Source organism: Nicotiana tabacum, chromosome 5 (assembly GCF_000715075.1).
Source record: "Nicotiana tabacum cultivar K326 chromosome 5, ASM71507v2, whole genome shotgun sequence".
Classification (NCBI taxonomy): Eukaryota; Viridiplantae; Streptophyta; class Magnoliopsida; order Solanales; family Solanaceae; genus Nicotiana; species Nicotiana tabacum.
The window spans coordinates 8372799-8516977 of record NC_134084.1 but is presented as its reverse complement, the minus strand read 5'-3'; the positions used below and the strand labels follow the sequence as shown (position 1 = coordinate 8516977).

The 144179-nt window shown below is 35.8% G+C and overlaps 4 protein-coding genes and 2 long non-coding RNA genes across 14 annotated transcripts; 2 read left to right on the top strand and 4 right to left on the bottom strand.

The window, feature by feature from the left end:
- Window positions 1–30969: 30969 nt before the first annotated feature.
- Window positions 30970–33079, top strand: LOC142181097 (uncharacterized). The gene is made up of 2 exons (XR_012709371.1): window positions 30970–31280; window positions 31887–33079. It is a non-coding gene; the product is annotated as an uncharacterized LOC142181097 (long non-coding RNA).
- Window positions 33080–43909: 10830 nt separating this feature from the next.
- Window positions 43910–45221, top strand: LOC107829539 (uncharacterized). Its single transcript, XR_012709190.1, has 3 exons — window positions 43910–44028; window positions 44290–44628; window positions 44944–45221. It is a non-coding gene; the product is annotated as an uncharacterized LOC107829539 (long non-coding RNA).
- A 2471-nt stretch (window positions 45222–47692) lies between these two features.
- LOC107829540 (protein RGF1 INDUCIBLE TRANSCRIPTION FACTOR 1) lies at window positions 47693–50403 on the bottom strand. Its single transcript, XM_016656990.2, has 4 exons — window positions 50259–50403; window positions 49937–50134; window positions 49128–49343; window positions 47693–48355 (listed from the first exon to the last, which is right to left on the bottom strand). Exons 1-4 carry the CDS (start codon window positions 50259–50261, stop codon window positions 48095–48097), a joined length of 678 nt encoding a protein of 225 aa, XP_016512476.1. The 5' UTR covers window positions 50262–50403; the 3' UTR covers window positions 47693–48094.
- A 20630-nt stretch (window positions 50404–71033) lies between these two features.
- LOC107808834 (DNA mismatch repair protein MLH1) lies at window positions 71034–74589 on the bottom strand. Its single transcript, XM_075253313.1, has 2 exons — window positions 72142–74589; window positions 71034–71217 (listed from the first exon to the last, which is right to left on the bottom strand). The coding sequence occupies exon 1, from the start codon at window positions 74458–74460 to the stop codon at window positions 72244–72246; it is 2217 nt and encodes a 738-aa protein (XP_075109414.1). The 5' UTR covers window positions 74461–74589; the 3' UTR covers window positions 71034–71217; window positions 72142–72243.
- Window positions 74590–76147: 1558 nt separating this feature from the next.
- Window positions 76148–79731, bottom strand: LOC107777589 (uncharacterized). 9 transcript variants are annotated; one of them, XM_075253312.1, is made up of 4 exons: window positions 79295–79731; window positions 77876–77929; window positions 77471–77778; window positions 76148–76488 (listed from the first exon to the last, which is right to left on the bottom strand). In XM_075253312.1, exons 2-4 carry the CDS (start codon window positions 77891–77893, stop codon window positions 76341–76343), a joined length of 474 nt encoding a protein of 157 aa, XP_075109413.1. In that variant the 5' UTR covers window positions 77894–77929; window positions 79295–79731; the 3' UTR covers window positions 76148–76340. The 9 variants fall into 9 exon arrangements, with proteins under 9 accessions (XP_075109413.1, XP_075109409.1, XP_075109406.1 ...); XM_075253308.1 differs by adding an exon at window positions 76559–76955 and having other exon boundaries at window positions 77876–79718; XM_075253305.1 differs by adding an exon at window positions 76559–77386 and having other exon boundaries at window positions 77876–79717.
- Window positions 79732–118869: 39138 nt separating this feature from the next.
- Window positions 118870–127224, bottom strand: LOC107795826 (protein ACCELERATED CELL DEATH 6-like). The gene is made up of 3 exons (XM_075253303.1): window positions 126479–127224; window positions 119577–120040; window positions 118870–119416 (listed from the first exon to the last, which is right to left on the bottom strand). Exons 1-3 carry the CDS (start codon window positions 127101–127103, stop codon window positions 118922–118924), a joined length of 1584 nt encoding a protein of 527 aa, XP_075109404.1. The 5' UTR covers window positions 127104–127224; the 3' UTR covers window positions 118870–118921.
- Between the last annotated feature and the right edge of the window lie 16955 nt (window positions 127225–144179).

The window sequence follows — 144179 nt, the reverse complement described above, 5'->3', positions numbered from 1 at the left end:
AACTTTATGCGCCGAAACGCTCCCGGATCATCAAAAACCCAATCCGAACATACGCCTAAGTTCAAAATATCATACGAACCTATTGGGACCATCAAATCCCGGTTCTGAGGCCGTTTACTCAAAATTTTGACTCAAGTCAAACTTAACCCTTTTTTAAGCCAATATTAAGGAACTAAGTGTTCCGATTTCAACTCGAACCCTTCCAAACCCGAACTAACCATCCCCGCAAGTCATAATATAGTAAAAGCATATACGGGGAGTTTATTTAGGAGAACGAGAATCTAGAAAGCAAAACCATGGATCGGATCGTTACACTTAGCCTTTGTGACCGTCAGATTAGATGTACTATGGCACGAAAATAGTGCTAAGAGTATTTTGATTAATTACCGTTGTGGTAAAACCGTAAAAGAAACAAATTCCAATGCTAAATATATTTTTTTAAATAATGTATCTGTCAAACTTCCAAGTTCAAAGACTGATACTTTTTATCTTCTACTAATTAGTGGCGTAGTATTTAATTGACATTAATTGATATATTTTCAATCCTGTTAATTCGTGTGGATACTTTAAACGCATGTTAATGTTACTTTTTGTTTTGTGTAAACAATTAAAAATTCCAAAGAATATGCCATTTCCCACAAACGCCTTTACGTTTCATCCAACTACTTTTACTTATGAGATTTGTATCTGACAGTATAATAATTAATTAATAACATTATCTGTTCAAGATACATGTATATAGCTATTTTTATTAAATTCATGTACATAATCACATATTTGTACACATTATAAAAAGCTTTTCATTTTGTGTGTTCTCGCGGTCAAAGCACTATATACTGGGAGCAGCAAAATTTTAAAGAAGGTTGGGAGAGAGAAATAAAATTGGAAAAATGGTATTGTATAGTAACTCTTAAAATAATAGCTGAATATATATAATTTTGGGCCGCAGGCTAAAAATGATTTGTGTATAGTAAAATTGACAAAATAGAATGGGCTAGCCAATATTTGCAAAGTCATTGCAAATAATCATTATTTTGTGCGGAGATAAAATCTAGACAAAAAATACATAGCTGAAATACAGTATAGTATGCTGGATTATGGAACTCCTACATATAAACTTCCAATATATTATATTGAAATTTCAGAACATTATGAAATTCTATCACAGTATACTAGAATTTCATAAATAAGAAATTCAAACTCCAACATATTATGCTGGATTATTTCCGGATTTAAAAAAGTATTTTTACTTAAATTTTATTTTTAAACTAAAAAGTAACTTTTAATTACTTTTGAAACTATAGTTAATTTTCAGTTTGCATATGTGTAAACACGTGATTTTTGTCCTATGAAAGAATTACTCCCAAAAAATTCAAAATAAAACAATTTTCCTTGGTGTGCAATTTTGAGAATTTTTGTGACATTTTGGATAATTATTTGTATTTGTCTGTGCATGTTTATTTGTTAAAATTAATAAAAAATACAAAAATATGTCGCATTTGCATGTAGGATTTAATTCTATAATTAGGAATAATTAAGCTTGTTTTACAAGAATGAAAATTACAAAAAATATGCATCGTTTGCATTTTTAGCATTTAATGTCCAATTGTACAATTTTATGCTTAATTATTACTTAATTATGTGTTAATTGTTATTGGGAGTTAATTTGTGCTTTTATAAATTAATTTAGTTCTATATAATAATTTAAGGATTTTTAGAATTTTGTTTTAGAAAAATAAAAGAAGAAAAGAGAGCAAAAATATAAAGAAAATCGGAATTGGGCTCTTCTTCAAATTCAAGCCACAGGCCCAAAAAATACCCAACCTTCCCCATGACCCGGTCCACTTCAAACCGGGTCGACCCAGTCCATAACCCAAATACCCAACACCCCATCTCCCTATCTTACATTTCACCAAAAACAAAACAAAAAAACCCTAAAAATCCCATCCGGCCCCCTCTCTTTCTCTCTTCTCCTTCACCATCCCAAACACCACAAAAAACCCTAGCCAACCATGGCTGCTCACCTTCACACACACGCACAACCCCTCCATCGTCCAGCTTCCCGCCCCCCATCGTTGAACCTCCATCTTCGACCAGCTGCTGCCCCAAGCTTCGTCTTCATCGACGAACAACATCCGCCATTGACGAGCTCGTCAAGCTCCCATGGCTGCTGCGTTGCTGCGTCTTCTGCTACGTCCAAACAGACCCCGCTGCTTCTGCCTTCATCTTCTTCGTCAAGCTCGAGCTCGAGCTTGAGCTCGACACCCATGGTTGCCGCTGCGTCTTCGTCGTCAACCCGTAGCCATGGCTGCCATGGCTAGCTCCCTGCTGCTTCAAGACTGCTGCTTCGTCATCGTCACGTTAGCTCCCTCCTGTAGCTTCCTCGTCTTCACGCGTCGTCGACCACTCGCTTCCAGCATCTGCTTCCTACTGCTTCTGCTACGTCCAAACAGGCCACGCTTCTGCTTCTGCTTCTGCTTCATCTTCTTCGTCTCCGTCGAACTCGAGCCCGAGCTCCCATGGCTGCCCTTTGCTGCTTTGTCTTCCCCATGGCGAGCTCAAGCTTGTCCATGGACTGCCCTCCACCACCATCTTCTTTGAACCCACAAACAACCCAAACGACCACTCAGCTTCATCTCACGACGCCCATGGCTACTGCCCTTCCAGTTGGGCAGCATTTTTTGCCATTGCTTCGTTCTTCTTCTTGCCGAAACAAACAAACCAGCATCGCCACTGCTGCGGTCCTACTCGTCAAGTTATTTTCCGGGCAGATTCGAGTTATGTTGGTTTCAAAGTTTCCAGGCAGATTTGTTTTCGTTCAAGTTCTTCGTCGTTTTGATTCGGTTAGTGGGTTTGAGTTTCATTTTTTGTCCTTATTTTGTTTTGATATTCTCGAATCTAAAATCGGTAAATGTTTGATTCTTGTTTTGTTCGTGTTTGTTGTTTTGTTAATTTTTCGGTTTGTCCATGTGAAATTGTTAGTTTAATTTTAATGTTGTTAGATTCAAATTGAAATTTAATTAATGTTGTTAGTTTAATTTTAATGTTGTTTCTTCTTCGGTTTGTTTTTATTTGTTTAAAAGAATTTAGTTGTAATATAGAAATATGTTGGTTTAATCATTTGAATCCGTCATGTTTGTTGTTTAATATAGATTTAATTCATGTTCATTCTTTGTTTGAAGTTCGTTTTTAATCCAGTGATTTAATGTGAGTTTGTTTTTGGTTTCTGATTTGTTGATTTAGTTTGAATCATGTATCTTTGTTGTTAATATTGTTGTCTCCTTGCTCATTCATTTTGTCTAAGTTAACCAGGATTGGTTCCCAATATGGTTAACTTATTCCCATTAATTTGAAGCTGTATGATTCAATCTGTGTTCATGAGATTTGTTGTTGAATTTGTTTAGAAATTGGTCATATTTGTTGTATTTTGGTTGAAATTGATTAGGTGAATTGGTTATAGCTGATAGGGTAGTTTGGTAAATTGCAGTACGTTCAGGGGTGAAATGGTAATTTCAGTAAGGTCAGAGGGGTATTTTTGGAATTGAACACTTGAATAATTATTTAATCTGAATGCTTTGTCCACTAGGCACTAACAATATTAAAATAATATATTGTGGGGGACAAGACATAAATTAGTGGGGAGATGATATAATTGTTTAATATAGTGGGGGACAAGACATAATGTAGTGGGGGGAATAATGTAATTATTTATGTTAAGCATGGGGGACAAGATGTAATGGGGTGGGGTTGATATATTTGTTTAATGTAGTGGGGGACAAAACATGTGGGCATGTGGGACAAGAGTTTAAAATAAAGAAAACATTAAGTAGTGGGGACAAAGCATGCAATTGGGGGAATATTTCGGGTTGGGGATTCAAGACAAGAGTCTTGTTATAAATAGAGTCATTGGACACATTTTTAGGGGGGGGAGACTTAGACTAGGACTTGAACTTGAAAGACTTACTTAGAGAGAGAGGAAGACATTCTGAAAATCCTAAGAGAGTGTTGGAAAGTTTAAAAAGAGAAAACAAAAACAAAGTGAGAAACGTATTTAGTTTCGGGTTTTTAATACACGCGTGGGTTGTTGCTGTTTAGTTTGTTTACAAACTTTTGGGTTTGTTCTATTGAGTTGTTCAGTTTTTCTTCAAAGTTTTCTGGGCCTTGAATCTGGGTCAAATTGCTGATGTTGGTTTGCTGTTGTGTTGCTGTGTATTTACACTACTGCTGCTTCTACTGATCTTCATCTTCTTTCCTTACTTTCCAAATACCAGGTACACAAACTGATATACTGGTTCATCTTGTAAGTCACTCGAAGCATGAATGCAAAAATGAGAAAGATTTGAAGTTGTAGTTTAATGTAGTCTTTTCTTTCTTTTTTACTGTCTGTATGTAGAATATTCTATGCGCTGCCCATACAAACTCTTTAAACGACTCACTTTCGAAATAGCCTTAGAGTATCTTTCAGTTGTCGAAAGGCTATTTTCGTAAAAGAACGGACAAGTTTGTAAAGTGTCATAAAGTAATCCTCCCCGACCTCAAAATTCATGTGAAATTTGGAAGGGGCCACATTTGCAAAAATAACCGCTTGGTTGCATTTGTCAAACGGAGAAAGGAAGTTGGCCATTTGCTTTTGGAGTTTGTAAATCTTTTGAAAAGAATATGTGGGTTGTTTGATTTTCGAGTTTGTAGGTCATCTTCAAACCTTGAAACCCAGTTTGTTTTAATATGAAAATTGAAGAAAAAATTGTTTAGAATTGTTTATCTTTTATTGGTCCGAACTACGCAAGGTCTGATTCATGCAGGGTCATGATACGTAGGCAATCTCCATAAGATTCGACCACAACAAAAAAAAGAGAAAGAGAAAAAAATGAAAAAAAAATCAAAAAAGAAAGAAAGAAAAATGAAAAAAAAAAGGGAAAAAGATGTTGTTAATAATGAGGACCGACTGAGTCTATTCTAACCTGTTTTGTTTTGAATCGCAAGAAAGTTAAGGTGGTTGGTTTGTGGTAAGCCGGAAACACAAGATCCAGGAGAACCGGATTGTAATCCAAGACAATGACGCCCAGAATATCACGCAGAATTCTTTACATGCACATCATGATACATACTTTGCGGGGATCAGGCCTGATAACAGAAGCACTCGAATCCTATGGGGGACTTGTTGACTGAGGTTGATGATATTGAAGTTGGTAATAGTCTTGGCAATATTGATACGAAGCTCAGTGGCTAAGATGCCAGGTTTGATAAAGTGGGAGGACGCTTCGTTCCTTGGTTAGCAAAAGAGAAGCTTTTGGTGGCTTATTTTGTTGTCATTTCTGTTGTCCGGATTATTAGGGTTGTAATTCGGATATTGTCTTGTGTCAAACTTTCTTATCTTTCCATTTTGTCATAGCGGTTTGTTTAAATTTTGTCCAGGTTATTTTAGGATTTTATTCTGGTTTGTTTTTGTTTGTTTTGTTATTCAAACCATTTCACCGGTAGTCTAACGCAAAATCTGGTCTTTTATTATTTCCAGTAATCTTTTTGTTTAGTCCTTTTATCATTTTTGTTCAGCGTCGATTCTAGTGACATGACGTGCACACCCAGTTTGGGCCTAATCTTAAAAGTTAAATCACAAAACCCCGGAAAGGTGATCAGAACATTTAAAGGAAATAAGGACGGTTTGAGATTATTCGGAGCTCAAGTAATGTGGAACTAGGGCAAGTAAAACACAAAGAAAACCGTTAAAAGCAAGATTCGACAAATTGGCATGAGGGTCGTTCATGATAATGAGAGTGAGAATGTCGCCCAACGGTGCTTTAGAAATGACAAATGAAAAAGCAAATGTGTGAATATAATTGTCAGTCCAGCATTATCAGAAGAGGCTACAAATCTTTGTTTAATTGTGTTGTTTGCACTTGGCATGTTTTGAAGACTGGAATGACGAAGGCATTTTGTTCTGCTACCTAAACACTTTATCCTTCGTTACCCCTTTTGAGCCTTATTTATTTTTCTTTCGTACCCCTCATTCGGAATCAGTAGCAACGACTAGAAAACACAAGCATGGCAGGTAAAGAAAAGAAAAGAAAAATAGAAGAAGAAAGAAAACAACAAAACGACAAGAGAAAGGAGAAATGAGAAAAAGAAAGAAAAGAAAAGAAAATAATAGGTAAATGGAAAAAAAAGGAATTGGGAACTACGTTTGACCTGATTCCTCAAGGAGGATACGTAGGCGCTTCACGGCTCGGTCATAGGGTGCATAATGTGCATAATGTGCATAGTGTAACATAGTATAACAAAAAATAAAAATCCCCAAACTAGGAACTGGGGCAAGAGTTGCGCTTGTTGTAAGCAAATATGGTTCCGAAGGTTGTAATTTTGAACCCCAAATTTATTTTGTTTTTGAGCCTTTAATACCCTTTCTTTCTAGCCCTATCCAAAACCCCACATTACGGTCCAAAGGAAGACCTTTTGACCAGTCTTCGAAAGATGCCAAGTCATACAAACGGAAGTCGGGGATAACACCCCGATCCCCAACAGAGAAAAGGATCATGGATTGGACATGAATTGATAGCCGAAAAGAATCCCCAGCAGAAAAAGTCATATCGGCAACACCCCAAATCCTCAGCTGGAAAGTGATACAAATGAGAGAGTCTTATCGGTAAAAATCTTTACGGACACTATAAGGCGATGAAAGCTAAGAGAAAACCAAAATGAGAGAGGCTTGATAGTGAAAACCCTTCGGGCACTACAAGTCGAATAAGATTGAGAATCAGATGGGGAATCGCCAAGGGAAGAACTTGAAAGACGACCGACGGCAGAGGATAGGCCACATGTGCATGTCATGATTATTAGAGTCGGTATCTGTGTCTGATAGGCTTTTATTTATAGTTTCTCTTGTTAAAGAGTCATCTTTTTCCTTTGTCTTTTATTCGGTTCCCTTTTTGTTTATCTTTCTCCTTTCGTAGAAAAATTCCCCGGTAGAGTCTGTTTGGTCAGAGCAAGTGAGAAATGACTTCAAAATCTGCCATCAGCTTTCCAATTATGCAAGACCAGATTCGATTAGAACATCCAAATGGTCTAAATCAAGAAAGAACAACGTGGAGAGCAATGGGCATGATCTGGGAAATTCATATGAGACTAAAAGGTCGGGGGAAATGCCAGTTTCACTTGCTATGCCGCAAAAGAAGAGATATCCCCTACAGAAAAGGTTGCTTTCAGTGACACGAATAAACAGAGATTTGGAGTGTTATCCCCAGCAGATCATCTCAATGAACATGCACGATCTTCAAGTTACATCAGTTGTCATGAAAATGCGTGAGGGACAGGGAATGCAACCGATGACGGAAAGATGCGTCGCAAGAAAGATTGTCAAAACTGGGGCAGAAAATTTTGTTCATTTCGAAAATTTTCGAGGAGTCCAACACAAGTTTGGTGAAAATCGGTATCCTCAGCGGTTCCTTTCGGGGAAAGGCAAAACGAGTCTTAAGGGAGGTAGTCTTCGAAGGAAGAAGCTAGCAAAAGAAAAAAGAAAAAAAAAACAGTTTTGCAAAAGGAAACAGTTTGCAGAGGAATGAAACATCCTACTTAAAAGGAAGTAGTTTTGGAAGGAGTAAGATAACATATTTTACTCAGCAGAGTTATCCTCAGCAGTGTTATCCCCAGCAGATCATCGAGATGTAGAAGCATCCTCGACAGATTTTCGACCAAGTTTCGAGAAGGTCGGACAACCCAGAGTGGGGAAGGAAGAAAAGGAAAATTCATCCCCAGCAAAATAATCCCCAACAAGTTTTGAGGTAAGACATTTTCAAGTTTGAGGATATTTTGGGTTCATCCGCCCTCGAATAGGACATTTTGGGTTCATCCGCCCTCGAATAGGATATGTTGGGTTCATCCGCCCTCGAATAGGATATGTTGGGTTCATCCGCCCTCGAATAGGATATGTTGGGTTCATCCGCCCTCGAATAGGATATGTTGGGTTCATCCGCCCTCGAATAGGATATGTTGGGTTCATCCGCCCTCGAATAGGATATGTTGGGTTCATCCGCCCTCGAATAGGATATGTTGGGTTCATCCGCCCTCAAATAGGATATGTTGGGTTCATCCGCCCTCAAATAGGATATGTTGGGTTCATCCGCCCTCAAATAGGATATGTTGGGTTCATCCGCCCTCAAATAGGATATGTTGGGTTCATCCGCCCTCAAATAGGATATGTTGGGTTCATCCGCCCTCAAATAGGATATGTTGGGTTCATCCGCCCTCAAATAGGATATGTTGGGTTCATCCGCCCTCAAATAGGATATGTTGGGTTCATCCGCCCTCAAATAGGATATGTTGGGTTCATCCGCCCTCAAATAGGATATGTTGGGTTTATCCGACCTTAAATAGGATATGTTGGGTTCATCCGCTCTCAAATAGGATTTTATTTTCAAAGATGTTGTTGAAATCAGGAGCCCGCCTGAAGAGAGGAAAGGCGTTTTATTTTTAAAGTTGTTTAAATCTCGCCAACCTAAAGAAAGGAATGGCATTTTATTTTCAAAGTTGTTGTTGAAACCAGGCGCCCACCTGTATAACGAGAGGAATACATTTCAGTCTTTACATTTCATGTCCTAGGTCGCTCACCAGTATAATGAGGGTATACATTTCTGTTTTCATTTCATGTCCTAGGTCGCCCACCAGTATAATGAGGGTATACATTTCTGTTTTCATTTCATGTCCTAGGTCGCCCACCAGTATAATGAGGGTATACATTTCAGTCTTTACATTTCATGTCCTAGGTCGCCCACCAGTATAATGAGGGTATACATTTCTGTTTTCATTTCATGTCCTAGGTCGCCCGCCAGTATAATGAGGGTATACATTTCTGTTTTCATTTCATGTCCTGGGTCGCCCACCAGTATAATGAGGGTATACATTTCAGTCTTTACATTTCATGTCCTAGGTCGCCCACCAGTATAATGAGGGCATACATTTCTGTTTTTCATTTCACGTACTAGGCGCCCACCAGTATAACGAGGGAATACATTTCATATTTTTGCATTCAGGCGCCCACCTGTATAACGAGAGGAATACTTTTCAGTCTTATACTGCAGATCTTGAAATCAGTAACCCACCGGAAGGCAGAAGGTTACAACAGGAATCCCCAGTAGGAAATAATAAAAATCCCCAGCACCGTAAAACAGAAGGTTGCAACAAGAGGTCCCAGCATAAATCCAAGCGCATGAGTCAAATGGAAGAAAAGACTCGTCTTGAAAGAAGCGGCCTGTGAACATTAAATTATGCCCAGCATAACAAATCTGATGAAGAAAGTCGTATCCCCAGAGGAACAGCCGAAAAGCTTAATGAAGGAAGCCATATCCCCAGCGGACCGAACAAAATGATGAAAACTGGTATTCGGAAAAGCAAAAGGACAGTGTCATCCCCAAATTCTCGGAAGAAAAGCACCGGAAGAAACACAAGCCGACAAGAAAGCAAGGCAACAAGAACAAGTTGAAGATAGATGAGATCTTATGATCCGTAGTCTAGCCTAGCTTCTTGTTTTCTTTTAAGCACGGTGTAACAAGGAGATCGGTAAGCAGTGATAACAGCATGCAACAACAGTAACACTGCAGTCCCATGGTAGTCCCAGCTACCAAAACTTCTCAAACTACATTAACCTGATTCCCCTTTAGTCAGGGATATGTAGGAAACCTTTGAAGCAAAGGTTCGGTTAAATCTTTTTTCAAAAAATACTTCACACGGAGTACTCGGATGGGCAAAAAATCGCTCGCTTTATCTTTGCACGTAAACACTTCGTGTCTTCGGGCAAAGAGGGGCAGCTGTAAGCACGTGATTTTTGCCCTATGAAAGAATTACTCCCAAAAAATTAAAAATAAAATGATTTTCCTTGGTGTGCAATTTTGAGAATTTTGTGACATTTTGGATAATTATTTGTATTTGTTTGTGCATGTTTATTTGTTAAAATTAATAAAACATACAAAAATATGTCGCATTTGCATGTAGGATTTAATTCTACAATTAGGAATAATTAAGCTTATTTTACAAGAATGAAAATTACAAAAAATATGCATCGTTTGCATTTTTAGCATTTAATGTCCAATTGTACAATTTTATACTTAATTATTACTTAATTATGTGTTAATTGTTATTGGGAGTTAATTTGAGCTTTTATAAATTAATTTAGTTCTATACAATAATTTAAAGATTTTTAGAATTTAGTTTTATAAAAATAAAAGAAGAAAAGAGAGCAAAAATATAAAGAAAAACGGAATTGGGCTCTTCTTCAAATTCAAGCCACAGGCCCAAAAAATACCCAACCTTCCCCATGACCCGGTCCACTTCAAACCGGGCCGACCCAGTCCATAACCCAAATACCCAACACCCCTATCTTCTTATCTTACACTTCACAAAACAAAACAAAAAAAAAGAAAAAAATCCTAAACCTAACACTAACCAATCCGCCCCCCACCCACTCTTCTTCTTCTCCAAGACAACACCCCAAGCCCCCTCCAATGGCTGCTCAAGCTCACTCCAAACAGCCCCTCCCTCGTCCGCCATTAAAGAGCAAACGACCCCCATTACTGTGCATCTTCTTCTTTGACCAGCTGCTGCCCCAAGCTTCGTCTTCATCGACGAACAACATCCGCTATTTAAGAGCTCGTCAAGCTCCCATGGCTGCAGCATTGCTGCGTCTTCTGCTACGTCCAAACAGACCCCGCTGCTTCTGCCTTCATCTTCTTCGTCAAGCTCGAGCTTGAGCTCGACACCCATGGTTGTCGCTGCGTCTTCGTCGTCAACCCGTCGCCATGGCTGCCATGGCTAGCTCCCTGCTGCTTCAAGACTGCTGCTTCATTGTCGTCACGTTAGCTCCCTCCTGTAGCTTCCTCGTCTTCACACGTCATCGACCACTCACTTCCAGCATCTGCTTCCTACTGCTTCTGCTACGTCCAAACAGACCACGCTTCTGCTTCTACTTCATCTTCTTCGTCTCCGTCGAACTCGAGCCCAAACTCCCATAGTTGCCCTTTGCTGCTTTGTCTTCCCCATGGCGAGCTCAAGCTCGTCCATGGACTGCCCTCCACCACCATCTCCTTTGAACCCACAAACAACCCAAACGACCACTCAGCTTCATCTCACGACGCCCATGGTTACTGCCCTTCCAGTTGGGCAGCATTTGTTGCCATTGCTTCGTTCTTCTTCTTGCTGAAACAAACAAACCAGCATCGCCACTGCTGCGGTCCTACTCGTCAAGTTATTTTCCGGGCAAATTCGAGTTATGTTGGTTTCAAAGTTTCTAGGCAGATTTGTTTTCGTTCAAGTTCTTCGTCGTTTCGATCCGGTTAGTGGGTTTGAGTTTCATTTTTTGTCCGTATTTTGTTTTGATATTCTCGAATCTAAAATTGGTAAATGTTTGATTCTTGTTTTGTTCGTGTTTGTCGTTTTGTTAATTTTTTGGTTTGTTCATGTGAAATTGTTAGTTTAATTTTAATGTTGTTAGATTCAAATTGAAATTTAATTAATGTTGTTAGTTTAATTTTAATGTTGTTTCTTCTTCGGTTTGTTTTTATTTGTTTAAAAGAATTTAGTTGTAATATAGAAATATGTTGGTTTAATCATTTGAATCCGTCATGTTTGTTGTTTAATATAGATTTAATTCATGTTCATTCTTTGTTTGAAGTTCGTTTTTAATCCAATGATTTAATGTGAGTTTGTTTTTGGTTTCTGATTTGTTGATTTAGTTTGAATCATGTATCTTTGTTGTTAATATTGTTGTCTCCTTGCTCATTCATTTTGTCTAAGTTAACCAGGATTGGTTCCCAATATGGTTAACTTATTCCCATTAATTTGAAGTTGTATGATTCAATCTGTGTTCATGAGATTTGTTGTTGAATTTGTTTAGAAATTGGTCATATTTGCTGTATTTTGGTTGAAATTGATTAGGTGAATTGGTTATAGCTGATGGGGTAGTTTGGTAAATTACAGTACGTTCAGGGGTAAAATGGTAATTTCAGTAAGGTCGGAGGGGTATTTTTGGAATTGAACACTTGAACAATTATTTAATCTAAATGCTTTGTCCACTAGGCACTAACAATATTAAAATAATACATTGTGGGGGACAAGACATAAATTAGTGGGGAGATGATATAATTGTTTAATATAGTGGGGGACAAGACATAATGTAGTGGGGGGAATAATGTAATTATTTATGTTAAGCATGGGGGACAAGATGTAATGGGGTGGGGTTGATATATTTGTTTAATGTAGTGGGGGACAAAACATGTGGGCATGGGGGACAAGAGTTTAAAATAAAGAAAACATTAAGTAGTGGGGACAAAGCATGCAATTGGGGAAATATTTCGGGTTGGGGATTCAAGACAAGAGTCTTGTTATAAATAGAGTCATTGGACACATTTTTAGGGGGGGGAGACTTAGACTAGGACTTGAACTTGAAAGACTTACTTAGAGAGAGAGGAAGACATTCTGAAAATCCTAAGAGAGTGTTGGAAAGTTTAAAAAAAGAAAACAAAAACAAAGTGAGAAACGTATTTAGTTTCGGGTTTTTAATACACGTGTGGGTTGTTGCTGTTTAGTTTGTTTACAAACTTTTGGGTTTGTTCTATTGAGTTGTTAGGTTTTTCTTCAAAGTTTTCTGGGCCTTGAATCTGGGTCGAATTGCTGATGTTGGTTTGCTGTTGCGTTGCTGTGTATTTACACTACTGCTGCTTCTACTGATCTTCATCTTCTTTCCTTGCTTTCCAAATACCAGGTACACAAACTGATACACTGGTTTATCTTGTAAGCCACTCGAAGCATGAATACAAAAATGAGAAATATTTGAAGTTGTAGTTTAATGTAGTCTTTTTTTTCTTTTACTGTCTGTATGTAAAATATTCTATGCGCTGCCCATTGTCACACCTCCTTTTTCCGCCCCCGCGAGGGGTGAAGGAGTTTTTTCTAATTAAAAGACAATCGAAACGGGATTTATTTATTTATTTCAGAGTCGCCACTTGGGAGATTTAGGGTGTCCCAAGTCACCAACTTTAATCCCGAATCGAGGAAAAGAATGACTCCATATTACAGTCTGCGTACCGGAAATCCGGATAAGGAATTCTGTTAACCCGGGAGAAGGTGTTAGGCATTCCCGAGTTCCATGGTTCTAGCACGGTCGCTCAACTGTCATATTCGGCTTATTTATCTGATTTTAATACAATTATGAACCTATGTGGCAATTTTAACTTTTACCACTTTATTATTATTATTTTTTAAAAGAATGTGAACATCGCTTAAAACACGTCTTTGGACTGTATCACATGAAATGCAACCACAATCCGGAACACATTTTATTTGATGTTTTGGGATTTGGATTTGGGTCGCATGAAATGCACACCCAAGCTTAAGAAAGTAAACTATTAAACACGCGCCTAAAGAGACTATCACGTTATTATTTTGGGAAGGCCATGAAATTCGCTAAACGGCCCTCCCGAATTCTAAGTAATTAACACATATATTTTTGTGAGGGCCTCGCAATCTGTGTGTTTTATTTGGCGAGGCTCGTCTCGTTTTATTTAAAAGGATAAACCTATAGTGATTACATTTCTTCTATTAAGTTCGTCTCTAAAAATAAAAGGAAATCCCTCAATTAATTACATGCTGAAAAGTCGAACTTATCAGTTATTAGTTTACGGCTAATGCAAATGAAAAATGGCAATCGAGTTTGTACAAAGAGAGATTGCTTCCGTTCTATATTCTATTATTTAATAACGCTGGAACATGAGATTTACACACAATAATATCAAAACAGATTACTTGTTCTTTGATTAATTTAAACTAACATTATTAGATGAAGAAGTTATGCAACCTCGTTACTCATTAATCAGTCAACTACATTTTTATGCAAAGAAAGAAAAATTATATTCAAACACAAATCTAAACAGGAGGAATTCAACAGGAATAAAGCCGAATTAATATTTCATTTCGCTTCAAGCCGAGAGTGTACAAATGTGTACCTGGAAATGGCAGTACAAAAAACAAAAGAAGGAGGGATCAACAGCAGTAATAGCACAGCAACAGCAGATTCCACAACACCGCAAAACCAGTAACAACCAGTAGAATAACCTAGCAACGGATTGAAAAATCAGCAATACCAAAGTGCAATCGCAGTCAAAGCAGAAGAGAGACGGATACAAGATGCAGTAGTTTACTGATTTTTGAATAACACTCCAGAAAAGACAAACAGAATTTATTCAAGTAGAAGTTCAAGTTGTCTTTCTCTTTTTCAGTCTAAAAGCTCTCTCAAGTGTAAAAGTCTGTCTTTTAATGTTCTAGTCCTAAAACTCTATCTCAAAAATCTTTTGTCCGTTCAAATTCCCGTCCCCAATTTTTTCAGTCCTCTAAATATGTCAAATGACCCTATATATATATATATATATAGCAAGACAAGTCTTGAATCCCCAACCCGAAATTATTCCCCCAATGGTATGTTTTGTCCCCACTACTTAATGTTTTCTTTATTTTAAACCTTGTCCCCCATGCCTACATTAAATAAATACATCAACCCCTAACCCATTACAATTTGTCCCTCATGCCTACATTAAATAAATACATCATCCCCAACCCATTACAATTTGTCCCTCATGCCTAACATAAATAAATGCAATATTCCCCTCCACTACATTATGTTTTGTCCCCCATTATGTTAAACAATTATATCAAACACCACCCCATTATATTTTGTCCCCCATGCTTAACATAAAGAATTAATCAAAAATGTTCAATTACCAAACTACCCCTCCGACCTTATTGCAATTACCATTTTACCCCTGAATATAATACAATTTACCAAACTACCCCCATCAGCTCTAAACAATCAATTAATCATAACTTAACCAAAATATAGCCAAGATGACCAATTTCTCAACAATCTTTAACAACAAATCACATGAACACGATGAACAACACAACTCGAAATTAATGGAATAAATTAACCATATCGGGAACCAATCCTGGTTAACTTAGTCCAAAAATGAATGAGCAAAGAAACAACAAAATACATGATTCAAACTAAATCAACAAATCAAAAACATAAACTCACATTAAATCACTGGATTAAAAATGAACTTCAAACAAAGATGAACACGAACTAAATATATTTTTAAACAACAAACATGACGGATTAAATGATTCAAACAACATTAATAATTTCTGGAAAAATACATAACACATGAAACAAATTGAAGAAATAATTAATTAGATTTCAATTTGAATCTAACAAACATTAAACTAACAAATTTTTGCCTAAACAATAAAACAAACATGAAATAAACATGAAAAACAACTAATTAAATTTCTATTTGAAATCTGAAAATTAATTCAACAAAACATATGAACAAACTAAAAAATTAATTTAAACGATAGACATGAACAAAACAAACATTTGCCGATTTTAGATTCGAGAATATCAAAATGAAATACGGACAAAATAAAACTCAAAATCTACTAACCGGATCGAAACGAAATATGTACGGACTGTTTTGACGACCCTCGACCAAACTCGAACAAACGACGACGAACATGAACCTACGAAGCAACTGAAGCAACAGCAACAGTCGACGCGGCAGAAGCGATACTCGAGTAGCAACAACATCCATGGATGACGACGAGGAAGGGTTAGCCATGGAGTCAGCAGCGATGGGCTGCTGTGTCGACGAAACATGAAGAAGAAAGCAGTGGTCGGACTGTTGTTCATTGGACGAAGAAGATGAAGCAGAAACATAACGTGACGGGTCTGTTTGGACACAACAAAAGCAGCAAGAAATAGCTGGTCGTTGGCGAGGCCGAAGGAGATGAAGTGAAGCAGCAGCGCGGCAGCAGCAGCTCGGAGGAAGGCAGCCATGGCGATGAGCCTCGATGAAGAACGAAGAAGACGAAGCAGCCATTACTGGTTCCTTGGGCCGTAGCAGAAGCAACAAGAAGCAGAAGGGTCGTTTGGGTCGTAGCAGAAACAGAAGAAACGAGGTGGAGGAGGACAGCCATGGACGTCGAGCTCAAGCTCGAGCTTGACGAAGAACGAAGGAGGAGGAGTAGCCATTAACGTTGGTGAAGCTGAAGACGCAGCTGGGTCTTCCATGGTGAAGATGCAGGGCAGCCATGGGAGGTCATTATTTTGGAGATGGAGAAGAAGAAGCAAGAGTTGGGGGGGGGATCTCTTTCTTAGTTTTAGGGTTTTTGTGAAAAAATGAAAAATGAAGATTAGGAAGGGTTAGGTCATTTTGGGATTAATGGGGCGGACCGGGTCAACCCGTGTGAATATGGACTGGGTCATGGGGAAGGTTGGTCAATTATTTGGGCCTGTGGTTTGAAAATTGTAGAAGTGGCCCAATCCGATTTTCTTTGTATTTTTGTTCTCTTTTCTTCTTTTATTTTTCTAAAACTAAATTATAAAAATACTTAAATTATTATTAAGAACTAAATCAAGTTATAAAAGTGCAAATTAACTCCCAATAACAATTAACGCACAATTAAGTAATAATTAAGCATAAAATTGTATATTTGGACATTAAATGCTAAAAATGCAAAAGATGCTTGTTTTTGTAATTTTCATTTTTTGTAAACAAACTTAATTACTAACAAATTGTAGAATTAAATCCTACATGCAAAATGTGACATATTTTTATATTTTTTTATTAATTTAACAAATAAACATGCACAGACAAATACAAATAATTATCCAAAAATGTCACAAAAATAATCAAAATTGCACACCAAGGAAAATCATTTTATTTTGAATTTTTTGGGAGTAATTCTCATATAGGGAAAAAATCACGTGCTTACAGCTGCCCCTCTTTGCTCGAAGACACGAAGGATTTTCGTGCAAAGATAAAGTGAGCGATTTTTGCCCATCCGAGTACTCCGTGTGAAGCATTTTTTGAAAAAGATTTGACTGAACCTTTGCTTCAGAGGTTTCCTACATATCCTGGGCTAAACAGGAATCAGGTCAATGTAGTTCGGGAAGTTTTGGTAGCTGGGACTACCGTGGAACTGCAATGTTACTGCTGTTGCATGCTGTTATTACTGCTTACCGATCTCCTTGTTACACCGTTCTTAAAAGAAAATAAGAAGCTAGGCTAGACTGAAATTTGGGAATGATACTGGCCCTTTGCTTTTCTGAATACCAGTTTTCATCGCTTTGCTCGGTCCGCTGGGGACATGGCTTTCTTCGTTAAGCTTTTCAACGGTTCCTCTGGGGGTACGGCTCTCTTCATCAGATTTGTTATGCTGGGAATGATTTAATGTTCACAAGCCGCTTCTTTTAAGACGCGTCTTTTTTTCCTTTTGACTCATGCGCCTGAATTTGTGCTGGGACCTCTCGTTGCAACCTTTTGCTTCCCGGTGCTGGAGATTTTTATTGTTTCCTGCTGGGGATTCCTGTTGTAACCTTTTACCTTCCGGTGGGGTTACTGATTTCAAAATCTGCAGTATAAGACTAAAAAGTATTCCTCTTGTTATACAGGTGGGCGCCTGAAACATGCAATGTAAAGACTGAAATGTATTCCTCTCGTTATGTAGGTGGGCGCCTGACATGAAATGTAAAGACTGAAAAGTATTCTTCTCGTTATGTAGGTGGGCGCCTGACATGAAATGTAAAGGCTAAAATGTATTCCTCTCGTTATGTAGGTGGGCGTCTGACAAGAAATTTAAAGACTGAAATGTATTCCTCTCGTTATGTAGGTGGGCGTCTGACAAGAAATTTAAAGACTGAAAAGTATTCCTCTTGTTATGTAGGTGGGCGCCTGACATGAAATTTAAAGACTGAAATGTATTCCTCTCGTTATGTAGGTGGGCGCCTGACATGAAATTTAAAGACTGAAATGTATTCCTCTCGTTATGTAGGTGGGCGCCTGACATGAAATTTAAAGACTGAAAAGTATTCCTCTCGTTATGTAGGTGGGCGCCTGACATGAAATTTAAAGACTGAAATGTATTCCTCTCGTTATGTAGGTGGGCGCCTGACATGAAATTTAAAGACTGAAATGTATTCCTCTCGTTATGTAGGTGGGCGCCTGATTTCAAACAAACAACTTTAAAATAAACGTCATTCCTCTCTTCAGGCGGGCTCCTGACTTTAACAACAACTTTTAAAATAAACGCCATTCCTCTCTTCAGGCGGGCTCCTGATTTCAACAACAACTTTTTCAAAATAAACGTCATTCCTCTCTTCAGGTGGGCTCCTGATTCCAACAACAACTTTGAAAATAAACGTCATTCCTCTCTTCAGGCGGGCTCCTGATTCAACAACTTTGAAAATAAAATGTCATTCATTTCTTTAGGTTGGCGAGATTTAAACAACTTTAAAAATAAACGTTATTCCTCTCTTCAGGTGGGCTCCTGACTTTAACAACAACTTTAAAAATAAACGCCATTCCTCTCTTCAGGCGGGCTCCTGATTTCAACAACTTTGAAAATAAAATGTCATTCCTTTCTTTAGGTTGGCGAGATTTAAACAACTTTAAAAATAAACGCCATTCCTCTCTTCAGTCGGGCTCCTGACTTTAACAACAACTTTTTCAAAATAAACGCAATTCTCTCTTCAGGCGGGCTCCTAATTTTAACAAGAACTTTGAAAACAAAATGCCACCTTTCTTCAGGCTGGCGAGATTTAAACAACTTTAAAAATAAACGTCATTCTTCTCTTCAGGCGGGCTCCTGATTTTAACAACAACTTTTAAAATAAACGTCATCCCTCTCTTCAGGCGGGCTCCTGATTCCAATAACTTTGAAAATAAACACCATTCCTCTCTTCAGGCGGGCTCCTGATTTTAACAACAACTTTGAAAACAAAATGTCATTCCTTTCTTTAGGTTGGCGAGATTTAAACAACTTTAAAAATAAATGTCATTCCTCTCTTCAGGCGGGCTCCTGATTTCAACAACTTTGAAAATAAAATGTCATTCCTTTCTTTAGGTTGGCGAGATTTAAACAACTTTAAAAATAAATGTCATTCCTCTCTTCAGGCGGGCTCCTGATTTCAACAACAACTTAGGAGGAAATGCCTCTCCTATAGGTAAAACTAAACTTAGGAGGAAATGCCTCTCCTATGGGTAAAACTAAACTTAGGAGGAAATGCCTCTCCTATAGGTAAAACAAAACTTAGGAGGAAATGTCTCTCCTATGGGTAAAACTTTAATGATTTCAAACTAGGAAGTGCGTCTCCTATTAATGAAATTTTCACTTAGGAAGTGTGTCTCCTATGCGTGAACCATTTCCTTCTTCCTGAACTATTTATTTACCTGTGTTGTCTTCCCTCGAAACTGCTGGGGATTATTTTGATGGGGATGACTTTTCCTTTTTTTTTTCCTTACCCACTCTGGGTTGCCCTAAACTCTGTCGAGGATGCTTCTACATCTCGATGATCCGCTGAGGATAACACTGCTGAGGATAACTCTGCTGAGTAAATATGTTATCTTACTCCTTCCAAAATTACTTCCTTTTAAGTAGGATGTTTCATTCTTCTGCAAACTGCTTCCCTTTTTTTTTCTTTTTTTTTCTTTTTTTCTTTTTTTATTGTTTTTTTTATTATTCTTTTTTATTCTTTTTTATTCTTGTTTTTTTTGCATAGCTTCTTCCTTCGAAGACTACCTCCCTTAAGACTCGTTTTGCCTTTCCCCGAAAGGAACCGCTGAGGATACCGATTTTCACCAAACTTGTGTTGGACTCCTCGAAACTGCTGGGGATAACACTGTTGGGGAATTATTTACTTACCTGTTGGGGATAACGCTGGGGATAACGTTGTCGAGGATAACACTGCTGGGGGATTCTGATTCCTTTAGAACTAGCGCTTCATTCTTCGGAAGGATGTTGGGAATGATGCTGGCCTATTGCTTTTTCTGAGCTCAAGTTTCATCCCTTTGCTGGGGAACAACTTCCTCCATTGAAACTTATTATGTTGGGGGCAACACTGGTTCTAAGACCACTTCCCTTGAGGCTGGCGTTATATTTATTCTTCCCCGAATGGGTACCTGACTTCCAGAAAATTTTTCTAAATGGAAGGAAAATTTTCTGCCCCAGTTTGATAATATCCCTTGTGCATGCATTTCTGGCATCAATGCCATTTCCTTTACCTGTTTCAAATCAAACAAAATTTGTTAGTCTAAAACATGGTGGTTGGTTGTGATACTCCTATTGGGATCGTTTTCCCTTTCTCCTTCCTTGCTCTGCGCTCCACAACTTGTTGGGGATGATATTATTTGCTGGGAATAGTCCCTTTCTACTGAGGATATCCTTCTTCTTTTGTGGCATAGCTCGGAAACTAGCATTTCCCCGACTTTTTAGTCTCGTATGAATTTCCCACACCATGTTCACTGCTTTCCTTGCTTTGTTCACGGGCCTTGGCCTTGAGGCTTATAACCTTTGATTTCGGCAAGGGTATCCCTCTTGACACTTGTCAATCCTTTTGTTAATTCCCTTTTGCTGGGGATATCTTTCTTGACACTGGCCTCGCGCTTGTTCCTTGCTGACTACACCACTTGGATGTATTAGTCAGATCTCATCTTGGAAAGATGATGGCATATTTTGAAGTCATTTCTCACTTGTTCTGACCAAACAGACTCTATTGGGGATTTTTCTATGAAAGGAAAAAGATAAAAGGGAACAGAATAAAAAGACAAAAGGAAAAATGACTCTTTAACAAAAGAAACTATAAATAAATAAAAAACTTATCAAATGCAGATACCGACTCTAATGGTCATGACATGCATATGTGGTCTATCCTCCACCGTCAATCACCTTTCAAGACCCTCAATTGGCGATTCCCCATCTAATTCTCCAATCTTATTCGACTTGTAGTGCCCGAAGGGTTTTCACTATCAAGCCTCTCTCATTTTGGTTTTTCTCTCAACTTTCATCGCCTTATGGTGCCTGTGAAGGTTTTCACCAATAAGACTCTCTCGTTTTATATCTCTCTCCAGCTGGGGATTTGGAGTGTTGCCGGTATGACTCTTTCTGTTGGAGATTAGAGTCCTTTCTGCTGTGGAACAGAATGTTATATTCGTCGGTAAGACTCTTCATTTGTCTGACTTGGCATCTTTTGAAGACTGATCAGAATGTCTTTCTTTGGACCGTAATGTGGGTTTTGGATAGGGCTAGAAAGAAAGGGTATTAAAGGCTCAAAAGTGCATCGATTCTGGGTTATTAATTACAACCTTCGGAACCAGATTTATTTACAACGAACGCAACCTCTGCCCCAGTTTCTTGCTTGGGGATATCTTAATTGATTGATTTTTTTTTCATTTTTCAAAACTATGACCGAGCCGTGAAGCGCCTACGTATCCTCTTTGAGGAATCAGGTCAAACGTAGTTCCCAATTCCTCTGTTTTCTTCTGACTTTCTTTTGTTTTTGTTATCATTTTTCTCTTCTTTTTTTCGTTTTTTTTACATTCCAGGCTCGTATTTCCTAATCGTTGCTATTGATTCCGAACGAGGGGTATGAAAGAAAATAAATGAAGCTTAAAAGGGGTAACGAAGGATAAAGTGTTTAGGTAGCAGAACAAAATGCCTTCGTCATTCCAGTCTTCAAAACATGCCAAACGCAAACAACACATTTGAACATAGATTTATAGTCTCTTCCGATGGTGCTGGACTTGACAATTATGTTAAACACTTGCGTTTTCATCTGTCATTTCTAAAGCACTATTGGGCGACACTCTTACTCTCATGAACGACCCTCATGCCAATTTGGCGAATCTTGCATTTAAGAGTTTTCTTTATGTTTTACTTGCCCCAGTTCCACATGACTCGGGCTTCAAATAATCTCAAACCGTTCTTATTTCCTTTAAATGCTTTGATCACCTTCCCAGGGTCTTATGATTAACTTTTAAAATTAGGCCCAAACTGTGTGCGCATGTCATGTCACGAGAATCGGCGCTGAACAAAAATGATAAAAGGACTAAACAAAAAGATGACTGGAAACAATAAAAGACCGGCTTTTGTATTAGACTACCGGCGAAATGGTTTGAATAATAAAACAAACAAAACAACCAGAATAAAATCCTAACACAGCCTTGACAAAACTTAAACAAACTGATATGACAAACTGGAAAGATAAGAAGGTTTGACACAAGACAATATTCGGATTACAACCCTAAGAATAATCCGGACAACAGAAATGACAACAAAATAAGCCACCAAAAACTTCTCTCCTGCTAACCAAGGAATGGAGCGTCCTCCCATTTTATCAAAAATTGGCATCTTAGCCACTGAGCTTTGCATCAATACTGCCAAGACCATTACCAGCTTCAACATCATCAACCTCCGTCGGCAAGTTCTCGATGGGGTTCCAGTGCTCCATGTCACTGTTATCGATCACAATCCGCCCTTTTTGGATCATTTTTTCTACTTCCCTTTTCAGATTACGACAACTCTCAATGTTGTGCCCTCTGACATTGGAGTGGTATGCACATCGTGCTGCCGGATCAAAGTTTCTTGCACGTGGATCTGGAGTATATGCGGGGAGTGGCTCAATCAGGCCAACATGCCTTAGCCTTTCGAACAGACTTGCATAAGATACTCCGATAGGGGTGAGAGCCTTTTCTTGTTTCAGTAACCTCTCATTCCTAAATGCTTGATTGGGCCGGAAACCTGATCCAGGGGGCTTCCGGTAGGCTTGTGAGGGTGGATAGGCCTTTTGTGGTGCTGGGTATTTGGTCAGTGAAGTCCATCCTTGGGAATCTCGTGGAGAATAGTAGCGTTGGGGAGGGGAGTAGTGCTGACGAGTGAAGGAGCTACTCGGGTAGCTGGGAAAGCTGCCATAAGTGGGTTGGGATGGAGAGTATGGGGGATCTTCCGTTATGGTGTTGGGTGCTTGGGTAATGACAGAGTTCAAGAGGCTTGGCGGTGGAGGGGGTGGTGCTCTTCCAGTTATCCATGCCTGATACATGTCTGCCACATGCTGTCTCAGCATTTTCACTTCTTCTACCAACCCGTTGTTCCGTTCGACCAATTGTTGTCGGTCATCAGTACCGACCCACTCTGTTACGAGGTTCTGTGTCATTTGCTTTGCAGGGAGGAGTTACCACAACCAACCACTTTTCTATATATAAACACAGCAAGGGAAGCCGTTAGTGTTAGGGCATTTGACAGACAATCATATATCAGAGATACAATGCACCTAAGCAGTTAGACAATTGTGCCCCTCTGAAAATCTCCCACACTTTCCTTTATTTATTTATATATATATTTTTTATTTTTTATTTTAGTGGTGGTCGAATCTTATGGAGATTGCCTACGTATCATGACCCCGCATGAATCAGACCTTGCGTAGTTCGGACCCAATAAAAGATAAGTAAAACTCAACATTTTTTTTAATTTTCATATTAAAACAAATTGGGTTTCAAAGGTTTGAAGATGACCTACAAACTCGAAAATCAAACAACACACGTATTCTAATTAAAAGATTTACAAACTCCAAAGCAAATGGCCAGCTTCCTTTCTCCGTTTGACAAATGCAACCGAACGGTTATTTTTGCAAACGTGGCCCCTTCCAAACCTCACATGAATTTTGAGGCCGGGGAGGATTATTTTGACACTTTACCAACTTGCCCATTCTTTTACGAAAATAGCCTTTCGACAACTGAAAGATACTCTAAGGCTATTTCGGCAAGAACGGTTTAAGACGCGGCCGAAGCTGGCTCGGCTTATTATGACAAAATTCAAACGGTATTCACCTAACCGCCGACTCTTTATTTTTTTTCAAATTACAATAAAAACCTGGTGTTGCAAACACGGTCCTTCAGCGCCTCGGGGACGAAGATTTTCAAGGCTGTGTGGATCAACTGGATCAAAATCCTAAAAAAAAATGACCCAAAGGTGGCTTTTTATGCAAAGTCAGCCTTCCGGCATCCCTTTCGGGAACATTTCGCTATTTATGACAAAACAACATCACCTGACATATTCATGATTCTTTTTATCGTTTTTCAAATTAGCAAACTCAATATTGCAATCACGACCTTTCAACGTCTCGGGGACGAAGATTTTTAAGGCTGTGTGGGTCAACTGGACCAAATCTTAAAAATGACCCAAAGGTGGCTGTTTATGCAAAGTCAGCCTTCCGGCGTCCCTTTCGGGAACATTCGACTATTTATGACAAAACAACATCACCTGACTTATTCATGACTGAACTAAAATTTTGACATATATTTTTTTTTTATTATTATTTATTATTTCTTTTTTTGGCTATTTTAGCAAAATGGGGGGGTTGGACCCGATGAGGATTGCCTACATATCTCACATCCGGTGAGAATCAAACCCGTGTAGTTCGGGCAATCATGAATAAAGTAAATAAACTAATCCTTTTTTTTTTTATTATTATTATTATTTTTATTTATTTTTGAAGGAAAGACTTATAAAGAAGAGCTTCTTTTTTTTTAAATTTTGAAAGAGAAACTTCTAAACAAGAAAGAAAATATTTTTGGAATTTTATTTTTAATGAAAGAAATGCTTCTAAAAATATTTTTGAATTTTGACTTTTCTTTTCAATTTTGAAAGAAGAATGAAAATATTTTCGGATTTTTTTTTTGGAAGAAATTAAAAGAAAATATTTTTTTATTCATTTAAAACAATTAAAAAGAATTTCTAAAGACATTAATAATGGAAAATATTTTTGGATTTGTTTCTAGAAAATTGGTGTCTAAAAAAAACTTTTCTAGAAAGAAAATAAAGAAAAACTTTTTGGATTTATATATATATATATATATATATATATATATATATATATATATATATATATATATATATATATATATATATATATATATATATATATTGAAACAAATAATAAAACCACGACGCAAGACTCTTTTTATTTTTATTTTTATTTTTGGCGTTTTCATAAACAACTAAATAAAAAAACCATTTTAAAAACAAGACTTTTTTTCATTTTCATTTTTCAGGAAAGACAAACTATTTTCTTTTTCTTCTTTTTCATTTTTATTTTGAAGACAAGACAAAGTGAAGATTTTTTTTAGTTTTAACAAAATGACCAACCTATTCTTCAACCTAAAAATAAGGGACTCTTTTCTATATTTTTTCTTTTGCTTTTTTGAGCGAAACAAACTATATATAAAAATATTTTTTTTTGTTTTCTTTTCATTTTTCCCAAAATTTCAACAGAATTTCGCCAGTATTTGGACATTGTTATTTTTTTCAAAACAGAAGAGTAACCCTATACACTGCTATTTTCCTTTCTTCCTCTTTTTTTTTTAATTTTTTCCCCATACTCAAAACCGGTCATCATGCAAGTTCAAAGCAAATAAATGTACAACCAGTGAGTAGGATGCATCAGGATGGTCTTTTCTGTTTCAGGTTGCTATTCCTAGACGGACCCAACCCCTGTGTTGAGTCCCCTAAGTCAAAAAATGCACATGATGCAGATAAACGTTCCTACTAGGGATCCGGCATGAAGTTGAGTTATTCTAGGTTCAGAACCTAAGTATTTGTTCTAGACCTGGCTTACCCGAGCGGACAGCTCGAGCCGAGGAGGAGGCGGCAGTCCGGGAATACAGAAGCTTCACCGGCTTCGCGACTTATCCAAACTTCGTTCTAAATTGGGACTTGACACTATACATAAAAGAAGTCGTACGAAGTACACCCTTCTTCATGATTCAGAAGACTCAGAGAGAAGATGGGTTTCGGCACAGTTTATATACAGTTCACAAAATATCAAAGCGGTAAAAGCAATTAGTTAGCACATTAAGCACAAATCATGTAACAAAATCAGATAAAGCTGAACATAACAATTTATTCTAAGCTCGATTTCTAACCCTAAACCAGTGGTTCTGGGTTGTTGTCCCCAGCAGAGTCGCCAGAGCTGTCAGACCTCCTTTTTCCGCCCCCGCGAGGGGTGAATGAGTTTTTTCCAATTAAAGGACAATCGAAACGGGATTTATTTATTTATTTCAGAGTCGCCACTTGGGAGATTTAGGGTGTCCCAAGTCACCAATTTTAATCCCGAATCGAGGAAAAGAATGACTCCATATTACAGTCTGCGTACCAGAAATCCGGATAAGGAATTCTGTTAACCCGGGAGAAGGTGTTAGGCATTCCCGAGTTCCATGGTTCTAGCACGGTCGCTCAACTGTCATATTCGGCTTATTTATCTGATTTTAATACAATTATGAACCTATGTGGCAATTTTAACTTTTTACCACTTTATTATTATTATTTTTTAAAAGAATGTGAACATCGCTTAAAACACGTCTTTGGACTGTGTCACATGAAATGCAACCACAATCCGGAACACATTTTATTTGATGTTTTGGGATTTGGATTTGGGTCGCATGAAATGCACACCCAAGCTTAAGAAAGTAAACTATTAAACACGCGCCTAAAGAGACTATCACGTTATTATTTTGGGAAGGCCATGAAATTCGCTAAACGGCCCTCCCGAATTCTAAGTAATTAACACATATATTTTTGTGAGGGCCTCGCAATCTGTGTGTTTTATTTGGCGAGACTCGTCTCGTTTTATTTAAAAGGATAAACCTATAGTGATTACATTTCTTCTATTAAGTTCGTCTCTAAAAATAAAAGGAAATCCCTCAATTAATTACATACTGAAAAGTCGAACTTATCAGTTATTAGTTTACGGCTAATGCAAATGGAAAATGGCAATCGAGTTTGTACAAAGAGAGATTGCTTCCGTTCTATATTCTATTATTTAATAACGCTGGAACATGAGATTTACACACAATAATATCAAAACAGATTACTTGTTCTTTGATTAATTTAAACTAACATTATTAGATGAAGAAGTTATGCAACCTCGTTACTCATTAATCAGTCAACTACATTTTTATGCAAAGAAAGAAAAATTATATTCAAACACAAATCTAAACAGGAGGAATTCAACAGGGATAAAGCCGAATTAATATTTCATTTCGCTTCAAGCCGAGAGTGTACAAATGTGTACCTGGAAATGGCAGTACAAAAAACAAAAGAAGGAGGGATCAACAGCAGTAATAGCACAGCAACAGCAGATTCCACAACACCGCAAAACCAGTAACAACCAGTAGAATAACCTAGCAACGGATTGAAAAATCAGCAATACCAAAGTGCAATCGCAGTCAAAGCAGAAGAGAGACGGATACAAGATGCAGTAGTTTACTGATTTTTGAATAACACTCCAGAAAAGACAAACAGAATTTATTCAAGTAGAAGTTCAAGTTGTCTTTCTCTTTTTCAGTCAAAAGCTCTCTCAAGTGTAAAAGTCTGTCTTTTAATGTTCAAGTCCTAAAACTCTATCTCAAAAATCTTTTGTCCGTTCAAATTCCCGTCCCCAATTTTTTCAGTCCTCTAAATATGTCAAATGACCCTATATATATATATATATATATATATAGCAAGACAAGTCTTGAATCCCCAACCCGAAATTATTCCCCCAATAGCATGCTTTGTCCCCACTACTTAATGTTTTCTTTATTTTAAACTTTGTCCCCCATGCCTACATTAAATAAATACATCAACCCCCAACCCATTACAATTTGTCCCCCATGCCTACATTAAATAAATACATCATCCCCAACCCATTACAATTTGTCCCCCATGCCTAACATAAACAAATGCAATATTCTTCTCCACTACATTATGTTTTGTCCCCCATTATGTTAAACAATTATATCAAACACCACCCCATTATATTTTGTCCCCCATGCTTAACATAAAGAATTAATCAAAATGTTCAATTACCAAACTACCTCTCCGACCTTATTGCAATTACCATTTTACCCCTGAATATAATACAATTTACCAAACTACCCCCATCAGCTCTAAACAATCAATTAATCATAACTTAACCAAAATATATCCAAGATGATCAATTTCTCAACAATCTTTAACAACAAATCACATGAACACAATGAACAACACAACTCGAAATTAATGGAATAAATTAACCATATCGGGAACCAATCCTGGTTAACTTAGTCCAAAAATGAATGAGCAAAGAAACAACAAAATACATGATTCAAACTAAATCAACAAATCAAAAACATAAACTCACATTAAATCACTGGATTAAAAATGAACTTCAAACAAAGATGAACACGAACTAAATATATTTTTAAACAACAAACATGACGGATTAAATGATTCAAACAACATTAATAATTTCTGGAAAAATACATAACACATGAAACAAATTGAAGAAATAATTAATTAGATTTCAATTTGAATCTAACAAACATTAAACTAACAAATTTTTACCTAAACAATAAAACAAACATGAAATAAACATGAAAAACAACTAATTAAATTTCCATTTGAAATCTGAAAATTAATTCAACAAAACATATGAACAAACTAAAAAATTAATTCAAACGATAGACATGAACAAAACAAACATTTGCTGATTTTAGATTCGAGAATATCAAAACGAAATACGAACAAAATAAAACTCAAAATCTACTAGCCGGATCGAAACGAAATATGTACGGACTGTTTTGACGACCCTCGACCAAACTCGAACAAACGACGACGAACATGAACCTACGAAGCAACTGAAGCAACAGCAACAGTCGACGCGGCAGAAGCGATACTCGAGCAGCAACAACATCCATGGACGACGACGAGGAAGGGTCAGCCATGGAGTCAGCAGCAACGGGCTGCTGTGTCGACGAAACATGAAGAAGAAAGCAGTGGTCGGACTGTTGTTCATTGGACGAAGAAGATGAAGCAGAAACATAACGTGACGGGTCTGTTTGGACACAACAAAAGCAGCAAGAAACAGCTGGTCGTTGGCGAGGCCGAAGGAGATGAAGTGAAGCAGCAGCAGCTCGGAGGAAGGCAGCCATGGCGATGAGCCTCGATGAAGAATGAAGAAGACGAAGCACCCATTACTGGTTCCTTGGGCCGTAGCAGAAGCAACAAGAAGCAGAAGGGTCGTTTGGGTCGTAGCAGAAACAGAAGAAACGATGTGGAGGAGGGCAGCCATGGACGTCGAGCTCAAGCTCGAGCTTGACGAAGAACGAAGGAGGAGGAGTAGCCATGAACGTTGGTGAAGCTGAAGACGCAGCTGGGTCTTCCATGGTGAAGATGCAGGGCAGCCATGGGAGGTCATTATTTTGGAGATGGAGAAGAAGAAGCAAGAGTTGGGGGGGGATCTCTTTCTTAGTTTTAGGGTTTTTGTGAAAAAATGAAAAATGAAGATTAGGAAGGGTTAGGTCATTTTGGGGTTAATGGGGCGGACCGGGTCGACCCGTGTGAAGATGGACCGGGTCATGGGGAAGGTTGGGCAATTATTTGGGCATGTGGTTTGAAAATTGAAGAAGTGGCCCAATCCGATTTTCTTTGTATTTTTGTTCTCTTTTCTTCTTTTATTTTTCTAAAACTAAATTATAAAAATACTTAAATTATTATTAAGAACTAAATCAAGTTATAAAAGCGCAAATTAACTCCCAATAACAATTAACGCACAATTAAGTAATAATTAAGCATAAAATTGTATATTTGGACATTAAATGCTAAAAATGCAAAAGATGCCTATTTTTGTAATTTCATTTTTTGTAAACAGACTTAATTACTAACAAATTGTAAAATTAAATCCTACATGCAAAATGTGACATATTTTTATATTTTTTATTAATTTAACAAATAAACATGCACAGACAAATACAAATAATTATCCAAAAATGTCACAAAAATACTCAAAATTGCACACCAAGGAAAATCATTTTATTTTGAATTTTTTGGGAGTAATTCTCATATAGGGCAAAAATCATGTGCTTACACCCATGCAAACTCTTTAAACGACTCACTTTCGAAACTTAACTATAATAACTCGAAAGTATATAAATAAAGTAGGACCTTTTCTTCATTTACTTTAGAAAACGAAAAATAGAAAATATATTCATGCTAAGATTATCCTTTTAAAAATAATGAGACGAGCCTCGTCAAATAAAAAGATGCAAATTGCGGGGCCCTCAATAATTGGTCATAATAAATACTTAGAATTTGGGATGGACTGTTTAGTGAATTTCACTGCCTTCCCCAAAGATAATAACGCGTTAGACTCTTTAGACACGATTTAATTAAATTACAATCTTAAACTCGGGTGCACGTTTAGGTGACCCAAATCCAAATCTCAGCGGAGTTGAAATATGCCAACAACCACGGGTGCATTGATTGTGACGTGGTTCGAGATGTGTTTCCACGATGTTGCAATTCTTGATAATAATAATAATAATAATAATAATGACAAAAGCGGTTAAAAGTTAAAATTCGCACATAGGTTCAAAAATGTATTAAATCAGATAATCAAGCCGAATATGACACTGGAGCGACCGTGCTAGAACCACGGAACTCGGGAATGTCTAACACCTTCTCCCGGGTTAACAGAATTCCTTATCCGAATTTCTGGTTCGCAGAACAGAATCATTCTTTTCCTCGATTCGGGATTAAATTGGTGACTTGGGACACCCTAAATCTCCCAAGTGGCGACTCTGAAACAAATAAACAAATCCCGTTTCGATTGTCCTTTAATTGGAAAAACTCCTTCACCCCTCGCGGGGGCGGAAAAAGGAGGTGTGAAATATGTATTTATGATTTCTTCAATACAATTTGAGAGGAACGAGGAGGGAATTATGTTTAAATGGAAGTAACAATCGAGATAAGAATTACCCTAACCTTTGGAGTCTGTATACAAACTTTTTTTTAGGCAAATATATGTGTACAAACTTAGAGCCCGTTTGGTCTTTTTTTTTTTTTTTTTTTTTTCGAAATATTTACTTTTTCTTTTAAAATTATTATTTGATCATAAAATTTTCAATTTATCACTTGAAAGTGAATTTTAGAATTCTTCAAAAGTTTTAAAAATTTTAAAAAATTAATTTTCAAAATTTTCATGCAGATCATTCAAAAAATTCAAAATTATATTTATATCCAAACACAACTCTAATTTCAAATATTATTTTCAGTTAAACAAAATTAATTTTTTTCCACGCGGAGTTAGGTATTTACAATATTCTACAATAAACTACTCCTATAGTAAACTAATTGGAAATCGAGTTCAGTGCTAGTATTTATTTGCTCTTGGAATTGACCCGTTACTTTACTTTTCCCTCTTCCCTATCTCACCCTTTAAAATGGAGCATTCTACATTATTCCTTTATCATTTCCTTTCTCTTCTTTCCTTTCAATCAACAAAATACACAGATCCACTCTTAGATTCAACGGGCTGTGGATTTCTCTCTTCGATTAACCTGCTCATGATTATGCTCGAGTTTTTTGTTCAGATCTTTATAGATTCATCGGCTTTGGTAAGATTTAGCACTCTTTATTTCTGAAATCCTGTATATTCTAGATCTGGTTGGTTCAGATCTTTTGTATCTGACTCGACCCTTCCGATTGAGCTGAGTTTTTACTGAAGCTGAAACAAAGTGTCATGATTGTTCCATTTTAGCTGTGAACAGCAGCGTCTTGATTTCTTCACTCCATTTGATCACTATTTGACTACAAAGTATATGACTTCTCACTCTGTTTAAAATTTGTAGATATAAAGTATAGGGTTATTTCTTCTTCAGCAAAGTACCGAATACACAAATTTTCTGTTTCGGTACGGTAATTCGATATTTACCAAATTATGCATAGCCCTAGTTGAACACTCCAACTTATCTAACGATCATTTAGACACCTTTCGTTTCCGTAAGTGTACCGTGTGCACACCTAGATCTGATAGACCTCAAGCGTGAGTTGCACTCGCCAATGACATGGTAAAGTAACAAATAGAAAAATGATACGTGTAATTTTGAGGAAAAAATAAAATTTAACTGATCACTTCATGGACTTCAAAATTTTTGTCCTATGTGGGAAGGCTACAACTGATAAAAGTGTTCTTTTTCTCTATGTAAACGTTTCGGTGCCAGATATTTATCATGCCAAAAAAATCATACAACAAATTGATACAACAAATTGAAGTTGTGTGTAAAAGATTTCTCTGGACTGGAGGAAATGAGATAACCAGGAAGGCATTAGTTTCACGGAACAAAATATGTTATCCCAAATCAATTGGAGGTTTTAATGTGATTGATATCTATATATGGAATAAGGCTTCTATATGCAAACACTTTTGGGATTTATACAAGAAAAAAGACAGATTATGGATCAAGTGAATCCATAACTACTATGTGAAGATCAATCACTTGTGAGAGGTTAAACATTGAAATGCTTCTTGGATGGTGATCAAGATGTTTAAGGCAAATGAGACTGTCAAAACTGCTGGCTATACATATGAAGTTAAGAAGTTCTATCACAGGTTATGAGGTGACTTCCACAAGATTAGCTGGAGAAGACTAGTGTGTAATAATCCCGGATGCAACTAATGGACTTTTATCTTGCAACTGGTAGCTCTTGGGAGAATATATACGACAGACAGGCTACTTAAGTGGGGTGTAGTAACAAACTTAGAGTGTCCTCTATGCAACACTAAAGATAAATCCATAGAACATATGTTCTTCAACTTCAAGTTCTCTACAGAATTGTGGACCAAACTCAACTGCCAAGGCATCAACAGATTACCTATGGGATGGAGTCAAGAAGTTAACTGGGCAATCAATTATGCTAAAGGAAAAAATGCCAAAGCTGTCATATTTAGGATGGTGATGGCTGGTTGTATATACTATCTGTGGCAAGAGAGGAACCAAAGGACTTTCTTGGGCAAATAAAGAAGTGTTGCATGCCTCTGCAAATTGATAATACAAGACTTACATGGAAGCGGACAATGGAATAGTAGGATAGCTGAAGTTTTGAGAAAAATGAACTATTACCCCTAGGTCTGCTTGGAAACATGTTGTAAAAAGCGATGGGGGAGGTTAAGGAGATAGTTGTGCTATAGTTGGGGCTGTCCAGCTTTAAGGGTTTTGCTTTTTTTAACATATTTTTCCCCTTGGTAAATAAAATTTGACTAATTACCAACCAAAAAAAAAATGTTAAAAGAGACCTCTCCCCTGTGGCCCATTTTCTACTTCTTCTTACGCCGAATTCCAAACAAATAGAAAAATGATATGTGTACAAAAATATATATACTTATTAAAAAAGCCCTTGCTTCAATTCTTTCCACTCCCTCCTCTTCCTTTCTAATTCATCCAAACCTCTCCCTCTTTTACTGTTATCTAAAGCCTAATGTTCTATAAATTTCTATCCTGATATATAAAATACAACTAATTGGATTGAGTGGATTGTATTATATTTTTTGGAAGAGAGAGAGAGAATAAAATTGGGTTAAGAGATAGTGGGGTTCCTGTGAAAAAAATAAGTATAATTATAAGGGCCTTCATGTTGCAGGGAAAATAAATATTTTGCCATGTCAGCGGAGAGGTTCACGAGATGCACTTGCGTCAAGTTGAGATCAATGATCATTAGGTAAGTTGGAGTGTTCAACTGACAGTTGGAGCCCAACTTCAAATATTTGTTTATGTATTTTTGCCATTTTATAAAGGTAACATAATTTTGCGCTGACATCAATGAGACATAGTTGAAGAAGAGAAATATTAAACTTTGTGACATCATGGGCAATGTGGTTACTAAACTTCCCTTAAATTAAAAGAAGAATATGTAGTTAGAGCTGTCAGTTAAAAGAAATTGACAAATTGTTTTAACGCATAATCACAGAAAAGCAGAAGCCACACATACTTGCTGAAAATTTTCGTTGCACGCTATAGGAATTAGGGGCAGCCTCTGCTGAAACCATACTATAACATGGAGCAAAAGGTGTCACAAAAGTTAAAGGAAAGAAAAAGAACATAACCCAATAACAAATTAACAAAGTAACAATTCACTGTAGGCCTCTATATTGAAGATTTATGGGAATCAACTGAAGAACCTTAGTTGGACAGAATTGAGATAAGAGAGGAAAAATGAGCTTAGCTCTGTATTTCTGAAATTAATGAAGAAGAAGTATTGTTACATTGCCTAACTAATCCCCTATATACGCATCTCCCTTCTAAGTAACAAACTAACTCCCATGTGTACAAATACATATCTCATTTAATAAAATGTAATAACAAATATTCTACTCCTATTCTATTTCTATTAACAGATATTGACAACTCATGTAATCCCCATTTCATCACTCCCCCTCAAGCTGGTAGGTGCAAAGACATTGAGCACTCCCAGCTTGCCAATTAGACACTCATGTTGTGGTCTTCCTAATCCCTTCGTTAGAACATCTGCCAACTGGTCCCTTGAAGGTACGTATTGAGTTTTCACTAGTCCCTCGTGTATCTTCTGTCTAATGAAATGACAGTCGATCTCTATATGCTTTATTCATTCGTGAAACACTGGATTTGCTGCTATTTGCATTGTAGCTCTGCTATCACTATGTACATTTACTGGGAGTTTCACCTCTGTTCCCAGCTCCTTTAGTAATGTTGCTAGCCAAACAACCTTTGAAACTGCACTTGCCATGCTTCTGTATTCAGCTTCAGCTGAGCTTTTTGAAACTGTGTTTTGCTTCTTTGACTTCGATGAAACTGGTGATTCTCCAAGCTTGATTAGGTATCTTGACACTGACTTTCTAGTGTTAGGACATGAGGCCCAATCAACATCACAAAAAACATTGATTTCACTTGAATTTTGACTGCTCAACAAGATTCCCAGTCCTGGTTCCATTTTAATATATTTCACTACTTTTATGGCTGCATCCCAATGAAACTTCTTTGGCTACTGCATAAATTGGCTGAGGGTTTGTACTGAGAATGCAATATCTAGTCTGGACATAGTTAGGTACAATAAATTCCCAATAAGCTTCTAATATTGACCTACATCTGCCAACATTTGATCTTTTGTTATGCCCATCAGCTTGTCCAGTTCCGGAACTGCCAGCTTGATATTTGTCTCTAAAGGTGTCCAGGCTGGTTTTACTCCACTTAGTCCCATGTTTGAAATTATTTCCAATGCATACTTTCTCTGATTTATCAGAATACCCTTGTTGGATCTGCTGAACTCCATGCCAAGAAAAAACTTCAGTTCACCCAAGTCTTTGATCTTAAAAGCCTGTTGTAAGAAGGCTTTGGTGGCTTCAATCAGCTCCAAGTTGTTTCCTGTAACCAACATGTCATCAACATATATTAGTATCACCACTATATTTGTTCCTTTATTCTTGATGAATAATGAATGGTCTAAATTGCTTTGCTTGAACTCAGCCTGCACCAATGCCTCTGTCAGCTTTAAGTTCCATTGTCTGCTTGCTTGTATTAGACCATATAGAGATTTTACAAGTCGACGAACCAATCTAGAGTCCCCCTGACTTGTAAAACCCTGTGGTAGATGCATATAGACCTCATCATGTAAGTCTCCTTGCAAGAAGGCATTGTAGACATCTAATTGTTGGACTGGCCAATTATGCATAGCCACCAAAGAAAGGATTGTTCTCACAGTGGTAATTTTCACTACAGGTGAGAAGCTCTCATTGTAGTCAAGACCCTCTCTCTGATTGTAGGCTTTGGCTACCAACCTTGTCTTTAATCTCTCCACATCACCATTAGCCTTAATCTTGACTTTGTAGACCCATTTACAACCTATAGCTATTTTCCCTTGAGGCAGTGGAACTAGTTCCCAAGTGTTGTTGGCCTGTAGAGCTTGAATTTCATCTGCATAGCTTCTACTCATCTTGGATCCTTAGAAGCTTCCTGAAAAGTCCTAGGCTCAACAACCGAGGAGAATATACCCAAGTATGCCTGATAAGAAGTAGAAAGATTAGCATATGTAACATAATTGTGGATATGGTATAAGGCAGTGTTGCATGTCTTCCTTGTGGTTACATAATCTGTCAACCAAACTGGTTCTTTAGGTTCCCTCTGTGATTTTCTTAGAGTGTTAGGATGTGTCTGTGCCGCATGAGAATCAAGAATCTCTGAGGTGATGGCCTCTGAGTCTTGGACTTCAGTGGCATTGTATTGATTTGCAGCATGCAAGATGTTGTCTAAACTTTGCAAATCTTGTGTAAAACTGTCTGAATTCTGTAAATCCGTTGCATATTGTATAATGTATTCTGCATTGCCATTAGAGACATCTAGCTGTTCTGTGGCTGTAGCAGCAGGGCCATCTATATTTCCACCTTCAAAACTATAAGCATCATTAGCAGTACTAGGAATACAAGGCCTGATTTGGTCCCTAAGACCATCAGCTATATCTTGAAAAAGAAATATAGACTCCTTGAACACCACATCCCTGTAGATAAAGAACTTGTCCTTATCCAAATCATACAGTATGTACCCTTTATTGACACTAGAATATCCCATAAACAAAGCTCTACTGGCAAACTTGTCTGCTTTGGGTAGTGCACTTGCAAAGCAAAGACATCCTAGTGTGTTCAAATGAGAAATGAAAGGTTTCCTACCAAAGAACAATTCTTATGGTGACTTACCACTGAGTGTTTGTGATAGTAGCCTGTTAATAACATAGGCTGCAACCAGAACACAATGGTCCAAAAACTTTATAGGGATATGACCTTGAAATTTGAAAGCTCTTGCAACTTCAAGCAAGTGTCTATGCTTTCTTTCAGCCACACCATTTTGTTGTGGTGTGTAGACACATGTTCTCTGGTGAACTATCCCTATAGATGTGTGTAAGTCCTGCATAGCTGAGTTTACAAACTCTCCACCATTATTACTTCTAATTGTTTGTACTATTCCATTAAACTATGTCTGTATTAGCTTAAGGAATGATTTAAAAACAATCATAACATCATTCTCAAATTGCAAGAGAAAGATCCAAGTTATACAAGAGTAATCATCTAAACTGTGAGAAAGAACTTATTACCATCAAATGTTGGAAAAGTACAAGGTCCTCATATATCTAAATGCAACAGTTGAAAGATTTTAGTAGTTCTAGTACTGCTCAATGGAAATAACTGCCTCACATGTCTAGCCATTGGATAAATATTACAACTATCTATTACACACTTGCAATCCTCCAATTTATATCCCAGAAGCTCCTTCAATGATCCTCCAGATGCATGTCCTAATCTTTTGTGCCACAGAGATATATCCTCCTTAGTTGTCTGAACATTCAACCCTTTGACTGTTGGTACATTGTTATCAGTATTTAAGGAAGCTCTTGGTACTAGCAAAAAGAGTCCATCTTTCTTTTTACCAATCCCCCTCACTTTCCCATTTGAGAGGTCTTGGAACAAGCACAAGTCAGGATAGAAAGAGGCAAAACAATGTAAGTCCCTTGTTATCTTTAATACTGAAAGAAGATTGTATGCAAACTCTGGGACATACAATACATCTTGCATTTCCCCTATTTCTGTGATTTTACAATTCCCAACATGTGACACAATTGTACATTCTCCATTAGGTAAATGAACTATTTTGTCTCTAGTAGGACTAATGTTTTTAACATTTGTTAACATCCCTAAATTTGCTACCATATGGTTTGTTGCTCCTGTATCAACTATCCAACTGCCTTTTGACATATTAGCCATAAAGGAATAAGTTGTACCTGCCATGTTTGCCATCACATCCTTTGGAGTGTCTTTGTTGAGTAACTTCATGATCTGATCATACTAATCTGATTTGAGTTGTGGTGCTCTTTGCCAATTTCTTCCTTTATGTTTCTGGTATCTCTCCTCTTTTATCATCAACACCTGCAAGATTAGGATTAAAATTTTCAACCTGGACATTATATGCAGTGTTTGTGCTCCCTTTCTTCTTAGTTTTGAAATCTTGAGGATAACCAATTATCTTGTAGCATCCTTCTTTTGTATGACCTTTCATGTGACAAAAATCACATTGCACATTCCAGTTTCTCTTTTGTTTTTGATAATTCTGATAATTTCCTCCTTTACCAGCTAGCAGTTCAGCTAAATCTACTCCTTCACCCACAGTAGAAGTATTAGCCACTGATCTTTGAGTTTCCCTCTCAATAAACATTGAATATGCCTTATTGATACTTGGCGTTGGGCTAGTCATAAAAATTTGACTACGAGCCTGCTCATAATTGTCATTTAGACCCATTAGGAACTTCGGCACCTTATGCTTTTCCATAAACTCAATGAAGTTCTTCGATCTAGCACATCCACATGGAGGAGGAACCATACTGTCAAATTCATCCCATATATTTTTGAGTTTGGAAAAATACATTGAGACATTGTCTGTTCCTTGAGTTATTGTTGATATGGCCTTTTGCAATTGCTAGACTCGCGATGTGTTTAACTTATCGAATCGTTCTTTCAGATCTTCCCACACCTTTCTCGCATTCCTCGCATATGGTATGCCAGTAATCAATTCTCTTGATACTGAGCTCATAATCCACCCTAAGGATAATTGCATTGCACCTATGCCATTGATGACCTAGTCTTGCATCAAAATCCCCCTTTTTCAGAGTGTCGTCGATCAAACCTAGCTTGTTCTTTCCTAACAGTTGGATCTCCATCGCACGACTCCAGGTGGAGTAATTTTCTGAACCAGTCAACTGAATCAAGATAATCGGAGCTCCGGTGGTATCCGATGGGTGAAGAAATAGAGGGTGATTGTGGTCAAGATTTGTTTGTGCCGCCATGGTTGACTCTTACTCTCAAGCTGTGATTCAAGGTTGAGGTTACTGTGGATTCACCAGGATCTTTAGATTCGATTCGCAATCAGGATTTGAAGCTCTGATACCATGACGATTTATGTGAATCAACTGAAGAACCCTATTTTGACAGAATTGAGAGAAGAGAGGAAAAATGAGCTTAGCTCTGTATTTCTGAAATTAATGAAGAAGAAGTATTGTTACATTGCCTAACTAATTCCCTATATACACATCTCCCTTTTAACTAACAAACTAACTCCTACGTGTACAAATACATATCCCATTTAACAAAATATAATAACAAATATTCTACTCCTATTCTATTTCAATTAACAGATATTGACAGCTCATGTAATCCCCGTTTCATCATATATCACAATTTAGTTTCACAAAACCACAAACTATTCAAACTTCCTTAATCAACTTCCTATTGTAATTCCACGCCAGCAAAACGCAAGCCTAATAAGCAAAAGTAAGCAAAATAATAATAATAATAATAATAATAATTGAATTACATTATGGTATTAGGCTGTTGGCACTAGAGGCGGATTAGGATTTCAAAGTAGCGGTGCACCACTATCAAATAAAGTTTGAGAAAAGCTAGAGTGGGAACCAACTCGGCAGCGCACTAAAATCTAGTTATGTTCCAAATCGATCTCTCTATATATATATATATATATATATATATATATATATATATATATATATATATATATATATATATATATATATATACTCCCTCCGTTCCGTAATAAGTAATTTTTTGGCTTTTTTCTTGTGGTCCAAAATAAGTGATTTTTTAGTTGTTTTCATACATATTGAGAAATTCACCTCTTAACATTAATTAGCAATGAAATTGACCATATTAATCTTTATTGTCTCTTCACATAAACACTCCTAATACATATTTCAACATTAATTACTCCAAGGGCAATGTAGGAAACATAAAAATTACTGCGGTGTTTTGGCCAAACGGTTACTACTATGTGAAACCTTGAAATTAAAAGATTAAAACGTTGTTGAACTTCTATATTCATAGACTTAGAGGGTGTTTGGCTAAGCTTATAAGCTGGTCAAACTAGTTTATAAGTATTTTTCGGCTTATCTACGCGTTTGGTAAAGTTAAAAGTGCTTATAAGTCAAAAATAAGCCAAAAGTCATAAGCTAGTCATCCCCAGCTTATGAATTTTTAGCTTATAAGCACTTTAAGTTTGATCAAGATTTTTACTATTTTATCCTTAAAATATTCCTTTTTAGAATAAAACTCCCACATCGATACTTATCGCCTCAAGTATTTTTTTTCAACCTTTCAAGTCCGCAATTCTCATTGACTATTTAAGATAAGCAAATCTCTCTTCCTTTGCATATTTATATCTATGTGATTGTGTATTAATCTTTGAACTGTATGTAATAAATGAGGACATATCAAATTTTTGATGTATTGCTTTTAAGTGTTGTGGTGATGAAAACAATATTTGTTTCTCTTCAAATATTTTATCCTATTTATGTTTATTTTTAGTGAGAAATTTTTGTCAATTTATTAATTATTATGACTTATGATTATATGCTTATCATAAAATAAATTATATTTATTATAAAAATTATCTTATCTAAGCACAATTGTATTTAAAATAAAATGATAAATAGAATATTTTGTATTTGAATTGATCTGGAATCTAAAATTTTAAAGAAATTACGCCCTTATAAACAGTTCTAAGGTTATTTAAGTTATTTTAATAGAAAAAGAGCTTATCAACACTTTTTATCAACGTAAAAGTGCTAGATATGCCCCTCTACTATCAGAAATTAGTCATAAGTAGCATCCGTTATACCATTCGAAGGTTTTTGTCCCTGCCGTTTCGAATAGTATAATGGAGGCTACTTATAACTAATTTCTGATAGTAGAGGGACACATCTAGCCCTTATCCGTTTTATCAAATATTGCAATAACTTATTATCAATTTTAGCATTTGTACCCAAACACGTAACTGCTTATTTATTAAATTAATTTCAGCACTTAATGCCTATCAGCTACTTCAAATCAGCTAATCCAAACAAGTTCTTATTACTCACCTCTTTTGTGAAGAAAAAAAACAAACAATTTTTTTTATCTTAACTTAGAAGAGTGATTACATTGCCTCTTCCTTCAACCAACTAAATTAGAAAAACTATAAGAGCTTCACATTTTCAAAGTTACAGATTATAAAGTTAGAAATGGTAGAGCAATATAATTCCAACCCTTTAGTGATTGAATATCAAATTGAGATAAGGTAAAATATATAACTTTTATAACAAGTGATATTTAACGTCACACGAATCTATCTATATTATATTAAAAGCAGGAAGGCCTTTAGCAAAATATCGTTCGCATTTTTTACCTTTTAAAATATAAAGTTCCCATAGGACAATATAGTAATTTAAGTATTTCATAAATATTTAAAAATATTCACTTAATTAATTTAGTTTTCAGATTTTTTGGTAAATATTTCTTCAATATTTGTTATTAAACTTTGCCTTAATTAATTGGTTGAATTTTGTCACGTTTCTTACCCAAGGAAACTTAACAAAAAAAAAATTCCTAAACTTTCACTCTCATATTTTGTCACGTTTCTTACCCAAGGAAACTTAACAAAACCTAAACTTTCACTCTCATTAAATAATAGATTCTCTTTACTCTTTGGAATATTAAATGAGTTATTATGTTGCCTTAATTATTTGGTAATAAAAAATTTCTACTATTGCACAAGAAAAGTTTATTGTGAAATTGCTCAAGGAAAGTTTAATGCACGGGTAAAATGGAACCATCATTATTGTGGTTCCGTTGCACAAGGAAAGTGTTTAAAGAATTTGACTTGCTGGACGACACAAGAAAATATTTTGGTAGAAGTTTTTATTATTTGGTAAATTTTTCTTATATCTTTGACCTGCACACAAATTTACTTTATATAATTCCTTTCATGTGTCAAATTGTGTACCATGATACTTCTATAAAAGGAGCTATAATGTCACAATTTAATCATCAAAATTCTCCCTATTCCAACATCGCAATTTCAGGTGTTGTTTCTTTTACTAATATCAACATCTTTTGCTACTTCGTATTTTGCAAGCACATTTGCATGCACCAGTTTGTAGTGTTGCATCAATAATTTTTTATTATATAGTTTTTGTTTCATGTTTTTGACTTGGCTAATTTCACATCTCGCTTAATTTACAAATTTAGTACAGGTTATTGAAGAATTGCAATTCATCACAGAAAATCGGTTAAACATTCGTTCTGAGTCTTATCACTTAAATATTAGTATTATTTATTTCCTTTGTTGTATAATTAATAATACTTATAATTGCTATGCCAGCTCAAGTTGCTTGTTTTAAAAAGGCAAAATACATAAGTTACCCCCCGAACTATGACCCAAATCCCTGTTACATACTTTCTAGGAACGAATATTACTTTACACACCCAACCTTTCCAAAGTGTAGCTAAGACACACCACTTTTTTCTTGACCAGTTTTTCAGAATATGTGCAATATCATGCACTAATCAAACAGTGACAAGTGTCATTTAAAAAAAATATAAAAAATTAAAATTACAATTATACCCCTCATCTTCCTCATCTAAACTACCATGGCCGTCTTCCTCCTCTCTTACCATCAAACACTATAGCTTCTTCCTCCACCTTTTACTTAATAACAAAGTCACCATTAACTAACAAAAATCACCAGAAAATACACCCAAAACTCCATCTTTTTCGCTGAAATTGAATCAAAATTTTTGAGCCCAGATCCAACTCATTTTTCATTTCACTTCTGTAAAAGTTCGACCACCATTAACTGTCATCGCCACAAGTCAACTATTTAAAAAATCATCCATTAATATAATTAAAGAATGTGCAAAATCTTGAGCTAAGCTTTAATGGTTGGAAAAAATTTCGAAAAATTCTCGCTTATTGAAAATTTGATTTCGCCATGGGTAAAGCTCAAGTTAAGCTTCTCTACAACAAGAAGAGATATAAGAAATCGTGGTATATCTATTTGAGAAGAAGGAGATCGGGTGGTGGAGCTCAAGGAGTAGCTATGACAGAATTTTAAAGTAGGAAGAAGATGACTCAATTTAAAATTTTAAAAAACTAAAAAAATAGACATTTGACACAAAATTCTTCTGTTCACGCGACTTATTTATTGGGAAAAATACGCACTATCCACGTGGGCAAGTAGTATGTATTAGATACACTTTAGAAAGGTTGGGTGTGTAAAGTAATATTCGTTCCTAGAAAGTGTGTAACAGGGATTTGGGTCATAGTACGGGGGGTAACTTATGTATTTTGCCTTTTAAAAATAATTAAAAATTAGATTATCTGCTTTAATTCTGTGTTATATTAATACTACATGATTTGCGTTATTGCAATTTCCATACTTGAATCACTCATATTCCAACAATTACATCCGTTTAGGTAAACAATCTTCCTTATATCATAAAAATAATCAATTATTGAATTAGTCACTTTGATAACTTGTAAAATTCTTATGCATGCTTTATTTTTGGTACACTTGTAATGGCCAGTGAAAAGGAATTGTTATACCAATGTGTCCCAATTAATAGTCTAAGAGTATCTGTTTCATGTTGGGTAATACGAGTGTTAGTGTTTGGGAGTGGAATAGTAAAAGAGTTTAACAATAAAACAAATCAAAGCACCCGAAAAATTGTGACATTAGTTGACAAAGAGGTAATTGTTATTTTATATCAATATTTTATTTCATGTCTTTTCATAATATAGTTTTAACCATCAGATTAACTTACAGTGAAATTTTTTGCAGGGAAAAAAAATTAACGCTACACATTTCAATGGTTATATTGAGTTGTAGAAAAACTATTTACAACAAAACAAGATCTGTTATATCATAAACGGACGCATCAATAGTGCTAATCCTAATTTTCAATCAGTGCACAAGGAGCTTGAGATTAGATTTAAGAAAAATACGTTAGTTGAAGAAAGCAATAGTCACTTTTCGACCATTGGTTTTTCAAATAATTTTATTTCATTCGATGAGGCATCAAAGTGCACCAATGAAACAATTTTTGGTAAGTAGTTTAGATTTCATCCCGTAATCTTTCACTAAATATACAAACAATATTTTATTTCTATTCTCCTTATTAATTTTTGGGTAATATACATATAATTGTTTTGATATTCTTTCTAGATATAGTTGGAATTTTAGTGGATGTTAAACCCTCTACGGGAGAAGGTTCAAAGAAACGAAGGGAGATAGTGCTTGTCAACGAGATGTAAGTTGGTAGTTTTAGTTCAATATGTTAAATGTTTCTTCGTAATTAAGATATTAATGGTTTAATATATTTAATTATAAATTTCAGAGTTGATAGAAAGGTTGTAACCTTATGAAATGATTTCTCAGAGATAGACGGTCAAGTGCTACAAAAATTGATTGATGAAAAATCTGTTGTTGCGGCATGTGATGTTTGGAAAACATCATATAGAGGTAATATATCAAGAACTTTGGTATTTTTTATAAATTGCAAAATCTTTTATTATATTTAACCTCTTTTTTATCTGTGAAGGAAATTTTTCAATATCTACTACATACGTTACTAGTATAATGATAAATCCAAAGTTTGAAGAGGCGGTAGCTCTCCAAAACTGATAATATTTGCTTAGTTTTTTTTTAAGTTTAAGCAATCATAGTAAAATATAGTTATTATTATTTACTAATTACACAATATGCATACATGACTACAAGAAGGCAAAAAACATAGATAATAGTTTATTGCCAAGTACACAACTGAAAAATGCTCGGGAAGTAAAGATTGAGGACATCAAAGATGATTCATTTGACAATAAAGAGGTAAATTCTTCCAACTACTTAATATTTATACTTTTTAAAAGTGTCCTATCTAACCTATTTTTTATATATTTATTTGCAGGATACATATTTTAAATTTAATACAAGAATAAAAGATATAATGAATAAAGACGAACCATGGTATTCTTCTTGCAAGAAATGTTAAAAGAAAGTGGACGTTATAAATAATATTGCAAAATGTCATCGTTGTGGCGTCGAGAATGTTGATTACCAGGAAAGGTAAAACACATAAAAAAATTCAATTCTTTCTCTATATTTTCACATATCAATAAATGAGCTAATTGTTTGATTATGTGTGAATTTGTAGATATATTCTAAAGCTTGAGGTGTTTGATAAGAAAGAATATTGTTATGTTACACTGTTTGAATCTACAAGATACTTGCTTGGTTGTGATGTTACAACGTATATACAATCAATATCTCAAAAGGCCATATTATCTCTTGATTTCACCATCACAAAATATACAAATTAATGATATTTATGTGGTTTGAATACCTTATCCAATCTTAACTAATTTACTCTTTTTTGTATAGAAAGAAGAATCCAAATTTTATCGCAAATTGGCGTTGAGTCGGGGAAAAGAGTTCACCTTTCTTGTCAAAAATTGATTCCAAAAATGGCAGCGATCGAGATGGAAGACGATTTATTGCGAAGGAGATCCAGGAAGTTAAAAAAAATTGCTGCAATTGAAATAGATGAACATAATTAACAAATTATGTTCTTTATAATTTTGTTAATTGCGGCATTAATTTTAAAAAAAAAATATATTTCTTTCTATATGTATGGATCAAGGCAATGTTTCTTATGTCATTCGGAGATTTAGCAAATATAATGCTTTACATGGGTCAAAATCAAATCATAGAAATAATAATATATATGAAGAAGAAAATTCAGGTAAAATTACTATTAGCCTGTAGTAGTTTCCTTGGCAAAATTCACTTCAAGCTGCATATTTTAACATATTACAACAGATCAATAATCACTTTTATTTATGTATGTGTATTAATTGTTTTTAAATAATTTTGGCTCCACTAAAACATTATAGGCTAAAAATGTTTATTTACTGCAACTTCTGCAAATGAAATTCTATTTCATTATAGCATAAATAGAATTTAAAGATTTATCATTTTCAGTGTCTATTTTAGGATAAAATTAGTTAGGTTAGTTATTAATTAGTTACTCTTTTTTAATTTGAATTAAAAATAATTGGATATCTATATATATTTTGGAAAATTATTAGAAAAAGAGAAAAATATATATAAATTAATAACTTCAATGTATAGATATATAAAATCATAAAACTGATTTGTTTTCTGAGATGAGATAGTTTTTGAATAATAATTCATATGATCATGTTATATGAATAAGGTCATGTAACTAAATATATTATAATAAACTAAAGATAAAAACATAAATAATAAATTAGTTATGATGCCAAGTGTAACAACAAAAATTCAACAAGTGACTATTTTATGAGAAAAATAGTTAGGTTAGTTATTAATTAGTTACTTTTTTTTAATTTTAATTAAAAATAATTAAATATCTATGTATTTTTGGAAAATCTATCTATATAAGAACAAGAGAAGTAAATCAATGTTATGATGCCAAGTGTAACAACAAAAATTCAACAAGTGTCAATTTTAGGATAAAATTAGTTAGGTTAGTTATTAATTAGTTACTTTTTTTAATTTGAATTAAAAATAATTAAATATCTATCAACTCTGTTTATTTATAGAGACTATGTGACTATGGCCCGAGGATAACCACATAATACCAGAGACTAGCATATGTCTTTATGGTGGTTATGTCTATTTAAATATGTTATGTTTAGGTTTGAATAATCTATGCATATTCAAAAGCTATTGAATATTATTTTCATCATTTAAACAAATATCACATTTTATATTAACGTCAATGTATATATTTTTAATTAATAGACACTATACACACGTGCAACACACGTATACTAATACTAGTTACTTTAATGTTGTGTGTATCGTTCACTAAAAAAAACAATTATGGAACTCTATTTATACGGTGTAATTTTTTACACAGCTTTCGAGCCGTGGAAACGTTTTCTTTCAGAAATGTAGGGTAAGGCTGCGTACGATAGACCCTTGTGGTCCGGCCCTTCCCCGGACCCATGGGCGAAGCTACATGTTATAAAGGGTGGTCAACTAATCACCCTTCGTCGGAAAATTATACTGCACATATAGGTAAAATATTAGATTTTAGAGATATATGACATATATTGAACACTTTTTCTCGGCGATTTTTTTTACTTCTTTCAAGTTTGAACACCCTTGAATAAATTCTGGCTTCGCCACTATTCGGACTCCGCGCAAAGCGAGAGCTTAGTGCACCCGGATTGTCCTTTTTAATTTTTGAACATAAAAGATTCAATTGAATCTCCTTCCCTGGATAGGTAGCTCTGCCACTGATGATAACCCGACCCGTTTTGTCACAAACCATATCGACCACTGTCTAGAATCTAACTTTTGTGTTGGTAAATCTTAAAATTTCAATTTGCATTTATGTAAAAAATTATAAATATCTTAAGTTCTGTGACAAAAAAAGTTTAATATTCAAACTTTACTCATATCTTTCCTTTGACCACTCAGTGGACACAAAACCGGACAAATCACCATCTTAACCTGTACCCGTATGGTGACCCGTTTGAATTTACCTTTACTGGTCATATTTTTCAACAAATGATTTATTCAATAATCAAAAAACACCCACAAAGTATGGCAAAATGCTAAAATTCCATCCATATGTTGACACATTACCAATAAAACAGTATATATATATATATGGTCGATTGCTAGTAAGTTTCAAAATTGAGCTTATAATACATAAATCTAATACGTAGTATTTTTAAAATTACAAGTTGCAAAATTCTTTCTTTTTAAAAAAAATATATATGATCAAATACAGTCATTTAAATTGAAACGAAGGAAATAGCTATTAGATATTCTGAATTGAAAAGAAAAAAAAATAAGGAGAGCATCACAAGCCGACAGACTATCATGACAATAACATTGGGATGTGACTTGACTACCGGATTTTCCTTGAGCCGAAAGTCTATTGGAAATAACTTTTTTTACCACTACAAAGTAGGGATAAAATATACATATACATTATCCTTACCAAATCGCACTTCTGACATTTTATTGGTATGTTATTATTGTTATTAACGTAACATTGGAATGTTACCAAGTAATTTTTTTTACAATAACAAGAATGCTTCCAAAAATCAGAACAATAAAAAAAGACTATAAATTATTTACAATACTAAAATACCATCTATGTATAGACATAATGTTAAAATATCCTGGCAATATTACAGTATATCTACAATTTTGATACAAAATTTAAAAAGAAAAAGTCAAACACACAAAACCTATGTAACCACTCTAAAAGCCAAGAGCCATCATATCTGATATTTCATCATCCTATATACTATAGCATTATTATCTAATCCCAACTTCTAACTTATCCCATTTAGTCCTTGCATTTTTTCTTATTTCAACTCTCACCCTCTAACTTTTCAACTTGCCAACACTATATACATTATATTGTTCTTATAGACAAAGCTATCAAACACTAGCCTTCTTTGGAGAAAAGCACAAGTGTTTGGTATATGTGGGGGAATTATGCTAATTTTTTGGTGTATAAAAGGACTTAATATTCTATAAGTAGTCCTCCCATTGGGGATCTATGTGGAATTCCCTTTCTTCGCTTGGCCATTTTGTAATTAACTGAAGTTGGAGGGGGCGTCGACGGAGTAAAACTTTGGACCTTGTTGTTGTGGCTCTTGTACCTACCATGGCTGCTGCTGCTGTAAGAGTCATCGGAGGAGTCCGATGCCATCGCCACCGACCGCCGCCTTTTCACCGACAATTGCTTCGGTTTCTTAACGAAATTCTTTGAGGACCCGACAACCTGCGATGATCAAGTTGAAATCGACTATATAAATCATCTATATTCGTTATGTTCTATTCGGACCAATTCAATAATTCACATAATATCTATTGTATATCAAAGATTGCTAATAATCAAGATTTGAATGTCATTTCCATTTGGGGTACTAAATAAATGCAAGAGAGTCATTGATAATTACAATGTCTAACAACTTTGAAATTTCCAATTAAAAAAAGTTGATTATGCCAAAGTTTTCCTATCAATAGACTAGTAAATATGAGTGAAATTTCCACGCCCCATTTAATTGCTTCACATTTGTCAAACCACACTATCAACGACCATTAAACCAAAATATACCTTGAAATACACGCAATTCAAGATTTTTGGACACGCCCAATTCAATTCAATGCCATTAAAAGTCAAAATTAATGCAAGGAAATTTGGTCAAGATGAAAAAAAATGGTACAATTTAATGAAACTGTAAGAGAATTTTTTTCAAAACAATTAACCTAAATAGCATTCACCCACACGTTTAAACTAAAAATTGCAGTTAGATGTATAATATATGCAAAATCCATGTATAATATGTGCATAACCGTGTATAAAAGGCAGACCGGTGAACTAAGCTCCCGTTATGCGCGGGATCCGGTGAAGGGCCGGACCACAAGGATCTATTGTACGCAGCTTTACCCTGCATTTCGGCAAGAGGTTGTTTCCACGCTTGAACCCATAACCTCCTGATCACTGTGTATAATCAATGTATATCGACTAGAAAAAGTAAACAGTAATGTACCTTGCAACCAAGAGAGCAGAATTTGAAGGAATCAAGAAGGCTCCTTTCACAAACTTGACAAGTATTTGTTACACCTTTGCCTGGCCTAGGTTGTGGCCTTTCATTCAAAAAGACAACCTTAGCACTGTTGATAATGTATGTTTGGACTGAAGAAATGTCCAAATACTTTTGAATTTCATTTACCCTTATCACATCATGGTATGATGACCTCCTTATCTGTCCAACCAAACAAAAACAGAGCACTCAAAATCAATCATTCATAATTTCAAGACTTATCCTTTGAGATATCATAGCTATACACTATGTAAAATGACAATTTAGGGGTTCAATTGAATCACTCGTCGAAAAATTATACTGAAAAGTAGGACAAAAATATACTTTTTTTGACATTTTGAATATTTTTTACATAAAAAAGATTTTAGTATAGCGGTAAAGGTAGGTTAAAAATTGCTTAAAATAACATGATCAAACTTCAAGTGTGACACTTAAGCATTTTCTTGAACCCCATTGTTAGAAATTCTGGGTTCGTCACCATATACAATGTGTAGCTATAAACCCTCGTTAAAATTTCTAGTTCTGCCATTGTATACACTGTGTAGCAAAAAGTCAGCTCGATACACAAAATATCTTGCACTCACATAGGGTTTGGGGAAGGGTCGTACACCTAGGAACATGATATATTATAATACAAGCATTAGTGGATGCTAAACAGGGAGAACTAAAGCGTGTGGAAACAATAAACCAAATACTAAATTTCTTACAAATTGACACAAAAAGCCCAATTTTTTTATTAAGGAAAAAGAAGATACCTGAATGGCAATATGGCCTTTGTGATGTGCTAAACAAAGAGAACAAAGAGGACCATTTATACAATCAAGACAATACATATTGCATTCACTCTTGTGAGAATCAGCATGTAATTTGCAATGACCAAAGAATTTTTCTTTAAGCAATGGCTTTAACCATAGTGGCCAATTATTTTCCTCTTCATCAGGTATTCCAGCTCCCTAATACCAAAAAAGAGACAGAATTTTAAAATAAATGAACAAAAAAGAGAGTTGAAAGCAATCAAATTGATGAAAAAATTATTGAAAAACACTAAAGGAGTTTTTGGGGTTGTTGGAAATTTACCATTATTCTTCTGTTCTTAGGCTTGAGTTCTAAGACTGTGGAATCTTGATTATCAATCGCCAGTTTGAAAGACTTTAGTAGTAAAGCTCTGGTTTTTCTACACCAATTTTTTTAGAGAGAGAGATGTTTGGTTTTTGGAAAGTTTAGGAAGTAAGGAGAGAGAGAGAGAGAAAGGAGGGTACTTGTAATGGAATGGAAAAAAAAGAGGTGGGGTTGGGTTTGTTTTGGGGGGTGGGTAGGAAAAAAAGTCAATAATATCTCCAAGACAAAGAAAAAAGAAATATCTCCAAGAAAATGAGAATGCTTTCATAAAATAATTTTCACTATATTATGTGGGCGTTTGGATAAGAATTGTAAAATTTCGAGAAAAAAGAAGTAAAAAATTTTTTAAGTAAAAATGTTATTTTAAAATTAAAGTTGTGTTTGGACATGAATATAATTTTAGTTTTTTTTAAAAAAAAAATTGTGATTGATTTGAAGTAAATTTTGAAAAATAGCTTTTTGGAGTTTTTCAAATTTTTAAAATTCATCTTCAAGTGAAAATCAAAAATTTCATGACCAAACATTGATTTCGAAAAAAAGTAAAAAAAAAATTATGGCCAAACGGGCCCTATATTTAAAGAAAATAGTTTAGTGAACTAGTAAAAGAGTCGGTAAAAATGATCCTTATTTATGCTACCATTTAAATTCTGCTATCGTTAGTTTAGCACAACAATATACTCAATATATTTTTTATAAGCAAAATCTAAAAATAGTAGTATGCATGCAGATTTTATCCCTATATCATATAGGCAGAGTGGCTATTTCTAATATATTTTTGGCTCAAATAAATTAAATTTATCTACGAAAAAAGAGAAATATATCAGACTAGCTTTAAAACTGAACCAACTAAACTAATAAGGACATAATTTAAAGAGTGGACTCAAAAAAAAAATCATAGGTTGCAAATAATCCATCGTTAAGGAAATGAACTCGCGCGTATAAGATTTGGTCTGAACAACCCAACTAGTAATATTATCAGCTTTAGGTCTATGTCCGCACGACTTTAAAACACGTCATTAGAGTTTAAGGTCTGGTTACTTATATATCTAATATTTCTCTCGTGTTTGTCAATATGAGATTTGTCTAAAGTGTCACATGGACCTTATGAGTTATGACAAAAATTGTGAATTTCTCTCCTGCTCGTAAAATCTACGTGAGGCCGCTGAGTTTGCACGTAAATAAATATAAATTTTTTTAACTTAAAGACGAAAATATAATACTTATCTTAAGCATAAATTAGTAATACAAAAAAATAAAGCGATGATTTGCTATAACAAATTAAATTATATTCTTTATGTAAACAAAAGTTTGTATTATTTTTACATAATTTAAATTGCATTATATAGTTCCTTGAGGAGGTGACCGTGGGGCTGTCGACAAGTGCGTAGGTGAACAAAGTGGAAGTTCGTTTGTTCTTATCCTTTTGAAGTCACACGTAACAGAATTCCAAACCAAACTCCGAGCCAAAACCAAGAGATTCATTTGTACAAGGAACCGAGCCGACCTCCATCTTTCCTTTTTAATTTTCCATTTCATTGTCAAAATGTTTTTTTCTTTTTTGTTTTAACCATGTGGTTATATTCATTGATTCGATTAATTCAGATTTATGTTATATAATATTCATTAAATAGTCATGACTTGAATACGAGATCTTTAATTAAGGATGGAGGAATTCATCCATTTTACTATTTGAGGTGGATATATAAGTCGGGCATTAAATTTACTGATCTCGGTACTTTCGACGCGAATATAAATTTGTACAAAAATTCACTAAAATTACAATAATATTAGGTCGGAACCATAATTTTAAGAATAAAATGGATTCAAGACTAAGAAACTTAAATTTAAGGATCCAATCCATCCAACCATTAGAGACGGATGTAGCAATCCAGCACTGAATTCACTGAACCTAGTATTTTTGGCGCGCAATATAAATTTTTGTGTAAAAAATTGCAAAAATTATTTAAAAAAATATTAGGTCAGAACCCAGAATACGATGAATTCAATACTAAGAAACTTAAAGATTGAAACGATACCAATAGAACTTAAATTCTAATTCCGCATATGCCCGCCTCATTTCTTGATGATCAATTTCAATGTGGTACATATTCTTTCTTAGGTCTTATCAATACTATTGTTTTCCTTTTTATTCCTCCTTTTGTTTTTTAATTATATTGCATTAGTTGTAGTTCACGATATAATCATGTCCTTTATCTTTTTCTAATATTTAAGGCTAGGGGTATTTTCAATAGTGAGTTGGCATATTATTTTTTGTTAGCAAATTTGGTATCGTTAGTTCATTATTGACCATTAAGGTGTTGTTAAAGTGGGCATAGCATATATGTGGAAAAAATATTCTTCGTAATCTTTAATCATTATTTTAAAATCGGGAATATCACTTAATTCGTACTTGATTTGTTTTTTCCTTTTTAAAAAAAAATTCTAATTCTAAATACAATCTGATCTTTTTATAACAGCATTCCTATATAACAGTTATTCACTATAAAAGGCAAGTTTTTCTCAGAATCAATATTTATATTATGTTATAATATATGTCATCTATAACAGCACTTCACTGTAGCTGCCAAAAACTATCAAAACAAACGAGATTGTTATAAAGAAGTTTGACTGTATCATATTTTTACATTTTACTAATTTCTTTTATTCCGTCAATAAAAAGAGCTTGAAGCAAGCTAAAATGTCATTTCACGTGTAGTTCATTAACTACATATAACGACTTTTTGGTAAAATTAATTTCCGAGTATTTTTATCAATTTTTCAAAGACCAAACTAATCGACAAGATAAAGGACCATTACCTAACATTACTTTTAGAATAATGTTTTAAATAAATAAAAAATAAATTGTCACCACTAATTAGATGCAATTGATCAAACAGATATGTTTCTTTGTTGAGCAAATTAATGCCACATATTTGGTTTTAAAAGTTGGCCATTAGAATCAATTCTTTAGTTTAGGTCATTGATTAAAAAAATGCTATATTTCCTTTTCCATGTCAATAGTTTTGTGGTTTGTGACAGTTCAATCCACCTCATGAAAACAAAAGGTTTCAATTATTGGGGCAATTTGATCATTTTAGTATGGAATTCTTTTGTCATTTTAGAGTTACATTAATTAAATCTATAAGATAATGTATTAGGTTAAATATAGAGATAGAAGATAAGCACACCCGCTTTGGTCACGATTAATCCAAATTTGCCTCGGAAAGTTTCGCTTTAAGAGTAAAACACTTTTTGAGGCTCATCCGAGATCTCTAGTTAAAGATGTAGGACTATTTACCGCCACTCTATCATGACTTTTAATGATGTTTAACCTTAGCTCTATATTATAATTTACTCCATCTATCTCATATTATGTGTCGTATTTATCTTTTACACGCCCCTTAAGAAATATTAATTAGGAAAAAGATTGGACTATTCTACCCTTATTTATATCTTAAGATATAATCTCTCTTCATTGAATATTTATTCTATTTATGTCTTATCTCCATCTTTAAGAACAATTATTACTAAGGGTAAAAAAGAAAAAAAATAATTAATTTTGTCTCGAACTTCTAAAATGATAAATAATTTGAGACAACTAATTTTAATAACCACGATTATTAATATGAGACGGAGAGAGTATAAAGGTATATTAAAAATAAATATTGACTTAAAAATCTCCAAGCAGTGATGCTCATTCATTCACCATAATTGCACACTTATCTTTAAGAGATCATTTGCTATAGGGATAAGAAAATAATCTCAAGATTTAAATGTGAGATTATTGTATTTCGTGTTTGATTGAAATTTTTTAAATTTTGTAATAAATAATTCCAGAAATTTTTAATTTTAGAGAAATGGTCTCATTTACTGTCATCACTTGTTTTACAAGTCGATTTTGTGTCTCGAGGCCTTAAAACCTCCTTTTAATCTCACTTCAATTTGTGTGTGCAGTTCGGGTGTGTATCCGAAAAGTCATTATGTAAAAATCTGTAAAAAAATGGTGAATTTTGCCTTTAAAAATTCATTTCCAATATAATTGGCATGACATCACCCTTCGTGCTTTTACCTCACATAATTATGGCACGGAATGATCCTTCGTGCATTATCACTCATATAAAGGCACGAAATTATATATCGTGCGGCACGGCATCACCCTTCGTGCATAAACACTCTCTCACAAATATCATACACTCGTGTTTTAACACTCCCTCACAAATATCATGCACGGCATCACCCTTCGTGCTTTAACACTCTCTCACAAATATCATGCACGACATCACCCTTCGTGCTTGTAAGCACGTGATTTTGCCCCTATGAAAGAATTACTCTCAAAAAATTCAAAATAAAATGATTTTTCCTTGGTGTGCAATTTTTGAATTTTTGTGGTATTTTTGTATAATTATTTGTATTTTTGTCTGTGCATGTTTATTTGTTTAAAAAAAACTATAAAAATAATAAAATAGGTCGCATTTTCGTTTAGTATTTATTTAAGTTTGTTTTACAAAAATGAAAAAATCATTAAAAAAATATAATAATAATGAACGTTGCATTTTAGCATTTAACGTCTAAATTGTGCGATTTTATCGTTAATTGCTATTTAAATATGCGATAATAGTTATTTGGAATTAATTAGTATTTTTTGATAAGTTAATTTAGTTTATAACTTAATTCAGAATTTTAGTTCTATTAATTAGAAAGTAGAAGAAAATAGAGCAAAAAATATAAAGAAAATCGGAATTGGGCTCTTCTTCAAATTCAAGCCACAGGCCCAAAAAATACCCAACCTTCCCCATGACTCGGTCCATTTCAAACCGGGTCGACCCAGTCCATAACCCCAAAGACCCAACACCCCTATCTTCCCATTTTTTTCATTTTTCACTCCAAAAACCCTAACACCTAAAGCTACCCCCCCCCCCCCCCTCTTTCTTCCTCTCCATTTTCTCCAAGCTCATCCATGGCTTCCCCCTCAAGCTCGTCCATGGTTTTTCCTTGTCGACACACACACACTCACACACGCAGAGCTGCTCGTCGACCACCCTGGCTGCTCCTTCTTCTTCGTCCAACAACCTCCGCCCTTATCCGCCATTGACGAGCTTGTCAAGCTCTCATGGTTGCCTCGTCTTCATCTTCTTCTTCACTTCTACACCAAACCACCACCATCTACGCCAGGCAACGCAACCACACACAGTCGCCATGGCTGCTGCGTCTGCTGCTGCCCGTCGCTGCTGATGCTCCGCCGCTGCTGCGTCTGCTGCTGCCCGTCGATGATGCGGCTACGCCACTGCTGCGTTTGCTGCTCCTTCTGCTACTTCGTCGTCGTCTCCTTCAGTCGAACGACCCATCGTCGACACTGCCCAGTAGACCTCCAGCTCCGTCATCGTCACGACCATCATCACCCATAACCCCACTGTTTAGATCTTCGTTTTCTTCATCGCCATCAAACCAGCCATGAACGACCACAACTTCATCTTCTGTTTCTTCCAGCTTCGTCGTTGCTGCTGCGTTCTTGTTTCATCATCGTCGCTGCGTCGTCTTCAAACGACGCCAAACAACTATCTTCTTCGTCGTCGCTTCGATCCGGTTAGTAGGTTTGAGTTTCATTTTGCCCGTATTTTTGTTTTGATATTCTCGGATCTAAAATCAATAAATGTTCGATTCTTGTTTTGTTCATGTTTTAATTTTTTAGTTTGTTCATGTGTTTTGTTGATTTAATTTTTAGATTCAAATGGAAATTTAATTAATTGTTTTTCAGTTTATTTCATGTTAATTTTATTTATTTTTGTAAAAAGGAACTGTTAGTTTAATTTTAATATTGTTAGATTTAGTTTAAATCGCTTGAATCCGTTGTTTGTTGTTTAATATAGATTTAATTCGTGTTTATTTTGTTTGAAGTTCGTTTTTAATTCAGTGATTTAATGTGAAGTTATGTTTTGGTTTTTAATTTTTTTTTTTTGATTCAATGTATCTTTATTATAATTTTGTTGGAATTAATTTTAAAGATCAATTGATTATTTGAAGTTTAGTGATTTGAATATGTTTATTTGTTTTGTTTAAGCTTAATTCGAGTTTAATTCGAATTTGAATAAAACTTGCTTGTTATTGTTGTTGAATCTTTTCATTTATGTCCATACTTTGTTTGATTGTTCTTGAATCCGAAATTAGTATAAGTTTGATCTTCTTGTTTGTTGTCTATCATTTTTGATTATTTCTTCAGTTTGTTTCATGATCTTGTTTAGTTTTAATATAGAAATTGTTGGTTGTAATGTTGTTAGATTTAATTTTAAGTTCAAATGATTATTGAATTTTGAAATCTGAATATACTTGTTTGTTGTTGTTGTTGTTGAATCTGAAAGCAGGTTTGTTTGTTGTTAAAAATATTGTTCAATCAAAATAATTTTAGTTGTTTCTTTGTTGTTCATCATTTAGTTTGAATTTGTTGTTGAAAAATGTTTAGAAACTGATCATATTTGCTGTATTTTGGTTGAAATTAATTATGTGAATTGGTTATAGCTGATGGGAGTAGTTTGGTAATTTGCAGTACGTTCAAGGGTAAATTGGTAATTTCAGTAAGGTCGGAGGGGTATTTTTGGATTTAAAATTCTGAACAATTATTTATTTTGAGTGCTCTGTCCATTAAGATTAAATAATTTGTTAATAATATTAAAATAATGTAGGCATGGGGGACAAGACATAATGGTGGGGAATAATGTACTTGTTTAATCAAAAGTGGGGAACAAGACATAGTGGGATTGCGGGGCTCAAGAAAAGTTATTTAAATAAATAATAATTGTATTTTTAACTAGTAGTGGGTTTGGTAGGAGAAAGTGGTTGTTTTATTAATTGATTAAAAGGTTTGGGATGAGAATAAATAAGGAACTTGATCAGATTTTTAGAGAGGGACAGAGAAGAAAGACAGAAAAAAGAAGGAAGAGAGGGAAAAAAGGAGTTGAATTTTAAGAGAGGGAAAAATTCCGAAAATACTAAGACTCCAAAAATAAAAAGAAAAACATTCTGGAAATTCAAGAGAAGAATAGTATACACATGATATACAATTTAAATATTCTGATATACGGATTTAGAAATTAAGGGTTGAACATTAATTAGTCTTTCAAATCTGAAAAGTTTCCCTTGGCTTCTGTCCGTTGATTGTTGTTGGTGTTTATGGATTTTTATCTTGAGTTTTAAAATCCTTCACTGGTTTCTCATTGCTGGTTGCTGGGTGTTGCTGTTGTTGTATGCTACTGAATTTTCGCTGATCTCCCTTTTCTTTTGCTTCCAATATCAGGTACACGACTGTAATACTAGCTATTGCAAGCTAATAATGTGGAAGCATGAATACATATGAAGAATGAAATTTTGAAGTTTTAATTTCGCTTTTTCTTTGTTCCTTTTATTGATTGTATTTAAGCTATTTCATGTATTACTGAATAATAATTGGAATAAGAAAAATAACATAAGTTAGTCTTTAATGAATCGGTTTGGCAAAACGGGTTAATTCACTAGTTATGAAGGTTTCAAGATCATCAACAATAGGTTAATCATGAACAAGTAGCTAAATTTAGCTAAGACATGAATTTAAATTAAATTTCGTAAATTAGGCATTAAGGCATGATTTGAGTTCAAGCAAGATTAGAAGAACGTTTAAGTCTAATAAACTTTCTAATAAGCTTTAGTAATTATGGTTAAATCTAGTTTCAAATGGTTGTGAATAATTAATCTCAATAGTTTTTTGATAACAATGCTGAGTTTTAATCTAGCTATATTTGATTCTTTTGAATATTAGTTGTCGAATTTTTATTTTATTTATAATTTCGAATTTTTTGAGTAAAATTCCTTTTCATCAATATTTGTATTAATCTAGCAATTAGTATGCCATGTTTTCTTAAATAATAATTTAAAAAAAGCGTAATTAATTAGGATTTTCTTTCTTTATTTTAGAGACTAATTTTAATAGAAAAATGTAGTCGCTTTAAGATTTGTCCATTTAAAATAAATGAGATGAGCCTCGCTTAGTAAAATGTATAGATTGCGGGGCCCTCACAAATGTATGTATTAATTATTTAGAACATCGGAGTTAGCCGTCTAGTGAAATTTTACGGTCTTTCCCAAATCAACAATACGCTAGTCGCTCTAGGCGCGTCTTTAACAAATTATTTTCTTAAATATGGGTGTGCATTTATGTAACCCAAATCCAAATCTCAACGGAGTCGAAATGTGTCGATAGCCACGGGTGCATTGATTGCGACGTGGTTTGAAATACGTTTTCACAATGTTGCAATTCTCCGTAAAATAATAACAATAAATAAAAAATAATAAAAGCAGCTAAAGGATAAAATTTGCACATAAGTTTATAATATGTATTATATCAGATAATCAAGCCGAATATAACAGTTGAGCGACCGTGCTAGAACCACGAAACTCGGGAATGCCTAACACCTTCTCCCGGGTTAACAGAATTCCTTATCCGGATTTCTGGTTCGCAGACTGTAATACAGAGTCATTCTTTTCCTCGATTCGGGATTAAAATTGGTGACTTGGGACACCCTAAATCTCCCAAGTGGCGACTCTGAAATAAATAAATAAATCCCGTTTTGATTGTCCTTTTAATTGGAAAAAACTCCTTCACCCCTAGCGGGGGCGGAAAAAGGAGGTGTGACAGTGTTTTACCACTCTTCCTCATCCAAACAACAATCACAAAGCAATAAGGGCAAGGGAATCAATAAAATCCCGGCAAGGGAACAATAGTACTACAATCATATCCCGGCAAGGGAAACAATATCAAAAAAATAACATCCCGGCAAGGGAGATAACATTAAAACAACAATATCCCGGCAAGGGAGACAATATCATAATCCTCTTTTCTTTTTCACATTTACTTCACAATTTGAGTCAACGCTCTATAATGTTCAATTGCCAATTATACTCCCACAAATCATTTTACAACTTGAGTCAACGCTCTCCAATGTTCAAATACTAATATTACTTCTACAAGCCTTGCTCAACAATAGAATCATCACATAAAGCATGAACAATAAAAACAGAGTCACATTAATCATAGTATAAGACTCACAGGCATGCTTGATACCAACGTGTAGATACTCGTTACCATGCCTATACGTCGTGCTCAACAACTAACACATAGCAAATAGGATACAACTCCTAATCCCTCAAGCTAAGGTTAGACCCAACACTTATCTCGATTCCACGAACACAATTCAAGCCTCAACTACCGCTTTACCTCTTGATTCCACCACCAATTCGCTCGTATCTAGCCACAAGTTACTTAACTATATCAATAAATGCTAAATGAATCAATTCTAATGTATGAAAATAGGTTTTCTAAAGTTTTTCCCAAAAAGTCCTAAAATTGACCCCGGGCCCACATGGTCAAAACCTGAGGTTCGAACCAAAACCCGATTACCCATTCACCCATGAACCCAAATATATAATTTATTTTGAAATCGGACCTCAAATCGAGGTCCAAATCCCCAAAATTTGAAAAACCTAAATTCTACCCAAATCACCCAATTTCCTCCATGAAAACCCTTGATTTTGAGTTAAAATCATGTGAAAAAATGTTAAAGATTAACAAAAACGAGTTAGAAATGACTTACAATCGATTTGAAAGAGTAATTGTCTTTGAAAAATCGCCCAAAGGTGTTTAGGTTTTGAAAAAGTTTGAAAAATAAAAGATTTTCGGCTAAGTTATGATTTTGCAGGTCGCTTGCGAACCCTTCAGAACCTGTTGACTTCGCAATTGCGAAGATCTTGTCGCATTTGCGACACTGAAGAAATCCGGTCCACTTCGCATTTGTGAGGGACCCCCGCAATTGCGATATCGCTTTTGCGATGATTACGTCGCATTTGCGACCATGGCAGCCCAGGTCATCTTCGCATTTGCAATAAAGATTCGCATTTGCGAGCCAGGCTTCGAAATTGCGAAGCCTGCAGGCCTGCAACATACCAGCAATTTCCTAAGTCCAAATTTCACTCCGTGGCCTATCCAAAACTCATCCGAGCCCTCGGGGCTACAAAACCAAACATGTACGCAAGTCCAAAAATATCATACGGACTTGCTCGTGCGATCAAATCATCTACATAACGTCAATAACTATGAATTTAGCATCAAAATCAAAGAAAAATCTCATGAACTTTCAAAGTTCAAATTATAACAACCGAAGGTCCGATTCACGTTTTTACAGGCTCAACATAAATCCCATATAAGACCTGTATCGGGTTTCGGAACTAAAATACGGACCCGATACCATCAAATTCAAACATATTTCATTTCCAAAAACTCATATATATTCCAGAAAATAATTTTCTTTAAAAATTCATTTCTCGGGTTTGGGACCTCGGAATTCGATTCCGGGCATACGCCCAAGTCCCATATTTTCCTACGGACCCTCGGGACTGTCAAATCACGGGTCCGGGTTCGTTTACCCAAAATGTTGACGGAAGTCAACCTAAATTCATTTTAAAGGCAAAATTCACCATTTTTTTTACAGATTTTCACATAATGGCTTTCCGGATACACACCCAGATTGTGCACGCAAATCGAGGTGGAAAAAAGGAGGTTTTAAGGCCCCGAGACACAGAATCGACTTGTAAAACAAGTGAAGACCTTTTGGGTGATCACATTTACTAAGAAAATTACTTGAAATTTCAAGTATGCCCCTCTTTTAGATTACTTTACTACAATCAAGTAATTAAAAGAAAAATTCTTAGATTGATTTGTGGGGACATAAATTCCTTCCTATAGCTCATGATTTAAAAACTCTCACAACAACAAAATTCCCTTCAATCAAATTTTTCACATTAATTTTTCACAAAATTTTCAATTAATATTAATATTATCGACTAATGCAAATATTCACGGGTCCATTTCGTTCAAAAAAAAAATTTAAAAAGGTGAAAAAGAGTGAAATATACGGACGAGGGTAATCTTATTATAAGAAGCCAATAAATGATTTCATGTAATCAGTCATTTTATTCCTGAGAATTATTCAGAGAGAGAATATTATTGTTAAAGGAAAAATCCAATAGAGTTACTCAATTCTTTGAAAATGATATGAGCATCGTATATTGTTCATTGTTTTTTCTTTTTATTATTTTACCCAAAAGAAGACATTGGAATCTTTATTTTTGTTCTCTTTTTTTTTTTAATTATGGAAAGTTTCTAATTTGTTATAGAAATATCATTTTTTTTTCAATTGCCAGGAGAATATTAGAGCTCAATAATTGAGGTGGTTTATCCAAACTGTCAACATAATTGATTGGGAGAAGTACAACATTAGAAGGCAGAGATTATCAAAGAATATTGCATCAGCTTTTTTTATTCCTTTTTTTTTCTTTTAACATTTGTTATGTTCTAAAGTTCCAGCTTTTCTAGGTTGGCCAAATCCACATTATATTATATCATGATTATTAATTAAATCCGACACGAGAGAACAAATAATAGTGCTACAACTAATAAAGCCCAAGTCCAAAGTTCCATAAATAAAAGTGAAAATAGCATGTGTTAGCCAGCTTTCGGACTGGTAATTAACAAATAGCTAGTGTTTGCAAAGTTATTGAAAAATAATTATCATTTTACTACAATACGGAAAGTTCCAGCATAATATACTGGAGATTGGAGCACATGTGTATGAACTTCCATCATATCATGTTATTATGCTAGAAGTTCATACACAAAAATTCGAACTCCAGTATATTATGCTGGAATATTTTCTGAATTTTGAACAGTGTTTTCGTTCAGATTTATCTTTACATGAAAAGTGGCTAAATTTCGAATACTTTTGAAACTATAGCTATTTTTCAACTACCACTTATAAATTTGGTTATTTTTGAATTTCACCCTAAAAAAATGGAAGGATTAATCGCAAATTCCATTAATGTTGTAAATATAATTTAAGAACAGTCACGAGGTGTGGTCTAAGATGGATGGGATTTCAGAGTTCGAAGTTCGAACCCTATGAATGAAGAAATATCTTATACTGAACGTTTCTCCCTTTAATAAATCTTATATGGCGTAAAACTTAATTAATCAGATCAGTAAATTTGAAATACCAAATGATAATAGCAAAAACAAAATTCAATCTAAAGACAACTTAAAGGGGGGGGGGGGAAAAAGAAAATTAATTATGGATTGGTTGTTAGATGAAGAAAATGATTGCCAAGGAAAATCAAAGGGAACTTTGGACTGGTTTCCTTTTTAATTTCGTAACAAAAATAAAGTCAGGAATAACACACTGTTCTCTTGTGATAGTCATGTAGAATAAATTCTTATAAGGAATTAAAGCTTGAAAGATACTTTTAGTTGACCAGATTAATATATTTGATAGAAGACGCACACAATAATATTAAAATAAAACAAGAGAAAATTGCTCGGTTTTACTTTTACCATATTATGTAGACCTCCAAAAACAAAAGTCAAGTAGAGGAATTAATCCAAAGATGGATTCACAATTCCAAGAAGATGGACACAAATATTACAAAGAGATAGAATCTGGATTTTATATTTGGCAGGTTCAACTTCGAGGGTGGGGTAAGGTTTCTATACACACTATCCACCCCACTCGTAGAATTCTACTAAGTTATTGTTGTTGTTGTAAATTATACATTAAAATTAAAGATTTTCTTACAATATTCGTAATTTATAACATGTATACCTATGCTCCATATCAAAAATATTGAGATCATTGAACCCTGCTATATCATCTACTGTTATTAGTTTTAATTATATAAAATTTTGCAATGCCAAAGGGAGATTAAAGATTTCAATGTATTAGATTTGAAAATTTTGAATGAATGCAACAAATAAAAAAAATTACTTAATAGGACACAAGAGGGGACATTAGACATGCGTATAAACTGAGAATTAAATATTTAATTTCACTTGTAAAGTTACACTCAATAATTATTGAACCATAAGACGTTTTGAGTTTGGGTGCACAAATATATATTTAAGTAATTTTTAAGAAATAAAATATTATCATACATATGCTATAGAGAGAGAAGGTGAACCCTATGCTCCTAAAACATAGATACACCCCTGAATTAATCCAAGACATTATCGAAAAGATAGAAAAACATTTTGTTTAATGTGCAAGATTAATTAAAAATGAAAAAACTATCTAGGCCCCGTTTGTCCATATTTAAAAAAAAATCCTTTTTTTCAAATAAAAATAAAAAATGTGTTTTTCCGTGACTAGGGTATGTCAACTTGTGTCATGTTAGTCAAAAAGTAACGATTTGAACCCCTAAGTCCATGGCACACCACAAATGACCTCTTCTACACACACACCAAAAAAAAAAAGAAAAAAACTCCTTTATTCTCCTTGGGCCCCCCTCAATATCAACCACAAATCCACAATTAAATTAATAGAGGAAAAAAAGGAAATGCAATCTCTTGTTTTTGTTTTATTTTCTGTTCTTTTGTATCACTCATATATAATTTCTCGAAGTTATTCTACATCCCTTGCCCCAATCAATCATAAAAATATCTAGCTTATTTGAAATTGTTAGTACTCCCCTTTATCTCAATTGTTCATTTCGTCTCAAGAAACATAGTTGTAGTGGAAAACAATAAGTTCAAACCCACCCACAAAACTCATCATAAATCTACGTCGGCCTAGAGGAGTGAATTATATATAATGCTCTTTCTTTTTTATACCCGTAATGTTCGAGTCAGCTTGAGTGTAATTTATTAATTATTTCAGCAGATATCTGGTATCTTTTATCACTACTGATAGCGAAAAATTCTGACCATTAAAGCTAGTCGGAGGAGAAAATAATAGTACTATTTTTTTTTTCTTCGTTAAAATTTAAATCCTTTCGATGTTCAGATGGACGAATGCTGCTAAGATAATGCAGAATATATCGGTTTAACATGAAAAAGTAGACATTGTCAAGCCTAGAGTTGTATTATGTAAATTTCATCTCATTTCATTGATCATTAGGTTACATTGTGCAAACTTAAAGTGCTTTAAGCTTTCTTATGTAGTTCTCTTAATTTGAGTATTGTTTTTCAGGTGGTTGTTTCATATTCACACAAGCAGTTGACTCAACTTGCACACCCAAAGGGAAGTGGGAATATTGAAGAGCTCTTATAATAATAATTTCAAGCAGTCTTTATAAAGGGAACCTTAACAAAAATGATAAAGTTGTTGTCATATGACAGAGAGATCACGAATTTGAGCCGTGAACAATAGCTTCTTGCATAAATATAGGATAAGGCAGCATACAATAGATCCTTATGGTCCGATCCATTTTCGAATTCCGTATATAACGGGAACTTAATGCCCCGTACGGCCCTTCTAGTGGGTCTTCACTTCATATTTACTTTTTCTGCAGCCGCCATGATTTCATAAAAACTACATTTCGTTGGCCGGCCATAAAAGAAAGACCTTTTCAGCAGCCTTTTCTTTTCTCCTTTGTATTTTTCTAATAACACACCTATTCCCATGACATCATATATACTTTCACTAACCTCATTTCCCTCTCTTTCTACATCTGCGAATGCTTGTGTTGGGATATACTATTAACCATGCGGTTTAAATATAATACTATATTTTATTTTTTATGGAACAATTATTTATTTAATCTATTCAATTCAATAAGTACTATTTTAGATAGATCATTTGTTATATGTGTGTACTTTTAGTTATGTAGCAGACAATTTAGTGTACGGAATCTTAGCTCATGCACAGAAGATTAAATTGTTGGTTCTCATAATTAATAAACTATGTTCACAATCAAAGATATTGTTGGACAAAATATCTTGATGATTGTAGCACAAGATTATCGTATAATTTTTCTTGATTATGGGAGTAGTTTTACTCCAACTTCTTGTGCTAGTATACTCAGTGTATATTGAACGGACCAAGTAGAGAAAAGATATTTTTTTACTGAATATATAAAATATTTTCTCTAATTCATTAAATGAGATTATACTCCTAATCTTGATATAATTATTATGATCAATGTAATTTGTTTATTGTTTTGATTTATCAAAATGTACAACTCTATTTAGAGTTAGTGTATACCTAATAGATTGGACAATAACGAATAACATTTGTGAGTAATAATTAGTTGATAGAATCCATGACTCAATTTTGAGTTTGATTATACCCCTTTATGTAAGCTTATAAGTTTTCATGTGAAAATCCGGCCGGTGGATTTTGTATCCGTCACATGAAATGGTTTCAGCGGAATTATAAAGGATTTAATTAGTTAATCGAATTAAATTTTCAGTGATTTAATTTAATTAACTGGTATTTGAAATCTTAACATGGGAAGTTAAAATAAGTGTTAATGAATTTTTGAAATTCATATAGAGGAGTTCAATTGCAGTTTTTTAGTGGAATAAATTGCAATTAGTTATAGTAAGAATTAATTCATGCTAATTTTGAATTAATACTATAATTAGTAGCCTCTTATTATTTCTATGGTCCCTGTTATACCTAGTAAAAACCTGGACAGACTTGGGTAAAAAGTAGCTTGGGAAAAAAGTTATCCTTTTGAGTTAGAGTAGGATTCTACTTGCAGAATCTTACACGTTTTTGAGCCCGTATTGTGGCTTAATTTTGGGTCTATTAAAAGAAGACTAGTTTCACCTAATAACTTACCTTAGTTGTATTGTTCTTGTCCACCCAAAAGCAAAATCGTCCAAAGGTTTTACCAGGCATATTGCAGAAGACTGCAGCCCTGAATTCTTGCTGTTTGGAGGATTTGTGCAACTATTTCAAGAGGTTAGTGCTTCTAATCCTGTTATTATTGCGTTGTCTAGTTTACATGTATTTGATGCCTAGTTTGTATGCTTGCTTTCGTTGCGCATGTTCTAACATTGTTGACACAACGACAGTTGTATTTGGATATATAGTGAACCTAAAATTGTAGGTTAGTAGAAGAGTACGTACCATTGCACCTGTTGCTTTTTTGGTACTGATTATAGATATAGAAAGAAAGAATTTTTTTTTTTAATTTCATGTCCAGTCAAATACCGTCATAACAAGACAAAAGAGAGTAATAACTTTCATATGTAAGTGATTTTATTGGTATGTGAACAAAGTCCCATATTGATAACTAAAAAGATTGTAAGCCTACATATAAGTGTATGAATTTTTTAATGGTATGAGCTAGACCTTTAGAGAAAATTGTGCGAGTTTGAACTAAAACGGACAATCTTACACCATGTTAAGAGCAGTACGCTGAATTTGTGGAAAAAGTATGGTGATGGTAGGGTGAAAGTGCGTGGCCCAATTTGCTTACTTTACGAGCTTGGAGACGCATACAAGAAGAAAAATTGCAGGCGTCGGTTGCCAAAACACTGACGATGTGGGTGGCTCATAGTGAATCTCGAATATTGACCTGTAGATCGTAGTAATGGGCGACATAGAACTTGGTTCAAGGGAGAGATCTCGTGAATCGTGGTAGTGGGCCACGTGAAACTTAGTTCGATGGGGACATTGTTGGGAATACGAACAAAGTCACACATTAATAGCTGAAAAGATTGAAGGTCTACGTATAAGCTGTAGGAATATCTTAATGGTGTGAGGCCTTTTGAAAAAACCGTGCGAGCTAGACACATAACGGACAATATCACAAGAGTATTTATGGGCTAATTGAGCCCAAAAGGTTGATGCCGGTTTTTATATATAGAAAGTCAATATTTCGTAAATGAACAAAATTTCAGGTACTTTACGTTGAGTCTGCGAACAAAGTACCACATTGGTAGCTGAAAAGATTGGAAGCCTATATATGGTGTAAGAATTTTTTAATGGTTTGAGGTCTTTTGGGGAAAACTATGCGAGCTTGGCCCAAAGCGGATAATATAACAGTATATTAAAAGTATCTATGGACTAATTGAGTCTAACAACTGATATTAAAGTCCAGACTAAGCGAGGCAAGTATGGCGATGGCAAGGTGAAGGTGCAGGGCTCAATTTACTTACTTTTACGAGCTTAGAGACACACAAAAAAAAAAGCTAGTTGTGCGCTTCGCTTGCCAAAAATACTTTGATGATGTGGGTGGCACACAGTGCATCTCGAATATTGACATGTAGATTATAGTAATGGGTCAAAATTGAAAGTCTACGTATAAAGTGTAATGATCTTTTAATGGTGTGAGACCTTTTGAAAAAAAATCGTGCTATTAGGGCTCAAAGCGGACAATATTATAAGTATCTATTGGCTAATTGAGCCGAACAAGTTGATGTGCCGATTTCCTTTATAAGGATATTATCAATTATAAGGATATTATAATTGAGCCGAACTATATCGAATCCGAAAACTTTTTATATATAGAAAGTCAATGTTTTGTGTGTGAACAAATTTCGAGGCACTTTATGTTGTTACAAACAAATCGATCATAAGAAATAAGAGGCACATACCACAATAACCCATCTGATCAGTTTTACTCTATCCATGCTTAATTTAGAATTGTCTGCGTGCCGTTATGTAATCTCTTCCGTCAATTTTAAAGAAATATTTAAACTTAAAATATTAATATATAACAACAGTTTTAAGTACTCCACTGTTAAAGAAATCAACAGGAAAAAAATGGTTAAAGATAAGGTCAAAGTGAAATAGACATTATATAAAATGAATAGTTTTCATTTTAATTTGCCCCTTAATGGAAGCAGTAAGAAATTAATTATTAATTACAAGTTGAAAATAATTAAATTAGAAAACATATCAAATGTTAAGTCATAATATCAAAACATTGTTTTGTTGATACATGACATAATTTTTGATTTATTAATTAATTTAATTGCAAGTGGATTAGATACATGGTCTGTGTTATCTTTTTGGGGAGCTTGGGGTTGTGGTGGGAAAAGAATGATGCAGGAGAAAGAAACACAATTTTTAGGTAAAAGAGTCAAATTTGCCTAAGGGCTATTTAAAGTTTGAGCAAATTTGACCTTCGTTATAGTTTGGATCTTATCTTATGCCGTCACTAGAAAAAAAAAATTCTTATTATTGCATTGACCCATGCAGCAACAACAACAACAACTCAGTATAATCTCACTTAGTGAGGTCTGAGGAAGATAGTGTGTACGCAAATCTTACTCTATATCCTGAAGTAGAGAGGCTGCATTAACCCCTAATGGAACTCAAATTCGAGGGTAATATTAAACTATATTAAAAAAATAATTAAAGGGGTAAATTTGAATTTTTTATCTCAAAATACTTTGACACGTGAAATTCATTCAATCCACATTGAGTTGAATTAGTTGGAAATGCAAATACGAAAAAATTGTAAAGGCAAGAGTATGAAACAATCGAAAGTATAACAGAAGATAAAATCGAGCAACTTCGAGTAGTACAAGGGCAAGTTTAGCCTTTTCCCCAATTTTTTATATCCATAAAGAAATTTATGGCCTTATAAGAACAAATAAAAGAAGAAAAAAGGTATAAGTACCCTCTTGAATTAATACCAGATTTTTAATTACATATTTTATCTTTGTAAGATTCTTATTATCCATTTCGAAAAAGTTCAGGAGAATAGTACGGCCCCATAAAAATAAAGTGTATAACTAAAACTCAACCTTAATTTAAGGGGTTACTTATGTTATTTCCCATGAAAGAAAGAAGAAACATGCCTTTCATTATAATATAATATAATTGTTTAACTTTCTAGATATGATCAAAGATTATACATTTTTTTAATTGATGACCCTTCTATCTCAACCCTTAGTCCAAGTAGCTTGCATTTAGCACTCCATTGTTGTCTTATACGTATGCAAAACCAACTTTCATTTATTTTATCGTCCTATTATCCTTATTGAAAAAGACAGCATAAAGTATTAGAACAATAAAAATATAGTTTATGAAAATGTATTATCAACGTAGGTAAAGAGGATGCCTAACTATTACATAAAAAAAAATGCGTCATTTCCTCACAAACCAGTCAGGATTTTAGTCTTATATTTACTTAGGGGTCGTTTGGTCGAATGTATAAGAATATTACTAAATAAGGCGTATTAATAATATTGTGATTAGTAATGCTGGAATTAATTATGCTGGAATTATTTTTTTTCACTGTTTGATTTGGTGTATTAAAAATAACATGCATTATATAGGCATGTATACATGCTTATCCAACAACAACAACAACTCGGTGAGTTCCCACAAGTGGAGTCTGAGGAGGGTAGAGTGTACGCAGATCTTTTTCCTACCTCGGAGAGTAGGGAGGCTGTATACATGCTTATCCATGTAATAAAAATCATGGTATTACTAATGTCATGGTTTGCCATGTATTAGTTATACATAAGATAATATCAAATAGGGTGTATAACTAATACATATATTAGTTATACGTAGGTTGAAAAATATTACCAAATAAGGAATTACTAATACCAAAGCTAATATATGTATTATTTTCCCCTCCTACCAAGGCTACACATTTAAGTTATAAAACTAAAAGGCCAAGGTATCAACGGACAACGAAGGATGCAGAAACTGGTTCAGAAAACTAAAAGGCCAAACTTCAAAAGTTCAAACAATTCTCAGAAAACACATAATATCTAAATGAGCGCGAAGAGATATTAAGAGCCCGTTTGGACAAAAGAAATTTTTCTTCTTCTTTTTTTCAAATTTTTTTTACTTTTTTTCAAAATCAGCGTTTGTTCATAATATTTTCAATTTTTACTTGAAGATGCATTTTGAAAATTTTTAAAAATTTGAAAAACTTCAAAAAGTTATGTTTCAAAATTTTCACTCAGATCACTCACAAAACTTCAAAAACAACCCAAAATTATATTCATGTCCAAACACAACTCAAATTTTCAAATATCACGAAAAAAAACTTCACCTTTTTTGAAATTTTACAATTTTTATGTCCAAAGGCGCACTTAGTGTTTTGAAAATTTGGTGTAAGGAATTAATAATCACATGATTAAGTGCAAAGTTTATCTAAAATAAATGTGTTTCGAGTACCACATGGTTAAACAAAAAAAATGCAAAAGTAGTTTTTTCTACTGTTTGAAATAAGCTAAAATTAAACACTATAGAACTAGAATCAAGAATAAGAATTGAAGGTTATGAACAATCACATTTGTATAAGATGAAATCTCTTGTGGATTATCCACAGAATTCTTACTTAAGGCATTCTCAACCTCTGCAAACCTAAAACCATCAACCAGTTTGACATTTATCATTGCATTCCTTTCAGCGTATTTTGCATCAGAATACACTGAAGACAGAAATGCGCAAGCCTCAAATTAGAACAAATAATGAGGGGAATTGAAAAGCAACAAAAATCCAAATTGCTCTTTCAAATTTGCTATTCTTGTACTGTGGATGCAAATAGCATTTACTTTCACACTTCTCTATAACACCAATCTTCTATAACAACACTTCACTATAACAGTCAAGTATTTTTGGAACTAATTTTTCATGTTATTTTATAATATATGTTTTTTATAACATTGCGCTATAAAAAAGGACAACTTGGTGCACTAAGCTCCCGCTATGCCGTCGGACCCACAAGGGTCTATTATCCGCAGTCTTAACCTGCATTTCTGCAAGAGGCTGTTTTCACACGTGACCTTCTGGTCACATGGCAGCAACTTTACCAGTTACGCCAATGCACTGCACTATAACAACTAAAAATATACTGAGCAAACGAGATTGTTATGAAAAGGCTTAATTATACTATGAAAAGATAAATCAGTGGGCAGCCAAGTAACCATAATAAATCACTACACAAAATCCCAAAATGGATTGCTGGAAGACAAATGAAGAGACATAACATTTGAAAATATGTTTTCTACAACTTAAACTTCCCTATATGAGAAAAGAGAAGCATGCTACCTACACTCCTTAAACTAGCTTCTAGTCTTGGCTGATATCTCAAAACAGCTTCTCAAATGCCTTTCAACTTCAGCTTCTACCCAAATCAGTGGCTTTACCTGAATGCATTACTAGTAAAGTTATGAACTTTATAGACCGCCTCAACTAACAAAGAAGAATAAGTCATAGGCACAATTAATGAGAACACAGAATTAGCCGAGGAAGGAAAAAGCTTTTCTAGGATACAGTAAGCTCGGATCAATGGGTGGTCATTTACTAAATTCTACAGCATATTGAGGAAGCAGTCACATAGCAAAAACAGAACTATATTATCGATGTAAAGAAATGATAATAAGAAAAACTTGAAGCTTATAGCTCATCAAGTCATGAAGTTTCATGTACATGGCTACTTGTGTAATTCTGCTTTCCTTTGTTTCCTTCTCTCAATGGAAAAATCAAACCTTCATTATAGTTGAAGAATACATTTAACTGATTTCTGAGTGGAAAGAACATGTGGGGACGTTTTCTGTTTGAGTATGGGGATTATTATAGTCGTTCAAGTGTGCGAAAAATGGAAAGATTTCATAGCTATATGCAATGCACACCCCACTGCTGATTAATGCATATGCTAATTATTTGATGAAATAATTAAATAACTGCTTATTTGCTATATGTTAGTTAGGCCTAAACTATTGTATGAGAAACACATGCTGCAAAATCAATGAGTTGTATCCTAAAAGAGAATCATGTGGATGTGAAAGCTACTGCCTCTGTGATTTTACTGCAGCAAATTGAGATCTTTGAATATGTACATGAATCTAAACCCTAAATCCATAGAACTAACTCAAATCAATTTCCATTCTTCTCCTAACTCCTAACTATCAAAATCCTCAAACAATGCGGAGATCTTCTTTAAGAGATTTTGGCTAACTGAATCTCTTCAAGAAGTTTTTCCGCAATATTTGACAAACTTTGGTGTACTCTTTCCCTGTCTGAGATGCCATTTAATGGAGCCGTGTATTTGAGTAGACACAAACTTTTACCTTCCATTTTGCTTCTTTTCACAACAGACGTAGGTAGAGGACAAAAGCTGTTCATATGTACATCATTTTGCTTCAAGGAGCACACGTCAAAATTCTCCATGTTTAACATCTCTCGAAAATTCTGTAGAGCTTTTCCAGTGAAGCAACCTGAACAAAAGTTCCATTTTTAGCCATGGAATTAGGGGGCTTGAAGAAGAGTCTGAGGGCGGGAAACAGAACATGCTGAATCGACCATTCGCGTTGAGCCCAGGCATTTTCAGCCTCCGAAAGTAATTCTTCCTCATATTCAGACTCCATGATATCATTCTCTATGTTTTCCATAGAAGCTGTTCCTACTGAACCACTCGAAAGCACTTTCTTTTTGTAGAATTTCAAGCCATCACCCGAGGGATTAGGCAGTAATGGTGGATTCATGGCATACAAATTTCCAAGGGCAGCGGCAATTGTCTGAAAACAAACTTTCTCATCCTCCCAATCAACATCATTGCCCAAACAAAGTACAAATTCTGGGATGCGGTCCATGTCAGGTGTGTATTGATCAAGTATAACAGGAAGTCTAGACAAATTGCCATTTGAATCGATATAAACACTAAAATACTCCTCTAGCATTTCAGCTTTTTCCTTGAGCAGTTCTGTATTCATCTCGGCAATCTTTCCTCTTAGCTCATTGCTTTCATTGCCTTGGGGATCTATACCCTCTTCTTCTTTCAAAGCAAGCATTATTAGCTCGGGTAATGACGCCGGTTCACTCAGTTGAATCGCATTGAAATGTGCAAACCGACGTAAAACTTGCTGATACATAAGCTCTTTACTCAAGTTAATCACATTAACAAGATAAAGGTGTGTGTTGTGTTGAATCAATGCAAAAACCTCATCCGCCATCCCAATATACGTACAATGCCTAACAACATCTAATAGACCAGAGTGACAATCATTATCAATCTCATTAACTAGCTCTTGGATGCTAGTGAGGTCCGCGGTTTCACTAGGATTCCTCCTTTGTCTAATAGAAGACCTCACTGAACTCAAGCAAGAACCTCCTCTTTCTGAACTACTAGGAGGCTTCATTTGCACGTATGCGTGCAACCTTCCAGAAGGGTCCAGCGTATCCGTTCGTACCATTTTATGTGGCGCTTTTTGCGACTTTATCCCAGATGAAGACGGACAATCTTTACTGGAATCTTTAATTGTGGCCACTGGACTTGAAGAACAAAAATCCATGGTCTGTTCCTGGAATCTCCTTGACTCATTCGAGCTTCTCAATTTTGACTCTACCACAGACTGTATCTTCTCAATGATGAATTCTTGATTCATAAGGCTTACCTCTCTCTTTGTTGGGTGTACATTCACATCAACATGCTGAGGTGGCAAAACAATTGACATGTATATAAAAGGTTTTGATGCTTTAGGCAAGGTAGCAGTATAGACTAGCTCAATTGCCCTTTTCAAAGCACTACAATCAACGAGCCTATCATTTATAAAAAGTACCATGGTTATCTTCTTCGCAATATAATTCGAGTCAGAAATGAAACCATCCATCTTAAAATCAGTATCAGAAACTTCAATATTCATCAGATTTCGAGCAACTGAAACTCCATAAACAGATCTAATCGAATCAATCCTCGAACAAGTAGCTAGACTGTGAACATCTGCTCTACCAGCTCCATGTTTTCTACAAGAGAAGCTCACACTTGTGTGATGAAGTGCAAACCTACTAATTAGGTCAACAATTTTCGGATAATCATCAGCAGAAGAATTCTCTAGGGTTTTCCTTCGTGCCGCCATGTTATAAAACAAATTCTCAATCATTATCTGTGTACCTTTAACAGCAGCACAAGGTTTTGGTTCATCTACCATTAAACCGTCTTTATACGTTGCTCTGTATCCGTACAGCTGGCCGTCGGTAATTGTAGTGACAGTTACGTGACCGACGTAAGTCATACTAGCTAAAGCTTCACCTCTAAATCCCATTGAACTAATCGTCTGTAAATCTTCAAACTTACTCAGCTTAGACGTCGTGTGCCGCTCGCATAATATTGGTAAATCTTCGTAATGAATGCCGTGGCCGTCGTCGGAAACTTGGATAAGTTTAAGGCCGGAATCCTTAACGACGACCGAGATAGAGGTGGAATTAGCATCTAAGCTGTTTTCGATGAGCTCTTTCACTGCAGATACTGGCCGTTGGATTACTTCCCCAGCTGCGATTCTGTTCACTACTGATTCCTCCAGCCGCTTTATCTTCGGTGGCTCCTTCGGTATCGCCGCCGCCGTTGCTATGGGTTCCATTTCCACTTCGTTAATAGCCTCTTCGATTTCCATGGCGGCGGATTCTGCACTGTTCTGCTCTGTATTCTGTGGGAAGCAAATTGCAATGTTATTTGGGTTTTTAGGGTTTAGAGACTATTTGGGCGGGAAGAGAATGGGCTGGTCTAGCTGAAAATTTACGGATCTTCACTGTGATTTTTTTTTGAAAAAATTACATGTAACTAACTTATATACTGTATTTATCATATATAAATATATTTTAAAATAATTACAATTTGTAGTTATTATAGAGTGTATAGAGTATGGAGTCACATATAATGATATAGTAACTATATGTATCACTATATTTTAGTGTATTGTATACGTTGATACAACCATTTAAAGTGAATGAATACAAGTAATACATGCCGATAATAATTGAACAGTAATTACGAATGGTATTTAGTCAAACTATAGTTATTAGGATCTAAATATAGTGTTTTATGAAAAATTCTTATTTTTTTGGTACGTTAGAAGAAAAAAAATTACTTAAATCTCTCGTAATTACATTGATTGAATGGGCCACGAGAAGAAACTCTAATTTCATGAGCTGTACCTCCCAAATTATTATAGCTTCTACATGGTTGTGACTTTTGTTAGCCAAAAAGTATGCACATTTGTTCGCTTCCCTCCAAATATGTGCAATAATAGTCTTGTTGATTTCCGATAAATACTAACAATCTTCAATAATAGTCCTAAGTGGGTGACACTATATGTCGTCCTTGTTAATAAGTGTCATGTTGCTCTTACTTTAACCAGAAGTCTCGAGTTCGAGCCCTGGGTATAAAAAAATTCTTGGTAGGGAGAGCTTTCCCCGAATAGGGTCCTATGCGACGCAAATCCAAATATAATCGGGCTCCAATATGGGTACCAGACACCGGATGAAAAAACCAAAAAAAAAGTATCATGAATAATATTGGACTTGGGCCAAATGAAAGTAACGGACAAGTTGGGGTTGATGATAATGGGCTTGGAAAACCACTAACCGAAAGGAAAGGATTGAAGAAACCATCACAAAGGATGGAAAGTTACATTTGGGACCCGGGTTATGGGCTTAGCATGTGAAATGTGAAATGTGAAATGGAGTTTGGTTAATTAAATAGCACAGTTCTATGATAGTGAGGCATGCTGAATATTGTTAGAAACTTCCCACTCTCTAGTCTCTTTCTCCCTCGTCTATTTCTCTTTGTGGCTCTATTTCTTCCCCTACTTTCTTTCTGGAGTAAATTTTATGGATGATCATCCAACTTTTAGCTTCATTACACAAAAGTCATTATTCTTTCTTTTGTTACACAAAAATTATTTAACTTTATTTCGGTTATCACAAAAATTATTTTGGCCGAATTTGACAAAGTTCCCACCGGGAAAGTGACGTGGCAGCCTTAATTAGTATTTTATATTGATTAAGAAAGTTAAATATAATATTAAATTATACCTTGACCCATAAAATACTTGACCCAATTGCCCGAATGGAGCTCATTTTTCTCCATACTCTGCACCTGTCATGATTTACCTATGCCTTGACCCATTTTAAGTGCAACTTAAGAAAATTTTCAGTTCATTCAATAAAACTATTTAAAATGCAAAAATGGAATACCTTAAACAGCAAAATAAAAAAGGGACTAAATAAAGTGAAACCATTTCATAATAGTGTTTTCTAATATATGTCAAAATGTTGCCTATTAAGCAAGACTAACCCAACAAAATACTGCTTAATAAGCCAATATAAACAGTTAGAATGCATCGCATAGTGGAAACTACAAAATGCATATTCTGCCATTCAAACTATATATTTAATACAAAAACACAAAAATACTCCTTCATAATTTTCTACTTCCTAACCCTAGACTTCTTTTTAATCACAACAGTTACATAGTTAGTCATAATTTTTTTCTTCACACTCCGGCCTCTCTTAGAAACACCAATAGCAGCAGCTTGAGAAACTTCATCACAAATAGCAGTTCCAGAAACTTCAGCACACACAGCAACTCCAAGTTCAACAACTCCAAGTTCGACAACAGAACCAGTACACATAGCAGCCACCTGAAAGACCAAAATTTAATTGCAATTTACTTTAAATTCAACTAAAGAAGTCACAGCAGAACCAACAAACCTTAGTAATAGTAGACTGATTTGTCAAGTTAAAGTTCAGTCCTCCATCTTCATTAGTACCAGAATTACACCACATTTCAGAGTGATACAAATTTGAATATTCCCAAAAATCATCTTCTTCTTCTTGAGTTGGAATTGTTGTTGTTTCTTTTTGAATTGGAATCTGAGTATTTTTTTGAAAAAACTTAGAATGCCCTCTGGCATTATGACCAACTTCTTTGCAGATTGAGCATGTTATGGAAGTGCTGCCCTTTTTAGACAATTTTCTAGCTGCCATGCTTTCTTTTTGTGCTTGTCTTTTTGGTTCTATCTCTTCAGCTTCCTTCCTCCTGAATTTAGCAGGTCTTCCCCTTTTTTCTTGACCAATTTAGGTGGAATTACTATACCATCATTAATAACTTCTGGCCAATGCGACTCGGGGTTAGTGGGGTTGATAAAGTGTGAATATACGTTCTTAAAGGTCGCAACATGATAATAGGGCATTATAAAATCCTCTACCCTCTCATTGTTTTCTAAGATACTCACAATACCATGCGTATATGGTAAACCCATAAAATCCCATCTCCTACATGTACAGGTCCTGCCAACCAAATCAACTATGAAGGACCCTCCAGGACCTTCAACTAGAACCTTCGGACCACCTGAAAAATCTGGTTTAAAATGTGCACATTCATTTATGATATTGTTCATTTTTTTGAAAATTTTAGGGTATATCGCCCCTTGGTATCTATCAATCCACTCTCTTTTTTTGCACAATTACCTCATCAACTGATTTTTTATCATCTCCAACATAGTGATTATGGGCTTATCTCTGGCATCAAGAATATATCTAAAAAAGTTATATTTGTTGGAATAAATATCTCATTAAAAATTAAGAGGAAGAACTCATAAGAAAATATTTAACAATTATTACCTGTTAAAACTCTCACACAAATTTTTTAATAGCATATCACATTTTGTATGAGTCCTGAACATTGATCTAGTCCATGTATTGAAGGGTCTTTCTGGATGATTGAACCATTCTCTGGTAGCCTTGTCCTCATTTTCTAACTCCTCCATGCATTTTCTGAATATCACATTATTGCTTGCCCAAGCAGCATTCCAAACCATGTCCTTTAATGCTTTTTCTTTGTGTCTTGTCTTGAAATTTTGGTACATATGCCTCACACAATTTATATGCTCAGCATTAGGGAATAAGTATCTAACTGCTGCTATCAAACCCTATAAAAAATAACAATAACAATTTGTTATGCACGTGAACTCAAACAATTAATAAAATTATATAAACATTAGGAAAAATAAGTAATCAATAACTGACCTTTTGTCTATCTGACATAAAAGCAATGTGATGGTTGTTATTGATCTCCAAATCCTGGCCAACATTAGCAAGAAACTAACTCCAAGTTTCCCTACTTTCATTTTCAGCTATGACTGCATAAGCTATATATTGGGAATATGCAGTCATTCGGGTCTATAGCAACATCATTCAATAAGTTTCTGCCATAATTTCCTTTCAGCCAGCAGCCATCTAAACTAATTAGTGGCCTACAATCTGATTTAAAAGCAACTTTAAGTGCACTAAGACATACATAGAATCCCAAAAATCTCCCTTCATCTCTCCAAATAGTGACAGTTGAGCCAGGATTAGATTTTAATAGCTTAGCTCTATAAGATAAGAGCCTTGCATATTGAGCACCCTCTTCTCCATATATCTATTTCAAAGCTAACCGTTTGGCCCTCCAAACCTTAGTCTTACTTATGGTATAACTATGATCATCAGTTACCCTATTTATGATGTCATTCAAACTCCATGCAGGATCAACCCTAAAAGTACTAAAATACCTCTTAGCAATCCATTGAGCATCCATATGAAAATTCTGAAACACAAACCCACCAGTATGTGCCATATCAATAGATTTTATTTGAGCTGTTGGATCCACATTACTCACAACACTAGCATACACCCTAAATGAACATCCATCTAATTTACAAGCACATATCACCCGCATCTGGTCATTTGTAGGAAAATAAAGTTGGCGCCTATTCTTAATACCCCAATTCCTGCAGGCTTCTTTAAACTGCCCAAGACTTCTAAATTTCATTCCAAGTTCCAAGCTTGGATTATACTTATCCTTTTCTTCCTCATACTCTGGATATATCACCTCATCCTTCTCCTTATTTTCTCTATTAGACTTGACATTATTTAGTTCTTCTAATGAGGCAAAATCAAAGCCATATTTTTCATTAAGTTCATGTATTAGAATACTAGTGGATGATGGCAACCTGCTTGCTGTTTTCTTAGGTCTTCCCCTTTTCTTTCTAGTATGCGTTTCAACTATTGTATCATTAAACTCACCATCAGACTCAGACAAGTGATAGTCATCATCATTAAAATCATTATCAGACTGATTTGTATCATCCCAGAATTCCCTTTCAGTAAAAAAAATATCATTATGAGAAATTAGAATCAACAAAAAATTAATTTGGGTCTTTGGGAATTACTTCAACATAGAAAAGAGAACAAGAAAGACCCATATTCATGCATGAAATACCCTTCAAATGTTCCCCCAAAAAGGCCGATTTAAACCCTAAGATTGAGTGTCACAAACCCTAAAACTCTGAAAAATTGATAATGGGCATGTTGTAATTACACATAAACAAACAAGAACAATAAAATAATATTCACGGTGGTCCCTTGAATAACACATAAACAAAGATAAAATGGGTTTGTTTGTACCTCATGTTCCGCCCTTTTTTTGTTGTTTCTGCTTCGTGGTGGTCCCTTGAAGCAACATATGACGATAATGGGAACAAAGAGCTCAGAGAGTTGCTTAGTTTATTCCTCGATCTTGAAGAGGATTCCATCTTTTTCAACGAATATTTTTTGTTTCAATACATTGAGCCCTAACTGAGGAAGTAACAAAGAGAGAGAATCAATTTTAAGGAGAATGGGTAGGTCAGGTTTATTTTATGGTGTATAGTGGGTCGGGTATAACTTAGGCGGGTATAATGAGTTTAGTATATTAACCCTATTTAATTAAGCACTTACACTAATTAAGGTTGCCATGTCGCTTTTCCGGTGGGAACTTTGTCAAATCAGGCCAAAATGATTTCTGTGATAATCGGAGCAAAATTAAATGATTTTTGTGTGACAAAAGAAAGAATAATGACTTTTGTGTAATGAAGCTAAAAGTTCAATGACCATTCATAAAATTTACTCTTTCTTTCTATTACTATCCTTGTTATGTTAATGTCTATCTTCTTATTTCCTAATTCCATGTATCTTATTTATAATTGTGTTGTTTGAAAAGATTATGACATTGGTGCTTTCATTGATTTAGACTTCATGGGTGTCTACTCTTCTACTATTATCAATTATCACCTCGATGCCATCCCGTGACTGATGGTGGAGATGATGGACCATAGCAATCGTATGCTGAGAATTGTCAGCAACATTGAAAACAAGTTGTTTGCCTCTTCCAAGACGATCCCCAAAACTTCTGCACATTCCGATGTGGTTGTCTTTGGACCATAAGTGCGAACCAAAGGATATATTAGTAGCAGAGGTTGACTCTGATTTGGATAATGGACGCTCTAGCCCTGCGGATGATTCTGAAGTACTTATTGAGAAGGTGGAAACTAAAAACGAGGAGGAGGAAAATTCAAAAATTTATGCCTACAAGGTGTTCGCTGAAATACCCAATAGAAAAATTGACATAAAAGTTGAAGATTCAGTGAAGAATGATTCAGCTAAGCATGAAACCCAGGTGTTTGATGAAATGATTCATACAGCTTCTACCGTTAAGTTTGTTAAAGTGACAATGTCATGTTTGATAATCAACTAGCACTGCCTTGTGTCCTTTCTGCTTGAAGTAACAGCCAACGTCTCGACAGAGGTATATTTGATTACTTAAGTGGTCTTGATCATTCCAGACTTATTTTATCCTTTCATCAATTTATACTTGATCAATTTGGATTGGAGTTTCCATTTGATCCTGGCTCTAGTTCGCTTACCATATTCCTTAAATTTGCTAGCAATTGTATATTATGTTCTGCTTTTGAGCGACTTTCCTAATAGGTTCATAATGTCAACCTTAATGAATTCTTGTATTGAGCTCTTAAAACTTCACTTGCGAAATACTGTTGATGCATACAAATCCGTAACAACAAAACTTGTGGGCAAAAATGTTCTTTTAAGGATTGTTATTGGTGGCAAAGACCCTTTATTTGTTGCTTCATATGAATGGAGTGGAGTAAACATTGGATTAAACTTTCCCTATGATCCTGGTTCCCGATATCTTACTACATACCTTGGGGTTGAAGATGCAAAGAGGCAAAAGTTAAATGATCTACACATGCTTGCTCTTGAATCCTTGATATGGAAGCCATTTCATTGCACGGGAACATGTCCATCACCATGATTACACCATATGACTATCCTTTCTGGTGTTAAATTGCTTATGATCTTTGGGAGATCATCAAAGTCTAAAACATTACATGACTTATACACGCTTGGTTTTGAGACGATGGTGTTGTCAAGAACTAAATTGTGTGGATTTCATCCTTCACCTATATCTTTTGGTGACTTTCGGAAAACACTATCAAATGAGATTACAGTACTCGTTCAAGAAACCAATAAATTGTCCTGAAGTCCAGATCATACTTATGCAAAGCTGTTGGGATATTACTATGTGGGAATTATTTGGCATCTATTAGGCCTTATTTTCGGTCAGTTGATGAGGTGTCTTATGCCTTTGGTCAAGACTCGTGGAATAGTTCCAAGTTTCTTAATGTTGGTGCAGGTTTCGGTGGCTCTTGCTCTCAGAAGGATATTGTTATTTTATCTCCCATATATGAGTGTAGTGGTAGTACTGTTAATATTATTAATGTGCTGCCATCTAAACAATTCATTATGATAATACAACTGCTTCAAGGGAAGATTGTAATGTTTGAGTTAGAAAGATTTCTAGCCCAACAAGACTGATATGCTCTTACTATAAACTAGAAACAGCAGAGTCATCTGGTTCTTTCTTTTGGCAACAATGTGTACATCATATCTAGCAATTGGTTGTCACCTCATTCTCTGAATTTAACTTCTTATTGATTTGAATTCCTCTCTTGAACCTTGAGGACAAGGTTCTCATTGGGAGCGGGGGTATTATCATGAATGATATTGGGCTTCGGTCAAATGAAAGTAGCAGACAAGTTGGGGTTGATAATGGGCTTGGAAAGCCACTAAGCAAAAGGAAAGGATTGAAGAAACCATCACAGAGGATGGAAAGTTACATTTGGGACCCGGGTTGATGGACTTAGCATGTGAAATGTGAAATGAAGCTTGGTTAGTTAAATAGCACGGTTCTATGATAGTGGGACATGCTGAATATTGTTAGAAACTTTCCCTCTCTCTCTAGTCTCTCTCTCGTCTATTTCTCTATGTGGCTCTATCTCTCCCCCTACTTTATTTCTGGTACTATCCTTGTTATGTTAATGTTTATCTTCTTATTTTCTAATTCCATATACTGAGGTTTTTATTAATGAAAGATCAATTCATGTAACATGCTTCACGTAATGCAATTAAGGTAGTTTAAGCAAAGAGGCAATTAAGTCAACTAAACATGCTTTTCTAAACTAGCAACAAGCTAAATTCACAAGTAGAATAAAACAGGAAAAAGAACTCAATTGAAATACTTAAGGAAAAATCGGATTTTCAACAATTAGCTCAAGTACGTGCTCGTCACCTCACGTACAAGGCATTTCAATTATCAAATATATCATATCCTAAGGGGAAGGTCCCCCACACAAAGTTAGACAAGCCACTTGCCTCGAACCGGTTCAAAATCAACCCGAAACCACGCTCTTGCCACGAGTACTCGACTCCAAATGGCCCAAATCCAATCGATATCTCTGAAAATCCCTCAAAATCTCGCTCAAATCCGAGCTCCCAAGCTTAAGTTTTGATAAAAAATGGCTAAATCCTCGATTTTGAAATCTTATATCTGCCCAGGCGCATTCTTCTTCGCGAACGCGAGGCTACTATCGCAAACGCGATGCATAAAAGTCCTGCTGACCAATTTCCTCTTTTGCGAACGCGAGGTCCACTCGCAAATGCGTAGCTTACGCTGGCAGACCCTACGCGAACGCGAGGACCATGTCGAGAACGCGAAGACCAATGGGTCCCTTCCTTCGCGAATGCGGGACATCATCGCAAACACGAAGCATATTTCAGTTGTTTCTCCCATATGCTCTACGCGAACGCGAGACCCCCTCGTGAACGCGATGAATGTTTTCTCTGCAACACAACAACAAAAAATCTGCAATCTTTTCAAGTCCAAAATTGGTCCGTTGAGCATCCGAAACACACCCGAGGCCCCTGTGACCTCAACCAAATATGCCAACCAATCTTAAAACATCACTCAAACTTGTTCCAACCTTTGGAACGGTCAAAACAACATCAGAACACCTATTTTTTATCGGATTCAAGCCTAAGAATTCCAAAAACTCTAAAAATACACTTTAGATCAAAAAGTCTATCAAACCTCGTTCGAATGACCTGAAATTTTGCACACATGTCACATTTAACACTACGGAGCTACTCCAACTTCCGGAATTCTATTCCGACTATCAGATCAAAATCTCACTATCCGACCGAAAACTTCAAAAATTCAACTTTCGGCATTTCAAGCCTAAATTAGCTACGGACCTCTAAAACACAATCTGAACATGCTCCTAACCCCGAAATCACTCAACGGAGCTAACGAAACCATCGGATTTCCAATCCGAGGTCATCTTCACACTGTTTCGACTATGGCCAACTTTCCAACACTTAAGCTTTCATTCAGGGACTAAGTGTCCCAAAACTCTCCGAAACTCAAAACCGGACATGCCGACAAATCAAATTAGCAGAAATAAACTTGGGGAAAGCAGTTAATAGGGGATCGGGGCGTGAATTATTAAGACGACCGACCGGGGCATCACATCCTCCTATACTTAAACATTCGTTTGTCCTCGAACGAGCATAAAGACATACCTGAAGTAGTAAAAAGATGAGGGTAACGACTGCGCATATCCTGCTCGGTCTCCCAGGTTGCCTCCTCGATTGGCTGACCCGGCCATTGAACCTTCACGGATGCAATGTTCTTTGACCTCAGCTTTCTAACCTGCCTATCCAATATTGCTACTGGCAACTTAACATAGGTTAGATCCTTGTCCAACTAGACTGAACTGAAATCCAACATGTATGATGGGTCACCGTGATACCTTCGGAGCATCAAAACATGAAATACCGGATGAACTCCTGCCAAGCTGGGAGGTAAGGCAAGCTCATAAGTAACCTGCCCAACACGCCTCAATATCTCAAAAGGGCCAATAAATCTCGGACTCAACTTTCCTCTCTTCCCGAACTCATAACGCCCTCCATAGGCGAGACCCGAAGCAGAACCCACTCTCCAACCATATAGGAAACATCATGAACCTTTCGGACCGCGTAACTCTTCTGTCTGGACTGGGCTGTGCGGAGTCTATCCTGAATCACCTTAACCTTCTCCAACGCATCTTGAACTAAGTCTGTGCCCAATAATCTAGCCTCACCCGGCTCAAACCAACCCACCGGGGATCTACACCGTCTCCCATATAAAGCCTCATATGGTGCCATCTGAATGCTGGATTGATACCTGTTATTATAAGCAAACTCCGCCAATGGAAAGAACTGATCCCAAGACCCTCCAAGCTCAATCACACACGCATGGAGCATATCCTTGAGAATCTAAATAGTGCGCTCGGACTGTCCGTCCGTCTGAGGGTGAAATGTTGTACTCAACTCCACTTGAGTACCCAACTCATGTTGAATGGCCCTCCAGAACCGTGATGTGAACTGAGTACCTCTATCTGAAATGATGGACACTAGAATACCATGTAGTCGAACATTCTCCCGGATATAAATCTCCGCCAACCGTTTCGAGGAATAAGTAGTACAAACAGGAATAAAGTGAGCGGACTTGGTCAGCCAATCCACAATCACCCAGATAGCATCGAACTTTCTCAAAGTCCGTGGGAGCCCAACTACAAAGTCCATGGTGATCCGTTCCCACTTCCACTTCGGAATTTCTATCTGCTGAAGTAACCCACCCGGTCTCTGGTGCTCATACTTCACCTGCTGATAGTTAAGGCACCGAGCTATGAATCTAACTATATCTTTCTTCATCCGCCTCCACCAATAGTGTTGTCTCAAATCCTGATACATCTTCGTGTCACCCGGATGAATAGAATACCGCGAGCTATGGGCCTCCTTCAGAATCAACTCCCGAAGATCAACATTGGGTACACAAATCCGACCCTGCATCCTCAATACCCCATCATCACTAATAGTCACATCTCTAGCATCACCGTGCTGAACCTTGTCCTTGAGGACAAGCAAATGAGGGTCATCATACTACCACTCCCTGATACGATCAAATAAGGAAAACCGAGAAACCACGCAAGCTAGAACCCGACTGGGCTCCGAAAGATCCAATCTCACAAACTGGTTGGCTAAGGCCTGAATATCCATCGCCATAGGCCTCTCTAATGCTGGTAAATAAGCCAAACTCCCCAAACTCTCCGCCCGACGACTCAAAGTATCAGCCACCACATTGGCCTTGCCCGGGTGATACAAAATAGTGATGTCAGAGTCCTTTAGAAACTCTAACCACCTCATCTGGCGCAAATTTAGATCTTTTTGCTTGAACAGGTGCTGCAAACTCCAATGGTCAGTATAAATCTCACAAGGCACACCGTATAAGTAATGGCGCCAAATCTTCAGGGCATAAACAATGGCAGCTAACTCAAGGTCGTGAACAGGGTAGTTCTTCTCATATATCTTCAATTGTCTGGACGCGTATGCAATCACCGTACCATCCTACATCAACACCGCTCAGAGGCCAACCCTCGAGGCATCACAGTAGACCGTATAAGACCCCGAACCTGTAGGCAATATCAAAATTGGGGCTATGGTCAAAGCTGTCTTGAGCTTCTGAAAGTTCATCTCACACACTCCGTCCACTAGAACGAAGCACCCTTCTGGGTCAACCTGGTCATGGGGGTTGCAATCAATGAAAACCCCTCCACAAAACGACGGTAGTAACCCACCAAACCAAGGAAACTACGGATCTCTGTAGCTGAGGATGGTCTAGGCCAACTCTGCACGACCTCTATTTTCTTCAGATCCACCTGAATGCCCTCACTTGATACCACGTGGCCTAAGAATGCCACTGAATCCAACCAAAACTCATATTTCGAGAACTTAGCATATAACTTCTTCTCTCTCAGAGTTTGAAGCACAGTCCTCAGGTGCTGCTCATGATCTTCCCAACTCCGGAAATACACCAGAATATCATCAATAAAGACAATGACGAACGAGTCAAGATACGGCCGGAACACACTGTGCATCAAATGCATAAAGGCTGTTGGGGCATTGGTCAACCCAAATGACATAACAAGGAACTCGTAATGACCATACCGAGTCCTGAAAGCAGTCTTCGGGATATCTGGCTCCCGAATCTTCAATTAATGGTAACTTGAGCGCAAATCAATCTTAGAAAACACCCGTGTGCCCTGAAGCTGGTCAAATAGATCATTAATATGAGGCAAAGGATAACGGTTCTTAACTGTCACTTTGTTCAACTAGCGATGATCAATACACATACGCATAGAACCATTCTTTTTCTTCACAAACAAGACAAGAGCACCCCAAGGTGATACACTAGGCCGAATAAACCTTTATCAAGCAATTCCTATAACTGATCTTTCAACTCCTTCAACTTATGAGGAGCCATAAAATATGGAGGAATAGAAATGGGTTGAGTGCCCGGCAATAGATCAATGCCAAAATCAATATCTCTATCAGGCAGCATGCCCGGAAGGTCAGCTGGAAACACATCAGGAAAATACCGTACTACTAGGACTGAATCAACTGAAGGGGTATCAATACTGACATCTCTCACATAAGCTAAATATGCGTCACACCCCTTCTCAACCATACGCTGAGCTTTAAGAAAATAAATGATTCTACTGGGAGTGTGATCTAAAGTACCCCTCTACTTAACACGCAGTACACCTGGCATAGCCAACGTCACGGTTTTGGCATGACAATCAAGAATAACATAATGGGGCGATAAATAGTCCATGCCCAAGATAATATCAAAGTCAACCATGCTGAGTAACAATAAATCGGCTCTGGTCTCAAAACTACTAAGAGCAACCAAACACGACCGATAGACGCGGTCCACAACAAGAGAATCTCCCACAGGAGTAGAAACATAAATAGGGGAACTCAAAGAATTCTGAGATACACCCAAATGCAGTGCAAAATAAGAAGACGCATATAAATCTAACCTGTGTGCTGAAAAGAGATTAAGACTAACCTGGTACTTAATTGGGAGAAGTGTCATTTCATGGTAAAAGAGGGCATAGTCTTGGGACACCGGGTATCAAGCAAGGGAATCGAGGTGGACCATGCTAAAGTTGACGTGATAGTAAAGCTGCCACCTCCCACTTCAGTCAAGACAATCAGGAGCTTCCTCGGGCATGCCGGTTTCTACCGGAGATTCATATGAGACTTCTCAAAAATTGCCAACCCTCTCTGTAAGTTGTTAGAAAAAGATCACCCCTTCTTATTTTTTGATGATTGCAGGGCAGCATTCGAGGAGTTGAAAAAGAGGCTAGTCATATCACCTATCATTGTCGCCCCCGACTGGGAGCAACCATTCGAACTCATGTGTGACACCAGTGACTATGCAGTGGGGACAGTGCTGGGATAGCGGAAAGACAAGCTAATGTACCCAATCTACTATGCCAATAGAATGCTGAGTGGAGCCCAGCTGAACCATACTGTGACTGAAAAGGAGATGCTGGCTGTGGTGTTTGCATTTGACAAGTTCAGATCATACCTGATTGGCTATAAGGTAATTGTATATACTGATCATGCAACTCTCAGGTACTTGATTGAGAAGGAGTCTAAACTGCGCCTGATTCGTTAGGTGTTGTTACTGCAAGAGTTCGACCTCAAAATTCATGACCATAAGGGCACAAAAAACCAAGTCGTTGATCATCTATCATGACTTGAAGGAGCTGAAAACTCAGTTGAGATTGAGGATATTATGCAAACCTTTCCAGATGAGCAGTTGCTCGCTACAAGCCTTGAGGAAGTTCCATGGTATGTAGACTTTGCAAATTACTTGGCAAGCGATATAGTTCCCTATGACCTTTCCTCTATACAAAAGAAAAAGCTTTATCGTGACTGCCACATGTATTATTGGGATGAACCTTATTTGTTTCGAATATGTGTTGAAAATATGATCTGGAGGTGTGTCCCCGAGATAGAACAATCTTTTGTTTTGCAGGCATGTCACGTATCGGCGTATAGAAGGCATTTTGGAGGAGTCAGGACGGCCGCGAAAGTGCTAAAGGCCAGGTTCTTCTGGCCAACAGTGTTTAAGGATGCACATCAATGGGTGAAGGGCTCTAATGAATGTCAGCAAACCGGGAACATTTCTCGTCGCCATGAGATGCCCATGAACCCAATTCAAGAGGTTGAAGTGTTCAATGTCTGGGGGATTGACTTCATGGACCCCTTCATTAGCTTCTTTGGCAATAAGTACATACTTGTTGTGAGCACGTGATTTTTTCCCTATATATGAATGATTCCCAAAATTCAAACAAAATAATTTTTCTTTATTTTTACAATTCTTGTGAATTTTGGTGTCATTTCGTGTTAATTGTTTGCATTTTATTTGTGCATGTTAATTCATATAAAACACAAAAATAATGCATTTGCATTTAGGATATAATTTTATATTTTTAGGACCGATTAGGGGTTAGTTTGTTTTAGAACCAAACATGAAAAACTACAAAGTAGCTCACTTTCGTTTTTTAATTGTTTTAATCACAAAATTGGCGTAAAATAGGTTTTAGATAATTTTTAGAGTTTAATTAGTTTAGTTTTGAAATATATTAGGACTTTATTTTAATTGTTGCAATTCTATAAAATCAGAAATAATTACAAAATTACAAAGTGGAAAACAAAATAGATAAAATGAAATGAAAAAGGAAACAAAGTGAAAAGGAAGCATTTGGGCCTTTTTCTGAAATTGAGCACCGGCCCAATCACGCCCAAGCAGCCCAGAACCCTCCTGTCCAAGGCGTTAGATCAAAACGACGTCGTTCGGCGTCGATTAATCCAAGCCGTCGAGGTCTCATGATCTAACGGCCAGGAAGCCCCACTCTTACACTATATAACTGTCCAAACCTTACCCCCCACCCTGGTCCTTCGCCTTCCTCACCCTACCTCTCCTTGCAAACCCTAATCCCAGCCGCCCCAAAATCCTCGCCGGCGGCAAGTGCAACCTACACCGTTCAAACCCAAATTAACACCATAGATCCCCCATGAATCCTTCTTTCCATTCCCGCTATTGGTTTCCCTCGAATATTGCCAGAGTTCGTCGAATCTCCGTTTGAGGTTTTCCGGCCAAGTCGCAAGTTCGTCCAAACCAGCCCAAAATCATACCACACCATCCCCAGACTTCCCTCAACCCAAATCCATGACCATCTTCCTTCGAATCCCGGTGGAGTGGCTCGAATCTCAGATCTAAGAATTTCTAGCCAAAACCCTAACCCAAAATCTTTGTGATTTCAGACCGTAATATCCTTAACCATGTGTTCTCTTGTAAAAGAAACACATGGTTAGGGATGTTACGTGTCAAAAATCCTAAAAGGTTCGGACGTCGATGGCTGACCGACATTTCTCTTGGCATCAGTGAGCTCTCGTTTTCTTCTTTTCTGTTTGCTTTTATTCTAATACTGGCTAGTGTCCAAAGTTTTGTCAACTGCGTCTGGATTCCATGTTTTTATTTATGGCTTGATTCTAATTTGTTTTGTTCTTGGCATATTAGTTTACTCTGTTTCGATTCAAGAAGCTAGTTTAGGTTTTGATTAGTTTAAGTATAATCAGGATAATTGTTCTTCACTTTAGTTTGCTAATGGTAAGTCAGTGCTAATGTGTTTTGTTGATAATTGGTCATTGGTTAAGCGGGCTTCGATCGGGATTGATTTCAGTTAGTTGATCATTCAATTTTAGTGTTAATTGGTGTAGTGTTTAAAATATGTGTATTGGATATAGCTGAGTAAGTCATTTGTTAATTAACTTTAGTTAAGTTTTAGCTAGGGTGAGGGGATTGTGATCAGTTAACCTTAGTCTGTAGTTTTCAGACTATTGGAAGGGCATTTTAGGAATAGAAAGGGGCAGTTTCTTTAGGAATAGTAATTTCAAAGTAGGGGTAAGGGTAGTATTGGTATTTTGGGGAGTAGAAGAGCATCTTAGGGCCTTCTAGAAGGGTACTTTAGTGTAGATATTAGCACAATAGAAGCATTTACTTGTTGAGCAAGTCAAAATAAAGGGACCAAACTGAAATAAGGGAGGGGCTAAAAGAGAAACCTAAAATCTGATTCACCTTCTTGTGTCACCTATAAAAAGGGCATGAAGTGCCTTGAGGGAGGGTCTTCTTTTCAGCCATTATTAGCTCCCAAAAACTCTAGCCATTATAGACTCCAGATCTGAAGTACTGTTCCATTAGGCATTGAGTGACTTTCAATTCTCAACTTTCGATTTACCATTTCCTAGTTCAGATTTTTGGTTGTCATGACTTAGCAGTCTCCTGGATCTATTTCTGTTGTTTTTTTTTGAGTTTATTTGAATCAGCTCAGGCCCTTCAGTTGAGGCAGCAGTCGAGTAGTGGGTTACTTAGTGTTTGTTGAAGCTGTTTTGTGTTAAATCACACTTGTTTGGTTGTTTTTTGAGATTAGTTTCTGGTGTTTAATCCTCCCTGAGCTGCTGAATATTGCTTTTGGATACTGCTACTGTTTCACCTGCTTCTGCTAACTCCTTCTTCTTTCACTGTAATTCAAAAACCAGGTACATATCCTGAAGTTTGACGCTATGTATCTTCATTTCACTGGAAATATGAATCAGGATTGAAGTGAACTATCTGCTGTGGAGTTGTAGTTTACATGATTTTGGCATTAATGCTTTACATATGTAGTTTATCTGTTTCATTATAATTATATTCTTTGGTTAAAACTAGTGATGCATGTCTGATAGTCGAGTCATGTAGCCAAACAGATGCTCATTGGACTGTTAAACTCATTGACTTCACTTTAGGTAGATAACCTGTTTAGATTGGTTTGGTACACACATTTGATAATTGATTTTTTTACAGCTAGATTTGAGTTATTGGTACTGTTAAATATGGGTTGTGCAAATCCAATTGTCTCCTGCTATTTGTATTCAAATTGAGCTCATAAATTGTTAATTTGGTATAGTTAAATATCGATGTAGGTCTGGTTCTGCATGTTTTTTTAGTTTAGTCTAGGATATTTAAAAGGTAATCCGAGCTTCTGTGTTAGTTTGAATTCATATTTCTGCTTAAATTGAGATTAGGACTATTAAGTCCTTGGCAAAACATTAATTGCCTAAGCAATCAAGCTGGGTAGGTGTTTGGAGTTGCATCCGTCGTCATTACCCAAGCTTGATCCTGAGCCATGTCTTCAGGTGCATGTAATTGTTTGGGCCTGGTTTCTCACGCTATGGGCCCAATATGTTAAAATCTTCTAAAAAAAGGGAATGTCAGGTGGGCCATGGCCTGCGTGGGCTATTGCTGAATCCCATCAATGGTCCAACTCGTTGTTGAGTTTGGACTACTGAATTTCAGTGCATAATTTCACTGGATAGTTCAGTTTTCACGTAATTAGTTTTTCTTTCTTCTTTTAGAGACAATTGATCAATAGAAAATTGTAGTCACTCTTAAATGGGCCTTTTAATAAATGTTGAGACGAACCTCGCCAAACAAAATCATATATGCGGGGCCCTCAAAAAATGGTTACATAAAATTACTTAGAATTTGGGAGGGTCATTTAGCGAAGTTCACGGCCTTCCCCAAAATAATATTACGTTAGAATCTTTAGACGCGATTTAATTAAATTACTTTCTTAAACTCGGGTGCGCATTGATGCGACCCAAATCCAAATCTCGACGAAGTCGAAATGTGTTGACAACCGCGGGTGCATTGATTGCGACGGGGTTCGAAACGCGTTTTCACGACGTCGCAATTCTCTTAAAATAAATAATGATAAAAAGCGGTTTATGAATAAAAGGCACATAAGCTAACAAGTATTAAAAATCAGATAAAAATCAAATACAACAGTTAAGCGACCGTGCTAGAACCACGGAACCCGGAAATGCCTAACACCTTCTCCAGGGTTAACAGAATTCCTTACCCGGATTTTTGGTTCGTGGACTGTTAATAGAGTCATATTTTTCCTCGGTTCGGGATTCAACCGGTGACTTGGGACACCATTAATCTCCCAAGTGGCGACTCTGAATAATTAACAATTAAATCCCGTTCCGATTGTCCTTTAATTGGAAAAACTCTTTTACGCCCTTCCGGGGGTGTGTGTGAAAAAGGAGGTGTGGCACTTGTTACTGTAGATTACGTGTTCAAATGGGTAGAAGCTACATCATTTCCAACCAATGATGCAAGAGTTGTGGTGGAATTTTTGAAGAAGAATATATTCACCCATTTTGGGACCCCGAGAGCTATTATCAGTGACGGAGGCACTCACTTCTACAATCGAGCCTCGAGAAGTTGCTAGTGAAGTATGATGTGCGCCACAAGGTGGCAACCCAATATCATCCTCAGACCAGTGGACAAGTTAAAGTGTCAAATAGAGAGATAAAGAGTGTGTTAACCAAGACTGTGAACGCCACAAGAACTAATTGGGCAAAAAAGTTAGATGATGCACTCTAGGCCTACAGAACTGCGTTTAAAACACCAATTGGCATGTCACCATATAAGCTGGTGTTCAGGAAGACCTGCCACTTGCCAGTGGAACTTGAACATAGAGCTTGGTGGGCAATGAAATAACTGAATCTAGACATTGAAGCTGCGGGCACAACTAGAATCACAGAACTACATGAGCTCGACGAGTTCCGATATCTGGCTTTCGAGAGCACGAGGCTGTATAAGGAGAGAATGAAGAGGTTGCATGACAAAAACATTGTTGAGAGAAATTTCAAGCCTGGAAATATGGTGTTGCTTTATAACTCAAGATTAAGGCTATTTCCGGGTAAACTCAAGTCACGATGGTATGGACCATTTTGAGTGGTCGAAATATTTCCTTCAGGAGCTATAGAGATTGCCGCAAAGAAAGACTCTCATACATTTAGAGTCAATGGGAAGAGATTGAAACTATATGCGGGCATGAATGAACCAAAGGAAGTGACGTATATTCACTTGACTGAACCTCAGAGGTCGAGCGAACCTTAAATGCGCTTATATGTGTCATGCCATGACGTTAAATCAGGTGTTGAATGGGAGACAACCGATTAGTGTTGTTGTGGTTCTTTTCTTTTATAACCTCCTTATGAAAAAAACAAAAAACAAAAAAATCCTCGTGACTGCGATCGCGGTAAAAGAGAAGTATTCTGTCTCAGGAATGCTCGATCCACTGCGACCACGGTGGGACCGCGGCACGACTGCGGTAAAAGAGGAGTATTCTGTCTCTCGCCCCCTCACTTATCGCGGCCGTGGTGAGACGCGACTGTACTGTCGCCCAGGTAAGTTAGATTTAATTTTTTTTCTTTTCTTTTCTTTTCTAATTCCCCCCCCCCTCCCCCCATTAGTTAAGTTAAAGCACCCCCCCCTTACTTTCACCCATCTCCTCCCTCTCTCTAACCCTAATGCCTCTCTCCTTTCTTCTTCTTCTTCTTCTTCTTCTTCTTCTTCTTCACCTCTCTCACACTCCCACCCATCCCCCCAACCTCCATTCCTCTCACCCTCTCCTACATCCAGGTATGTCAAGCTTCCTCCGTTCTTCTCTTGTATTTTTGTTTTAGTATTTTATAAGTTCAATGCCTTAATTGCTGTAGTATTTATAGTAGATTTTTTTTCTTTTGATTTTTTTTTTGCTTTTTAATGGGTTATGTACACAATGTTGTAGAGAAGTGTGTGCCCAATGTTATAAAGAAGTGTGTGATTTTGTGTGTAAAACTAATTGTGGTGGGGTGGAATGGTGAAGTAAGAATAGTTGATTTGGGGGAACAATTGATGTTTTCATCTGGCTAGGGGTGTAAGGATAGAACCTTGCTCACAAGGTGTTTGTGAAATTGCCCCAATGGATGGCTAATGTGACCATGATAGTGGTGAAGTCTGAGTAACCACATAGGGTTCACACAACTCAAACACTCACTGATAGGAGGCTCTATCTTTGGCAGGTACAATGCATCAATCCAGGAAGAGACGTACCACAGGGTCCTCCGCTAGTGGACCGAGTAGTTCTTCTAGAGCTTGGGGTCAAGCTAGTGCGAAACAGTTTGACCGTACTAGGTTTGTCTCCAAACCAGCTGAGGACAGGTATAATGCAAGGCGTCCAAGAAATTGTTACATGAAGTGCATATTGACCGGCAAGCCTTGCAAGTGCAATGCCCAAATATCTTTGTTGAGTTGAGGAGGTGTTATTTGGACACTTTCTTTGATGAACCGGAGGAGGCGAATGTATAGATGGTTAGGGAGTTCTACGCTAACTGCCCGGAGCATGAAAATGGGGTGGTCACAGTACGAAACACCCGGGTAAATACGTCCCTTGAGGCCATCCACAGAGTATATCGGTTGCTAGTATTCACTGGGGATAAAGATACTTACATTGCTTATCATCGCCCTACTATCTGGTGGGCACCGATTCTTGAAGTAGCATGTGTGACTGTCATGGAGCATATATGGATAAAGCACCGGATCACATTGAACTCACAGTCTCTCAATTGGGCAGCTAAGTGTTGGCTCACAATTATCAACAGTCGTTTGCTACCCTCCAGCAACACTACCAGTGTCAATGGGCCAGAAGCAGCAGCTATCTACTATTTTATGACCCACCAGGATTTTGATGTCGCCAAGCTCCTCCATGATGAAATGTTCATTCGCTCCCCAGAAGTACTCAAAGGGTTCTACTTCCCCTATCTGGTTACCAAGTTGTGCCGTGCTGCACGAGTCCTTGAAAATCCCTGAGTAGATGGGAAATTGCCATTGAAAGCCCCATTCCGGGCTAGCAAAATCACAGTTGGAAAAGAGCTGATAGTGATGGTTGAGGATAATGATGAGGATGCTGAGGATGTTGATGCCCCACCACAGCCGAGAGCTGATGAGGCAGGCCCATCACAGGCCCGCTGAAGTACCCACATGACAACAATAGAGCAAGAAATGGATGGTCTCTGCACTTCGATCACTGACCTGGGCACCAGAGTTGACAATTTGACTACTCAACATGCCAAGTCGGAGAAAAAGATCATGGGCTGGCTTCGGGCACTAGGACGAGCGTGTCACCTCAATCCTGGCACCGTATCTAATCAGGATTGAACATCAGGGAAGTCCCCTTACCTTACTATGCTTTATATTTGTTGACATAGGGACATACCACAATTTTAAGTGTGGGGTGGGGGATGGTTGTTGTTGTGTTGTTGTAAAATTGTATAACTTTGTATGGTGTTGTTTTTGTTTTTTGTTTGTTTGGTATTGTTGGTTTATGTTAGCTAACTTCGACTTGGCCCGAAGATAGACACCTCTCGACAGGTCTCTTGAGGGATATAAGTTGAACAAAAAAAACAACAAAAGATTTTCGTTTGATTAGGTAGCGTATCAACCCCCCATTGGTTTTTCTTCAAACCACGATTCTTTTCCAAGGGGTTCTATTTGAACCGGGTGTACTTAGTTTTTCTTTTTAGTTAGGAAGTCTTTGGCGAGGAACAAAAAATGGAAATAGGGACCCTTAACTCTATGGTACCTTGAAAAAAGACTGTTTTAGTGTGACACTTAGGCTCTTTAGTTGACTCAAAAAGGCCTTAAATTGTGTGTTCCTGAATGGCTCAAGTACTTCGAAGAGAATGTCTAATGATCCTAACTGAATTGAGTCATGTGCCATGTGTGAGTGAGGTTTTCTGTATTCTGTGTTAACATTCAATGCCTAGAACTTGCCCTGTGTGTGTGCAAAGCGAAATGGTAGGCCTGTTTGGTCTGGAAAGTGATATAGGCGTTTCTTTGCTTAACCCTTCTATGTATGCTTGTTCCCACCTAACTGTGTATACCCTAGTCAACCCCGTTGTGCATGTAAGCTTGTTTTCCCTTGGCAACCACATTACAAGCCTAACCCGAGTTTAAATAGCCTATCTTGTTGAACCCTATCACCTCTTAGAAGCACTCAAGTGTAACTGATATGGAAAAATATAAGTGTGGGGTGGTTGGTTGGGCTGTTAAGTGGAATTAAGGGGACAAAAAAGTACACTGGCGGATAAACAATATTAGAGGCCACCAGAGAAAAAAAAAAGAAGCCTCAAAGTGGTGGCAGCTATTAAAAGAAAGGTGTGCTTAAGAAAAAATAAATAAATAAGGGGTAACACAACAATGTAATGGTGGAAGGAAGGTGTGATAAAGTAAAGAGATTAAAAGTACACAATGTAGTGAAGTGCTTAGGGAGGTGTAGTCACTATACCCAGATGTATCCTACCTATCCTGCATCCAACATTACAACCAAATAAAGTCCTATTTGATTCTAGACCGAATGAGCTCGATTAGTCGAGTATTACACTATGGGCAAGCCTATGGTGTGTTGTTTGTGGCATAAGAATTTGTTCTGAGAGTGAGTGAAATGTTGTATTCGAATTCCTCAGTGTGTGGTTTTTAAATGATATAAGTCGCTTTTGTAGCGAGTAGGCACATGATTCATGAAAGGAAGGTAAGTCTGGACCTCTGACTGAGAGTAGGAGAGTTGTTTAGGGGCATTGCGTGGCTAGGAAGGAGTCCACTCTTGAGGCGAGGAGGTTGCACTGACGTAGTCTATCCAAGTGAATTATTCTTGGTATAGGGAGTAGGGAAGTGACTCAATGATGATTACGCCTATAGAGTGTGGTTTACTGCTCGAGAACTAGCAACAGTTTAAGTGTGGGGTGTTAACAGTAGGCTATATAGACACTATTTGCACTCTAAATGTACCATACTTTATTGTTGTTTTAAAGGCTAAATGATAACAAAATACTCTAATTAGTGTTCTTTTGCTTTGCAGGGACTAATTCAAGTTAGGAAGAGTCTATGGAGTGTTTTGGAGTCGATAATGTGGATAAAAGGCAATCAAGAAGAACCCAAGCGAAAATAAGCAAGAAAGAGGCAAAGAGGACTGGGAAAGATGCCACCATGACCACGGTCGACCACGGCTGGACCGCGGTAGGCCAAGAAAGTGAGGTAGAATAGTTGCGTTCACCGCGGTCGCGCCGCGTTCTGTCGTGGCCGCGGTCGACTGTGTAACTGCCCAGAAATTTTGGGACTAAAGTGTAAATCGGGGGAAACTTATCCTAACCCTTTATAAACTCAACAAACTCGCCCAAGCAAAAGTTAAGCTTGTTTTTAGACTGATTTGGAGGCAAGAACAAGTGTGAGAAGAGCAATCAACCATTAGAGTTTTTCAATCTATCAACCATTAGAGTTTTTCAATCTTCTCTTTGTTATTTCAATTGCACATTATGAATATTTTTGTAGTTTTATCTTGCTTTGCTATGAGTAGCTAAATATTTAGTCTAGGGTTTTGATGGAACCTATTGAAGGATGAACTTCATGTTATGTTAATATAGTTTGCCCGGTTTAATCTCTATTTGTGCAACTACGCTCTTGTTGTAGTTAATTGATAGAATCCTCAATTAGCTGTGCCTATTTAGTATGTATTACTCGGGAGAGAGTGCATATTTAGGCAATTGTTGAATATCACCACTCCCAAAGTATATGAGGGATCAATAACCGTGGGTTTAAAGGAGGGATTTGGGATAACGAAGCCTTGGGTGTGATCTAAAGTGAGCTGCAATCAAGGCCAGCTAGCGTAACTCGAGAGAGTGTGTCTAGTAAATTGTCGTACTTACTCAGGAGAGATTTACGGTAATAAGAGTGCTCATGATCGATAGAGATGATTAGGAAAATCTATGTGAAACATAACTGGAAGGGATTCCATCAATAAGGAAAATCACAACCTTAAATCCTTCTCTTAATTGTTTTACAACTTAATCATACTTAGTCTTTATTTACTTAATTGCAGTCCTTCATAGTTAGTAAAAATATCCTTAATTGTTATTCAAAACATTTGAGAAGTTGATTACGTAGAATTTAGTGAGTCTGACAAGAGTAATTAACAGGTTAATTCCTTGTGGGTCCGACTCTAGGCGAAATACTCAGATTATATTTGCAATGTCCGCTTAGTCCTTTTTATAAGGAATAGTTGAGCGTAATCATTAACATCTCACATAGATCGGTAAAAGCTAAAGGGGTCATTCTTATAATATTACGACAAAGTTCAATTAAGAATAAATGACTCAATAATTCTTGTCTAACTTATTCACTTTCTAGTCGTACATCATGTGTGATCATACACCAGTCAGTTTCAATTTCACGTACATAAGTCCAACACCAAATAGCTACTAAGCAAGCAACATATGTAGCTAAAGAGCTCACTTGTTCCAATATCTGTCTATTATTTTGATTATTCCAATCAGCCATCTATAATAAAATTAAGTGAGATACATCAACCAATTAACTACGTAAAATAAATATAAACCGAAAATAAACTCTTCTTCATAGAACACATTATGAAGTATGAAGGAGAATTCAGATACATACTAATAGGATTGTACAAAAAAAGAGAATTCTGGTCAAATATTTCATCACATTACACTAAATTAATTAAGTAAACAGAAAAAAATATAAGCAAATTTATTTGTTACAACAGAAGCCACACATAATTCATGTTTTACATTTTTTATCGGTTTTGACTGCATCAAACTAATAACTTCGTGCTACATTTTAAACCATGATATTAACTTGATAAATTATATCACCAGAACATATAGTTTGAAAATATCATAGATGAACTAACCAGAAAAAAATACACAAGAAAAGAGATGGAAAACCAACGTATTGTTTGAGAAAAAGTGTTATTAATAAGCTATGGAGAAGGCAAGGCACGAATCTTGATTAAGCAAAAGAAATTGAATCGATATTTAGAAAAACAAAATTTCAACCAAATGTCACTACATAAATTATTTCAGATTTTTGGGATGCAAGCAAAGATAATGTTGTAAACATTATTGCCGTGTATATAAATGATACCTTTTTCAGCCAGTTTTTTCTAGGCACTTATTATTTAGAGGAAAATTCCCTTAGCAACAGTGGAATTAGTTAAGAAAAGAGATGAAAACTAACCTGTAAAAATATTGTTGGAAAGAGACGAAGACTAGGGAAGTACGTCGTTGACTAGTTGCACGACAGAAAGAAGATGGAGACAAAGTACTAATTATTTTGGTGAATATAATATAAATAATAGGGTAAAGGATAAAATTTAAATATAGAATATTAAGTGTGGGCATAACTAGAAAGGAAAATACGGAACAATTCTACCACACCAATTTAGTTGTTTCACCAAATTGAGTTTTTCATTGTTTCAGAATAATAAATTTAACAATACGATACAATCAGTTTTATATTAACAATCAAAACAAACATTGTATATAGAGTAACAATACAATACAATACAATACAATCGGAAACAACCATCCAAACGATACGTAAGTCGAGGCATAGGACTTGAAGAAGAATTTTGGGCTAAGGCCTAGGATTGTATTGGGTCACGTTTGGTCCAATACAATCATTACTTGCTTTATAGTTTTGGAGCAAGTGCACAGGTAGTTATTTTCAGGGATGCTATTGAGAGATTAACCAGTACTTAATTTGTCATGAAATTTTAAACTAAAAATCTTAACTTCAGTAAAATTCAGGACACTTTTTTCTCAAAAAATTAAACTGAAAAATAGAAATTCAGGACATACCGACTAATTCTCAAATAACAATCCTTTAGAGTGGTTACTTGGTGTCACTTCTACTATAATCTGGGAGCATAAGACCCAACGTACTACCTGTATTGTAGTAGATAAATTCCTACTAATAAGGAGATCTCTTAATTACTTGATTAGGAATACTGCTTTCGAACATTATTTACCATTTTAATAATTTATAAGCAATTATCTAGACAAAAGAGGTATATACTTTCTTCTTTTGTTAGTGTCTCCAGGCTAGGCTAAGGTACAGGGTGAAGCACATTGATACGAGCAGTGTCAAAAAATTTCTTAACTATATACGCTATGGTATGCTTTAAAAAACAAGGAAATTTCAATATAATTATATATATGCAATAATATGCTTAACTAGCGTATTTGGATTGCTTTTATCAATATAATTTGGTTACAATAATTTAGTTAGTTGTGTATTTCTTTAAAAGTCAATATCGCCTGTTAAGAATCATGCATACGCCATTAATTCTTTTATTTATTTATTTTTTCCCATTCGGGTGTCCAGTTTTCTTATTGGCTTTCTTATTGGAGCCCAACTAAATTCGTGTCAGAAAGTCTCACATTGAGGGTAAAGCGCTCCTTAACAAAGGCGATTTTATACCTCGGGCTCGAACTCGAGACCCCTGGTTGATGATGAATGAGTACTTACCACTTCACCATAGCCCTTGTTGGTCGCCATTGTAAAGTAGGGCTGCGCATAATTTGGTAAATACCGAATTACTGTACTGAAATCGAAAATTAGGGTATTCAGTATGCTATTTGGTTTAAGTCTTAAAAAATTGGTATTAGATATTTTAAAATAAAATATTGAAATACTGATATCGTGCCGAAATATATATTATATTAACAATACACATATTATTAATTATAACATAAATATAAAAAATTTAAAATTTTACTTTTCTTTATTCTCTAAGTTCATCAATTAACTCTAAGCAAGTAACAAGACATTTCTAATGATCAAATTATTCCTTTATGTACAATTTTCTCTCTTTGGGCTGATATTTGCTGGGTTTGGACAAAACTTCTGTCAACAAACGTTTTTAGTTTTGTACTTTGAGTACTTTACAACAACAACAACAACAACAACAACAACAACAATCCGTTGTAATCCCACTAGTGGGGTCTGGGGAGGGTAGTGTGTTCGCAGACCTTACCCCTACCATGGGTAGAGAGGCTATTTCCAAATAAACCCTCTGCATCCTTCCCACCAAGAACTCCCACCTTGCTCTTAGGGTGATTCGAACTCACAACCTCTTGGTTGGAAGTGGGGGTTGCTTACCATCAGAGCAACCCCGCTTGAGTACTTTAATTAAGAATATTACAGTCTATGACTCTATGCATTAGTTAGTATTCAAACCGAATAAACCAAAGTTACCGAACCGAATAAACCGAAACCGAAAGGAGAAAAATCGAACCATACCGAATTTAATTAGGTACAGTATTGATATAACATTATATGAAATCGAATACCGAAAATACCAAACCGAAATATCTAAATACCGTACCGTACCGACCACTAACACTCATACTATACAGGTTGACTTGTTCGTGGTGGACTTTGTATTGGATGTAGCTTAAAACGTGCCAATTTCAGTTACAGTTATACCTAATATTATAGTTAATTATTTTCCAAACAAAAATAATAAAAAAAATAGTGAAGCCTTGGGTTTTAATAAAGAAAGAATTATGTAAACATCTTAACCTAAAATTGGTAAAGTCAAATAAGAATGTAGACGTCACTCCTTTCTTTTCCAATTAGTACCACAAAATCTAAAATAGATTTTTTTGGAGGCCCCATACTTTGTTATCACTTTCGACAAATCAATTCTTGTTGGTTAGAAAGCATGACTGTACTGTTCCTGCCATTAATTTGATATATATTGTATTCTCCTATTTATCTTTACTTTTGGTCTATGTATCCATATTATTTTGAATTTTGAATTTTATGCACTTACAATATAAAGTATGTATAAAATTTCAGTGTAAAAAATTCATTGCATAAACTAAATTACATACTTTTGCTCAAGTTATCAATTCACTTTTTAGTGTAGATATTTTCTTGTAATTTACTTTTATGAATATATTCTATTTATTCCGTTATTACATAAAACTTAAAGAGAGAGCATTCAAGGGTGTGCTCTAGAAGTCCATGATGTTAATTCAAACAAAAATTATGAGAGATCAATCTTTAAATGAGAAAAAATAAATTAGGTAATTTCTTTTAATTGCTTAAACCTTAATAAAAAGAGTTACTCGACACCTATATTAATCTTGAGAAAAATCAAATACACAATAAAATTTACTTTTTCTTGCACATTTTATACGACACATTTTCTTTTCAATTTGCCTTAAAAAAAATTTATATTTAAAATTAATTTTACTTTATATTTTTAATTTTACTCTTAATAACAAGATTTTATAATTATAGGTACGTGTGTGATATGTTTTAAACCACAAGTTACAGACCTACTACCTCCCACTAATACAAGTGTCAATTAATTCTACCCAAAACTTAGCCAAATGGAGAAAAAAAAAATCGCTTAAATTTTTTTTACCTAATATATTTGAACATGTTTAAATTATAATTGTAGCACAAGTCTTTATAGAAAGATGAGACGGCTAAGCATGCATTGAGCATTGCAAGTTTAGAAAGTAAAACGCGTCGTTTTGTTATTTCTCGCGTATTTATTTGGCTATATATATATATATATATATATATATATATATATATATATATATATATATATATATATAAAGCTCAGATTGAAAAATTGTATATATACAGAGGAACAATATACAACAAGAGGAGAGACTAGAAAATTAATGGCGTACTATATTGAAGAAGAAGTATGGAAATGTCCAAAACACCCTTCGAAGAAACGCAGACCTGGCGTATGTTCAATTTGCCTCCGCAATCGACTTTCCAAACTTTGCCCTCACTGCGCTAACGTGCGCCCTTGTTCATGCAGAAGCAGCGGCGTAGGATGCGACAGCGAGCCGGCGTTGTGTAGATCAAAATCCGTTGGAATTCCATTCGTTAAATCGCGAGATAGTAATACCAGCGACCGGAGAAACCCGCCGGCGAGTGAGAAGAGTACTAAAACAGCGTCGTTTTGGTGGATTTTTAAGTCCAGGAAAAGAACTGGAGAAACGGAGGGGAAAGAGAACGAATTAGAATTGAAAGAAAAAAGTAGTGCTGAAAATAAGCACTACTACAATACTACGAGGATTAAGGAATTATCGAGGATGATGATGATGAGATCGAGATCGGCGAATGTAGATATGACGTCAGTCTCCGGTGGAAATGATGTCATGTCGCCGGGGAGGTTGAAAGGATGGTATTTGCTAAGTCCGATGAAGGTTTTCCGGCAGTCGAAGTTTGTACAGAGGTAGTTTTCGATTTTTTATTTTTTATTTTTATTTTTTAAACTTTCACAAAATTACAAGGCTGCAAGTAAAAGTAATGTCAATATAGTGATTATTATTTCAAACAAGAGTTATATACAGTTTTTAGGATATATGAAGCAACATTTTTAATTTGCCCATCTGCTTTAGTGGAAATATTTTCAATTTTAAGTTTTATAATTTAGGTTTGCCGATATTTTAAGTTTTATAATTTAGGTTTGCCGATTTATACCACGTTAAATTTATTTGCATCTGATGTTTATCGTAAATCGATAGACTTAATATGATTAAATAATAAATAAGGTAAAAATTCAAATTAATTAAGTCATGCAAATGAGAAATATCATTGTAACTTCTTGTTAATCTTGGCTAGACGTATCTAGGGGTTTCTAATGGGGCATGTGAACCCAATGACGAATGTAGTGTGTTATCAATGGGTTCAATCGAACCCATAATTTTTTACGCGAAATAAAAGTTTATGCAAAAATTTATTAAAATTGTAAAATAGTAGACATGAACTTATAATTTTAAAAATATAATGTATTCAATGCTAAAACTAGGGGTGTACAAAGGAAACCGACAAATCGCACCAACCCGATAATCCGAGAAAAAAAACCCGACTATGGTTTGGTTTGATTTGGTTTGGTGTTGGAAAAAAACCCGACCATAATTGGTTTGGTTTGGTTTTAACTAAAGAAAGTCAAACCGAAATCAAACCAACCCGACATTATATATATAGAAATTTTAGATATATTTAATATATAAATATACTTATTGTGATGTAATTTATAAATATTTCTTAAAAGAATTCATAATTTTATCTTTTGAGGTATTATTTCAAGGTTGGACCTAGAACTTTTGAATGTTCCAATAAGTTTTATAGCCATTAACATAAGTAAATTAAATAGTGCTAACAAAAGCCCAAACCAAAATCAAATAAATACTAATGCTAATAAAATACATTCAATTCAATACTACGAACGAAAATGTATTGAATATCTATTTTTTGTTTTGTAATAATTTAGATAAAAATGCATAACTTATTTTTATTTTTTCTTTAGCATTTAATCATGTAATTAATACTCACTTATTAGTCTACTTATTTTAGCATGACTTAGTACTTTTAGATTATATTTATTTTTATTATGGCTTTTAATTAGCAATATTTATATTACATAATTTTATTGTTGAATATTTTAGGATAATGCCATGACATATTTCATATTTTGTATTATTTTTTTGGAAAATACTTTATATAGTTGTATCTTACTAGGACTAAAGAAATATTTTGAGCACAATTTATATGTTTTGTTCTACGAAGATTTTACCGGAAAAAAAAATCCGAAAAAATCCGAATAACCCAAAAACCCGAGAGTGAAAAACCCGAGTTTTATTGATTTGGTTTGGTCTTTAGATTTAATAACCCGACACAATTGGTTTGGTTTGGTAATTGTAAAATTCGAACCACCCCGACCTATGTACACCCCTAGCTAAAACCCTTAAGAGTTGAACCTATAGAATTTAAATCCTGGATCTGCATCTGCGTGAACCCATGCTCTTCTCCCTGGATCATGCATAACAATATGTATATGTACCTAAGCTCAAAGTAAAATATGACGACATGGTTATAATTGGGTGCACGTCTCTAAGTGAGATTAATTATGAGTTCAAATCTTATATTAATCTTGTTATTTTTTACTCTTTTTTTTTTCTAGAACTAGGCGCCCACGGGGATGAGCATGTCTGATGTCACTTTTTGCATATTAAGTCAGCACTTTTTATTTATCTTTCTTTGTTTGGTTTATTCTTTCAAAATTTCACACATTGTAATTCCTATTTTTCTTTTATTGCCGAAAAATCTTATATTTTTTTAATGAATTGTGTATATTAAAACTAGTAGCAGTGGATAATGTAGCAGATAGTCAATTAATCCAACTGATCCTAATATTTTCGACATAAAGTGTAGATAAAAATGTAAGAAAATTACTACTTTTAAAAAAAATTAACTTTTGAACCGATAATAGTGTAATAGTAAGAACTAAAGGTTGAACCCTTAAAATTTATATTCTGGATCCATCTCTTCATAATAATATATCCATCTCCCCAAAATTTTGAATCCGCCTCTATTAGCTATATGATTTATTGTGAGTATTTTAGTTAGTAAGTCAACCTCATTCTCCTAATACGAAGTTCAGTATTAGCTTTTCGACGTTTACTTAAGCAAAACATCAAATTAATAAAAATAGTTATTGGCGCGGGTTAAAAAAATAATAATAATAATAATAATAATGAAATAACATCGTATAACAACTCTTAAAATAATAGCCGAAAATATATAGTATATTTTTTATATATATATAATGTATGTTATATACAAAAATTATATAAATTTTATACACTTTTTCAATTATCGAATGTAAATAATTTCTGGCACGGGCTAAAAATAGTTATACTGTATAAATAGTAACTCCTAAAACTTTACATCTAAAAAATACTGTGTGAATCTTTTTCTCATGGGGCCACAACCATATCAGAAATGATATGATCAAATTGTTCATGTACGTAAAGTAGTTATATTATTTAGCTAATGTGGACTTCTGATTTAGACCACTTTTGTGGAGGTGTACTAACATTAATTACTAGATAGATAAAGATGAAAATTGTGGTCAATAATAGATTGATAATAACTTGAGAGAGAAAGAAAATCCAGCCATAGGCCATAGCACATGCAAGGTGTTGTCTTTTTTCAGTGCAAATTAATATTAGTCTATTAGGTATTACATCGTGTTCAATATTGAGATCCTATCACGTGATAGAATGAATGAAATCGCATCAACCTTAATTAGAGTTTTCATTTAAAATGAAAAGATGCATTGGTGTTGATATGCCCTATCCATATAGAAATCTTATCCTATTCCACACATTATCGGTGAATGCTACAACCGCTATCACTTTGGCTGCAGGATGGGAATGAAAGTCGAGGAGGCAGGGAAGAAAAGGTTATTCACTATTGACTTACGGTTCTCAAATTCGAGCCTTGAAAATCAGGGACAGAGGTAGTAAAGTAATTATGGATTCGGATGAATCTAGTAACTTTTGCTTAAATTTCGTTTTATATTAAAAAAATCTATTAAATATATAAAAATATTTAATTGTAAACCAAATATTTAAAACGAGCTAAGGTTCGATGACAAGATCAGAATTCATAACCTTCAACTCCTCCGCCTCGGTTGAAAATGAAGATATTTTCAATGAGCAAGGGTCGGATTCAAAATCTGAAAATATGGGTTCAAAATTTCAGTCATAACTAGAGTTTTCGAATTCGAGCCTTAAAAATAGAGAAACTTTCGATGAGCAGAGGCGGATTCAAAATCTAACTTTTAGGGATTTGAAATTCTATAACAGTAACCTCAAGTGCTAATAGTTTTTCATATTTGTTGAATTCCTAACACATATTTGGTCAAAAAAACTAAATTTGTCTGAACTCATATATTGCACTCTATCTGCAACAACAAGGAAGTCTTCCTTTTTTTCTAATGTATACTACGTGCCATGAATTTGAATTAATTTAAATAGGGGCGGATGCACCATGTCTTAAGCAGTGTCATTCGACACCATTTCATCAGGAAAATTTACTAAATATATTTATATATAATTAATATTCAAAAACAACACAAAGTAGATAATAGAGAAATGACGTCGTTTGAAACAAATATTTCCTTAGCTCACCTAGTCAAGTCTCTCTTTTGCTTCTCTTAGATCGTGGAATACAAACCCCAGCAGCAACATGCGTTGTTTATTTTAGAAATTTGTGCCGGATCTACTAAGAGATTACTCTTATATTAACTTCTAGGATGCTAGTCCCATTATTTTTATTTTTTGTTGTTGTCAAAGTTGCTTAAGACTAATTTGCAAAATCAAGTGAATGATGAGCTTTTGAGTAATTATTTGATGCCTTTATAGAAAAAGAGGTATTTGAAAATTATTTTTAATGAGGATACTAAATTAAAAAAAAACGAATTCAACTTAAAAAATAAAAATCATCGAGGAGAGTTGTGGTAATAATTTGAATGTTATTTTTTTAAATTATGATTCGAAATATATTTTTAATATGATATTGTTACGTAGATATATTTATTTATTCATTTTCTTAAATATCGACATCGCTTAAGAAAAATCTTGCCTAACGTTCCTGAACTTGAACAGTAAATTTTGAATGGCATTGCCTAAGCCTAAGATTAGCTCATATTGAGTTATGAGGACCCCATAACACAGTGACAGAATAATTTATGTGATTTGAAAAAAAGACAAGTGAAAATAGAAATCTCCCTTTCTTTTTAATGCCGGTTCATGCCTTTGCTAAGAATTGCCTTTGAGTCTAATTCAATCCAAAAATTTACTTTAAAGGATAAGAATTGCCCAAATCATATAAAGAATCCAAGGAACCCATCTATTTTCAAAGCAGGACTCCATCATCCCCCTCCCCTCCCCCTCCCCCTCACAAATTACCGACACACATAGACCTGCCAAAGGGAGCATAAATTATTTATCTTGGGGCTCAATATCGGGAGCTTGGCTATATTACCATGATAAGAATAAACTTTGAGCCCAAGTCATACAAAGAGTGCAAGGAATCCACTCATTCGAAGAAAAACTTGCAAATTTCATTCATTAGTTTCTTTAGTCTTTTTATATTTATAAAACATCCTCTAAGATATACACATGCAACAAATTAATTTGTCCTCTTCATTTGAAATGATACTATTTTTTTGTGAATGTCTCAAAAAGGTGATATATTTTTATATTTAGAAGCTCTTTGAACTCTAGGCGCTTCATTATATCCATAAAAAACAACAACAAATTAAGTGCAATCCCACATAGTAGGGTCTGAGGATGGTTATGTATACGTAGACCTTACCCCTACCTTATGAAAGAAGAGAGATTGTTTCTGATATACCCTCGGCTCAAGAATAGTTAAAAAGACACAATAAACAAACAGTAACAATGGCAAGGAAATAAGATAACAGAAACAAATAGCACAACCTGTAATAACAAAGGCACTAGGAATACGAAGCTACAAGAGAAGTGCGAGAACTACCAGCAATAATGCTGCATCGTCTAACAAGAAGGAACTCGAAATAAGAGAATACAAGGCTAGTACTACTGCTAGTATGACTAGAAGAGACTCTCGATTACCTGTTAACCCATAACCCTAATCCTCGACTTCCACACTTCCCTATCGAGGGTCATGTCCTCGGTAAGCTGAAGTAGTATCATGTCACAATAGGATTCTAATAACTTATAATAGCCACCCCCATATTGGCATAATACCACAACAACATTCAACTAAATCCTTCTTAAGCCCATTTAACACAATCCGTATAATACCTCAAATCGCACAAATATAACCCACTGGTAGAAAAGAAAGCCTCAACACGACATCATGATATCACACATCCATAGATTACCTCACATGTTATAACCCACATGCTTCACCTCAAACTGACATCTCTCTATAATTTTCCACAGTTACAACTACTACACAATCACTTAATCTTCCTGATTCTGAACTCATCAACAAGACATGAGAATCTAATTCGTTCCACGGTTGAATAACACGAAAGATCTTCCAATACACTCATAACTCGAGATATGCGTCACATCAAGATAGAAATCAAGCACCCAATAGTCCTTTCTACACCTTAAGCAAAACTTTCTCGTCATATTCAAATCATATGAACACATCTCACAGTTACATCATACTCATCACGTAGCCATCCAGCCACAAATTTCACTAATAGGGACACTACTGGACATATAAATCCAAAAACACGTGCTCACACAATCAACATCTCTATGCTCAAGCTACAGTCAAAACCCGGCCTCAAGTCCTCCAGACTGGCCCATCATCAACATGTCAAAATCACATTCCGCACCTCAACCATGGAATCACAAGCCGTCGATGTACAGCTGATACCGAGCACTTACATGCGCATACGAATGCGTGGAAGGAATTCAAAGAGTTACGCTTCAAGCTGAATCAATACCGCACGATAAGGAAGGACAGCTGAGAAGTATATCCTAAATGTCACGTAGCCTCTCGAAGATAGGTATGGACGTCATCATACCGATCCGCAAAACTCTACTAGACACTTGCTCATGACTTGTTGAACCTAGAGCTCTAGTACCAATATGTCACGACCCAAAATCCACTAGTCGTGATGGCACCTAACCTAACCTTCTAGGTAAGCCAACTAATAACTATCCAATTTCAATAATATTAAAAGGACGATTAAACAAAGGAATTACCTGAATTTTATTTATTTCCGAAGGACTGGTAGTACAAATCATAAGCTTCTAATAATAGAATTTACAAAGATGATATAAAGTAAATACATCTTCCATTTGAAAAGTACATAAACAGAGTTTTATTAATCTACAGCTACCGTGAACAAGAGGCAGCTGCAACCGGAATGCAGGTACATCTTCAAATCCAGTTCACATCGAACATATCAACCTTAGCAGCCAACATCTACACATAATGTGCAGAAGTGTAGTATCAGTACAATCGACCTCATGTACTGGTAAGTAACAAACCTAACCTTAGGTTGAAAGTAGTGACGAGCTGGGACATGGTCGGGTCCAACACAGTTGCCAACACAAATTCATAACAAAGTAGAGCATATAAATTAGGAAGTAACTCAGAGATAAAATGCTCAGCTTTTTCTCAGCTTTCCAAAAATAGTTCCGCTTTTCAAGAATATCAGTGAAAAACCTAAATCCTTTACCGAAATCGTCGTAAAATATGAGATAGTTTGAAAACTGTAATTTTTCTAAATATCCTTTGTACAATAAATAAGATGTTTCATTTTCTTTCCAGATAGCAAGTGTGAGATACCTCTTTATGCCCATATATCAATATGTATGAAAAGTCATGAATGACGTGATACTGTACATCATGAGGAAAATGCATCTATATGCCTGTATATCATGTGTGCATGCCAATGCCATGTATCTCGGAGATGGATCATATACTCACCCTCAGAGCACTAAATCTCACTGTCTCACACTTTTCACTCATCATGCTCAACCACTCGGTACTGTATATGACCCATACGGCCCAAGGAAGATCCATCCCGGAATATATATATCACTGACAATCAGTCACGCAGTACCGAGAAAGGTCAATCAGGCCCCATGGAGAAGATCCATCTCCAGGTATATAAATGCTTCAGACGAGATCCATGTCCAGGGAAGATCCATTCCTCAATATAATAAATTGCGCTCACTGGGGGGGGGGGGGGGGCAGACTCCGGAGGGGCTCCTACAACCAAAGCACTATCATATGCCAGATCCAGACATAGATCAATATAATATACTGCGGCGTGCAACCCGATCCCATAATTGTCACTCATAATCAGGCTATCAGCCTCACTCAGTCATCAATATATCTAGTCTCACTCAAGGACTCACAATATCTTGAAACTAGCCTGACAACAATGATATAATGTATCAATAAACAACAACTGAGACTGAGATATGATATGAATGCATGAATATGACTGAGTACGAAATATCAATATAATAAGTAAGATGACAGTAAGAAACGACCACTATGGGTCCTAACAATATCAGCATAAAGCCTAAACAGTGCCATGAAAACAACTGAATCACAATTCACCGGGTGCATGCCCACACGCCCGTCACCTAACATGTGCGTCACCTTATCATTAATCGCATAGCACGTAATTTGGGGTTTCGTACCCTCAACACTAAATTTAGAAGAGTTACTTACCTCGAACAAGCCAATTCCAATACCGAGCAAGCCAAGCAATGATCTAAAAATGGCGTCACACGCGTAGCGACCTCCGAACGGCTCCAAACTAGCCAAAATCAACTCAAATACATCAAATAAAGCCCAAGGAAAAATTCCAAATGATAAAGATCAAATCCTTAATCAAAACCCAAACCAGCAAAAAATACACCCTGGACCACGGCTCAGAATTTGACAAAACTCACAAAATCTGACAACCCATTCAATTACGAGTCTTACCATACTAGTTTCACTCAAATCCGACTCCGAATCGGTGTTCAAAACTTGAAAATTCACATTATGAAACTTTAGGTCAAAACCTCAAATTGCTTCTTTAAAATTCATCAACCAAAAGCTAAAATCAAAGATAGATTCATGGAATATAACTGAAACCAAGTAGAGAATACTTACCCCCTTTCATATGGTGAAAATTGCCTCAATCCGAGCTCCATAGCTCCAAAAATGTAGAAACGGCCGAAACCCTAGAAATAGAGTACTTTATAATAATTGGGCGAATCAATGAATCGCGATCGCGAAAATACCCTCGCAATAGCGAAGAAGAAAATGCACTGCCCCTGATTTACCCTATGCGATCGCAGTTGTAGACTCGTGACGTGATACATAAGCTAAGAGAACTACATGATCGCTGGAAAACATCGCGAACGCGAAGAGGAAACCTGCTTCCTGACTAGCTCAACCCATAACACTACACAAACGCGTCCCTCTAATCGTGACCACGAGGAAGAAACTTCTAAGTTCCCGTTCTCCCTCTACGCGATCGCATCACCTACTTCGCGATTGCGAAGACCAAACGAGGCATCAGAAAACTAGATTGCACCGGCAATCAAACATGAAAGAAAAATGATCCGAACTCAATTAGAAATACGCCCGAGCCCTTCGGGACCCCGTTCGAACACGCCAACAAGTCCCATAACATAATACGAACCTACTCGAGGCCTCAAATCACACCTAACAATATCGAAATGACGAATCACACCTCAAATCAAACTTAATAAACTTTGAACTTTTCAAGTTCCAAAACTCGTGCGAAACATAGTGCATATAAGTCCCAAATGACATAATGAAGTTATTCCAATTCTCGGAACCACAATCCGGATCCGATATCCACAAAGTCAACTACCGGTAAAACTTGTGAACTTTTCAAACCTTCAAATTTTCAATTTTTGCCAATTTGTGCAGAAACCTTCTGTCATACCTCCTTTTTCTAAGGAAAGAGGGTATATGAGAGTTTTTTTCAATTAAAGTGACATAATCGAAACGGGATTATTTATTTAAGATTCAGAGTCGCCACTTGGAATAATTTATGGTGTCCCAAGTCACCTGTTTAAAATCCCGAATCGAGGAAGTTTGATTCTGTTTTACAGTCCGCGAAACACAGAAATCCGAATAAGGAATTCTGTTAACCCGGGAGAAGGTGTTAGGCATTCCCGGGTTCCATGGTTTTAACACAGTCACTTAACTATTAATAATTGGCCTAATTATCTGAGTAATTACACATTTTAAACCTACGTGCGTTTTTTACTTTCTAACCGCTTTTAATGTTTTTAAGAAAATTCATAACCGTCATATACTTGTTTGTCTTTGAAAACAAATCGTAAATCACGCTGCATGAAATACACCCGCGGTTCGCGACATGTTTAATTTATTTAATATTATTGGAAATTAAAGTAGGATCACATGAAATGTGCACCAGAATACTACGAACGTTCATAAAGAATGGATCAATTGTTTTATGAAAGGGACCAACGGAACTCCATTCATTCGGGCCCAATTAATTCAAATAAGGGCCAATTCAAACTAACATTCCTTAGCTCCATCAACCCGTACAAACTATTCCTACAGCAGAACTAAATTTATCCAATTTAACCAAAGACTAGTAGCTCATTAATTAATGGATTAATTCAAAACCATTGCTACAAATGATGCTACAGAATTTTCATAACCAATTGATCTCAACTTAATACGACCAAATACAATGCTAGCGAATGACCAAACGTCCTCAAATTCAAACAAGAACACAATGCACATTTAAATGATCCCACATCCAGGCATAACGATAAGCAACGTAGCGATTAAACAAAAGTTCATGTACATGACCACATCTTGGATTCAACCATAGAGTCAGAATCCAAGAGCTCTTTCCAGTTTGGGGATAATCTGCTTGCTTCGTACTCAATACAACATTTTTTACGCGGAACTTTACAAAAACCAGAAACTTGACAATCAACAGAGAACTAAGAGTTCACTCAAACCACACTCCCATCACAAATCCAGCAAAAACCATAATCTGGGCTCAAATCACATTCAGATCCAATCCAGAAATAACAATTTCATGTCCGATTAAACAATCAGTGAAATAAACATCCAAAATCCAGACCATTTGGGGAAAACAGAAGGTCGAAACTAAAAAAAAAACTGAAGTTAAGTAGGGAATGAAGAAGTATTTATTATCAAGAAAAGTGGGATGGAAGAAATGGGGCTGGATTTCTGCTTATTATTGTTCTTGCAATGGTCCTGTTCACTAGATACAGCAGTACGGGAAAATCATTCAACAGTAGTGTAGGAGAATCTCCAAAAAAGCAATCAGCTTATGAGTTTTTCAACAACAATAATAATGAAGGTTCAAATGATGTAGTAGATGAAAATGCCAAATTGCCTGAATCAAAATCAGTAGTAGAGCTAGTTACTTTCAAGGAAAAACCGCATCTTATTAACGTCGAAAGGCTTAATGAACTATACAGCTTGAGTTATAATGTTTCAAAGGAAGAGTTATAACGCTGAAAATCTATACCCAAACAAAATAAGAATAGAACTGGACCGGAGACGCAGCAGAGCATAAAACTATACAGCCTGACCCATGGAAAATCATTTTTACTCCCAGGAAATCAGTGGACTGAAACGCTGTATTGACTTCAAACCAAAGTTGGACCCAATTTAAGACTAAAAGGAAATAGTTTTTCAAAGAAGCATAGTAGAGATCCAGAAATTAATTTCCAAACAGAAGACTTCAAATAACGAACTGAATCCATAACAAAAACTTGAAGCTGTCCATTTTTGCCGAAGGACTTAATTAAGGCGATAAATTAGAATGGTGACAACGAGATGGAACATAGATTCACCATATGGTGTTATAGCAGCCATGAATCCAAACAAATTCAAAATCCACTTGAACACTCGCAGAAATCAACAGAAGAAAACGAGGAAGAAACCAACAGCCAAAATAGGATAACCAACTAAGAAGAAATCAGTAAACCCAATGGCACATATTAATTTAACTCATAATGAATCAGATTAAGTGAAGGGAGAAGAAATGAAAATGTTAATTCGAAATTCTTTCAATAATAACAGAAGATTACAATGTTTTGCTCCAAAATTCCCACTGAAAACATCAGCAATATCGGCAGAAATCGCAAGCCAAATCCAAATCGCGAAAACTCGGACAGAACTCAAAACGGCACCGAAATTCCGAACCCAAACGCAAACTCCAACTTAAACTTCAATCAAACTCCATTTTAACACACAAAAAATTCGAAAATGGAAACAGAGGAAACAGACCCCCTTCTTTTTATATTTTTCTGATATCCAAATAAAAGAAAAACTGAAGAGATTTGTATATTTTTTCAAGAGATAGACTAGAATTTTTAGAAGGAAAATATTGAAACTCCACTAACCCTAGAACTTTACCCCTCAAAAATCTCTCCGAAAATTTGTCTAGCCTTTTCTTCCAAAATTCCTCTAATTATCAGGCAAAAACCTGATGAATGAAGGGCTGGGATCAATTGAAATCGATCCCACGCTCCCCATTCATCCAGCATATGCCTTCTAGAGGCTTCCAACACGTGAGAAGAGAGGTGAGGATGAGAGAATCTGTCAGGAACAGTTAGCATCTTGATGACGTGGTGAGATGGGGGGTGTGTGCGAGTGAACTCGCCTGAGTTTCTGGCGAGCTGGGGCTGGTTCGGACGAGGCAGATGAAGGAGAAATGAGAGAATGCGCCATTTTTGGTCTCTAGGTTTAGGTTTTTTTTTTTTTAATGTTAAGCTTATATTTGGGGAAGTGGGGCGGGTCAAACTCGATCTGGGCTGGGCGGTTTTATGTTAGGGATTGGGCTAATGGTGGTTTGGGTGGAGAATTGGGCTTCAGAACTTTCCCTTGGGCCAATTTCGGGCTTAATCAAGGTTTCCCCTTTTTGTTATTTGTTTTTTCATCTTTTTTCTTGACTTTAAACTAATAAATTAATTAAAATCCTAAACTAAAATCTAATTTGTAAAATCATATTAATTATTTATTTAAAACATAAACATAATTAATTAACTTAAAGCTAACGCAAAGAAATTACTAATTTGGAAACTAAAAGCGTAATAATAACCAATATTTTGAATTTTTTATTTAATAATGCAATTAATTAACAACTTAAATCTAAAAATGCAAGTATCAACCTAAAAAATGCAATGCATGAAATTTGAATATTTTTAAGGTATTTCCCATGATTTTTTAAAATATTAAATATACACTAAAACGTAACTAAATGCAAACAATTACCGAACAATTACTATAAATCTAAAATAATAAACACTCAAAAGCAAAATCCATTTGTGACTTTGTAGGAATATTATTATTCGGGCAAAAATCACGTGCTCACACCTTCTAGAAATATCCAATGCAAATCCGGGCATACGCCCGAGTCCAAAATCACCATCCAGACCTAATAGAACTATCAAAACTACGTTCCGGGGTCAAATTCACAAAAATCAAACTTGGTCAACTCTTTCAACTTAAAGTGTCAATAATGAAATTCATTCTTCCAAACCAATTGCGAATAACATGAAAACCAAAACCGACTATTCACATAAGTCATAATACATTATACAGAGCTACTTATGCCCGTAAACTACCGAGCGAATTGGAAAAGCTCAAGATGACCAGTCGGGTTATTATAAATTATAAGTTATGTAGGAAACAAGTAGAGACAAGTAACAAAATAAGTGTAGAATCAAGGAAGAGATAGGCAATTTAATATATGCAATGTTAAAAAGCAAGTAGCAATTATGACACAAAAGCCAATTAAGCATATAGCAATTAGGGCATGGATTCAAGGCATAATATTAAGCAATGGAGATAAGAGAATCAAATATTAGAACAATTAAGTCATGGAATAAAGCAATTTATGAAATACGGATAAACACGGAAACAAGAAATTTGACGACGTATAGACACTCGTCACCTCGCCTATACGCCGTGACACATGAAATTCACGTAACACAAAGTTCAAGGGTTCCATTCCTTCAAGTCAAGGTTAACCACAACAATTACCTTGCTTCGCAACTCAAGTGATCACTTGACTATGACCTTTCCTTTCGAATTAGTCTCCAAACCAATCAAACCTAGCAATTTATTTGCCAAAAAAATCAATTTGAGCTTTAGAAATTACTCAAAATTCGAGAGAAACTTAATTTGAATCATTTTCGGAAAAGTCACTGAAAGTCAACATGGGTCTCACTTTCTGGAACCCAATAAAAGTTTACAGATTCCGAACATCCGTTCCAATATGAGTTCAACCGTACAAAAATTATCGAATTCTGACATCGAATCGCCTTTCAATTCTTTGTTTTATATTTTTGGAAGAGTTTACAAAAATCTCATTTTCTTCAATTAAATTCACTAATTAATGATGTAAATAGGCATGGAATCAAGAAGTATAATCAATTTAGGATAAGGAACACTTACCTAGTTTGAACTCGTGAAAAATCCCTCTGAAATCGCCCAAATCTGAGACTTAAAACTCAAAAATGACCAAAAATGTCGGACTCCCAATTTTATGCATTATGTCCAGAATTTATCTTTTGCGGACAAGAATTTCACATATGCGAACTCGCATTTGCGAAGCCAACTTGCCAGGCCAAATTCCGCACCTGCGGAATTCCAGTCGCTCGCGACTGTGCAGAAGCGATGATGAAACCGCAGAAGCGACGAGTTGCGCATTTGTGATCCTTGCACCGTACAAGCGGGCATCGAACCTGCGCTCCAAGCTTCGCAAAAGCGAAGCTTCTTCCCTGGCCTCAAGGTCGCAGAAGCGATACTGTCTTCGCAGAAGCGGCTCCGCATTTGCACTCCAAAATGCACAGATGCGAGACACCATAACAAGACTTGAAATTTCGACCAAAAATGATCTGAAACTCGTCTGAAACTCTCCCAAGCCCTTTGGGACTTCGTCCGAATATTCCAACAAGTCCCGTAACATAATAAGGACATATGAGTTTATGAAATATACAATTCTATAACTCATGTCGAAATATGTCAAATCAATTCGGAATAACCTCAAATTTTTCAGGTAAGTCCCAAATGACATAACAAAACTATTCCACCTCTCGAAAATCTCAATCCGAGTTTGATATAATAAAGTCAAATTTACGGTCAAACTTTGGAAATCTTTAACCTTTAGATTTCTAGTTTCCGTCAAATGGCGATAATTCGAGCTAGGGACTTCCGAATTTAATTCCGGGCATACGCCCAAGTCTCAAATCACGATATGGACCTACATGGACCATCAAAATACTGATTCGGACCCGTTTGCTCAAAATATTGACCGAAGTCAACTCAAATAAATTTTGAAGCACTATTTCACATTTTAATCAATTTTTCACATAAAATTTTTCCGAAAAAAGATACGGCCTGTGCAGGCAAGTCGAGGAATGCTGAATGGTCTTCAAGGTTTTAGAACACATAAATGAATGTTTAAAATTAAAAATGACCTATCGGCTCATCACAATGAATAAGATGAGATTCATATTAGGTACGTGAGCAAATAGAATTTATTTTTTTAAGGCCATGAAGAACATAGTATTGTTGCATGATATTTAAGTATAAGTCAATATATTATTCTACATAAAGAAAAAGCACAAATCATATATTGAAGTTATAATAATGCATTAAATACTTTTGTATGACATAGCTTTTTACCTTCTTAAGTTAGCTAAATATGATCAATATTAATTATTTTCAAGAGCTTGTGCTTTTTTAAAATCTACTATTTATAACTAAATTACATAGTTTAATAATATTTGTGCGATTTTTAAAATTTTATACTCATTGAGATAAAGTGTACGCGCAATGCGCATATCCTAAAACTAGGTCATTGGTACGTTTATAATCTCATCATAGTATTTTGCATATAATTATATACTAAAAAGTTTACAACTTATTAACTATTAAGTGAGCAGTTTTATGGGGTGAGTTCTTCATTGCTAAGTTTATGATCAAACATTCATTATTTTAGTAAACTTATACTTTTATTACATAACTTAAACTTAAATTCAATAGAATATTCAAGAGATTTTAAAAAAAATCATTCAATGAGACATGGGTACACGCGCAACGCACGTACACTAAAACTAGTAACCACACAAATACTATGAAATGTTTATAATTACAAGTTTCAAGAGTTCCTTTCTTTCCTAATCTATATACTCAGTCAAAATGGGAGCCTTGGCGTAATTGGTAAAGTTGCTGCCATGTGACCAGGAGGTCACAAGTTTGAGCCGTGGAAATAACATTTTGTAGAAATGTCAGGTAAGGTTGCGTACAATAGACCCTTGTGGTCTGGCCCTTCCCCAGATCCCGTGCATAGCTGGAGCTTAGTGCGTTGGGTTGCCTTTTTATACTGGAGTAGTGTTGCATTTATCATCAAATTTCTCAATGTACACTTGAGAGTACTCTCTGCTTGGCAGATTTCTTACTCATTCTGGTTTACTTGTTAGCATTGAAGGGGCTTTGGGATTGCGAATATGAAGGTTATGGAAAATCTTTGGTTTGCTATCCTTGATGAATGATGCAGTGTAGGCAAATCTTTAAATTATCTCAATATAGAAAATGTTAGGTCAATAGCATAACTAACGCTACCATGATGCTACACTGAGCGCTTGCACTAACATAACTTGCAAACAACTTTGAATGTTAAGTAGCATAACTAAAGTGGTCAAATAAAACTTTATGTCAAGCAATTAGCAAACTAGTTAATCCAGAGAGGAAAAATGGCAGAAACAATTTTTGTTTGGATCTAGATAAACCAAGGAAGATAGACATAATGCTTTCACAAAAAATCAAACAACTAAAAAGCTTGAAACTAAAGAGACAGATTTTCTTGACAAGAACTCGTTAGGTTTCAGTAATTAATATCTTTTCCTTTTCTTTTGAAATGAATCATAAAAACTCTTACCTAAAACAAATATAAAGAGGGCAAGCGATAAAGAGCAAATGACACAGATAAATACAGCTAGGCCTGTAGAAGGTAGCACAACATACAAGCCAGTCATAAACGCTATCATCATTGCTAGCATGGCAACCAAGGCAAGGACGCCAGCAGCTACATAACGACTCAAGCTTTTGTTCTCTTCCTCGTAAGTTGCAAGGTAATGCAGAAAAACAGCAGCTGTGGAAGATATCATGGCAATGGTATCTGTTACTGCGAATGCTTTGAACGCTGTTTTCTTGGATATGACTGCCATGCCTTTATTTGGACCATCATCACCGTCGTAACCACCAGGAATTGTGAAGCCAGCCGCGAAAGAAACCGTTAATATAAGTGTAACAACTATCAAATGTGTGTTTGCTCTATTTTTCCATACTTCCATGCGTCCTTTGAACCACTTCTCATAAGATTCTTTCTGAAAATAGAGTTAAAAATATCTAATTATTTTATCTCAAATCTTAAGTATATCTCAATTGTGGTTTAAAAAAAACTGCCATTTTTGTGTTGTAAACTAACTCATAAGTGTTTTTAATATGAAAAGACCAAAAAAGAGACTTGAATAAACAAATATTTACCCATCTGACATTGTTGCGATCTAATTCTTCCCAGTAAGGGTGAGACTGAAACGACACGCTTTTTCCTATAACCTTTTCGGGCACATTCCCGTCAGCGTCTCTTTGAACAAAGATGTTATTGTTCCAGTGTTGATCTTCGAATAATGTTATCATTTTCCAATGTTCCTTCGCATATGCAATGTGAAGAACATTTTGGCCTTGGCTAGTGACTGCGTCCAAGGAATCTGGACACTGCTCTATAATCTCTTCCACGGCCTGTATTTTATTATTGATGACCGCTAAATGTAGAGGTGTTTTATTTTCTTCTTTAATAGTTCCATAAGCCATATGTTTATCCGCCATTAATAATGTCCTCACTGATAGTTTAAACCCTACGTAAGCCGCGAAATGGAGAGGATTCCACCCAAAATCATCTACTTGCTTTGTTAGACTTGGTTCTTTTCTTAGTATCATTTCCATGCATTCTATCCAAAGGAAATATCCTATTTAGTAAGGGCACCACTCTAAAAAATGTGAAAAAATGGAGTGGGGGGAGGGGGGGGGGGGGGGAATATAGTTATAGAATATTTAGAAGAGAAACAATTTCTTTATCTATGCTTTCTTTTTCCTTTATTTTTCTTTTAGTTTATTGTAGACATACCAATGTGTTTAATATCAATATCGACTTGACATCAGCAAAATAAATTGAGACCGATGGAATATAAAATATCATAAAAGAGAAAGTCCAAATATATATATTTCAATTCTCAAGAAAAATGTCATCCCTCCTCTTTGCCAAGGCTAACAACAATTTATGAATTCCATACAAATAAGGATCACATAAATTATATACTCCTTGTTGGAGAACTTGTACTGATCTTCCTGATCTACAAAGACAATATCCTCTATGATAACATCCAGAGCTTGATTTTAAATATTTCTAGTCGGCTAAATATTTTTTTAGCTATTCTTACTCCATAATGGAGTGATCTCTTTTCGTTGGGATAGTCGATAAAGTTTGATATATTTTATAATACTATCTCAGTTTTTATATATTCTTGATTTGAAAACTTTTTATTTACATTTCATACTGTGCTGGAATGATGGTTTTTAATTACTCTATTATCACGTCTACATATTTTATCTCTAAATTTTCTTATATTAGTTTTGTATTTCTCATGGGCAAAATTAATGTATAATAACTGATGAATAAAATAGTAGAGCGAGAGTAACTTTTTAGTAAACTATTATTTCAAGTCAATAATCTTGCTTGCCTCAGTTTTAATTCTTACGGAGGAATTGTCATAGGCAAGATTATTGATCCTTAGTAAAAATATTCTCACGAAGTTATTACTTTATTTTAGCACAATTCAAACAAGAAAAATATTCCGGTTTAAACGACACTAGTCTTAAGTTGATTAATTAACATAATTCTCACGAAATGTTATTAATTGATTATTTCTTAGTGAGTAAAATATTATTGTATTAGAAATAAGCAATTATTCTTTAAAGAAATAAATGAAGAAATTGAGATTTTATTATAGTAATATTATCAAGTGAATTCAATGATTCCCAACTCTTTTTTAAATTATAAATCTTCCAAAAGTTATTTATTTTGTTTAAGTAATTAACAAGTTTTAAACCTCAATCACTTTTCATCAATTTGATTCTCTTAAATAGTATTACAAGTCAGTAGCATAAATTATCCGGTCTCTGTGAGATGATATCTTAAATTATACTAGAATTTGACAGAGTACGAGCAGGAAATTTCAATACACATTCGCCTCGTCAGATCCCAGGAAATCTATATAGATGACCGCCCATCTGACGAGCCGCAGGTGCGAGCCAACGAGCGCAGGAGCGACTGAAAGTGGACTGGCTAGTGTCCGCAGAAGCGAAGCTTCTTCCGCGGAAGCAGACTCGCTTCCCGCGATGGGGGGATCGCAGATGCGGAGGGAGGAAGCATGGAAGCAGGCTCGCAGATGCAGAATTTTTCCGCAAGTGCAACTAGTGCTGGATCGTGCGTGTTCCGCAGAAGCGGCGAAGCTGACGCAGATGTGAAATCGCTGGAGGTAGTGAGGTCCATTTAATCCGGACTTAGGCTCTTTTCCCCTATTTTCATTTAGAGAAGTTGACTTTGGAGCTCTTGGAGAGGGATTTTTCACCTATCATCGTGAGGTAAGTAATTCCCACTTAATGTGAGTTTAATACGCGAATTTTGGGTAGATTCTTAACATGTAAATTGTAGAAATCACGGGTTTAGTTTAAAAAACCTAGGTTTTGATGAAAATGGAATTAGGCCACGAAAATTACTATGGAATTGGTAAGAAATTATATTTTTGAGTTCGTGAGGTTATGGGTAACATTTACCTTCGAAAATTTCCGGAATTCGGGCATGTGGCCCCGAGGGTGAATTTTAAGAATCTTCTAATTTGGGTTGGAAAATTACTCTAATAGTTAAATTATGACCTCTTGAGCATGTATTGATTAATTTATATAATATTTGGCTAGTTTCGGATTGTTCGGCACCAACTTGAGGCTTTAGAGTGAATTTGTGGGCCGAAAAGTGAGCTTTGGGACGAGGTAAGTCTCTTGCCTAACCTTAAAAGAGGAAATTTACCCCATAGGTAGTTTAAATTGCTATTTGCTTCTAATTGTGGGTGCTACATACGCACGAAGTGAAGAGAGTTCGTGCGTAGCTACAAATTGTGCTTATGTCCGGGTAGTTTTAGGACCCTCTCATAAAATACTTGTATTGTTTGCACTCTACTTGTTAATTTAACTGCTTAATTTTTATTGAAACTTGTTAAAGGATTCGTAAAGACCGAACTTCACTTAATTTGAATTTTGGCGAATTACTTGGCCGTTGATAAAAATTGTGTCTCCTTATGAATTAGTCTTATGATAGCCTTTATATCGGATGTCTGTAGTATATTCTCTCTTCTTGTAGAGCGGACCGAACGCATCGGCAGTATAATAGATGCATCTGTGGTTCATACCGGTTGATCTTCGGCAGGGTACACATTATTCTGGATCGGGTCGTACGACCTCACATAAATCATGCGTGATAATGTTCGGAATCCGATCACGCTTGATATTATTTTTATGAATTGAGAATATGGGTGGCAAATGGGCGGGTTGGGCTGAATTTGAGCGGGTTAAGATGAGTTAGGTCAATAAATTGGTCATTGCCCAACCTAGCCAAAGTGTATTTGGGCTAAAATGGGTTGGGTCAAGATAGGTTAAACAATGGATCATAGCTCAACCCGCCCAACTTGACACATGTTTTAGAGTCATGCTCTTCTCGCATAAACAAAGTCTTTTACCTTTTATACACCTATCTATAAAAGGTACAGAAATATTATTAGTATTTTCAGAATCAAAATATATTTTCTTAAACAACAAATTAGTACTTAAAATTTATAAGTCGAAAAATATCTTTTATATTAGTTCTAAATAAATAAATTTTACCACAACTCAATTACAAAATTATTCATATTTACATTAGAGCTTATTAAATATCTTGATTCTCATTTTTAAATTTAGATACATAAACTAATGATGGGACAATTAAGTAAATTTCCAAACAAGACTTAAGTTGGGTTGAGATCCCTTTGTTTTGGATGAGCTTCATGAGTTGTATTTGGGCTACTTCATGGGGTTAGAATGTGCAATAAAAAATGATGAGTTAACTTGGGCTCATCCCAAATAGACCCATGAGCTGAAATATTTGTAGCTCAACCCATTAATCTCTGAGGTGATTGGACGGGTTGGATGAGTTTGGGCTCAAATTGTCACCCCTACTTGAGAAATTATAATTTACTTGATGGTCCATAATTGTTGAAGTTAGTATGTGTCAGCGGAGATTTTAGATTGACTTCTAATTAAAAAATCACTTATTACTATTGTTATTGTGTTATTATTATTATTACCGATGTATTTCATGCCTGTTAAAAAAATTATATTTATTTATTGGCACATATTAAGTGTCGATGTCGACCCCTCGTCACTACTTCTTCGAGGTTAGACTGGATACTTACTGGGTACATGTTGTTTATGTACTCACGCTACACTTCTGCAGTAATCGTGCAGGATCCAAGGCAGGTAGGTACATTTGGCAGTCATTCCGGCGCGCACCCGAGATAGCCTGAGGCATAGTGGTGAGTTGCTCTTTGAGTCCGTTCTGCAACAACTGCAGTCTCTCTTTTGTATTTACATTCTGTCTATCTTATTTCGGACAGTAGCATAGGTGTTTTGTATATTCTACTAGATGTTCATACACTTGTGACATCGGATTTTGGAAACATTTTAGCAGACATTTTATGGGTTTGAGAATTTATTTCATTGCATTTGCTCCTTCACTAGTTTACGCTTTACTTTACTATAATTTTTCACTTTTCATCTTCTTAATAGTTTTACGCTTTAATAATTTCAACTACTAATACATGTCTAGTTAATTATCGGCTGGCCTAGTGACGACGTTGGGTCGTGACAACTTTGTATCAGAGCACTAGGTTCACGTAGGTGTCATAAGCAGGCCTAATAGAGTCTTGCGGATCGATGCAGAGATGTCTGTACTTATTTTCGAGAGGCTATATGGTGTTAGAAAACTTTCTCCTTCTTCGTCTCCTATCGTGCAGTTAATGTTGTGCTAAGTATCTTTCTCTTATTCTCTCACAGATTGTGAGAACATGCGTGACAGATGTACCCGATTGTGGAGGAGCTGCTCCCCCTGCTATTAGAGGCTGAGGCTGAGGCCATGGGAGGGCTCCAACTCGTCCTAGAGTTGCTCAGTTGTGCCACCAGTGGATCCAATGGTAGGATCTTGTTGTCGAGGAGTAGGTAGAGGTACATGCAGCAGAGCCGGCCCCAACGAATTTCATGTCCACACCAGGATTCCAGGAGGTCGTGGGTCGTATCCTGCAGTTTGTGGACTCTACGGCTGGTTTATTTCCAGCAGACCTAGCCACATCTCAGGAGGGAGGGGGAGCACAAACCCCTACCGCTCAGTCTCCCGGGTATGCAGCTGCCGTATATCAGACCCCAGGTGCACTACTCGCGGGCGGAGCTCAACCAATTGCAGCGGCTATACTAGTGCCTAGACCAACTGTAGTCAACGAGCCGCAGAAGCTATTGGATAGATTGACAAGGCTACATCCTCCTGCCTTTGGAGGTGAGCGACATGAAGACTCCTAGGACTTTATTGATCGTTACAGTCCCACAGGGTGGACTTTACCACCTTTCAGATGAAGGTCAGGGCCCGTAGATGCTGGCAGTCCTATCTTCTCAACAAGCCAATAGGTTCTTCTCCCTTGACTTGGGACTAGTTCACACGACTTTTTCTGGAGAGACATATCCCATTCTTTCAGAGGGAAGAGTTACGGGGTCAGTTCGAATGGCTACAGAATGATTAGATGTCCGTGATCGACTATGAGGCGAGATTCTCTAAATTGTCTTGCCAAGCACTTATGATACTCCCCATTGATGCAGAAAAAGTGTGGAGGTTCATTGCGAGTTTGCACTATGGTATTCGGAGGATCAAGGGTATTCATCCAGCAGGTCAAAGAGCAGACGCTAAGGGACAAGCAACTTCGATATTCTGGAGGGTTCAGTAGTGCTCCGTATGGGGGCAGAGGTCAGTTTATGAGGGGCCAGTCTAGAAGGCTCACCTATACATCACCGCCACCTTCTCGGGGTGCTCCAGTGCGGCCCTATTTCAGCTCCATTCTAAAGAGCTCCTACCGTCCATCGGCTATTCAGGATTCCTCCAATGGGAGTTCAGGTCCCCAAAGTCAGACTCAGGGTCAATCATTTTTTGCACCGAGAGGTTGTTTTGAGTGTGGGAATCTTGGTCATATGAGTGGATTCTGCCCCAAGCTTCAGGGCAAGGCAGTACAATAGGATCATCAGCCCATAGTTACCGCACCAACTGCCGCACCAGCCGTCCGGCCACCCAGAGGCTGAGGGTAGGTGGGTAGGGGCTGTCCTAGAGGTGGAGGCCAATCAGGTGTCGCTCCAGCTTGGTTCTATGCTTTTCCATCCAGACCAGATGTAGTGGCCTCAGATGCCGTGATCACCTGTATTATTTCTATCTGCGGTAGGGATGCTTCAGTGCTATTTGATCCAGGATCTACGTATTCATATGTTCCATCTCTGTTCGCTTATTTTCTGGGTGTTCCTTAGGAGTCTCTGAGTACTCCAGTATATGTGTCCATGCCAGTGGGCGATTATGTTGTTGTAGATCATATTTACCGGTCCTGTATCATGAATTTTTGTGGTTGTGAGACTAGAGCGGATCTTCTGTTGCTCGATATGACCGACTTTGAGGTCATCCAGGGCATGGACTGGTTGTCTCCATATCATGTCGTCCTTGATTGCCATGCCAAGACTGTTATCTGAGGCAAGTGCAACTGGCAGTCATCCAGGCGCACACCCTCGATACCCCGAGGCATAGTGGTGAGCTGCTCTCTAAGTCCGTTCTGTAGCCTCGTAGTCTCTCTTTTGTATTTACATTCTGTTTATCTTATTTTGGATAGTAGAATAGTGTTTCTTATATTATACTAGTTGCTCATACACTTGTGACACCAGATTTTGAGAACATTTTAGTAGACACTTTATGGGTTTGAGTATTTATTTCACTGCATTTGCTCCTTCACTAGTTTACACTTTATTTTACTATACTTTTTCACTTTTCATCTTCTTAATAAATAAAAATCAACGATTTTGAAATTATTAAAAGAACAAATATATGTCTAGTTCACTATTGGCTTGTCTAGCGACGACGTTGGGCGTCATCATGGCCTATAGGGGAATTTGGATCGTGACACCCTCCAAACCAACTGGACATCCCAAAGGTCTTTTTGCCTATTGTTAGTTACTAATGTTGGTAAAACTAATGCAAAGTCATGAGGAAAGGGAGATACCTGTAGTATTATACATTGCAGCTGCATGTAGCACAGTTGTGCCATAGGGACCAGCATAAGATGGTGAAGTGGAGTTGTTCAAGATGTGTTCCACTGATTTTTCATTTTTAATCTCCACAGCTAGATACAGTGGAGTCTTCCGAGCATTGTTAGGCGGATGTGAGAAGTCAGGATCTTCTTTAACCAACAATTCTACCACACTACAATCATGCCTCTGCATTACAGCTTCGTGCAAGGCCGTATTTCCGTAGTTGCTAGTAATCCTCAAGAACTCCCTGGTTTTTCGAATGCCAGAACCAGCTTCTATATCAATAACCCCATCGACCCCTCCACAATTTTTCATGTAGTTGATAAAGGCCTCGACGAGATCTCTGTTGCCCCACCTAGCAGCCGTATGAATAAAAGTATCTCCATTAGAGTTCAAGCTGGAAAATAAGTCTGGACCGGCGATAGCAAGAAAATCTCTTGTGTTAATTTGCCATTTTAAACCTTTATTTTGAGCTGCAATATGGAGGACAGTGTTGTTGTAAGGAGTTAATTGGGTGGCGAACTGACTCTTGTATTCTTCCAGAACTTTCATGTCACCTTTTTCAGCAGCTGTGTACAGCCGCCCATCCATCGGCATTTTTATTTATCAGAATTAATCTACTTGAAGAGGGATATATTAATGAGTCTGTTTCTCATATAACTCAGAAAGTATATAAGCAGAAAGTCTGTTCCTCCTTCCAATTATTGGTAGTAATGCAGTCTCATCAAACAATTTTAAATGAACTAATCATCCTTTAAAATAAGGTTTCTTCCGCTCAACTAGTGGTAGGTGATCTTCTGCAGTAAAGAAAGACTAATGTGGGTAATAAAGAAAACGACAAACTACGAGTGCTTAAAGTCTTTATTTTTTATTTTGTTTTTGTGTGTGGCCAAAGTCTTTCAGTCATTTTTAAAATGAATCCGTGGTATACTCCTGATTGATTAATCTAAATAGCCATCCACGAATGTCGTGTCATCGATTTTTTCTATTTTTGTTAATAAAATATTAACCTAAAGCCATCCACCAAGAGCTTAAACTAAAAATAGCCGATAGATGTCTCATTCATGTTTAATTGAATCTGATTGATTAACAGTTTATTTGGATAGTTTGTTAACTTGTTAGGTATCGTTTCATAATAAATTGTATAGTATTATAATGCATGGTATTGTACGTACCGTTTTGATGTATATAATATTTGGATATATTGTATTATTTATTGCCGGTTCATAAAGAATAAACTTGCAATATTAAAATAAGGTACAATATAAATTATTATATAAAAGGTAGGATAAATGATAAAATAGGATTATTTTAATGATAAGGAAGGTGTTTACCGTAAAAATGGTAATAACAATTAGATTTAATTTAGTGGTTCTAAAAATACGTGTTATATTTTATGCTAGTTGTTAGATCGTGGATTATGTGAAAGACTTGGAAACGAAACAAGAACCTAGGAGCAAGGTGATAATTGGACTGGACGGTCAATAATCGAAGCCACAAGCTTGTCGATTCGGGGACCTCGGGGTCGATACTGGAGCTCGGTTGTGAACTATCGGGCGTGGTTGATAGAGACTAACAGTTATAAATTATTCAACGACGGCTCTATATGGCCAATAATAAGCAATAAAATGAAGAACAATGAGTAGAACACGACAAATATAAGTAATGAATTAAATAATGAGATCAAGAGAATAAGTGAGAGAGCAGAGAGAATGTTCTTATGCATTTATTATCAAGCAACTGAACTTACAAAATGACAAGGATCCCCTATATATAAGAGAGAGAATCTTAACATAGTATATATGCATTAATTACAAAGATATGGGCAGGTACATCCATTTAATACCTTGATTCGCCTTTTGAGCTAGCCCACTAGACCTGTCTTGCCGTGCGCACGTGCCTTGGAAACCCCGCCTTGATCCGTCGAGATCAATAATTCACACTGCCTCGGGGGCGGTCATTACTTATATTTTCTTGAAGTTGAACTGTCGAGAACTCTCGGGATCGATCACTGGAAACCCTCGAGATGTCGTGGTGCTTGTGAAATCGAGCTATCGATTTCCACCGTATACAGATAGTCCCCGCGTTTTCTAGAACGAAGTGATAGGAAACGATCCTGAGCCCCTGTAAGCATCATCTCCATGACGTCAGCTCATCAGAGCATTAAATGCAATACTCAAAAAAATGCGCAAGGGTTACCGTCAAATGCGCCTATTGAGAAGCCCACGAACCCCTATTGGTTCGTCCTTTCCGCTGCCCACACGGCTCTTATAAGTGCATCAGTCAATTGATAACCCATATTTTCACAACACCTTCAAATTTTCAAGGCCAAGCCTATCCCCTTTCACATCCTTTCTTCTTCTATTCTTGACCCTTTGCCTACTTTCTTAGTAAATTTCCACCACCATGCCTAGAACTTCTAAGACGGTTCCTCGAAAAGACGAGGCTGCCTCTTCATTCCGAACATCCAAAGGAAAACCCAAAGTGATACCCATGGTCGAACAATGTACTCCTACCGGGTTCGACACGACGAAGGATTTTACCATCGATAAACCTTCATCCACACCAGGCCGATGCTAACATGTGTCCCGATACATCAGCGTCGTGACTGATATAAAGAAAGTGAAGGAAGACTACCGGTGGGAGGAGGCAGTGCTGGTTGAGATCCCCCGCTCCAACGAGAGCGCAATGGATCACAAAGTTGGTTTCCTTTATGTATATACTTACATGTTTACACTGGGTCCGGTCGATTCTTTTAACTCTTCTTCCCCGGAGATAGATTCGGTTATTCTCGATTTTTGTGACAAGTACTAAGTGACGCTTGGTCAAATCTATTCGTCTTTTTGGAGGATAGTCTACATGCTCCGCCACTTCTCCAATGGGATCGAGGGCAAGGCTTTTACCCTCGACCACTTGATCAGATTGTATAGCCCTCGATTCTATCGAGGTTTGATTAAGCTTCAACACTGGTCCAAAAAATCATTTTTCTCGAGCACCGATAAGGATAAGGATCAGGGGTGGATGAGTAGGTTCGTTTGAGTGAGGACTTCTGACATTATCCCGGGAGGATGCCATTCCCGGAGAAGTGGAATACACAGCGTAAGTATTTTTCTTTCAAACATGCTTTGTGACCTTCTTGCCTCGCTTCCAAAAAATGATCTCCCTGTCACACCTCCTTTTTCCGTCCCCGCAAGGGGTGAAGGAGTTTTTCCAATTAAAGGACAATCGAAACGGGATTTATTTATTTATTTAGAGTCGCCACTTGGGAGATTTAGGGTGTCCCAAGTCACCAATTTAATCCCGTATCGAGGAAAAGAATGACTCTGTATTACAGTCCGCGAACCAGAAATCCGGATAAGGAATTCTGTTAACCCGAGAGAAGGTGTTAGGCATTCCCGAGTTCCGTGGTTCTAGCACGGTCGCTCAACTGTCATGTTCGGCATGTTTATTTGATTTTATACAATTATGAGCTCATGTGCAAATTTTAACTCTTTACCGCTTTTATTATTATATTTTAAAAAAATATGAACATCGTTTAAAAAATATGTATTTGGATTGCGTCACATGAAATGCACCCGCGATCCGGAACGCATTTTTATTCAATGTTTTGGGATTTGGATTTGGGTTGCATAAATGCGCACCCGAGTTTAGAGATGTAGTATTATTAAAATCGTGCCTAAAGAATCTAACGCTTTATTACTTTGGAGAAGGCCATGAAATTTGCTAAACGGCCTATCTCGAAATCTAAGTATTCAATTAAACATTTATTGAGGCCCCCGCAATTGTTGCGTTTTATTGGGCGAGGCTCATCTCATTTATTTTAAAAGGACAATCCTAAAATGCCTACATTTTTTCTATTAAATTTGTCTCTACAAAATGAAAGAGAAAAGGTCTTAATTTATTTACATGCTTGAGTTGTTATAGTTGGGTTTCGAATATGATTCATAAAATCTGAAAATGATGCAAGCAGGGCAGTCCGTTGCCAATGTGGGCCCAGGCCCGACGTGTATGACACAAAACTGGATCTGGGTCATATTATTCTCATGTTACTACCTAATTACATTATACTAGGTATGTTCACAGTTTGTCAAATTAAAAAAAAACTTGGCAATCTAATTTTAATCCTAGACCATTTACATGCTGAAATTAACCAATAGTATTTAGCTAAACAATATTCCTACAAGTTCCGAAACGGTCTATTCGTTTAATGAACTAAGTGTTGAATATTTAAGAATAGTCTAAATCAGTTAACATGCTTTTGAGACATGATAATCATCCAACAACAATGAATTAATTAGACAGAGTTACTACACCATTTATTTATTTATTAGGCAATACCTAGATAGTTCGTCCGCTAAGCTATCGTCAGATGTTCCACTATATATATTAAACAACTACATGATTCTGATTAGAGTAAGCTAGATAATTTATATATACAAATACAATTCAGAACATAATCAAAATAAATTCAGAACTTCAACTTTTCATTTCGTATTCATGCTTCATGTTTCAGTTTGTAGTAACCAGCGTGTCAGTTATGTACCTGATATTGAAAGCAAAAGAAAAGGGAGATCAGCAGAAATTCAGTAGCATACAACAACAGCAACACCCAGTAACCAGCAACGAGAAACCAGTGACAGATTTAAAATCAAGATAAAAATCCAGAAACACCAACAACAATCAACGGACAGAAGCAAAGGGAATCTTTTCAGATTTGGAAGACTAATTAATGTTCAACCCTTAATTTCTGAATCCGTATATCAGAATATTTAGATTGTATATCAGGTGTATACTACTCACTCTTTTAATTTCCAGAATGTTTTTATTTGTATTTTTGGAAGTTTTAATATTTTCGGAATTTTTCTCTCTCTTCAATATTCAGCTCTCCTTTTTTTTTCTCTCTCTTTTTTTTTTAAATTCTGTCCAAGTCCCCCTATTTATTACCATCTTTCAGCATTTTTTAAAAATTAAAACCCACTATCTTCCACTCATCCCCCTTTTAATCTCACTACCTAATGTTTTGCCCCCCACTATATTAAACAAATACATTATCCTTCCCCCATTATATCTTGTTCCCCATGCCTATATTAAACAATTATTATTCCCCACTACATTATGTCTTGTCCCGCACCATGTACTATTTTAATATTATTAAAAAATTATTTAATCTTAATGGACAAAGCACTCAAAATAAATAATTGTTCAGATTTTTAATTCCAAAAATACCCCTCCGACCATACTGAAATTACCATTTTACCCCTGAAAATACTGCAATTTTCCAATCTACCCCGTCAACTATAACCAATTCACCTAATCAATTCTAACCAAAATATAGCAGCTATAACCAATTCCTAATCAAATTTTATGAACAAACTCAAACTATATGATGAACAACAAAGAAAACTGGAGTTATTTTGATTGAACAATATCTTTTAACAACACATATATTTTCAGATTCAATAATATTAACAAATTGAACATAACAAACAAGTAGATTTCAATTTCTAAATTCAATAATCATTTGAACTTTAAACTAAATCCAACAACATTACAACCAAGATAAATATTCAAATTAAATCAAGAATTAAAGCATAAACTCACATTAAATCACCGGATTAAGAACGAACTTCAAACAAACGATGAACACGAATTAAATCTAAGCTAATCAACAAAGATGGATGAACCAAGCGATTAAACTAACATATTTCTATATTACAACTAAATTCTTTTAAACGAATAAAAACAAACCGAAGAAGAAATAATTAATTGAATTTTAACTTGAATCTAACAACATTAACAATTTCTAAAAAATACATAAAAACACATGAGACAAACTGAAGAAATAATTAATTAAATTTCAATTTGAATCTAACAACATTAAAATTAAACTAACAATTTCTTTTAATAAATAAAAACACATGAACAAACTGAAAAAACTAATTAATTAAATTTCAATTTGAATCTAATACCATTAAAATTAAACTAACAATTTAAAAAAAAAAACACACATGAAACAAATTGAAACCAATTAACAAAACGATAAACACGAACAAAACAAGAATCAAACATTTATCGATTTTAAATTCCAGAATATCAAAACAAAATACGGACAAAATGAAACTCAAACCCACTAACCGGATCGAAACGACGAAGAACTTGAATGAAAACAAATCTCGAACCAAGACTGCCAACAATCTAGCGGATCTTGACTTCAACGACAAACCCACCTTCCTTTTTAACCTTGACGAACTCAAAATGACAAACGACGACCTCGACGGATTGAAACTGAAGATCAACGAGCAGCAGTTGTTTGTGGTTGAGCAGTGGCAGCCATGGATGCTGAACAAAGCTGGACGAAGCAGTAGTGTCGAGCAGCAGCATCACGGACACGGCCATGGCAGCAGCAACGCGACGGAGAAGAAGAAACAACGCAGCAGTGAAGGAGGAGAAGAAGCAACGGGCAGCAGTGGTGGTGGAGCAGCAGCAGCGACGGGCTGGCTTGGTTGAGATGGGTTTCGACGAAGGTTTTCCGGCGACGTGACGATGACAAAGAAGGTGAAGACGAAGAAGATGAAGATGGGGCAGCCATGTGAGCTGCTTCACGTCGTCCATGGCCGAGGTTCGAGGGTGGTCGTTTGCTTCGTACGTTTGCTGTGTGTGTGCTGTGTATGTGTGTGTATGTGTGGTGTGTGTTGAAGGTGAGGCGTGAGGGGGAAAGCAGCCATGGTTGCTCGTGTTGGGGGGGTGTGGTCTTGGAGAAGAAGAAGAGAGGGTGGCGGGTGGTTTTTTTAGGTTTAGGTTTTTTTTTTTGTTTTGTGAAATGTAAGATAGGGAAATAGGGGTGTTGGGTATTTGGGTTATGGACTGGGTCGACCCGGGTTGGAATGGACCGGGTCGTAGGGGAAGGTTGGGTAGAGGGTTTTGGGCCTGGGTTTAAAATTGAAGAAGAAACCTAATTCCAATTTTCTTTATATTTTTGCTCTCTTTTCTTTTACTTCCTAATTAATAAAACTAAAATTCTAAATTAACTTATAAACAAAATTAAATTATCAAAATACTAATTAATTCCAAATTTACTTTTTCTTGCACATTTTATACGACACATTTTCTTTTCAATTTGCCTTAAAAAAAATTTATATTTAAAATTAATTTTACTTTATATTTTTAATTTTACTCTTAATAACAAGATTTTATAATTATAGGTACGTGTGTGATATGTTTTAAACCACAAGTTACAGACCTACTACCTCCCACTAATACAAGTGTCAATTAATTCTACCCAAAACTTAGCCAAATGGAGAAAAAAAAAATCGCTTAAATTTTTTTTACCTAATATATTTGAACATGTTTAAATTATAATTGTAGCACAAGTCTTTATAGAAAGATGAGACGGCTAAGCATGCATTGAGCATTGCAAGTTTAGAAAGTAAAACGCGTCGTTTTGTTATTTCTCGCGTATTTATTTGGCTATATATATATATATATATATATATATATATATATATATATATATATATATATATATATAAAGCTCAGATTGAAAAATTGTATATATACAGAGGAACAATATACAACAAGAGGAGAGACTAGAAAATTAATGGCGTACTATATTGAAGAAGAAGTATGGAAATGTCCAAAACACCCTTCGAAGAAACGCAGACCTGGCGTATGTTCAATTTGCCTCCGCAATCGACTTTCCAAACTTTGCCCTCACTGCGCTAACGTGCGCCCTTGTTCATGCAGAAGCAGCGGCGTAGGATGCGACAGCGAGCCGGCGTTGTGTAGATCAAAATCCGTTGGAATTCCATTCGTTAAATCGCGAGATAGTAATACCAGCGACCGGAGAAACCCGCCGGCGAGTGAGAAGAGTACTAAAACAGCGTCGTTTTGGTGGATTTTTAAGTCCAGGAAAAGAACTGGAGAAACGGAGGGGAAAGAGAACGAATTAGAATTGAAAGAAAAAAGTAGTGCTGAAAATAAGCACTACTACAATACTACGAGGATTAAGGAATTATCGAGGATGATGATGATGAGATCGAGATCGGCGAATGTAGATATGACGTCAGTCTCCGGTGGAAATGATGTCATGTCGCCGGGGAGGTTGAAAGGATGGTATTTGCTAAGTCCGATGAAGGTTTTCCGGCAGTCGAAGTTTGTACAGAGGTAGTTTTCGATTTTTTATTTTTTATTTTTATTTTTTAAACTTTCACAAAATTACAAGGCTGCAAGTAAAAGTAATGTCAATATAGTGATTATTATTTCAAACAAGAGTTATATACAGTTTTTAGGATATATGAAGCAACATTTTTAATTTGCCCATCTGCTTTAGTGGAAATATTTTCAATTTTAAGTTTTATAATTTAGGTTTGCCGATATTTTAAGTTTTATAATTTAGGTTTGCCGATTTATACCACGTTAAATTTATTTGCATCTGATGTTTATCGTAAATCGATAGACTTAATATGATTAAATAATAAATAAGGTAAAAATTCAAATTAATTAAGTCATGCAAATGAGAAATATCATTGTAACTTCTTGTTAATCTTGGCTAGACGTATCTAGGGGTTTCTAATGGGGCATGTGAACCCAATGACGAATGTAGTGTGTTATCAATGGGTTCAATCGAACCCATAATTTTTTACGCGAAATAAAAGTTTATGCAAAAATTTATTAAAATTGTAAAATAGTAGACATGAACTTATAATTTTAAAAATATAATGTATTCAATGCTAAAACTAGGGGTGTACAAAGGAAACCGACAAATCGCACCAACCCGATAATCCGAGAAAAAAAACCCGACTATGGTTTGGTTTGATTTGGTTTGGTGTTGGAAAAAAACCCGACCATAATTGGTTTGGTTTGGTTTTAACTAAAGAAAGTCAAACCGAAATCAAACCAACCCGACATTATATATATAGAAATTTTAGATATATTTAATATATAAATATACTTATTGTGATGTAATTTATAAATATTTCTTAAAAGAATTCATAATTTTATCTTTTGAGGTATTATTTCAAGGTTGGACCTAGAACTTTTGAATGTTCCAATAAGTTTTATAGCCATTAACATAAGTAAATTAAATAGTGCTAACAAAAGCCCAAACCAAAATCAAATAAATACTAATGCTAATAAAATACATTCAATTCAATACTACGAACGAAAATGTATTGAATATCTATTTTTTGTTTTGTAATAATTTAGATAAAAATGCATAACTTATTTTTATTTTTTCTTTAGCATTTAATCATGTAATTAATACTCACTTATTAGTCTACTTATTTTAGCATGACTTAGTACTTTTAGATTATATTTATTTTTATTATGGCTTTTAATTAGCAATATTTATATTACATAATTTTATTGTTGAATATTTTAGGATAATGCCATGACATATTTCATATTTTGTATTATTTTTTTGGAAAATACTTTATATAGTTGTATCTTACTAGGACTAAAGAAATATTTTGAGCACAATTTATATGTTTTGTTCTACGAAGATTTTACCGGAAAAAAAAATCCGAAAAAATCCGAATAACCCAAAAACCCGAGAGTGAAAAACCCGAGTTTTATTGATTTGGTTTGGTCTTTAGATTTAATAACCCGACACAATTGGTTTGGTTTGGTAATTGTAAAATTCGAACCACCCCGACCTATGTACACCCCTAGCTAAAACCCTTAAGAGTTGAACCTATAGAATTTAAATCCTGGATCTGCATCTGCGTGAACCCATGCTCTTCTCCCTGGATCATGCATAACAATATGTATATGTACCTAAGCTCAAAGTAAAATATGACGACATGGTTATAATTGGGTGCACGTCTCTAAGTGAGATTAATTATGAGTTCAAATCTTATATTAATCTTGTTATTTTTTACTCTTTTTTTTTTCTAGAACTAGGCGCCCACGGGGATGAGCATGTCTGATGTCACTTTTTGCATATTAAGTCAGCACTTTTTATTTATCTTTCTTTGTTTGGTTTATTCTTTCAAAATTTCACACATTGTAATTCCTATTTTTCTTTTATTGCCGAAAAATCTTATATTTTTTTAATGAATTGTGTATATTAAAACTAGTAGCAGTGGATAATGTAGCAGATAGTCAATTAATCCAACTGATCCTAATATTTTCGACATAAAGTGTAGATAAAAATGTAAGAAAATTACTACTTTTAAAAAAAATTAACTTTTGAACCGATAATAGTGTAATAGTAAGAACTAAAGGTTGAACCCTTAAAATTTATATTCTGGATCCATCTCTTCATAATAATATATCCATCTCCCCAAAATTTTGAATCCGCCTCTATTAGCTATATGATTTATTGTGAGTATTTTAGTTAGTAAGTCAACCTCATTCTCCTAATACGAAGTTCAGTATTAGCTTTTCGACGTTTACTTAAGCAAAACATCAAATTAATAAAAATAGTTATTGGCGCGGGTTAAAAAAATAATAATAATAATAATAATAATGAAATAACATCGTATAACAACTCTTAAAATAATAGCCGAAAATATATAGTATATTTTTTATATATATATAATGTATGTTATATACAAAAATTATATAAATTTTATACACTTTTTCAATTATCGAATGTAAATAATTTCTGGCACGGGCTAAAAATAGTTATACTGTATAAATAGTAACTCCTAAAACTTTACATCTAAAAAATACTGTGTGAATCTTTTTCTCATGGGGCCACAACCATATCAGAAATGATATGATCAAATTGTTCATGTACGTAAAGTAGTTATATTATTTAGCTAATGTGGACTTCTGATTTAGACCACTTTTGTGGAGGTGTACTAACATTAATTACTAGATAGATAAAGATGAAAATTGTGGTCAATAATAGATTGATAATAACTTGAGAGAGAAAGAAAATCCAGCCATAGGCCATAGCACATGCAAGGTGTTGTCTTTTTTCAGTGCAAATTAATATTAGTCTATTAGGTATTACATCGTGTTCAATATTGAGATCCTATCACGTGATAGAATGAATGAAATCGCATCAACCTTAATTAGAGTTTTCATTTAAAATGAAAAGATGCATTGGTGTTGATATGCCCTATCCATATAGAAATCTTATCCTATTCCACACATTATCGGTGAATGCTACAACCGCTATCACTTTGGCTGCAGGATGGGAATGAAAGTCGAGGAGGCAGGGAAGAAAAGGTTATTCACTATTGACTTACGGTTCTCAAATTCGAGCCTTGAAAATCAGGGACAGAGGTAGTAAAGTAATTATGGATTCGGATGAATCTAGTAACTTTTGCTTAAATTTCGTTTTATATTAAAAAAATCTATTAAATATATAAAAATATTTAATTGTAAACCAAATATTTAAAACGAGCTAAGGTTCGATGACAAGATCAGAATTCATAACCTTCAACTCCTCCGCCTCGGTTGAAAATGAAGATATTTTCAATGAGCAAGGGTCGGATTCAAAATCTGAAAATATGGGTTCAAAATTTCAGTCATAACTAGAGTTTTCGAATTCGAGCCTTAAAAATAGAGAAACTTTCGATGAGCAGAGGCGGATTCAAAATCTAACTTTTAGGGATTTGAAATTCTATAACAGTAACCTCAAGTGCTAATAGTTTTTCATATTTGTTGAATTCCTAACACATATTTGGTCAAAAAAACTAAATTTGTCTGAACTCATATATTGCACTCTATCTGCAACAACAAGGAAGTCTTCCTTTTTTTCTAATGTATACTACGTGCCATGAATTTGAATTAATTTAAATAGGGGCGGATGCACCATGTCTTAAGCAGTGTCATTCGACACCATTTCATCAGGAAAATTTACTAAATATATTTATATATAATTAATATTCAAAAACAACACAAAGTAGATAATAGAGAAATGACGTCGTTTGAAACAAATATTTCCTTAGCTCACCTAGTCAAGTCTCTCTTTTGCTTCTCTTAGATCGTGGAATACAAACCCCAGCAGCAACATGCGTTGTTTATTTTAGAAATTTGTGCCGGATCTACTAAGAGATTACTCTTATATTAACTTCTAGGATGCTAGTCCCATTATTTTTATTTTTTGTTGTTGTCAAAGTTGCTTAAGACTAATTTGCAAAATCAAGTGAATGATGAGCTTTTGAGTAATTATTTGATGCCTTTATAGAAAAAGAGGTATTTGAAAATTATTTTTAATGAGGATACTAAATTAAAAAAAAACGAATTCAACTTAAAAAATAAAAATCATCGAGGAGAGTTGTGGTAATAATTTGAATGTTATTTTTTTAAATTATGATTCGAAATATATTTTTAATATGATATTGTTACGTAGATATATTTATTTATTCATTTTCTTAAATATCGACATCGCTTAAGAAAAATCTTGCCTAACGTTCCTGAACTTGAACAGTAAATTTTGAATGGCATTGCCTAAGCCTAAGATTAGCTCATATTGAGTTATGAGGACCCCATAACACAGTGACAGAATAATTTATGTGATTTGAAAAAAAGACAAGTGAAAATAGAAATCTCCCTTTCTTTTTAATGCCGGTTCATGCCTTTGCTAAGAATTGCCTTTGAGTCTAATTCAATCCAAAAATTTACTTTAAAGGATAAGAATTGCCCAAATCATATAAAGAATCCAAGGAACCCATCTATTTTCAAAGCAGGACTCCATCATCCCCCTCCCCTCCCCCTCCCCCTCACAAATTACCGACACACATAGACCTGCCAAAGGGAGCATAAATTATTTATCTTGGGGCTCAATATCGGGAGCTTGGCTATATTACCATGATAAGAATAAACTTTGAGCCCAAGTCATACAAAGAGTGCAAGGAATCCACTCATTCGAAGAAAAACTTGCAAATTTCATTCATTAGTTTCTTTAGTCTTTTTATATTTATAAAACATCCTCTAAGATATACACATGCAACAAATTAATTTGTCCTCTTCATTTGAAATGATACTATTTTTTTGTGAATGTCTCAAAAAGGTGATATATTTTTATATTTAGAAGCTCTTTGAACTCTAGGCGCTTCATTATATCCATAAAAAACAACAACAAATTAAGTGCAATCCCACATAGTAGGGTCTGAGGATGGTTATGTATACGTAGACCTTACCCCTACCTTATGAAAGAAGAGAGATTGTTTCTGATATACCCTCGGCTCAAGAATAGTTAAAAAGACACAATAAACAAACAGTAACAATGGCAAGGAAATAAGATAACAGAAACAAATAGCACAACCTGTAATAACAAAGGCACTAGGAATACGAAGCTACAAGAGAAGTGCGAGAACTACCAGCAATAATGCTGCATCGTCTAACAAGAAGGAACTCGAAATAAGAGAATACAAGGCTAGTACTACTGCTAGTATGACTAGAAGAGACTCTCGATTACCTGTTAACCCATAACCCTAATCCTCGACTTCCACACTTCCCTATCGAGGGTCATGTCCTCGGTAAGCTGAAGTAGTATCATGTCACAATAGGATTCTAATAACTTATAATAGCCACCCCCATATTGGCATAATACCACAACAACATTCAACTAAATCCTTCTTAAGCCCATTTAACACAATCCGTATAATACCTCAAATCGCACAAATATAACCCACTGGTAGAAAAGAAAGCCTCAACACGACATCATGATATCACACATCCATAGATTACCTCACATGTTATAACCCACATGCTTCACCTCAAACTGACATCTCTCTATAATTTTCCACAGTTACAACTACTACACAATCACTTAATCTTCCTGATTCTGAACTCATCAACAAGACATGAGAATCTAATTCGTTCCACGGTTGAATAACACGAAAGATCTTCCAATACACTCATAACTCGAGATATGCGTCACATCAAGATAGAAATCAAGCACCCAATAGTCCTTTCTACACCTTAAGCAAAACTTTCTCGTCATATTCAAATCATATGAACACATCTCACAGTTACATCATACTCATCACGTAGCCATCCAGCCACAAATTTCACTAATAGGGACACTACTGGACATATAAATCCAAAAACACGTGCTCACACAATCAACATCTCTATGCTCAAGCTACAGTCAAAACCCGGCCTCAAGTCCTCCAGACTGGCCCATCATCAACATGTCAAAATCACATTCCGCACCTCAACCATGGAATCACAAGCCGTCGATGTACAGCTGATACCGAGCACTTACATGCGCATACGAATGCGTGGAAGGAATTCAAAGAGTTACGCTTCAAGCTGAATCAATACCGCACGATAAGGAAGGACAGCTGAGAAGTATATCCTAAATGTCACGTAGCCTCTCGAAGATAGGTATGGACGTCATCATACCGATCCGCAAAACTCTACTAGACACTTGCTCATGACTTGTTGAACCTAGAGCTCTAGTACCAATATGTCACGACCCAAAATCCACTAGTCGTGATGGCACCTAACCTAACCTTCTAGGTAAGCCAACTAATAACTATCCAATTTCAATAATATTAAAAGGACGATTAAACAAAGGAATTACCTGAATTTTATTTATTTCCGAAGGACTGGTAGTACAAATCATAAGCTTCTAATAATAGAATTTACAAAGATGATATAAAGTAAATACATCTTCCATTTGAAAAGTACATAAACAGAGTTTTATTAATCTACAGCTACCGTGAACAAGAGGCAGCTGCAACCGGAATGCAGGTACATCTTCAAATCCAGTTCACATCGAACATATCAACCTTAGCAGCCAACATCTACACATAATGTGCAGAAGTGTAGTATCAGTACAATCGACCTCATGTACTGGTAAGTAACAAACCTAACCTTAGGTTGAAAGTAGTGACGAGCTGGGACATGGTCGGGTCCAACACAGTTGCCAACACAAATTCATAACAAAGTAGAGCATATAAATTAGGAAGTAACTCAGAGATAAAATGCTCAGCTTTTTCTCAGCTTTCCAAAAATAGTTCCGCTTTTCAAGAATATCAGTGAAAAACCTAAATCCTTTACCGAAATCGTCGTAAAATATGAGATAGTTTGAAAACTGTAATTTTTCTAAATATCCTTTGTACAATAAATAAGATGTTTCATTTTCTTTCCAGATAGCAAGTGTGAGATACCTCTTTATGCCCATATATCAATATGTATGAAAAGTCATGAATGACGTGATACTGTACATCATGAGGAAAATGCATCTATATGCCTGTATATCATGTGTGCATGCCAATGCCATGTATCTCGGAGATGGATCATATACTCACCCTCAGAGCACTAAATCTCACTGTCTCACACTTTTCACTCATCATGCTCAACCACTCGGTACTGTATATGACCCATACGGCCCAAGGAAGATCCATCCCGGAATATATATATCACTGACAATCAGTCACGCAGTACCGAGAAAGGTCAATCAGGCCCCATGGAGAAGATCCATCTCCAGGTATATAAATGCTTCAGACGAGATCCATGTCCAGGGAAGATCCATTCCTCAATATAATAAATTGCGCTCACTGGGGGGGGGGGGGGGGGCAGACTCCGGAGGGGCTCCTACAACCAAAGCACTATCATATGCCAGATCCAGACATAGATCAATATAATATACTGCGGCGTGCAACCCGATCCCATAATTGTCACTCATAATCAGGCTATCAGCCTCACTCAGTCATCAATATATCTAGTCTCACTCAAGGACTCACAATATCTTGAAACTAGCCTGACAACAATGATATAATGTATCAATAAACAACAACTGAGACTGAGATATGATATGAATGCATGAATATGACTGAGTACGAAATATCAATATAATAAGTAAGATGACAGTAAGAAACGACCACTATGGGTCCTAACAATATCAGCATAAAGCCTAAACAGTGCCATGAAAACAACTGAATCACAATTCACCGGGTGCATGCCCACACGCCCGTCACCTAACATGTGCGTCACCTTATCATTAATCGCATAGCACGTAATTTGGGGTTTCGTACCCTCAACACTAAATTTAGAAGAGTTACTTACCTCGAACAAGCCAATTCCAATACCGAGCAAGCCAAGCAATGATCTAAAAATGGCGTCACACGCGTAGCGACCTCCGAACGGCTCCAAACTAGCCAAAATCAACTCAAATACATCAAATAAAGCCCAAGGAAAAATTCCAAATGATAAAGATCAAATCCTTAATCAAAACCCAAACCAGCAAAAAATACACCCTGGACCACGGCTCAGAATTTGACAAAACTCACAAAATCTGACAACCCATTCAATTACGAGTCTTACCATACTAGTTTCACTCAAATCCGACTCCGAATCGGTGTTCAAAACTTGAAAATTCACATTATGAAACTTTAGGTCAAAACCTCAAATTGCTTCTTTAAAATTCATCAACCAAAAGCTAAAATCAAAGATAGATTCATGGAATATAACTGAAACCAAGTAGAGAATACTTACCCCCTTTCATATGGTGAAAATTGCCTCAATCCGAGCTCCATAGCTCCAAAAATGTAGAAACGGCCGAAACCCTAGAAATAGAGTACTTTATAATAATTGGGCGAATCAATGAATCGCGATCGCGAAAATACCCTCGCAATAGCGAAGAAGAAAATGCACTGCCCCTGATTTACCCTATGCGATCGCAGTTGTAGACTCGTGACGTGATACATAAGCTAAGAGAACTACATGATCGCTGGAAAACATCGCGAACGCGAAGAGGAAACCTGCTTCCTGACTAGCTCAACCCATAACACTACACAAACGCGTCCCTCTAATCGTGACCACGAGGAAGAAACTTCTAAGTTCCCGTTCTCCCTCTACGCGATCGCATCACCTACTTCGCGATTGCGAAGACCAAACGAGGCATCAGAAAACTAGATTGCACCGGCAATCAAACATGAAAGAAAAATGATCCGAACTCAATTAGAAATACGCCCGAGCCCTTCGGGACCCCGTTCGAACACGCCAACAAGTCCCATAACATAATACGAACCTACTCGAGGCCTCAAATCACACCTAACAATATCGAAATGACGAATCACACCTCAAATCAAACTTAATAAACTTTGAACTTTTCAAGTTCCAAAACTCGTGCGAAACATAGTGCATATAAGTCCCAAATGACATAATGAAGTTATTCCAATTCTCGGAACCACAATCCGGATCCGATATCCACAAAGTCAACTACCGGTAAAACTTGTGAACTTTTCAAACCTTCAAATTTTCAATTTTTGCCAATTTGTGCAGAAACCTTCTGTCATACCTCCTTTTTCTAAGGAAAGAGGGTATATGAGAGTTTTTTTCAATTAAAGTGACATAATCGAAACGGGATTATTTATTTAAGATTCAGAGTCGCCACTTGGAATAATTTATGGTGTCCCAAGTCACCTGTTTAAAATCCCGAATCGAGGAAGTTTGATTCTGTTTTACAGTCCGCGAAACACAGAAATCCGAATAAGGAATTCTGTTAACCCGGGAGAAGGTGTTAGGCATTCCCGGGTTCCATGGTTTTAACACAGTCACTTAACTATTAATAATTGGCCTAATTATCTGAGTAATTACACATTTTAAACCTACGTGCGTTTTTTACTTTCTAACCGCTTTTAATGTTTTTAAGAAAATTCATAACCGTCATATACTTGTTTGTCTTTGAAAACAAATCGTAAATCACGCTGCATGAAATACACCCGCGGTTCGCGACATGTTTAATTTATTTAATATTATTGG

Bases quoted from the DNA above. Each gene is read 5' to 3' on its own strand.
- LOC107829540 (XM_016656990.2), bottom strand. The intron at 49,344-49,936 runs GTATCTTCTTTT...TTGGTTGGACAG, and splicing joins AAGGCCATATTGCCATTCAG to ATAAGGAGGTCATCATACCA. The intron at 48,356-49,127 runs GTACATTACTGT...TGATCATCGCAG, and splicing joins TCTGCTCTCTTGGTTGCAAG to GTTGTCGGGTCCTCAAAGAA.
- LOC107808834 (XM_075253313.1), bottom strand. From the start codon at position 74,460: ATGGAAATCGAAGAGGCTATTAACGAAGTGGAAATGGAACCCATAGCA.
- LOC107777589 (XM_075253308.1), bottom strand. From the start codon at position 76,834: ATGGCAGCTAGAAAATTGTCTAAAAAGGGCAGCACTTCCATAACATGC. The intron at 76,489-76,558 runs GTTTGTTGGTTC...TTGGTCTTTCAG, and splicing joins ATCAGTCTACTATTACTAAG to GTGGCTGCTATGTGTACTGG.
- LOC107795826 (XM_075253303.1), bottom strand. From the start codon at position 127,103: ATGCCGATGGATGGGCGGCTGTACACAGCTGCTGAAAAAGGTGACATG. The intron at 120,041-126,478 runs GTATCTCCCTTT...TCCTTTGGATAG, and splicing joins TGCAATGTATAATACTACAG to AATGCATGGAAATGATACTA. The intron at 119,417-119,576 runs GTAAATATTTGT...CTCTATTTTCAG, and splicing joins ATCGCAACAATGTCAGATGG to AAAGAATCTTATGAGAAGTG.